Source organism: Syngnathus leptorhynchus, chromosome 3 (genome assembly GCF_054491065.1).
Source record: "Syngnathus leptorhynchus isolate UIUO chromosome 3, UIUO_Slep, whole genome shotgun sequence".
Classification (NCBI taxonomy): Eukaryota; Metazoa; Chordata; class Actinopteri; order Syngnathiformes; family Syngnathidae; genus Syngnathus; species Syngnathus leptorhynchus.
The window spans coordinates 9,298,267-9,414,010 of record NC_141197.1 but is presented as its reverse complement, the minus strand read 5'-3'; the positions used below and the strand labels follow the sequence as shown (position 1 = coordinate 9,414,010).

At 40.5% G+C, this 115,744-nt stretch overlaps 13 protein-coding genes and 1 long non-coding RNA gene across 22 annotated transcripts in view; 11 read left to right on the top strand and 3 right to left on the bottom strand.

Moving 5' to 3' along the window:
- Positions 1 to 13,128: 13,128 nt before the first annotated feature.
- On the top strand, positions 13,129 to 19,040 carry ace2 (angiotensin I converting enzyme 2). The gene is made up of 18 exons (XM_085906817.1): positions 13,129 to 13,366; positions 13,433 to 13,591; positions 13,688 to 13,781; positions 14,561 to 14,704; positions 14,825 to 14,940; positions 15,021 to 15,126; positions 15,228 to 15,319; positions 15,459 to 15,631; positions 16,127 to 16,353; positions 16,677 to 16,821; positions 16,923 to 17,021; positions 17,175 to 17,297; positions 17,382 to 17,560; positions 17,724 to 17,782; positions 17,860 to 17,957; positions 18,040 to 18,156; positions 18,406 to 18,603; positions 18,685 to 19,040. The coding sequence occupies exons 1-18, from the start codon at positions 13,178 to 13,180 to the stop codon at positions 18,785 to 18,787; spliced, it is 2,421 nt and encodes an 806-aa protein (XP_085762943.1). The 5' UTR covers positions 13,129 to 13,177; the 3' UTR covers positions 18,788 to 19,040.
- On the bottom strand, positions 18,957 to 25,449 carry il1fma (interleukin-1 family member A). 3 transcript variants are annotated; one of them, XM_085906821.1, is made up of 8 exons: positions 25,361 to 25,449; positions 22,531 to 22,684; positions 22,317 to 22,435; positions 22,099 to 22,195; positions 21,498 to 21,873; positions 20,591 to 20,716; positions 20,375 to 20,505; positions 18,959 to 19,569 (listed from the first exon to the last, which is right to left on the bottom strand). In XM_085906821.1, the coding sequence occupies exons 2-8, from the start codon at positions 22,540 to 22,542 to the stop codon at positions 19,342 to 19,344; spliced, it is 1,089 nt and encodes a 362-aa protein (XP_085762947.1). In that variant the 5' UTR covers positions 22,543 to 22,684; positions 25,361 to 25,449; the 3' UTR covers positions 18,959 to 19,341. The 3 variants fall into 3 exon arrangements, with proteins under 3 accessions (XP_085762946.1, XP_085762947.1, XP_085762948.1); XM_085906820.1 differs by lacking the exon at positions 22,531 to 22,684 and having other exon boundaries at positions 18,957 to 19,569; positions 22,317 to 22,492; positions 25,361 to 25,446; XM_085906822.1 differs by lacking the exon at positions 22,531 to 22,684 and having other exon boundaries at positions 19,420 to 19,569; positions 20,327 to 20,505; positions 22,317 to 22,492; positions 25,361 to 25,446.
- LOC147059145 (uncharacterized) lies at positions 24,389 to 28,829 on the top strand. The gene is made up of 10 exons (XM_085906818.1): positions 24,389 to 24,430; positions 24,894 to 25,104; positions 25,367 to 25,497; positions 25,565 to 25,780; positions 26,485 to 26,851; positions 27,046 to 27,173; positions 27,335 to 27,574; positions 27,947 to 28,108; positions 28,477 to 28,566; positions 28,643 to 28,829. Exons 2-10 carry the CDS (start codon positions 24,894 to 24,896, stop codon positions 28,805 to 28,807), a joined length of 1,710 nt encoding a protein of 569 aa, XP_085762944.1. The 5' UTR covers positions 24,389 to 24,430; the 3' UTR covers positions 28,808 to 28,829.
- A 30-nt stretch (positions 28,830 to 28,859) lies between these two features.
- pir (pirin) lies at positions 28,860 to 33,087 on the top strand. 2 transcript variants are annotated; one of them, XM_085906826.1, is made up of 10 exons: positions 28,860 to 29,182; positions 29,895 to 29,991; positions 30,074 to 30,166; positions 31,226 to 31,306; positions 31,657 to 31,791; positions 31,865 to 31,949; positions 32,115 to 32,159; positions 32,505 to 32,587; positions 32,649 to 32,715; positions 32,786 to 33,087. In XM_085906826.1, exons 2-10 carry the CDS (start codon positions 29,905 to 29,907, stop codon positions 32,902 to 32,904), a joined length of 795 nt encoding a protein of 264 aa, XP_085762952.1. In that variant the 5' UTR covers positions 28,860 to 29,182; positions 29,895 to 29,904; the 3' UTR covers positions 32,905 to 33,087. The 2 variants fall into 2 exon arrangements, with proteins under 2 accessions (XP_085762952.1, XP_085762951.1); XM_085906825.1 differs by having other exon boundaries at positions 31,585 to 31,791; positions 32,786 to 33,077.
- A 146-nt stretch (positions 33,088 to 33,233) lies between these two features.
- Positions 33,234 to 38,654, top strand: vegfd (vascular endothelial growth factor D). Its single transcript, XM_085906823.1, has 8 exons — positions 33,234 to 34,122; positions 35,991 to 36,192; positions 36,305 to 36,425; positions 36,489 to 36,558; positions 36,635 to 36,762; positions 36,840 to 36,955; positions 37,286 to 37,451; positions 37,540 to 38,654. The coding sequence occupies exons 1-8, from the start codon at positions 34,009 to 34,011 to the stop codon at positions 37,556 to 37,558; spliced, it is 936 nt and encodes a 311-aa protein (XP_085762949.1). The 5' UTR covers positions 33,234 to 34,008; the 3' UTR covers positions 37,559 to 38,654.
- Positions 38,655 to 38,954: 300 nt separating this feature from the next.
- gpa33a (glycoprotein A33 (transmembrane), paralog a) lies at positions 38,955 to 43,447 on the top strand. The gene is made up of 7 exons (XM_085906819.1): positions 38,955 to 39,135; positions 40,188 to 40,354; positions 40,639 to 40,855; positions 40,939 to 41,103; positions 41,186 to 41,302; positions 41,408 to 41,534; positions 42,042 to 43,447. Exons 1-7 carry the CDS (start codon positions 39,096 to 39,098, stop codon positions 42,535 to 42,537), a joined length of 1,329 nt encoding a protein of 442 aa, XP_085762945.1. The 5' UTR covers positions 38,955 to 39,095; the 3' UTR covers positions 42,538 to 43,447.
- A 1,111-nt stretch (positions 43,448 to 44,558) lies between these two features.
- LOC147059141 (uncharacterized) lies at positions 44,559 to 59,473 on the top strand. Of its 3 annotated transcripts, XM_085907880.1 has the most exons (10): positions 44,559 to 44,724; positions 48,257 to 48,628; positions 49,382 to 49,501; positions 52,077 to 52,133; positions 53,833 to 53,979; positions 54,079 to 54,240; positions 54,432 to 54,560; positions 54,901 to 55,321; positions 55,820 to 56,546; positions 57,456 to 59,473. In XM_085907880.1, the coding sequence occupies exons 1-10, from the start codon at positions 44,610 to 44,612 to the stop codon at positions 57,492 to 57,494; spliced, it is 2,289 nt and encodes a 762-aa protein (XP_085764006.1). In that variant the 5' UTR covers positions 44,559 to 44,609; the 3' UTR covers positions 57,495 to 59,473. The 3 variants fall into 3 exon arrangements, with proteins under 3 accessions (XP_085764006.1, XP_085764007.1, XP_085764008.1); XM_085907881.1 differs by lacking the exon at positions 52,077 to 52,133; XM_085907882.1 differs by lacking the exon at positions 54,432 to 54,560.
- A 1,712-nt stretch (positions 59,474 to 61,185) lies between these two features.
- ildr1a (immunoglobulin-like domain containing receptor 1a) lies at positions 61,186 to 66,711 on the top strand. The gene is made up of 9 exons (XM_085907883.1): positions 61,186 to 61,449; positions 62,865 to 63,035; positions 63,180 to 63,329; positions 63,460 to 63,579; positions 63,679 to 63,825; positions 64,154 to 64,279; positions 64,351 to 64,532; positions 64,802 to 65,407; positions 65,522 to 66,711. Exons 1-9 carry the CDS (start codon positions 61,404 to 61,406, stop codon positions 65,558 to 65,560), a joined length of 1,587 nt encoding a protein of 528 aa, XP_085764009.1. The 5' UTR covers positions 61,186 to 61,403; the 3' UTR covers positions 65,561 to 66,711.
- Positions 66,712 to 67,316: 605 nt separating this feature from the next.
- Positions 67,317 to 78,491, top strand: tmem39a (transmembrane protein 39A). 2 transcript variants are annotated; one of them, XM_085907572.1, is made up of 9 exons: positions 67,317 to 67,644; positions 70,279 to 70,470; positions 72,291 to 72,513; positions 72,722 to 72,805; positions 73,512 to 73,666; positions 74,148 to 74,505; positions 74,581 to 74,768; positions 74,844 to 74,964; positions 75,749 to 78,491. In XM_085907572.1, the coding sequence occupies exons 2-9, from the start codon at positions 70,358 to 70,360 to the stop codon at positions 75,983 to 75,985; spliced, it is 1,479 nt and encodes a 492-aa protein (XP_085763698.1). In that variant the 5' UTR covers positions 67,317 to 67,644; positions 70,279 to 70,357; the 3' UTR covers positions 75,986 to 78,491. The 2 variants fall into 2 exon arrangements, with proteins under 2 accessions (XP_085763698.1, XP_085763697.1); XM_085907571.1 differs by having other exon boundaries at positions 67,317 to 67,656.
- LOC147059138 (serine protease 23-like) lies at positions 77,979 to 82,656 on the bottom strand. Its single transcript, XM_085907573.1, has 2 exons — positions 82,421 to 82,656; positions 77,979 to 80,531 (listed from the first exon to the last, which is right to left on the bottom strand). The coding sequence occupies exons 1-2, from the start codon at positions 82,444 to 82,446 to the stop codon at positions 79,376 to 79,378; spliced, it is 1,182 nt and encodes a 393-aa protein (XP_085763699.1). The 5' UTR covers positions 82,447 to 82,656; the 3' UTR covers positions 77,979 to 79,375.
- A 1,121-nt stretch (positions 82,657 to 83,777) lies between these two features.
- On the top strand, positions 83,778 to 89,298 carry LOC147059137 (uncharacterized). The gene is made up of 4 exons (XR_015065634.1): positions 83,778 to 84,431; positions 85,951 to 86,018; positions 87,828 to 87,907; positions 89,075 to 89,298. It is a non-coding gene; the product is annotated as an uncharacterized LOC147059137 (long non-coding RNA).
- A 4,165-nt stretch (positions 89,299 to 93,463) lies between these two features.
- pcnp (PEST proteolytic signal containing nuclear protein) lies at positions 93,464 to 97,145 on the bottom strand. Its single transcript, XM_085908531.1, has 5 exons — positions 97,100 to 97,145; positions 96,430 to 96,656; positions 95,672 to 95,746; positions 95,120 to 95,175; positions 93,464 to 94,639 (listed from the first exon to the last, which is right to left on the bottom strand). Exons 1-5 carry the CDS (start codon positions 97,143 to 97,145, stop codon positions 94,531 to 94,533), a joined length of 513 nt encoding a protein of 170 aa, XP_085764657.1. The 3' UTR covers positions 93,464 to 94,530.
- A 317-nt stretch (positions 97,146 to 97,462) lies between these two features.
- stk16 (serine/threonine kinase 16) lies at positions 97,463 to 102,808 on the top strand. Its single transcript, XM_085907581.1, has 8 exons — positions 97,463 to 97,510; positions 98,394 to 98,513; positions 98,621 to 98,840; positions 98,924 to 99,057; positions 99,615 to 99,702; positions 100,287 to 100,415; positions 100,518 to 100,639; positions 101,205 to 102,808. The coding sequence occupies exons 2-8, from the start codon at positions 98,428 to 98,430 to the stop codon at positions 101,341 to 101,343; spliced, it is 918 nt and encodes a 305-aa protein (XP_085763707.1). The 5' UTR covers positions 97,463 to 97,510; positions 98,394 to 98,427; the 3' UTR covers positions 101,344 to 102,808.
- An 11,727-nt stretch (positions 102,809 to 114,535) lies between these two features.
- Positions 114,536 to 115,744, top strand: part of mnx2b (motor neuron and pancreas homeobox 2b) — a 5,766-nt gene continuing 4,557 nt past the window's right edge. For all 3 annotated transcript variants that reach the window (XM_085908558.1, XM_085908557.1, XM_085908556.1), the window contains exon 1: positions 114,536 to 115,268. In XM_085908558.1, the coding sequence (XP_085764684.1) occupies positions 114,827 to 115,268 (442 nt within the window). In that variant the 5' untranslated portion in view covers positions 114,536 to 114,826. The remainder of the gene's footprint in view (positions 115,269 to 115,744) is intronic.

Here is a 115,744-nt window from a genome sequence, read left to right as displayed (position 1 = left end):
AGCACACTTTGCATCTCATTTGGAGAACTGTGCAAGTGAGTGAGTCATTTTGTTTTTTTCTTTTTCTCAAAATGCTCTTTTCTTGACAGAGAGTCTTGAAATGTCTTCAAAGTGAGTGGGAATGGTCTGATTTTAATCTGTCACGCTGGTTGTGGAACGTATCCTCTTCCTTATGTCGCAGTTTGAAACACTTCCACACTGTTTAACTTCACACTACTTGTGCCGGCGTTGGAAAATACCAGCGCGAGGCTAAAATCGACAGCTGTTCAGCAAACAAAAGTGTAGGACAGAGAAAAGATGGCAATACGGCACTTTCTTCCCGATACTCTTTTTTTTTTTTCTTTTCCCTTCGCTGGAACAGCTGTGGTCGCCCGAAGCGTTTGGCTCGCACATCTCTGGCCTGTCATCCAGAGGTACTCATCATGCAGGACCATGCGTGCATATGTGCATGCAGTTAGCATGAAGTGGACCTCTACATACTTTTTTTTTTTTTACCATTTTCCCCTGTAAAGAGAATTTTCAGAGAACTGGATTGCTCAGGGGAGAACAAGCCTGTTTTGGGGGTTTTGGAAAGTGGTCAGCATTTGTAGCGTTTGACTGAATGGATAGTGACAGATATATGGCTTATAAGTCAAGTCTTTTCTGTCCTCACCGATGGACTATCCTCTTTCAAATTGGATTAATTTACCCTGCCTTAGTAAATCGCATGATCTGAAACCCACAGCAATAGCTTTTAATGGGATTTCGTAGCAGTTTCGGAATAAGCGTGCTTGTTTGTGTTCTATTCTGTGTTCCGAGGCGAGTGAAAAGTGATCAGGATGTTCTCTCTCTCACCCAAGCACAAACGCATGCAGCTGTAGTGTGTGACGCCCGTGTTTTGTTGTGCAAAATCCAACTCGCTCTTAGTCCAATTAGGACAGCTCCTCTTTGCAGCATGCTAAGGATCTTACAAAGCCAATCTGTTTGTGAGGAAGTCTTCTAGAGCAGCTCACCCGTTAAAACAAGAGCAGACAAAGATTTTCACCTTCCATCTGTTTCAATGCTATGCTGAAGTTTACAACGCCACCTTTAATTTCATGTGTAGGCTGTACAGTAACTTCAACGAACATCTAACTTCAAGGCAATTGAGCATTTCTATCAAGTTTAGGTCCACTCGTTGTCCTCACGAGTAATACAATTCAGTATTCTAGTAAAATGGCTATCGGGCGGCATCTTATTAGGACTGTAATATTTTTCCAACTGCTAGTACCACTTTAGGCCCAGTTTGATCGTGTACTACCAATCAAACCTTATTAGTGAACTATTAGGAGGTGGTCAAGTAAAAAGTATTGCTGGTAAGAAATAAGGGTCAGATCGACTAAAACATAGTATAAAAACACATTTTCTATTTTGTACTGGACAGAAACGGGGACATTCAGAGTTTTGCCTCTCTCTGTGGGATTACGTGGAAACTCATCTCTCCTAAATGGAGCTCCCTACGGAGACCTGCCAGGGACAAGTTATCATGGGAATAATGTTTTAGGGTTGAATAGGAATATGGTAAAATTCGACTTGAGTTTGTATTTGTTTGATTTTAGTTGAAGAGTCTTGAGGTAACCCATAGGTGTTTGGATTTGTAATCTTCCTTAAAAGGCATAAAGCTCCATAGATGGTGATGTAAAGACAAAACAGAGGAAGTAGAAGTCTGTGCTTTCCAAGGTCAGTTACTTGATACCATTTGCATCAGGGTGCACTCTGACATGTAGACGCTAGATTGGCCTGAAAAGGCCCAAGACACAATAGTTTCCTCAAAAATAATAATTGGTTACAGTTTACAGTCCATTTGTGGTAAATGTGCTTTTGTGTTCTTAAGCGAACCTTTGCATGTCAAAGTGGACACATTTTCAGGTGGTTGAATAATTTCCATATTGACCTTGTTACAGAGGGAACTAATTTGCTAAGGAACAATATTTGCTGCTAGTAAATGCCCAATTTACATTCTTGACAGAGTTAATAAGCTCCCAAGCATCGTACTCAAGCGCTGAGCACTAACACTTGTCAATAAAAGTCCACTGTTATGTAATATCAAGCTGGAGGAAATGTTACTCATGTATCCTCATGGAATCACGGTACGCTTACGCACCAGAGCCTCGGGATTTGAGAGATGTCCACTCGTGGCGAAGACACTCACAAACTACCACCCACCCACAGAGGTCACTGACTTCATCGTTTTGGTTTAAAGCCAGCATTTTGCGGAGTCCACAGACATGATTGAGTTTAACATGCCATTGGAGCATGACACAAATACACGCATATGAAAATGAATGGGGGCACATTGATATAGTCAGACAGTCAATCTTTGGTTATTGAAGGGGATTCCTTCCAAGCCCTCCAGTGATTGGTGGAATTCAGCCATATAGAGAGACCATATAAAAAAAACATTTTGGGATGTTAGTTTTACCCCTATAAAATGCTTTAAACACACGGAAACTCAGTAAAATGCATTAAAACGTGTGAAAAAGGATTGTACTTTCTCTTACACTATGATGTTTGCAAGATAATTATGAAGAAAGATGAATTAGATTCTCTCGCTAGCACAGTTCTCCAAAAAAAGCACACTGTGCTTGCTTCAACTCTTTGTCAGTCCCATTTTTTTCACTTTTTTTGTACAACTGATGCATAGTGAGAAGGGGGAATAGAAATGAGCACAGATACGAAAAAATGTCTTCAATTGCTGACCTCTGCTGATTAGATTCTGTACTTAACTACTAGACACAACCAATTAACAGACATCAACATTGAGATGATGTTTGTGTTGAGTGTTATGCCACATGAAAAGGGCCTTTAATCAACTAACAGGCGAGCAAAAAGGAAGCCATTGCAGCCATCCATCCGAACACATGCAGCAATATACAGACCAATAAGTCCCGCATGCATGTTTTATTGCAAGCTGCAACAGGGACACAGACAGGAGCACTTAAAGTAGCAGTTCCAATCATAACACCAAGGTCGAGGAGAAGGTCACAGAGTTCAGTGTGTTGACTGTGTTTGACTTTCAGCTTAATTCCATTTGATAAAACCCCCTTGCATTCTATTTGGTTATGTTTTGCTATGTTGCTGTATTTATATTTACAATGCTATTCTTTCCTTATTTAAAAAAAATAATAATAATAATTTGAGGCTGCAGATGTTTCATGCTTCCCGAAAAGATATTTTCAAATCTAAATTGAAAAAAAAAAAAAAGAAAATATTAAAATGGCGTTTTTAGTCTGAACTCAATTTCTTCCTCTTTGTTTTGCCCTCCAGGCTACAGACTGATGGAGAAAATGTCATTGTGGGTTTGCGCTTAAAATTTGCCCTTGCACATAAAACCGTCTATGTGCTATGTTAATGTAATGACACGATAAAAATGTGCGCATCCCCAACTATCTACTAACGGCCTATGCATTTCAATTAAAGCGACTCACCCTGTGCGCACACAGATTAGAGTCACATTGTGCCTTTGATTGGCTGAGTGCCCACACGAGTGAATAGTCTCTTTTAGCCCAATGGCTGGCTGTAAGAGAAGTGAATTTGTAACTCTTAAATCTCTCCATATCATTGATGCAAAGGTCTCTCGTGACCAAAATATTCATCATGATCACTCAGATCAGCAGATACCATCGCACAAACCATATTAGAGGGTGGTATGGTCCAGCTCTGTGAGCGTGGTTGTGACTAGGAGCCTCTGGCAGACTGTTGAAGTAGCTTGTCTGAGTGGAGTCATTTGAGTGTCAACAGAGTCAAGTAATGTTGTCAGACAGCATTTAAAAAAGATGGATGGGTGACTGGATGGGTGACTGGATGGATGGATGGATGGATGGATGGATGGATGGATGGATGGATGGATGGATGGATGGATGGATGGATGGATAACAGTTATTCAAAGATGAAAGCTGCTTTTCTTAATGAAATGCTTTTCTCATATTCCCCCTGTTCAGAGCACAAGCGCCACGTATTTCTCTTATGTGTCTCACTCACTCTTTCATACTGTTATCAAACTTTCTCCTCTCCTGCTTGTGTCTGGGTGGAAATCAAAGTGCATTAAACATTAAATATGCTGTCAAGAGGCACATGTCTCTCCATGCTGCTGCTGATGGGGAAAGTAGGGCAGTGAGGAATATGAGGTATAGATAGAGGAGGAGGAGAATGGACACATGTTAGCAATGCATGGAGGCCAACACATGGGGGTTGGCAAGAATGCATGATTTTCACATTTTCGTCAAACAAGCTACAGTGAGAAATTGGTTCGAGGATTCTGAAAACACTAAAAAAATTCTGTCCCGTTTTATTTTACTTTTTGAGCATTTGTGAACGATGACATGATGAAAAACAAGACGTACTGTAAATAGAGTGAGGTAACGTCAACCACAGGTAAGGTGTTGACTGACTTATTGGATGAGATCTTGGGGGCTCAGAAGGTGGAAATGTTTTAGGGAAGGGGACAGCAGTGAGTGGGAGTATTAACGACAATGATGTGCTTGAGGGGCTTTGCTGATACTGCGGCGGAATATCGACCCTCGGTTAGCAATCGCAGTTAAAAAGAAAGAAATGGACATCCTAGGACAAAGCAAGTGTGCATAGAAGCTGCCTTTTAATTGTGAATGGGCCAGAATAGCTGAGATAATTTAGAAATGCTGCACAATTAGCAATATTTCTGATTCAATATTTCTACTTTTACCAGTCTTTTTTTGTATAAGTTTCTGCCTTTATACTTGCCACTTCTTAGTTGTATCAGTTTTCTCCAAGTACTGCCACCAAGAAGAATTAATGACCAGAGCTCTGAGCTACGGCCATCCTAATAATGTAAATCTCTGAATTTTCAGCAAATTATTTCTTTCCCCTGCAAAGACTTCCTTTTTTTTTAAAAATATATATATTGTATGATTTCTGGGAGAACCTTTCCCTGCATGATCTTTCTAGCTGTGCAACAACAACATCAACAAGTTCAAATGCGGGCCCAGGGAGAGAGTGACAGAGTGATTGACTCAGCGGAAAGGTTAAAGCACACATCTCTCTCTCTTCTGTTACTATGCAGACTAGAGAGATGGAGCAGTCGCCTGCTGGCCATGCTGTCAAGTTTGCTTTTAGAGCAAAAGAGCAGAGTACAATCTAGCCGCCAGATCAATATCCCCAAATCTCTTCTGATGTTCAGTGCTCAGATATCTACTGGTAGGCTACCATTTCCTAGCCCCGTAGTTATAGAATATAAATATATAAATTGGATGAAAAGCACAGGGTATAGGTAAAGCCTATGTTGGAGTGAAGGAAGATGCTTCATTTAGTTCAGCCATGACATCATCGAATAGGAATAAAGCAATTGGCCACCATCGTGCAGCATCTATAGGCAATTACAAACATTCTGATAGGAACTTCAACTCTATTTGCTTGTCAAAAAAATAAATAAAAATACAACGATATAGGACACTTTCTCACTATGAATCTTTAACTACCGTAATTTCCGGACTATAAATCGCAGTTTTTTTTCCATTATTTGGCTGGGGGTGCGACTTATGTGTGAAATTATTAACACATAATTATATCATTTTATATGTTATTTTCACACTAAACCGCAAGAGGGCGCTCTAGGCCTGTGTTGATAATCGTGTTGATGAGTCTGATGTAAGCGACGTAGAAGAGGAAGCGCCACATTTTCTACTTCCGGCGTTAGCGGAGTTGTTTAAAAGTGACACAGAGAATGAAAATTTCATTGGATTTAGTGATTTGGAGTGACACGGATGGTTTGGTAAACTTGTTAGCATGTTATTTATGCTATAGTTATTTGAATAACTCTTAATGTTACGTCAGGCACATTCTCAGTTCCTTGTTTGTGTGTTTATGTAATGTTAGCATACCGTACCTTCAGCCTGTCTATTCTATTTTTATTTTAAATTGCCTTTCAAGATGACATGTCTGTTCTTGGGGTTGGATTTTAGCAAATAAATTTCCCCCCAAAATGTGACTTATACTCCAGTACCATTTATATATGTCTTTTCTTTCTTTATTATGCATTTTATGGCTGGTGCAACTTGTACTTCGGAGCGAGTTATAGTCTGGAAAATACGGTATATGCTGTAAAAGAAGAAATATGCTAAGCTACTACGTTTCCCATGTAGCATCCTGTTAGTGTGTGGACATTAAATGATAGATATGAGCTAAAAGGCGTTCAAAAGCAACACAAAACATGACAATCCTCTCAGGGTCCACAGTAGCTCTTGGGACATTGCGCATTTCTGTGAGTCATCATTAATCTGAAACGTGCCTGTTTGATGTGACATTTTTGCAACAACTCAGTATTTCCCCCAGGCTTTGGGAAAATGCAGCATCTTTATCTCCTGAAGGCTTCTGATTTATTTGATAGGACAATATCCTAAAAAGCAGGTGATGATTATGAGTGGAGGCTTAAACTTCTTTGAAGTCGTCTCCATGTGTCAGGTTTTAAAAATGAAATGTACAGAATGCCAAGGTTGTCCTACTCACTTTTTTTTTTTTTTATGTGAGCACAGTGGCTCCAAATCTGAAATTTTAGTGGCGCAGGTAGAACATTTAGGGGCCCACAGGACTCACAAATTGACATGTGAGGTGAATATTCACATACATTGAATATGAAATAGGTCAACAGTTTCACTGGATCGATGTTCACCTAAAAAATAAGTGCATAGTACTCTGTGGTAAAAATGCCGAAAGCAATACTCCAAAGTTTGACATTACCTTAGTGGAAAGTGAACCAAAGCGTTTTTCCTAAAGAAGTTCCATTAGGTTGACCGTGGCTGGACTTGTGTTATTAGTAACGTCTAATGGATTTTACTGACTGCTCATAACAAGAGATGAGTGGTGCACACGACACATTGTTTTTCCTGCAATATCAGCCATCTGCCCACCGCCAACTCCAGGATCAATCCCAGTTTGCACCATATTGACTATCTTCTGTGTTGAGTGGCTCAACAAAGAAGTGAGGAGACTATGTTGCAATGGGTACTGAATGTGTCTGTTTGCACAAAAATATCCATTTCCTCAGGGTGATTTCTGTCTTTTCATTATGACAGCAAAGATAATGACCCTTGTATAAAAAAAGAAAAAAATAGCAATTGTTTGATGAAATTCCAAGTATGAGAGTTGGCAAAGAAAACACAAACCGTTCATGCAGCCAATTTGAAGTCCCAGACATTCACTGAAGATTTTCCCACTTTGTGGACTTTTGTTTACTTTTTCTCAATTATTTGCTATCATGAAAAGAGATGTTGGTTTTAATGAGGGATGGGTGAGTACCGATCTGTATCGGGCCAATACTGGTCTTATTTCAAGGTATCGGGTGTTGGTGGAGCCTGCCGATATCAGATACTGAAGGCATTGTTTATGTCAGGAAAGTCCTCCTCACCAATAGTTGGCGCTGTACAACAGTGAGTGGTGTGACACACTGGCAAATCATCTTATGCGTCAGACAGAAATAAATTGTGTTAATTGAGATTTTATATAGTAAAGGTACTGGCTAATATTGATGCTCAATTTTGTGAGGACTTGAGTCGATAATATGTCCATCAGTCTGGGAAAAAAAAGTGATGTTGAACATTTATTATATATTCTTTAGGTTAAATTTAACTTTTCCTTAACTGCCCCATACAGCAGGATGATCATATTGAAAAATAGTGATTTCCAAGAATGTGTAAATAAATCCAAGTTATCAGCAAATTCATGCAGAATGGTGCACCTGTTGCTCTTTTTTAAATTCACGGGGGAATTTCAAAACAGTAAAACAGCAGAATAAGTCATACTTTACATAAACTGGACATGACTTTGTCTGAAGAAGAAAAATACACATTGACTTTCCCTTGAAACATTGATTAGGGATTCATCAACCATTTGTGAATATCAGACAGGCTATTAAGATATTGGATGTGGTAAACCAATATGTCCTCGAGTACAGCTCAAAATTCTCAACTGAAATTTTGATTACATTTTTGTGGTGTGTAAAAACTTGTTAAGTATTTTTCCATGTTAAAATGTGATGTTTGTACCTATACTTGGTATTTTAATGTTGGCTACCTTGCAGATTGTTTATTTTCCTTATTTTTAAAGATTGTTTATCTTTATTTTGTCTTTCAAAAGCCATTTGCACTAAGGTCAATCATACTATTGTAATCATAAGTAAATCAACTTTTTGGGTACATCCATCATTTTTTTGTAGTGCATGTCCTTTTGCAAGAGTGTAAGAAAACCCAGATGAAATGAACATTCTTAATTTTCTATAGCACACAAAAAAATTAACTGTGAGATCGTTTATATTGAATTTACTTCGTATGATCATATTTGTGCCGTTGTACTTTTTTGTTGTTTCGAGATTCCCCCATGACCCTTGGGGGCCATGTTATTCTGCAGGAGCAGTTCTCTGAATGGTTTGATTCTGTCTCTTTCCATTGCCCCATAGACACACATTCTTGGCATTACATCCATTTTTTTACCGATATAACACACTGGTAAATTAAAAATCCATTTTAGGAGTTAATAGAACCCGCAACAGGCTCGGTGCACGCAAACTTTGCAGTACAAAATGTTCCTTTCTGTGTATGATAAATCACTTTAAGAAAAGTCACGATTTTTCTTAAGCTTGAAGAATGACATATGGGGTATTTTTTATGGCTGACAAATGCTAAAAGTAGTCATTTTATCCACATCGTTTTAATTGTAATGGTTTAGGCAAGCAGAATAAAATGAGCAAGGCCTTGCATGCTGTAGCTGCTGCAGAGGACATAAATAATATGTAGCTGTTATTACACGAATGTAGTCTTTTGTTGGTGCCAGTCAAGCTTGCTTGTGCTGCCCGTATATATGAATTCGTGCACGGCCGCATCCCTCGCACACCCTTGTCACGACCATCGGCTCCTGTCTAGGGACACACTGCTGCAACATGGTCAACTGGACTCATTATTGATGCTGGGATGGTGCCGCTGCATGTGAAAAAGGGTGGGAATGGAGCGCGCGCGCGCGCACATATTTTAAAATTGTCGACTCTAAAGATAACGTGGCGTTCTTCATAGATAAACGCGACATGCATGCATATAGGGCGTGTGTGTGTGTGTGTGTCAGTGTGTGTGTGTCAGTGTGTGTGTGCGTTGGTGTGCGCAACCCGCAGTAACGGAACAGCGATGCGGGACCAATGCAGCGCCAACACACGCCCCTCACACACGCGCCCGCCAGGCTTCACGCACATGCATACACACGCGCGCGCAAATTTTCACGCTCTTTCAGTCTGGACGAAAGAGTCAACACGGGACTGACGTGAAAGCGCAAATGAGTCCAAATGCGCGTGTGACAACGTTTGTGCGTGTCTGAAATTACATATGGGTGGGCACCCTCCTTCGAAGCATGAACGCACACATATGTGCGTGATTAAATGAGTGTTTAAATAACACATGGCTCAAGTGGATTCATATTTTGGGAAGGGTGGGGGGGCGTCATCCGCTTCTACTTACGCACTGCCTCCTTTTTGGGGTCCAGGGCACTGGTATTCTGTTGGATCCGGCCTATTTTGTTCTGGAGCCCCCATACCCGCCGGTTGGTGCTGACGATGTCGTTCTCCAGCTCTTGGAACAAGGAGCAGGCGTGCCGGGCCAGGTCGGATAGCTGTCGCAAGGTCCGGGACAGGACCACGTTGGTGATGGCGCACAGGTCCTCAAAGATCAGACCTTCATCGTTTGGGATCTGGTGCCTGCAAAGAAGCGGCGGCTCCACAATCCTTTTGGCGAAAGGCATTTCGCACGCCCCAAATGAGACTTGGAAAGCAAACGTAAATTCCCAGCGTCTAGAAAAGGTGGAAAGAAGGACACCATCCAAACAAATATATCCAAAATGTGCAGCCTTGACGAGGTTCAGGTCGACCGCGCGTTATTCCCGAGCGGCAATCCAAAGTTCTCCTTGAGATCCTCCATGCTGCCGCCGCCGCCGCTGCTGCCGCTGCTGCTGCTGCTCCTTCTGCTGGCCTACTATGGGCATCACTCACACTCGCTCGCTCACACACGCACACGCACACACATGCACACTCACATGCAGTCAGGACACGGCTAAGCGCAGGGGCTCAGGTCAGTGGTGTGAGGAAGAGGAGGAAGATGCGTGTCGCCTCTGCGATCACGGACGGGCTCGCCTCCGCGCACCGTCAAGGTAGACAATCGAGCGTCAGTAACACTCGGCAATGATTTTCAAAATAAAAGATTGTCCGGAAATGCAAATAAATACTTCGTCGGGTGATGAATCCGTCCTGCTTGTAATATTTATGTTTCTTAACACACATCTCTCTTTCATTTTCAGGGCAAGCGGTCGTTTCCAGTGATATCTTCAGTGATTCTTCTCTCTGTACCTGTACCTGTGACTGAGCAGTATTAAGGGGATGACAAAAAGTGAGCAAGAGTCTTTGGAAGACATTCTTCAATTTGTATGTACAGTTTTCCCTCGCTCTATTGCCATCCACTTTTCGCGGCCATGCTGTTTCGCGATTTTGTATGTGCATTTGTGCGTGCGTGTCAGTGCTTGATTTTATTTATTTGTTTTACAGCTTTGGACTGGTAAATGGAAAAATAGCGTTCACTTGTATCGTGCTTTTATCTACACCAGGGGTCGGCAAAATTATTTGACACGTGGGCCACAATGGGTTCTAAAATGTCAATGTTCCTGAGCCAGGAACATTTGGATATAGTGTACTGAGCCAGATATACTGAAGTGTTGCATGTAGTCTTCAAACCTCATAGCACAGTAAGCACATGCAAATCAATGCAAATCAATGATCTAACTGAAGTGTGGACTGCACCTTTGAAATTTGCAAAATAGATTTCATCCAGGCAGTGCCAATGGATGTGCGAGATGCAGTCGTTGATCGTTGATGCATTGACTGCTCGCTAGCATAGTTTGCGTGCTTTGTGGCTGATGTTGTCAAACAGCCTAAACTCAACTTTGTGATGTAGATTTGTTGTATTAGTCACTAATAAAGTTGACATTTTGATATTTCTTATTTCTTAACATCATGCACTAATAATTAGTGCAAGATGTTAAGAAATATCAAAATGTCAACTTTTTTTTTTCTGTCACATTTTTTCTTGTTTTCACTGTGGCCCTGATTCTCCTTCATAATGTTTAATTAGGCGTTTTTAATGTGTAGCACAGGCCAATAATCAAGCTATTTGGATGGTCCTGGATTAAAGCACACATGTCGTGTAATGCAGTTTACTGTATTGAGTCACTTGCAGAGGGGCTTCCTGACAAACAATGTGCAGTGAGCACATTTTGCTGAATGTGTGGACCAGCCGCTAAGCCGGCCTGTTGTCTCCATCATTCACCATGATTCCCATATAGCCACCAGGCTCAGTCAGTATAGAGATGTCTGCTCTAAATCTGCTGTTGGGGCAAGTTTGAAGAATTGACACACAGCCGATCGACGGGAAACCCTTACAAGCCCCTCATTCACCAATGACAGCGCCCCACCACCTTATTCTAGACAGTGAGGCAGAGGTGGCAAAAAAAAAAATATATGTATACTCATAGTCTTAGCCTAATAGTGTAATTGCATACGATTGTTTTAGCATTTTCAGAAACCATAAAAATAAAAAATTCTGAAATAAATAAATTCATTAAAAAACAAATAAAGCAAAAGAGTCTGAAATGTACTTTGGTAGAAACCTAAAAATTAGTTTTTACTTTCAGATAATTACAATAAACAGTCAATAAATTGGCACTATAAAGGAAAAAAATGACTAATTTACCTTTTGATTAAATTGTGTCTGCTCATATTAAGAAAATATAAACTGTACGCACTATTAAAACAATATGCCCTCATAGCTTTCCTAGGATTGTGAACTAAATAACAGAAAAAAGGAAAATGCCTTACAGAAGAGATTTTTTTTAACGCGTGTGTGGTAACTTTTGAATGTAAAATAAATGTTTTGGCTCAATAAAGGCTGTTAACCCCTGTCCTAGTACGTTAAGATGAATATGTTTGTGTTTTATAGCGTTCACTTGCTTTAATTTTTACATTCATTTTGATTGTTGTCTAACTTCAGCAAAAGGAAACATTCAATTAAGATTGCAACACCAACCACAAGCAAGAGAGGTCACTGTTTCATTCTAATAATATTTCTATACACATCAGTACTGTGTGTGTTTTATGAAAACAAGTGCAGTTCTTTAAAAGTACCCCCAACATTAACTGAAGTCAATGTCACCCCAAAATATTAAGACAGAGAAAACACTGCTTCTCAACGCCAATGTTGTTTTGTTAAAATTTTAATGGTGGGGAACGAGTGTTAAGTAATCATTTTGTGCAGGTCATGAAAACTACAGTACAGCATAACCCTTTGCCGCTCTCTTATCGACATTTAAGACCTAATAGGGCACTTGCTGTTTATGACTTAGCAGATAAAAACGTGCACTGTTCTATTGTTTCCTGTTTCTTGGCATCATGGGGTCATGAAGATCAAATAAGACACTCAAGTAAAAGAAAGACAAACCTTGAAATTTAATAATAATTTAAAAAAAAGGCAAATTTCAATATGGTTGTCTTTCTGACTTAAGAAACATGACTGCTTTGGTTTGATTGACACACACCACTATGGATTAAAACATTGAAAAAAATATGGGGAATAAAAGAGTTTTATTTGAGCTTTCCCCATGGTCAGCAAAAAAGTTTGATTTGATAGCTTACTTCTTTTTTCTTCCTCTCAGTGGCTAAAAAAATGTTTGAGTAAAATGATTGCAACTATAGAATAGATTTTTACTATTATTTCAAATATATCTGTGATTGATTTATATGACACTTACAAGGAAGATACCAACAAAATCATACCAGTAATACTGATTGTCAAAATACAGTACTGTCTTAATCTTTAATTCAGTACAGTACATTTGTTAAGTGTAGTTAATTTTTCTACACGCTCATTCATAAACCAAACCAAAGTCATGTCACAACTTCCGAAGGATGTCTGTCGTTTTGTTTTCAAGCACTGTATTGCCACTGGAGCGAGGCACGCTATCTGTAAAGCAAAACTCAAGATACACCCTCCGTTATGACTCTGTCCAAAGGCCAAGGCAGTACAGAAGATTATGGAAAGTTTATAAGAGAGGAGAGTGTCCTTTCTAGTCAGAGTGTGATTGTGTGTGAGTGTGACTAGATTGCAGCATGTCAGGAAAAATTTTACTTTGTGTGCTGGCTTGCTGGTGTTCTCTCTCTACTTCGTCGCTTGTGGAGAACCAGGCAAGGGAGTTCCTGCGGAAATTTGATGAGGAGGCCAGTGAGCTTATGTACCAGTACTCACTGGCATCATGGGCCTACAACACCAACATCACAAAGGAGAACTCGGATAAACTGGTAAGAATTTGCTGTCACCAGATTGCGTTGATGACATACTTACTGTGGTTGTTTTTATGCGTCCAGTCAAAACAGGGTCAAATTTGGGGCAAGTTCTACACTGAAAGGTCAGAACAGGCTCAGGAATTCCCCATTAACGAAATCAAGGATCCTCAAATCAAAATACAGCTCATCACACTACAAGACAAAGGTGCCGGTGCTCTCTCTCCGGATGAAGCTTCACACGTAAGACTGTTGCTTCAGTTCCAAAGCTGCCCCCTGTGCGTGCTGCGCTTTTCAAGATCTCATCACGTTGCCATTTTGTTTCAAATCTGCCCGCAGCTGAGCAAGATCATGAGTGACATGAGTACAATCTACAGCACGGCAACTGTGTGCATGATGGACGACCCGCTAAATTGTCAGACTTTGGAGCCAGGTACACGCTGTTAATAAGCCACAAGTTCTTATGAAATGGGGTAGTTTATAATTAACACACACAAGGTGCACAGTTGCTGATTTTTTTCATTCATTCATTCATTTTCTGAACCGCTTTGTCCCCACGGGGATCGCGGGCGTGCTGGAGCCTATCCCAGCCGTCATCGGGCAGCAGGCGGGGGACACCCTGAATTGGTTGCCAGCCAATCGCAGGGCACATAGAGACCAACAACCATCCGCACTCGCACTCACACTTAGGGGCAATTTGGGGTGCTCAATCGGCCTACTAAGCATGTTTTTGGGATGTGGGAGGAAACCGGAGTGCCCGGAGAAAAAACCCACGCGGGCTCGGGGGAGAACATGCAAACTCCACAAAGGGAGGGTCGGAGGTCACGGACGTGCTACCCAGTGCTCCACCGAGCCGCCTCAGTTGCTGATTTTTTTTTTTTTTTTAAATGTACATTACTTTTTGAAAACATGCAAAAAGTATTTTTATTAATTGATACAGAAGCTTAATGCTCTATTGGCATGGCCAGACTTGCAGGCAGGCTTTTTTTTTCCAGTTGCCTCGTCAAGCCCATATAATGTATGGTGCCAATTCAAATCAGAAGTTATCAAAGTATAAGTACTTTACACCCTGAGCAGGTCAACACACCCACACTCCTCAAAAAACACACGAGCAAGCACTTGACAGCAGTGGCAAACAAAAATGAATGGGAGGGGTAATCGATACTTTCGGGCAATTAGGTTGGCTCACTGAGTTGCACTGCTTTTTGACAGGACTGGAACACGTGATGTCCACCAGCCACAACTACTCAGAGCTTCTGCACGTGTGGGAGGGATGGCGGAGAGAGGTGGGCAAGAGGATGAGGCCACTCTACGAGGACTATGTGCTTCTGAAGAACCAAGCTGCCAAACTAAATGGTGATCCCACTCATAGTCTTTCCCATTCTCTAAATCATTGACATAAAGGCTTGCAAAATTCCCTTCACTAAACTGGTGATACATATTTTTCATTTTCTCCTCTAACACATGCACCTGAAGGGTTTGAAGACTATGGCGCTTACTGGAGATATAACTATGAGACTATTGATGAGGAAAGTCCATACGATTATAGCAGGAATCAGCTAATGGAAGATGTACGCGCCATCTATAAACAGGTACGTCTGTAGTGTCATTCGTGGAATCTCCAATATGAAAGAGAGAGAGTATGTCCAAACATTAAGATGTCTTTCCACAGATCCTGCCCTTATATAAGGAGCTTCATGCCTATGTGAGGGCAAAGCTGATGAAAGTCCACACAGGCTACATTGATGAAACAGGACCTCTGCCAGCCCATCTCTTGGGTACCGTGTCATCAATTTGCACATTTTCATTCACATCAACTAATCGGAAACATTAAAGTTTCAAATTTTCTTGTTCCTGTTTTGCATCATGATTTTACTAGGTGACATGTGGGGAAGATTTTGGACCAACTTGTATCCTCTGTCAGTGCCTTACCAGGGTGAGATTGATGTCAGCAAAACAATGGTCGAAAAGGTGCAGTACAATTGTTTCTGTTTATAAAGTAATACCACAAAAGATAGCAACCAGCTTTGTTGTTGTGGTTTTTTTTTTACATCAGTCATTCTATTGGTCAATCTGTGTGTAGAGAATTGTGAATCATCTTGAATTTCAGGGCTGGACTGAGCGGCGACTATTCGAAGAGGCGGAGAAGTTCTTTATGTCGGTGGGCCTGTACAAAATGTTTGACAACTTTTGGACCAACTCCATGCTGGTGAAACCTGAGGATGGACGCAAGGTGGTTTGCCATCCCACAGCATGGGACATGGGGAACAGAGAAGACTTTAGGTAGCACAGTCACACACACACACACACACACACACACACACATGTCCACGCACATGTCCACGCACGTGCGCACACATTTATATCATAAACAAAGATGAACAAAATAGAAAGCAACAATTAAAAGAATGGCTAACAGGTTATAATAAATATAAGAAAGGTGATGACAAAAATGATGCTTTCACTTAATTGATTTCTACAATAATTAAGAGCGTTCAGTGGGCATTAAGGAAACTATTTTTATTGACCTTTTATGTTGCAAATAAGAATATTTTATCAAATCATTACGTAGTTTTTATTCACCTTTCCTACTTCAGTTTTAATGTGTTTGTTGGCAACTTCCAGCGTCATTTATTTCTTGTTAGTTCTATGACTATGACTCATCAGAAACATTGGTGCAATCTGTTTTATTGCTACTCTATATCAGATATGCTATCATAACACGTTTTCATTCCTCAATAAAACTGTTACCTTTGACACATCTCATGCCGCCCTTAGGATCAAAATGTGCACTCAAGTCAACATGGAGAATTTTCTGACCGTCCACCATGAGATGGGCCACAACCAGTACCAGATGGCGTACCGAAACCTGCCTTACCTCTTGAGAGACGGCGCCAACGAGGGTTTCCACGAGGCCGTCGGTGAAATCATGTCCCTGTCTGCCGCCACACCCAAGCACCTGCAGAGCCTTGGCCTCCTGCCTTCTAACTTCACCTATGATAACGGTAAAAGAAAATTCTACAAAAATATTGAATTAATTAGGTGTGACAGATTTATCCCTGTAATTCCTTCACTCCCGTGATTATTGTTTCTTATTCATATACCAATGTAACTCAGATACCAGGTTGATTCATTAATTGTCAATTCAATGCTTGTTTATTATTTATTATTGTTTATTTACAGCAATTTTTTATCAACTAACCCACATCATCTGTGTTATCTAGCAGGCCATCAACCTTGTTTATACTGCCATCAAGTGGCAAATTAATAGCACTACAGGTTATTTTAACGACGTCTATAAAATGTCATTCTTATTTTACGCCCACAGAGACAGAGATTAACTTCCTTCTAAAGCAAGCGCTCACTATTGTAGCCACTCTGCCTTTCACCTACATGCTGGAGGAGTGGAGGTGGCAGGTCTTTGCAGGAAACATCCCCGAGGAGAAATGGATGGAGCGCTGGTGGGAGATGAAGTAGGCAGACAGACAATTTGCATTCTTACAAGCAGAGCATCATTTTATTGGAAACAATAGAAATCCCCAGTGGTTGAATCTCCTCCAATCCGTGTTGTCAGGAGAGAGCTCGTCGGGGTGGTGGAGCCAGTGCCGAGAGATGAAACTTACTGTGACCCCGCTGCTCTGTTCCACGTTTCTGGAGACTATTCCTTCATCAGGTAACATTTGAACAGTCAGACATTTACATTCAATAGTTAAGAGAAGGTCAAATTAAATGTAGCTTTACAAATAGGTATTCTCTATTCAAAACATGACAAAATAAAGCTTGAACAACAATCATCATTGTGTTTTGTTGATGTCTTAACATCCAGGTACTTCACAAGAACCATCTACCAGTTCCAGTTTCAAAAAGCCCTTTGTGATGCTGCCGGTCACTCCGACGCCTTGTCTTCATGTGACATCACCGGTTCAACTGTCGCAGGCGCCAAACTCAGGTAACATTACTACTTCTCCCTTCAACAATTTAATCCACCTCTCCATCTCACAACAGCAGTCATCACCAATCATTGTTTTGCCAGGAACATGTTAGAGTTGGGTCGGTCCCAGTCGTGGACCCGAGCTTTACATACAATATCTGGAGATATCAAGATGGATGCTAAGCCACTGCTGGATTATTTCCAAAAACTTTACGTGTGGCTGAAGGAGGACAACATGAAACACAACCGCATTGTTGGCTGGGATGCAGCGGTAGATCCATGTAAGTCGTTGAACAACAACAACCAAAGCATATGTACCACGTTTTGGGGAAAATAACTTCCCTGAGCCTGTGTTTAGATCAAAATTAAAAGCATTAAAAGTCATTTTACAATGCTGTATTCCTTTGGCAAGTAACATGTTGTTTTCATTGACTCCGTTTGCAGATTCTGATTATGCCATTAAAGTGAGGCTCAGTTTAAAAATGGCCATGGGTGATGAAGCTGTAAGTATTAGGTGTTGCAAAATGGCCTGACGGAAATTACACGGGAAGTGTTAATCAATTAAAAATCGATGTTGTAGTATTCCTGGAACGCCAACGAGCAGTACCTGTTCAAGGCCAGCGTGGCCTACGCTCTGAGACAGTACTACAGCCAAAAGAACACCACGCTACTCTTCACGTCAGTATGCTTGGCTCTGTCTCGTCTTTTCAACTTCTTACTGCTGCCGTGTGACAGCGTTTCTCTCCTTTTGCATCTGCAGAGCGGAGAACGTTATAACTTACAGACAAACGCCTAGGATTTCCTTCTACATTGTGGTCACCGATCCAAAGAATCCGTCCGTATATGTGCCAAAGGAAGATTTGAAGGCAGCTATACGGTGAGGCACAACTTTTTTACATCTCAATCAATTTGACTGTCATAGAAAAGTTTGAGGACATTCAACCACCACATATTTATCTCGTGCTATCATTTGGCATGTTGGTGCCAAGGAATTACGTATTATATCATATTGAAATGAGTTGAGGAATTTCATTTCGAGAAGTGTCGTGCGTTGCTGTCATTGAAGTCATTTTTATCCAATATGAAAAGTCAGTTATTAAACTGATATGTCTTGCGTGAATGCCAGACTATCCCGAGGCCGACTCAACGATGCTTTCCAACTGGACGACCACACACTGGAGTTTGACGGTATCCCAGCAACCCTTTCACCTCCCGTGGAGCAACCGGTAGAGGTGTGGCTGGTGGTGTTTGGAGTGGTCATGGGAGTGGTGGTGCTCATGGGACTCTTTCTCATTATCTCTGGCATCAAAGATCGCAAAAAGAAGTAAGTAAACTGATGTTCTTTGACGTTCGACACCCGCCTCACTTTCAACCACATCACGTTATGTTCATGTTTCTCTTGCAGGAATCGGAAAAGCACGGGGGTGGAAAATCCCTACGAGGCTGAGGCCAACGGACAGACCAACAGAGCCTATGAGGACAGTAGTGATGAACAAACCGGTCTCTGAAGACTTTTTTCCATCTCGTGCCAGCGGACGAAATGAAAATTAATGCGAGCTCAGCACCAGGCCTCTTTGAAATATCATCATATTCCAGGTAGAAACTTATTTTTGGACCTAAAGTTATTTTATTATGGATAGTAAACTACTCTATAAGTTAGGAACATTCAGCTTTTGGGGAAGCTCAATTCCCCAAGTTTTTTACGAGTCGTATTTGTGAAACTAATAATGCAGGACACTGGATTGTGTTGTAAAATATGTACTTATAGAGCACTAAAACAAAGCCTCACATACATTTCAATATATTTTGTTTCTTTTGTGTACACAATAGCATTGCTAAGGTTTATTTATCAGTGTTAATAGGTGTATGATGTAAATAATAATATAATTGAATTGATTATATTGATCGTAATATCAATGTACGGTAAATGATACCATGCAATGTACAAATTGTAAAAATATATTTGTATAGAGGAAAAGAGCACTATTGTGTTTTCATGAAATGTCAACAAAATTAGGTTTTATAAGCACACATAGACAGACACAATAAAAAGAGAGATTTTCTATGTTTGAATGATGAAGAGGAATGACTGAGTTCCTTGGCGTCCATCTGACTTAGCCATTTGTACAGAGTCTGTTGAAGCTGAAGTGGTAATTTGGATGTACCATCCCTTGTAGAGTGCAGATTCAAACTTGCGCTGCTTTGTGCTGTCCGTCGTCATGTAGAAGACGAAACAAAGTTTGCTCTCATCATTCATTGAAATGCTTTTCAGCATCTTCTTATCCACTGCCTACAAAAAGAAACATGGTAAGAATTCGGCATTGAAAGAAAAAAAAGAAAAAACATTTACAGTGCTTGATTTTGTTTTAAGCGTATTGTGCCCATGATCTTTTTTGCTTTCTTTTCATTCTTGTTTTGAGTAGCTAACCCCCCCAAAACTTTATTATCAATTTATTCCTGATTTTGTTTGTTTTTCAGTCATTTTTGGAGTTGAAAAATTGCATTCATCTCTAATGGCCATCAAATATACACAGGCAGGTTTTTGAGACTGGGCTGGCCTTCTGTTTATGAAACACATTGTCTCCTTTACGATGAAGTAAAATTATTTTATAGATATTAAAACATAAACAAAGAAAATGTGAAAAAATGATTTTAGAGAGTGTAATTAAGCCAAAAGTCACAAAATCATTGTAGTGCCTTGTCAGTCAGTAAGCCATTCACCATGCATGAATTTTTATATACAGATCAGCTCCATGTTCCTTGCAGATGTTTTTATTTTGTATTTGTAGGTTTGATAATTTGCCCCATTTTATTAAGTGCATGTGTGTGCTACAGCAATTGCTATCACAGTACGTTAATAACACATTTTTAGAGGGGAACCTATTCTCGGGCTATATGTAGAACATAAAAATGCTGCTTTGGTAATATCTTGTGCCTAAGAAACTATGTTAAAATAAGGGGAGTAGTTTCAAAAAGCATTGGTCAAACAGAAAAGTGCTTTAGTGCTACCTAGTGGTATCTAAATGCAATTACACAGGTGAACTTACTCAATTACCGTGGAAATTTCCCAATTCCAAAAGAGATATTGTTAATACCTCCACTTGCAGGACCACCTGTTCTTCTTCCTTGAAGCACTTGAGAAAGCAGTCAGAGTCTGTGAAGTTCAAAACCACTGGGAAATTCGGGTCCAAACATGTTGACTTGTAGTGGTAGATGGTCATTTTGGCTAAACATAAAAACATGGAGAGAATTGTCCTTACAAAGAAAGCAACTGTGTAACTTCATCTCAGCTGTCGGACTGTATGAAAAACCTGGTTGAGGCGAAGCATATGGAGTCTTCTGTGAGCAGAGGCTTTTGAGATATTTGTGCGAGGCCACATGCTCCACTACAGTGTTCAATGCCTTCATTTGTTTGAAAGTGCCCCCTCCTCTTGAAACTGTCAAACAACAAAGCAAATTAAGTTTGGATTTGTTTTAAATTCATTGCTAAGATAAACATAATGAAGGTTGATCATGTTACGCACACACACACGGATATTTTTTGGGTACAGTTTTTTAACACAATTTTATTGCGCTTCAAGTTGATTTTGCATCAAATTCCAACACTGGCAACAACATGATTGTTTTCCACTGTAAATTTAGAAGACACTAGAAGTAGGCCTCAAAAAGAATTTGGTCAGAGAAGTATTGTCACTGTGCTCTGAGTTTCAACCATAAGTTGCAACAGATATAAGGAAAGAGTGGAGGAGTCACAAAAAGCCAGAGAAGTGGATGTCCTTGGAAATTTTTATGAATCATTCTGTGCATCTCTTGTGATTTTTTTTTAACTTCTTGCAAGTTGTGCTAGTAATGAAACATAGACCAACCAGTTCAAGGTTTAGAGACGGTGAAATTAAGGTCACTTATAAAGCTAGGTTCCTCCATGAAATTTCGCCTGTAAGAGGATGATTTTTATTTATTTAATATTTTTGGTGACTAGTGTGTAACTGCAATGTTCGTATTCTTTTTTTTGGAACACCTTTTGCAGTCAGTGAAGCTCATGGGCATCACCAATTGTGTGATACTTTGACCTGGTGTCACCTTCATTTGTTGCTTGTTTGTTGGTTATTTTGCCATCAATTTTGCCTTCAGTAAGGGAAAAGTGCCTGGACTTTATTATTTCTTGAGTATAATTCCGGAAGAGACGATATTATTTTGTTTCAAAACAAACAAACTCACCAAGCGTCACCTTGCCAGGCTTTGCCACTATGACAATGTCGTTGAAGGTACATCCTGTCCCATGACATCCAGGGCAGCTGCTCCCGGTATCGCAGCCTCTCCCTCTCAACACGGAAAAGCTCGTTTCAGTCATGGTTACGATAAGCAAATGGCTTTCCCGCTCGTTCTGCCCATCCTCAGCTGGGCAAAGTTGGTCCTCAGGTCCACCATTTTCTTCTTCATCACCCCTCAAGTCACTCTGCTGAAGGTCTTCCTCTCGCACCATTTCCTTGCTGAAGTCAAATATGGCGACCTCCTTGGACACGGGGTGGAGAGCATCTTCTGGTGAGCACACCTGCTCAATTTGCTCCTTCTTCCTGCCTGATTTGTGCACTGTCTGATGACAAAAACAAGAGCTCAGCGTTGTCAATAAGAGAGCGGGAAAATTCATTGTTAGTACTTTGCGGTGAGGCCCATTTAAAAATCGGATTGGTTGAACAAACGTAATATTTATTTTGTAAATGTGAGCCTGCATTTATGACAGTGCAGAAGGCTTTCCTGTTTTGCCAATGATAGTCGGACGGATGGACGGACAGAATGCTGATGAATAACGTCATCCCACCAACATTGGCTGACCCTCCGCTATGGCCTGAGCCAGCTGCTCAGGGGTTAAATCCTGCAGGTCATTGCCATTTATCTGCACCAGCTTGTCTCCTCTCCTAAAAAAAAAAAAAAAAAGGAATTTTCAGTGCCCTTGAATGGGTCAGATTATCTTTAATTAGTCATTAATATTCATACATTTTCATAATATTTATTTGTCTGACTTGATTTTCCAAATACCTTATGGTTAGTTTTCCTCCTCTTGGGTTTTGTTGCTTGACAACATTTTCCACTTCATACTGGTGCTTCCCATCACAGAGCTGGTGAACTATTAGCACACTTCCATTTACAAGCGAATCCTTCCATGTGGAAACAAAACAACCCATTTGAACCTGAATCTCTCCACATAAATTTGCCTTTGTGGAGAAAAAAGAAAGAAGCATCGGTCACCCACCGCCACATCCATGTCGCAGTTGCTCTTGAACGAGTAGCACAACTAAGAGTGAACTCCTGTATCCTGTTTTATATTTCTGCCCTGAACAGAAGAGGAAGTAACGAGCAGCGTCCAGAAAAATTGCGGAATTGATCTTGAATTGACGCTCAGCAAGCTGCAGATTGTGTAAGAAACAAGATCCTCAGTTTGGGACCCTTCACATCAATGCTACATATTGAAAATATGATTTTCTAGGCCCCCTTGTCAAACAGTGCCATCACTGTGGCAGCCTCAGATCATGACACCCACATCACCACACTTGACTTCATGCTTATTTTGCCATTCCTCACACAAGCTAAGTTTATCTTGGTCTCATCAGACCACAGATTGCGGCTCTGATGATCTTGGCCACGGGCTCAGTTTCAGGCCATGTTTTTGTAGCACAACTGTTATTTTTTCATATCGTTAGACATCTCTTTGCTGCGAGGTGTCACATTGAAATTCCAGGGACCAGTATGAAAGATTCAGAGAGCAATAGCAGCAGATTTATTTACTTCACCTGAGACGGTAAAACCAACTAGTCGCAGACAGCTACTGTATTTTCCGGACTATAAGGCGCACCTAAAAACCTCAAATTTTCTAAAAAGCCGACAGTACGCCTTATAGTCCAGTGTGCCATATATATAGACAAAGCTTTAAAATGGGCCATTTATTGAAGGTGCACCTTATAGTCAGGTGCGCCTTATAGTCCGGAAAATACGGTAATAGAAGCCATTTTCGTTCATTTTTGTTGCCAATGGCTATGTTGAGTAGTTATACCGTATAATGGAATCAGCAATAACGTGAGTTGTGTACTCATTTTGGTATATCAACCTAATGGAGTACACCCCAATGTGGTGTTCATTCACTTCCCTAATCAGTGCATGCATCTCTAGTTTATGAGCAAACACTAGCAGAAGAGGAAATGGAAGTCCTCGGTTGTACAGTATTTCACTGACATGGGAACTGAAAGGATACAACTTCCTCCGTGACTCTTCTAATCACGCTCGGTAATCCACTTGAATGAAACATGAACAATTAAACAGTCTTGATATTAACGGTCAGTTTCACAAGAAACGGAACAACTCAGACCACAGGGTCAGTATGTCACACTCACATTTATCAACACTGAAACTTCAACTGTTTACTCAACGCAACTGACAGAAATAATCTTTTATTTATTATTTTGATTACTTTGAAAAGGGATGATAATAGTTAATCATTTCTTTTGAATATATACAGTACAAATAGCCACTGTCGGGTCTCCTCCTTAGAGTTCCTCTTGTTAGTGCAATGAATGCATATTTAATTCATCACTCATCATGTCAAACTAGCGACATTAGATAGTATCAGAATTTTCATTTTGAATTTGGTCAGAAGATGTGATAGGGCCATATATGAATATAATTAGGCTAGCACTGTAAACTTCACACTACAAAAATGCTTCTGATACTTTTGATTTGAAAGGAAACGCTGCGTTTCATCCCACAACGGCGCAAACGCCCTCTTTTCGTTGTGCTGAACAAGCAAAATACCAAAAGAAAGAAAACTTATGATATCAATCATATAAGAAAAAATGCTCCAACACATTTCAATACAATGATACACGGTAACACCAAAGTTTGGTATTGGCATTCATGTATCCCAACAAAAAGCAAGAATGATTACTCGGTTAAAACGCAAATACACTCCCCGGCGTTTACTGTATATTTAGACACTGACGCTATTTCCAACCATCCTTGGATCAGACAGCTGAACATGTAGTTGGATTGAGTTACGTGAAAAGCACATGGCACTGCCGCAAAGTTTCATGTCCTCACAACAACTGAGACGGGAAAACATTTTTGCAAAGGACACAAGCGGACTGTTCAAGCGCTTCAAGGTGCAGTATGCCAATCAATTCTGGATGATACTTAGTTAAAGTGATTGGTTCTAGCTTTAATATTTTAGTTAGGGGTGGCATATACAGTACTGTGTGAAAGACTTGGATTTATTGTTTGCTGTGCTATGATTTTGCAATCATCTCTATTTTTAAATGCCATTCAAACATGCTGTAAAAATAAAAGTATAGTAATGCTCAAATTAAACACAAGTTAACTTATTTGTCAACAATTTGTTTGGCAATATTGTTGAAAGGTGTTTTTTTTAGGTGCCTGGGTATCTAACACGGTTGTGTCAAACCCAGCAAAAAAATATGATAAACATTAAAGCTAGACGAATACCATCATATGGTTGCTTATGACTTTTTTTCCTCTTGAAAAACATAACAAAGAATTGCCCCCAGAAAAAAAAAAAAAAAGGGTCATTCAAAAATGTTGCTGCCCCATGTGCATGAATGTCTTCAGATGGTGATGCTGGATGTGTTGATAATTGGGGGCGGGCCTCACGCCTTGACCCTGGCCAGCATGCTATCACCCTCGTACCTCAAACACAACTCCAATCCAGGACGAGAGTCACATCTGCCCCCATCCCACATTGAAACGCCAAGACTTGAGCTCAACCACAAAACCATTACCGGGCAAACCAATAACAACACAAAGAGGGAGGTAACAAATGGTACAGTATCTTCAGTAATATCTTTCTATCATAGATGATATATAGAACAATAAAAGGGTTATTATACTTATTATACTAAAAAAATGGGACTAAGAATCCCTGAACCCACAATGAAGGGGGATTTAGTGTCCAAAAACAAACAAACATTGAAGCTATCCTCTATGATTTGCTGAAAAGCCCAGCACTAAAGTTTTTGCTTTGCTTGTGGCATCTTTGTGACAGAATGATCTTGTTATTAACACGGATATTAACTCACGAGCAGAAGGCGTCATCAGTCTCCAAGTGGTTGACACCTATGGAGAGTGGACTTCTTTGTGGAAGAGTCAATTCACATCCCTAAACATCCCTCATCTGCGCTCGCACACACTCGTGCACACGGACCCTGTCGATAAGGTAGAAACACATGGCAACAATGATGTGATGTTATGTTCATGCGTATGTGTGTTTGTCTTTTTGTCAGAAAGCACTGCAGGACTTTGTGGTGAGGCACAATCGGTACACTGAGCTGCATAGTCTCCCCGACCGAGTGCGTATTCTGGATGATAACGCTTTCTTTAATGACACACGGCTTGGAAGCAAAGAGCGAAAACGTCTGAATGTCTCCTCCAACCTCAAGAAGAGTTTGTCCTTCAGTCTGCCAGGAACTCAACTGAGTGTGGATTTCTTTAAAGCTCAGGTTGGACTGTTTCTAATATGTCTGACTCTCCAGCATGACGTGTTGAATTAACATACGTATTCAACGAAACCTATTTCAATTTAACTTGACTTTTTTTTTTATTCATTTATGAATTTATGTTTGCATTTTAATGTCTACTGTTGTGCTTTTATTGACTAGTTTTTTTGCCATGCTTGATGTGTACATTTTTTTAAATGTAATTCCTACTTTAAAAAAACATGTCATTTCAAAGATGAACAAATTAATCAATGCTGTCATTGTTATTTGTTTCGTATGTCCAATCTAGTTTTACAATGCTGCCATATCACATTTATTTATGTATTTATTATTGCACTTTCCTAGACAAAAAATGCTAACGCACTCGCTGGGTAGCTCTTGACCTTGTGCAAATTTGGTCACCATTACCCAACATTGGGTTAATTATTTTAAACACACACAGTGAGTTGGACTTTGAATTTGGGTGGGTTCTTTTGGGACCTAGTGCTGGGTTAGCTATTTCACACAATTTGGGTTACTTTGGGTGCCTTTTTGGTGGCCTCCCGTGAGTTCGAATCTTAGCTCAAGTTTTAAGTTTGCATGTTTGCACCATGCTTGTGTTGCATTTTCTTTAAGTGCTCCAGCTTTGTCCACCATTCCAAAAACATGCATGCTAAATACTTGAAAGAGTCTAAACTGGATGGAAATGTTTGGATATGAATATACAGGTGGAGAAATACAACTTGGACAAGATGCTTGTGAAGGGAACTGTTACCCGCATCACCGCGGTGACTGAAGATGACCAAATGTGCCGAGAGGACGACACAATCAATGAAAATGCTTTAAGACAAGGAAGTGGGAAGAAGAAAAGAGTGCAACATTTCCAAGTCCATCTTGAAGATGGCGCCGTGCTCAAAGCTCAACAGTTGGTAATGGCAACAGGGCCCACCCGTGCCCACATGGCAAACATCCCGCAGTGGGTAACTCAGATCGAGGAGAGTTATCCGGACCAGCGCCTGCAACACACTGTGCACCTCATGCACTTGCTATCAAGGACCCAGCAAAACCTCAAAGACACTTATAATTTCACACAAGGTACGAGGATTAAGTTTGCATTCAAAGACGACATATCAAACCATGAATGAATCAAACCCATCAACAAATTCACCAATATTCCATGTGATAGTTTTATTACCAAAAAGGCAATTATCACCGTACTTGTTATTATTTGGTTGTTTCTATTTTTAGAGGTTTGATCCCCAACCTATGGCATCCCTATGTGTCTCTAGGCTCGGTATGTGAGGCAGGCCAGAGAGTAATGGTAGTTGGAGGAGGTCTGACCAGCGCTCACGTCGTCTCCATCGCACTACAGCAAGGAGCCAGTCATGTGACATGGGTCATGAGAAAGCACCTCCAGGTCCATCAACACTATACTACACCTTCTATGCAGAGGTGGCAAAAGTACTCACTAAAAGCGACACTAAAGTATTTTAACAAAGTATTTGGACTTCCACTGCATATATGACACTCCATAGAGAATAACTGACAGTTTTTTTTTTTTTAACATGTGTCTTACAGATAAAACAGTTTGATGTGGGCGATGTGGAAAGCCTGGTGGGTCGTTACTCCCATGTGGAGCATGGCATCAAGATGGATGGCCAAGCTTTCCTCAGACAGTTCTTTAATGAAAGGAGTCTTCACAAGCGACTGGCTATGATTCGTCAGGCAAGGAAAGGAGGTGCTGTCACCCCAGAGGCCTACATCCAATTGCAGCCATTTATTTTGAAAGGACAGGTGGCTGTGAAGACGTATTGTCAGGTAAATTGCATGGAAGTTATACTGACGTGAGATTGAACTGTGACTGATGGCAGAGAACAATGACGATGTGCAAAGGACCCAGACGGAAGATATAATGGAGCCATAAAATATGTGATCTTATCCACGATAAGGACAAAAGTATAGGGGAAATAAAAAGAAGGAACAAATGAATCAAATTTTAGATCTGTCCTTTGAAGGTTTAACAACTTCCACTCTTTAGGCAAGAAATTCTTCCAGAAGGTTTAAGGCATTCTATTGTTGAGAATGAAAATGGAGAAGGGAATTTCAAGAGGACAAAGCATGACGCCTGATGAATCACAAAGTTTTGCGTCACAATTCAATGCCCAGAAACCTGTGTGAATCTCTGGTCAGGTGAGTGAAGCCAGCTGGTGCTACAAGGGTCAAAGATGGAGGCTGTCCCTTAGCAATGGAGACCACTGGATTGGAGACATGATTTGGTTGGCCACTGGGTGTAAACTTGATGTCAAACAGGACCCTTTGCTCTCTGGCGTGATGAAGGAATTCCCGATACAGGTGAGGATAAGACCTTAGACATCTGGAAGTCAACTCATTGCATGTACCTATTTTTAGTTCACTATTTACAAATGTATTTGTTTTTTCTTTTGGTTTTTATTTAGCCTGCCTCAGGCTTTCGGGGAATCTTTGCAATTTTTTGTGACTTTTTCTAATCTGCCACTAGATGCCGCCAAAGTCCTGGCTAATGGAAATAAGGAAGTACTTGCACAATGTAGTGACGTGTGTCCTACTTGCAGATTAGAGGAGGGGAACAATTTGGCCTAGGTTGCTTAGCAGAAGTTATGGAGAGACATCTGTTTTAAATGTTATGTCCATTTTGAAACGCCAAACAATTTTGGCATCACTGTAAATGTGTTCCCATGAAGGTGCTGGATGGCTGGCCATGCATAACAGAGACTTTACAGTGGGCAGAGGGGTGCCCTCTTTATTTGATGGGACAGTACACCGCTCTTCAGGTCAAAAGAAAAATAAGAGTATCAAACAATAGACAGCAAATAATCCATGTGAGTTTTTATTCTTGCCCACCCACAGGTTGGACCTCATGCAGTAAACCTGGCAGGTGGACAGGCAGCCAGTATGAGAATTGCCAAACACATCCTGCGCCATCACAGCAATATGGAAGTGACTGAGTTGAGAGCAGGGAGATCTAAAATTGAAGAATATATTCAGCAAATGCAAGGACTTTTATGGCTCTAACTACAACATTATGCATGCAAACGTGAGCATGTTCATCAAGCGTACCGTCGGGTACATAGTTGAATTTTTATATGGCTAGATTTTTTTTTCTTTCTTAAATTCCCATTTTATTTTGACCTATGGTTAAGAATATTCTCAATAATCGTTGACATGCATGTTTCTGTGGGAATCTGCCAATATGTTAAAATGCATTTTATGATACATTTAATATACTGGATGAAATAGTTGTATTTGAATGTACATTCTGGTGACGGATTAAAATCTTTGGACAAGAAATCGCTGAGTCATAATCTGACTGCCGCGCCCACCGATGACTTCCGTGTTTTGGTGCTACAAATGGACAGAAAATAGTCATCTGGATTCACTACCTTGAGGGTGAGTGTGCACTATATCTGCACAATTAAATATAGTTTGCTTGCGTCTACAAATATATCAAATCTGCTTTGAACAGATTTTAATATGCGACATTTCTCGACATATTCAAACACCATCGTACAGAGGAAACACATGCAAACAAATGCATTTTAAGAATCTGTATACTGTTTTTGTCATTGCTCCAAGTCACATTCATTCACTAATTTGCGTGTTTATCATCCACAAAAAGAAAAGAGATGGATACAAATTCTTGCAGCATCGCGATGACGTCACTGAGTCGTGTTTTCCTGGATTAGCGACTGGTTGCGGCTAATCTGATTATATTTTCATTTTTTTTGTTTTAAACCTACTGCCACTTAATCTGCATCACTGTGAACTGTTTTAGTCTATAATGTGTTTTTTTTTCTACTAGTGAAGGTGACATCCAATAAATTTCTTGGGTTTTTTTTGCGCAAACCTTCACATATTGCATGTTGGGAAATGTAGTTTTTTTATTTAAAGGGGCGACAAATGTCAAAAAGATGCAGTACAGTGAGACGGATTTCAAACTCACACCGATAATTACAGAACCACAATTCTTTACATTTAAATAATGTGAAGGTAAATTCTAATAGCTGTTATGTCAAAATTTCAAAACAACGCACATTTTATATGAAATAGTCACACTACCCCCCCAAAAAAAACCAACAAAAAAATCCACAATGTTTTACAGCACAATAAACATGAGAAAAGTGGAGAAAATTTTACTGAGTGTGGAGCAGGGTGAGGGAGTTGGTGCCCGTGTTCGCAGAAGCATCGGTCGAAAAGAGGTACACTATGTTTTGAGTTATTTTCTGAACACATAGACTTCCATTGTATTTTCAATTCCTTGTTTCCAAATGTCACTCCCAGTTGCAGAACCTAGATCCTTTTCTGATGCTGGATGAGTTTTGTGTCAGCAAGCCTGCAGGTTTTCCAGACCACCCTCACAGAGGATTTGAAACGGTAGGTTTAAACCGTTAATAATAATTATTGATTTGATCCACATCCACTTGGTCCATGAACATATTTCAGTTTATGTATTACCGATGCCAACTTTCAATCCCAAAGTGATCCCCTAATTTTGGAAACAGCAGAGAATTGGCCTGATTCATTAGCATGGACGTGCCAAAGCATTTGCAACTTGTTCCAAGAAATGAGAAACGTAGTTTTGAGAAATTCTGTTCTGATCTGAGAAATTTACCAAAGCAACTGAGAAAATCTGTAATTATAAAGCTAATGGGGTGGGCATTAATCACTGTGGCAGGACTGAGTCACGATCCCCTGCCAATAGCAAGTATCCAAGGAGGCTCACTGTATCTATAAACACAAATTTAAAACAACTTTATTGCAAGCATTCCAGATTAATCTCCCAGTGTGGGCGTATAGGGCTGTACTCCCAGCATGCTTTTCTGCAGGTGTGTTTGCTCACACTCACATGACTTTGGAAAAGATACAGCTGTGCTGAAAGATCACAGGAGGCTCGCAGTAGGAAGCCCAACTTTCAGATGTTCCCCATTGAATTCCCGACCCCAAACTCAGCACTTCTTTTGACCAGTGAGGCAGCCAAAAGAACACGCACACACGGTACTGTCTGCATGAAGAGTACCACAAGGCCTGCAACATGAGACTTTAAAAAGATAAATAGTCAGATCAGGTCCTGCATTTTTTATAAAACTGGGCTACTGCACTTATCACATTTGTTCATTAGCGACAATGGACAATTCAAGTAATGCACCACCCAACGAGCAGATTAGCGGACCTACTTTTCCTATCTTTTGATCTGCCTCCGAATTTCACTCGGTCAACCTCACTATCGAAGCCAACTGTTGTGCTTTTATTTGGTGTTATGACATTTAGTTCCCTTGAAACTGTCCTCTGGATCCAGATGAAATGTCCTTTCATCTACCAGATGGTAGCCGTTGGTGGAAGTCTTATCCGTCCGTCCGTCCAAGTGAGCTGGTATTGACGGTGCTTGGAAAAGCATTGTTTCTTCAACATTTGCTGTGTTCTCTTCTACAACAGGTAACATACGTGTTGGAAGGGGTCATAGCACATGAAGATTTCTGTGGCCATTCGGGGCGACTGCAACCTGGAGATCTGCAAGTAATTATTTTTCAACAATATTGGACTCAATTTTAGAGGAGGAAATCTTTGCCAATCATATATGATAATGGAGTATAATCCTTCTTCTTATTTTTTTAAACATTAAAATCACTTTCTATAGGTTTTGAATTGTTGGGCTCAAATTAACACCAAATATAAATGATGTAGTTTGAAGGTAACAAAAGGGTAAATTGGGTTTATACTGTATTTGCTGAGCTTTTAAAAGGTAGTTAAGATTGAAGTGCAATATAAAAGTGAAACTGTGTGTGCATGCCTAGTGGATGACTGCAGGACGGGGTGTGGTTCATGCGGAAATGCCCGTGTCTGAGGAACCCTTGGTGGGTTTGCAGCTGTGGGTGAATCTATCCAGGCAAAATAAGATGGTGGAACCAGCCTATCAGGAGCTGCGGAGCTCTGAGATCCCCAAACCATCTCAGGGCGGAGTCACCGTGGCCGTGATATCTGGCGAAGCCCTCGGAGCAAAGGTGTCTATTTGTTTGTGCCCTATACAGTGCATTTACATTTCTTCTTTGCAAATAGATTTATGTTGTATTATAGTCCAAGGTCTACACCAGAACACCAACAATGTATTTGGATTTTTTGCTGAAGACTGGAGCCCAGCATATACAGCCAGTCCCCTCAGGTAAATAATAGTCATAGAGGAGATTTCCAGATGAAGCGTGGTTTGGTTATTTGAATCATCCCGTTATGTTCCATATAAATCAATTCATTCAGATGATAACCAGTTTATAAAGGGAATCTTTGTTAGGTATATCCAAGCCTTACTACTTTTTTTTTTTCCCCACAGGATGGACTGCCTTCATTTACACTCTATCAGGAACCATTCATGTTGGTGAGTCCTTGAATTTCAAATCCACTTCAACATAGTTCCTTGGCACCTGCAAAAGATTTTTAAAAAAAGTGAATTCACAAATATCATACTCCTGCTCTTTCCAGTGAGGCCTATTCTTCCCTAAATAAATATCATTTAGGTTTTATGAGTGACAAGCAAACCTTTGTCATATTGGGCAGGCAAATTTGCTCAAATTGTTTTGATGATACCAAAACAATGGACACTTGAGTTAGTGCCCAACAACACGTTTGCTGCCACAATAACAATGAGTCAAATACATGAGTCATTCTCAGTGATCGGTTGTATGACATTGAGATATTCGAATTGGACATTATCCTCTTTAAGGTCCTGATGAGGAGCAGCACAAGGTGGAGCCCCATCACACGGTGGTTCTTGGAGATGGGGACAGTGTTCGATTTGAAAACAAGGTAAGAGATACTCTAGATACTCTTTCTCTACTTCAGCCCATTCTATTTATATTCTCGACAGGGTTCCGACATTTCCCATTTTGTTCTGATCGCGGGAGAACCTCTCAATGAGCATGTGGTGAAGCACGGTAGGTTTGACTTTTCTAAAACATTCCGATGTGTGTACGAAAAGGAACAAACAATGTGTTTGCTCCTCAGGTCCATTTGTGATGAACACGCAGGAAGAGATCAAGCAGGCTATCAGCGATTACACAAATGGTCAAAATGGTTTCGAGCGGGCCTTAAATTGGCGATCGAAGATCCGAGATTCATTTTGACTGCTAGGATGCGCAAGTTATATGGTTTGCTGTTTCCAAATATTTCGATTTTTATTTGTATTTTATTCCACAAAAATTTACATTATATATTCCAGTCTATTCGATCAAAAACAGTCAAGTCAGAGGTTTTCAAACTTTTTCATGCCAAATGCCAACTGAAAATATATTTCCAAAATAAAATATTTTCACAATTAACTAGTACATTGAAATACAGTCACGTAGTTGGTCCAAATGTGCAACAAAAATATAGCAGAGGTTTTATTCCTGAATGTTAACACTGTAGTTAATTATAGGAGAAGTAAAAAGAAACGTTATTCATGATTAGATGAATTATTTGACATAAAACTATGCCATCTGCATTCATGGATCTCATTAGATTGCACAAAGGTGCATGATGAAGTCTCTCCCTCCTTAATGTTAATTTCTTCCGAGTAGGGAGGGGTGTCATCTGTAAGACATGATGGGGCGGTACTGCTCACATATAACAGTTGTCTGGATCACATTTAAAACACATGATGAAGACATTTAACAGCATTGGAAAGGAAAGGATGAGAGTAAGAAGCAAATCAGTTTCATATGGGGGAAATGCACTTTTGCCTTAAAGAGATAAGGCAGCCAATGACTAATTTCGATTGATAATCAGAGAGAGGACAGGTTGAAACTCTCAGGCGTTTTTTTTTTTTTTTTTTGCTAGCTCCATTTGGACAAAGAAGGAGGTGGGTGATAAGAAGCCTTCAAGGGGCTCTTTGAATTTTATGAGGTCATTTTCAGCTTCTAGCTCGTTGCCTACTTACTCAAGTGAACACCGCATCAAAGCTGCACAAATAAGACGTTCAAGTTTTAAAGCCCCTCCATTTGGCTGCCGGGTGTCTGGGGGCTGCTTTTGTGACAGGTTACGTCTGGCTCACACACACACACACACACACACACACACACACACACACACACACACACACACACACACACACACAGAGTGAGGTTGAGAGTTTATGCAGCACATACACGGAGGAGGTCAGTCAGTCTGGCAGTCAGAGAGGCAGACAGCTGTGAGAAGGAAGACGACGAGTTCACAGCGAGTGCTTCTCAGACGCCAGATCCGAGTGGATGCTGGTGAAGATGAAGTGCGCTCTTTATCGAGCCTCCTGCTTGGTGACTCTGCTGGTGGAGCTCAGCTGGATCAATGGGAGCCTTGGTTTACAGAGAGAAGCTGGAAGTAGGGTGAGTGGCATGGATTTTTTTTGGCTTTATGCGCAAAAGTCACGGAGCTTGTACTTTGGATGGATGGATGGATGGATGGATGGATGGATGGATGGATGGATGGATGGATGGATGGATGGATGGATGGATGGATGGATGGATGGATGGGTGGGTGGGTGGTTGGGTGGGTGGGTGGATGGATGGATGGACGGACGGATGGATAAGTGGGTGGATGCAAGTGCATCCCGGCAAAAGTAGTACTGCCACTCTGTACTTAAAAAAAATCCAGTTCAAGCAGAATACTGATTCAACTCCAGTATTTCAGTAAAAGTACAAAATACAGATGAGTGAAAAATCTACTTTAAGTACGGTAACAACGTAGTTGTAAACTTTCTGCCACTGACAATAACAAATCATCAAAACAAACTCAATAAAAATACATTGAAGACAGATAGAAGATGACTCATTGGTGGGTTTTCTGTGGTTGAGTAAATAAATATGTGAGGCCACTATATGATGCATTTGGAGATTTTCTCAAATAACTGAAAGCGGAATCTATGATCATTGAGTTTCCTCAACTTTTATTTGCTCTCCCTTGATCTCATTACTTTTCTGTCCCAGCCACATGCTGTTTCACTTCCCCCTTCAATATTGTCAACATCCTCTCACGAGCTGTTTCTCATTAGCAAACACGAATCTTCTGGACAAAATTTTGGATTTTTCCGATTTAAGTGGCAGAGTGAACACGCTCACGCTTCTGCAACATACATTGATGCTTGTCATTGCACCTCTGCTCTGTTTATGTACTTAAATGGACATTTTTCCACAAGTCACAAATTGTCCTTTTTTTTTTTTGGGCACTATTACAAATATTTTTTTCATAATTTTGCTGAAAAACTAAATTACAGATTGTCTATACTTTGCATGTTTATCACGCACATAAAAATCTCACATACAGCACTGAAACATACGCAACTGAAATGAGCAAACTGAGATATTTGCTGGCATCACCCCACAATTTTTCTTCTCGTGTTATGTAAGCGTGCACACACAGCGCTTGAGAATAAGAACAGAGTGAGCTGTAAAAGAAACGATACGCTGGAGAGACACTTGGTGGCATGATGCTCAAATTCTGAGTACATGAACCAAGCCCTCCAAGATAAATTGTTTCTACCTTGTGTAAGACAAGATGTGTGCACGAAAATGACAAACCCCAATTCCAGTGAAGTTGGAGTCAAATCATAAATTCAAATACAATGAATGCAAATCATTTTCAACCTATATTTATTTGGATCTAGACAAAATATTTCTTTTCAAACAGTGAACGTTATGTATATATTTAGTTGGTTTGTCAGCCTTTTATTGATTTTTATTTTTTTACAAATATTCACTCATTTGGATTTAATGCAACATGTTCCAAAAAGGCTTTTAGATGAGCATTTTTGCTGGTTTTTAAACTTTGTGCTTGCAATCCACATGGTCCTTTTTTTTTTCCCCAACTTGTGGACTCATCAAACCACAGCGCACTTTTCCACTTTGAATCATTTCAGCCATTGTTGATATATGGCTTTCGCTTTGGACGGTATAGTTTTAACTTCTCGTTCTTGCTTGTAAACAACTGAGCCTTTCCAGGGATGCTCCATTTATAGCCAATCCTAAAACTCATTTACTTCTTCTTAACTTGATCACATGTGGAATGTTTCAAAAAGATGTGTTCTGAGCATTCCGCAACTTTTGTAGCCTATGTCCTAGTTTTTCGAACGCGTTTGAACATCAAAGATCTTGATTTTATTCCGTATTCACTCAAATACAAGTTGAAAAAGATTTGCAAAAATGTTTCGCTTTTCTGTGGCCATAAATGAAAAGATGACAGTGAGTGTTCTGTGCAGGTCATGAAGCAGTGGGAGAGGAAGGTGCGTTCAGCCTCCAGCCTTGACGAGCTGCTCCGACTCGCAGACTTCCCCGACTGGAAGTTGTGGAAATGCCGCATGAGTCTGCAACAGTCGGACTCTCTTTTTTCGCCACCTTCGGCCGGCTCCCACCGCTCGACCCGTTATGCGGCCGAGTCTTACAGCCTGGAAATACTCAAAAGTAGGGCACTACAGAAATATTCAGAAACAGACTGAAACACTAATGAAACACACACACACAAACTCCATCCTTGATTGCCTCTTCTAGTATGTTGTGTCTCTTTTGCATGCAGCCATAGATGAGGAGTGGCAGCGGACACAATGCATGCCAAGAGAGACGTGCGTGGATGTCGCCAAGGAATTGGGAACTGACCCGTCCATGTTCTTCAAGCCACCTTGCGTGTCCGTCCATAGGTTTGTTTAACACAAACCCAGCTCCACGTCATTCATCATGGATTATTTTTTCCATCCTGACAGGTGTGGCGGCTGCTGCAACCAAGAAGGTGTCACGTGCAGAAACACAAGTACAGTGCTGGTCAATAAAACTGTAAGTGGGCCATTGGGCATGTTGGTCTTGAGTAGACTGTAATCTCTCACACACTTTTTATTTGCATGTGCGTCAGGTCCTGAGTGTGATTCCTTTCAAGTTTGTACCAGAGCCTGTGCTGATTAAAGTAGCCAATCATACAGAATGCAGATGCATGGAGCCAGCCATTATACGACGGAATGCTCAACCTCAGAGGAGCAGTGGGTGAGTCTGAAAACTTTCTCCAAAATATGTCAAATGTGGTTATTGCACTGTCTGATCTAATTTAGTTTTTTTTGCAGATGTTCTCTGATCGAACAACTTTCAGGGGCTGAGAATTCCAAGAGGCTTTGCGTTAGCGGTTGGATTTGGGATTGTGCAAGTGACAGATGCATACCATACCCATCTAGTAGACCAGGTGAGTGTTTCCTTTGTGTGGTCATATTGCATGAGGTGTGCAAGGGAACTTATTTTGGAATTTTACTAAATAAGTAAAAAACAAATACCGTCATATGCCGATACGGGCAGGGGCATCGCTATGCTGTACTTTATATCACCAATAAAAGCCAGAAGTAAAAGTATTTTATGTTTGTGTTAAGGAAATATTCACCAAACCTCAAAACATCCTCAACACATTATTAATCAAAATTGAATTACAAGTCACGTATGTGAGTTTTACAGTTATGCAAGAGCTTCTGGAAATTAATCTATTAGTAACTTTAATGGTCAGTAATTACTTCCTGTTCAGAGTTTCCAATGACTTCATGGATGCCTGACTGTGAGATCGATGTGGATCGTTGCGATTGCATTCCGCGAGCTGAGCCGACAAGTCAACTAAGAGCGGTCCAACGCTGTCATCTTAACAGCTCCATCTGTTCTCACAGACGTCAACATTTTGACGCCTCCTCTTGCAGGTATAGCACACTCAGGACAGGAGCTCGATATACAGGCTGGTTGTTTGAATGCATGCATGCATGTGTTCTTTGTCTCTCTGAATGGCAGATGCAAGTGGCCCAAGTAGAAGCAATAGCGGGGACAACCTGCAGACCATTCTTTTTGGAAGCAGAGGAATAGAGGCACATAATTTATTTACAACACTATTTATGCAACTCACATGAACTAATGGAAATGATTCTTAGTCACAAGACCATGTTAAATGATTCTTAACATGCCGATCTTATGTTGAATCAATGTATTTGTTATTTTTTTTGTGCACTGAATATATAGAACTTAAAAAGATTATTTTTATAATTTGAATCAATACATTGTGAATAATTGCTCGCATTTCATTTGTGATATATTACAACACGGGTCAACAAATTTTTACTTCTTTTTAATCAGAGATACAAGTAAACGTTTCGAGATGATTTTTGGCTAATTTGCAAATGCTTGTTTTTTCCCCTGGCACATCAGTTTGTAATAATGATAATGATGATAATAATAATAATAATAATGTAATATATTTTTTAATATTCATGAAATCAGGGTTAGGTTCTTTTTTCACCTGAAACGTCATAGTTATAAATTACAATCCACCTGTCACAATACAATTGATAGCTAAAACCCGCCTAAAAGTCATTTTAACCCCTCGACGACTCTCTTTTGACATTGGGACACTTTTAGTGATACCCATGGGTCACGTGGATGCACACATCAACACATTTACAAAAACAAACAAAAATTGCATCATTAAATTGAAAGAACAATAAAGTTATATGTAGAAGTACAAAAAAGGAAATTTGGTCAAAGGTCACATAGCAAACACCCTGACACATTTACACAAAATAGAGGTCATATGCATGTCATGTTTTGAACTCTGGGTTGACAACTATTAATACTCAAACTCACTTTAAATAATACAGTGTTTCTTTGGTTTGCAAACTTGTCTAAAATGGCATTGATGTAAGTGACAATATAAATTCCATTTTACTATATATATATATATATATATGAGACCTTTATACCTCGTTTCAGTCTACTTTGATGCAGATAAAAGGGGTTAAATCAGTATTTGAACTTGTATCATTTGTTTTTATACAAGCAGTTCTACTTAAATACAAGGTGTGATTACTTTTCCCACCTCTACCCATACAATACAGTCAAAGCAGAAGTTACATTCTCCTCCAACCTGTCAAACAGGTTCCAACACTGGTTTAAACTGTTTGAATGTCGCACCACCCACTTACCTGATTCAACATCGTCCACATTCTCCGCCTCGTGAGCGAACAACTGTAAATCTAGTCGTTAAATTTGGCGCTTTTTTTATTTCGACAGTTATAACTGAAACAAAAAAACAGATTGTGTTAAATTTGATGAGAGACTCTTGGTAGGAAGAGCACTGAAGAGCAGGCCGAGACATGTCTGGTGGGCGGGACAAGAATGCTACCTGTGCTGCGAGAGTGTCTGTGATTGGCTGAGGTGAGCTGTCAATCAATGGCCAATCCCTGACTGAAGCGCTTCACCTGGAGCGGCACATAGATCGACGAGGCCGGGTTTCGGTGCAGTACTCGCCTTACAATTCACAGTATACCAAAGGCCAAAATTTCGACGTTGTGGCCATGCGGACCAGGATTTCCATCATCACTCTCCTGTATCTGAGTGAGTCGGAATATTTTAAAAGGGCCACACCTGTTTCTGTTTGCGCTACTTCTGTAAAGCATTCCCCTTTTCAATGGTTATTTCTCTTCTGAAATGTTTGTGTACTTATTGAGGCAGTGCATATTGAATTATAGACCAAATTGTCTTTAAAATGTAGGGAAGGACACCACCTGTGTGTTTTTATGTCTCAACTTGATGTAAAATGGTACTATGGCAATGAAATAGGGAAACGCCCAACATGGCTGTTTTCCCCTTTTGCTCGATAAAATACCCAGGCCAAGCCGTGTTCAAAGTCTCGATATCCCGATATGGGAAACAATTTAGGGAGTCCACCTTTTTGTGAGCCTAAGTACCCCCATCTTGCTCACAATCTGTACTTAAGTGGGAGTGCAAGTACCAATAGTGTTAAGTTGCTGTTTCAATTTCGGTGCTTAGGTGACAGGAAAACAAACTTGCAGTGAAAATGAAAAAGTAAAAAGAAATTTTTTTTTACTTGTGTTTCGATCATTTGACACAACTGGGTAGGGGGGCACAAGATTATCTACCTTGTTAATTTACATTTGGACAGCTAAAATCTGAGGATGAAAAGAATGATCCTGTTCTGTGTCAGAAAAACAAGTTAACAGTATAGAAAATACTAAATTTGTAACTGGAAAATGTCTCTTTACTTTTTCAGATTGAACATAACATATTTGAAGAGTTGAGTTTTTATGCTGGCACAAGATGTCCCAATTCTTGCAGCCGATGAAAAGAATTAGGGCCAGTGATGAGTAATAGCTTGCATTTTCTTCTGCATCATATTAATGGATACTCCCTGGTTTGTTATTTTAGATCAGATTCAGTTAGAATGAAGTCAGAAGAATCTCAAGTGTGGCGCGGTTGACTTGAACTCTTTATTTACATCTATTGATGTGGAATTTGAAAAAAAGTAGCAATCCCGTTTTAACCAAGTAAAGCCTCAAAGTGTTTGTGTTTTGTTTTCAAATGCAAAGTGTAACATTGTAGCATTTATGTATCATTGTAAAAATGTTTGCTTTTTGACATCATTCCAGTGGCGGTGGGCATTGGCGCCTTGCAAGTCAGCATTGCGCAGGATGAGTACGAATATGCCAGAGGTGACAACGTAACGTTGCCATGCTCATTCCAATCCACATTCACCAAGCCACCACTGGTGGTCGTCACCTGGTCTGTGGAAGGATTAGAAGCTAATGCTGATGAGGTTAGTTCTCCTTTGTTTTTGGATTGTTATTAAATGGACCCAAATTGAGGTGGATTCAATCCAGCAAATAAACAATGAATTTAAAAATGTACTTTTCATGCATTTCAAATGGTTGACTTCGAGCCAAAATGTGAAATTTGATAGATTTGAATGGTTTTAATCATTGATGAAATTTGGAAATGGCTCAATTAGATATAAATCAAAACCCTTGTTCAAATAAAATGAAGCCTGGTGGACCTAAATGGCCAACAATGTGATCAACATTTTGATGTTTATTTGAACAGAAAATGGTCGCCACATATTACTCTGCTGGTGCGTTGACCGACATCAAAGAAGCCTACAAAAAGCGCGTTTCAATGGACGTAGACCTGGCTACGGGAAAGGCCGACCTGCGGATTTCCTCAATCACACTTGGGGAAAATAAAGAATTTGAATGCCGTGTCCAGATCCCGGGCGACACGGAGGGCACACTTTTTGACAGTACTCGCTTGGTGGTTCTAGGTAACATTTTTCATGACATGGAACATCGATGTCCAATGATTATTACGTATATCGTGACATTTCTGTATCTGCGTTGCTTCTAGTGGCTCCATCGAAGCCCATATGTCAGATCCAGGGGAACGCGCAATACGGCCAGAACATCAACCTGACCTGTCACTCAGAAGAGGGCTCACCCCCACCCACCTACGAGTGGAACAGTATTAATGCACGTAATGTTCCTCATATGAAAGACCCGAGGACTACCAGCAGTAAGTACACGACTTTTACCGTTATCTTAATATCACCTGTATCGCACAAATAATAATGCCAGGAAGTGCAACCTTGTGTCAGAGGGTGGCATCCTGTCTCTATTCAACATCACCAAAGAGACATCAGGATACTACACCTGCATCTCCAGCAACAAGATCCGCTCTGCCAGCTGCAACCTCACCCTCACAGTCATGCCACGTAGGAAACGCCTTTGAGCACCCTGCAGTTTTTATTTTTTTATTTTTGCAACACTGCATTTTCATATCCTTTCCTCTTGTTCATCTTCCCTCCATGTGCATGTAGCGTCCATGAACATCGGCTCCACAGCAGGAATAATCGCAGGAGTTGTCGCCGCGCTGATCATCCTGGTTGTCGTCATCTACTGTTGCTGCTGTCGTAAGAAGAAAGAGGAAGAGGATTATGAGATGGGGTAACGTTTGTTTTACTCACACACTTAACTAATTAGCAACTAGAGGTTAATCTCATACCATACCAACTTCATTCAAAGAGCCCTTGGAACTTTTAAGAGTGCACAGACTAAATTAAAATATAAGTGTATTGTTTTATTACATTAGATATGTGTGTGTGTGTTAGTGAAACTAATTGGATGGAACAAATTGGACTGTGAACGATCAATAAGAGGACAAAAGTATGCTGAATTATTCAACGATAAACTCACTAGGCCTTTGAGTTTGAATATGATTAAACTCCCTTTGCAAATAGTTGATGTTACATGGGCTGGCTCTAGTGATTCTGAAGGCCCAGACAGATTCTGTAGATTGATATTGCATGACAAAGAGGCTGAAATCTGGCAAAAAAAAAAAAAATCAATCAAACGCCACTAGAACTGTGAAGTAAAATGAAATGGTACAAAATGAAGAGAATAAGTCAAAGCAAACGATTTCAGTCACATGACATTGTCATGTTCACTTTTTAGAGTTCAAGAGGAAGCGCGTCCCGGTAAAGTGCCTGACAGGAACGGAGGTGAGAGGTCAGTCGATAGACACATCGATGACGAAGACGAGCCCAGCGTGAGGGCGCCTCTTCGGGAGGGGAACGAAGGACGACGCGAACGTGACCAAAGCCCACGCAGTGATCCCGACGATCGACGTAGCGACTACAACGATCGTCCCAGGGATTACGACGATCGCCGTAGCGAATACAGTGACCGTCGCAGTGAGTTTGATGACCGGCGCAGCGATTACACCGATCGGCGCAGCAATTACACCGACAAGTACGAGGAGCGCCGTGGGCGCTATGACGATGACGACCGCTATGCCGATCGTACAGATCCCCGCGATAAGTACGATGACCACCATGATCGCTACGACGATGAGAGAAACACAGATCGCCGCTACCGTGATGACGACCGCTACGATGAACCTTACGATGCTCGGGACAGTTCCGATAGACCGCGCAGGAGAGATGAATAAATCTGACAGGTTCATTGATAATCTTAATTGTAGGAACTGATTATGGATGAGCTCAAAAGGAAGGGGCACTGTAATTTAGATCGCCCACTTTCCTGGGCCACGTAAAATAACGACAACTAGAAATAATTCATGACATCCAACTTGTAACATTCATTCTTTGCAACCACTCAAGTTAGGGTGGCAAATTGTGCAGTTCTTGAAAATTTTAATGGGAATTTGAGATGGGATTTTGGAAATGAGCCCTGTTGAGAATCTGCAAATAATTGATGGTCAAAGCAATGTTTTTTGTATATATGTAACTCGACTCAACTCCAGTATATGTACGGTACTACTTTGTTGACACCAAGTTGCCACAAGGCGGAGGCAAATGACTCTCTTTGTTCAATACAAACATTTCAATTAACTGGTTTTGAGGGAATTACTGGTAATCTTGGTGTCAAGAAACTATGAAGAGTTCAGAATGCTTTGCGGCAGTCTTGCTTCATTTTAGTGTCAAGGAACTGCGCCTTTCCCCTTGCCCTTTAAGTGTAGCTCTGTGTGGTCTACCTCTACTTTTTGTAAATTGTCTTTCTCTTGCATTTCCATCCTTTTATAGAGTACTTTTCCTCATTAGGTTCACGGGTGCACTTAATATTGCATATGGAAGCTTCTGGGTAGTTAAATAGTCGCTGAACAACATTGAACAAAACGTTTTAAATATGTAACATACCTTAATAACCTCTCTGGGTTATTTTACTTAATTTAATTTTTATTCTACAATATTGTGATAATTGCTCCTTGCCAAACATTGTCTTTTATGAAAATAAACGTTTTATAGTTCAGCTTTGGTAAATGTATGTTTTCCATATGTCATATGAGTGTAATGTTTTGTAAAACTATGTAAATTCTATTCAATAAAGCTGCCAGACTTTTAAAATTGTTCACTGAATTTGAAACACTAGAGCACTAGGTATCAATTGAAATGGACAGTTGGGTGTGGAATCTTAACTAGGACCCGCATGCCAACTGACTCCGTTCGTTATTACATTCTCGTTTCTCTGAGGATTGCATCAACTCTAATCATGGCTCCAAAGGAAGCAAGTGGGAGCAGTAAAGACGCACAAAAACACAAAGACGCTCCTAAAGCAATGCGACAGTGAGCGCCCGGCCGGCGCGCTGCAGGCGGTTGCGCGATCAGACTAAATTAAGCTCCCTGCGCACTGAGGTCCATTTAAATTTTGGAAAGTCCATTCGGACTTTCAAAATATTTTCTAAATTTTAGCGACCGCTGTGTCACAACAATGCGACCAGCGCGGTGCAGTTGCGCGTTTGGTGGCGCGCTACGGTTGCGCGTTTGTCGGTGCGCTGCAGTTGCGCGATCGGACAAAATTAAACTTCCTGCGCACTGAGGTCCACTTAAATTTTTGAAAGTCCATTCGGACTTTCGAAATATTTTCAAAATTTTAGCGACCGCTGTGTCACAATATTGCGACCAGCGCGGTGCAGTTGCGCGTTTGGTGGCGCGCTACGGTTGCGCGTTTGTCGGGTGCGTTGCAGTTGCGCGATCGGACAAAATTAAACTTCCTGCGCACTGAGGTCCACTTAAATTTTGGAAAGTACATCAGGACTTTAAAAATAGTTTCTAAATTTCAGCAGCCGCTCTGTCACAATAATGCGACCAGCGCGGTGCAGTTGCGTGGTCAGCGACGCGCTACGGTAGCGCGTTTGGCGGTGCGCTGCAGTTGCGCGATCGGACAAAATGCGCAAATGAAAAAAATGATGTGTTTTTGGGGGGGTAAACATGATTTGCAATTCGAATGATTCACTTCTTGAACAGCCTTCTGGAACGTATTGTGTTCGAAAACCGAGGCTCCACTGTAATGCCCGCATGCCTTTTCGCAAGATGCTGCTGTACTAGTTCCTAGGATCTTTATTCTGAAAAGAAATCTGAAACAATAGTGCTCTTATTGTGAAAAGCTTTGCCGGAAAATGCGTTTTAATAGTTAGCTTGCTGCTTGGGGGTCCCGTTATTTGCCACTTTCTCGCTGCACCGACGTCTGAAGTTTGTGTGCGGGAAAGAAGTGGCGTCCAGGATGAAGCGAAAGAAAATAGAGCGCAATGTCCACTTGGATCAATTGCATTTCACTTATAGCGTCTGGAACAGGATTTTCATCCCCAAATGGTTCATCTTGATCACTCTTTTGGCAGGTAGGTGGAAAAAAACGAGCAGGTTCACATGCCGAGTTGTACGGTTGGTTCACTGCCAGATAGATTGATGCATGCAGTAATTCGTTTTGTAAAACAAAATTACTCGTTATTTTTGACTCCGATGGTCATATTTCAAGTTGTCGGTGCCACGATTGACGCCAACCCCTATCTTGCAGTGATTTGAAAGTCAAGTGGTGCACCTTGAAAGAAGTTTCCTTCATGACCCGCTACTTTTGCAGTTGATTTCAAATTAAATCATAAATGAATAATCCGAATTGGGAAGAGTGGATTAGAAGAGGTGACTACTGACAGGTTTATACAATAAATGTTCAATCAATCAATAGTTCTCTCATTTCGGTAACTTGAAGAGTTGCTGAGGGGATGTTAAGGAAGTTCTCTCTACTCTGAATGGTATGACAAAAGATACTTTTTGTCCAGAGAGACTCACTGAAAATAAAATTTCTCTTAACTTGGCACAATGTGGGGGAAAAAAAAACTTGCACACAAAATCTTACCTCTTTTATTAACATGCGATTAAGTGCACATTGTGAGAGAGAAAACCTAACAACACAACCAAAATGCTATATTAACAATAACATTTCAAAAAATGCACCTTATATGTACATGTGTTCTTTAAATTAGACACTTTCACCTCATTCTTAAGGCCAAATTGCCAATAAAAATCACACGATTCTTTTTTTTATTATTTTAAATGCCATAGATGGGGAATATCTTGCTTGCCCTTATTTTGAAGTGGTTGCTTAGCATCCTACCAGAAATTAGCCTATAAGCTTGTCCTGCTGTCCCTAACCCTAGACTGACCAGAAATTTCTTTTCAAATGGTCTGAAATGAAAATAAATAGGCATCAAGGAAAGAAAGTGGAAATACTTCATACATGTGATGTCATGTCTGTGTGCCACCATCAAGACAGAAACTTACAAGTATTTTGTCATTTGAGTCAAAATTGCAATGTTTATGCCACACCCTTGCAACATTCTTAACCCCTCTTCTAATATTGCAACAGGATACCCCCACCCTCTACCTTCTTCTTCTTCTGCTTATATGTTCTCTCCGGGAGGGATTTTGTTCTATAAAAGTAATAAAGGGCGCTTGATCCTGAAAGAATATGTCCTCTGTCTTTGTTGCTGTACTTCCAAGTGAAAACTCTTTCTTTAGGATCTCCATTTGAGTTTTGTTTGGTCTTAAAACATTTCTTTCATTCTAATATAAAGTTCCACTAAGGTAGTTTAAGAATTTGGGTGGGAGTAGGGTGAGATGGAGGTCACATCTGTTGTCAGGGATGTTGTATTCTCATTTTTCACAGTTCAACAAATTTAGCTAAGGAGTGAAGTTCTGTCACTGGGATGGTACACTTCAAGATACTTCTTTTTGTACACTTGACTTTTACAGTCTGGGATCCCGAGACAAGTACAAACTGTTGCCTAGGAGTTCTATACAGTGGAATGATTTCTCAGTAAGACTACCATCCATCTAGCTTGATTTGTTTGCTTTGGGAATGATTTCTCCCTTAGGGAATGGAAATAAAAACAGTCAACTGTCAGGACACATTTTTTACTGTAACTCATTTTTTTTATATAATTAAAGTAATGTTAAGATTCTTAAGAATGTAAAAAAAAGAGCTTTACTCTAAACCAAAAAAAAATCCAAAATATCCTTTTTCAATTCCAAAAGTGATCCAAAATACACAAAAGTGAAAATATTCTTTTGTACAGGAGCTACAAAGTTTGCGAAGTGGATTTTTAGATTTACCAGTGTGCGTAAAGGAAGCCTCTGTTATGGTGGGAGTTTTCAAACTGTTCATACCATGAATGTATTTTATGCATTTATTCTTTTAATAATGTTCCAGAGGTAGTTTGAAAAAGTCCCAAGAGCTGTCTGCAGCATGCACCTGCTAGTCACATGAGGGTATCAAACTAGTGACAGAGAAAAAAAAACCACAATGATCATACTGTACATACAAAATTGAAATTGGTACTTAAAAACACCACAAGTGCTATGGTGATGCAGAAGCAGGAATTAACTTAACACAATGTGAGTGCAAGCCAGTGGGAGACAGGAGACAGAGGGCTAATCGTGCTGAAGCAATTGCGTTCGCACCCTAAAACACCTGATCCTTGGACCTCGTGTTTTCACAGATGTTACTGGGTGTGGATCGGATGGGTTCTTTCACATTGTTCGTTTGGGGTGAATGTTACTACTGAACTGCTGGGTTCAAACTCCTGGTCATCATGTGACTCCAGCCCCCTGCAGCTTCAGGCTAGAAAACAACAACGGGGCTGAGCGAGTTGCACCTCAGCCTTGGTTTTTTTTTTTTATCACATCAAACTGCACGTTTGCCAGATGGGTTTTGTTTTGTATTCCTGCAGTTTTTAGACGCAACATCTCATTTTCTGTGATTGTCTGTGGAAAGCCAAAGGGCACGTTTATTCAAGAGTCTTTGTCATCAGTGAACAACTACATGGTACAGGTGAGGCAAAATAGCCACTGGTTGAAATGATTCTGGATAGAATTCAATTAGTTTACATCGTGCAACTCTGTGGTAGCATGAGTGGTGCACAGATATCAACAAGTGCACAGTTTTGACTCACTAGTAACATGCAGTTTTGCTACTAGTATCACAAAGTGATCCTACTAGTGTGCAGAAATGTCATACCTCATTTGAAAAATACTATGCAGTTATTTTACTCAGAGCTGTCACAAATGGCTTTATGGAAGCCTTTTATAACATTTTAGTATCAAGGATATTTAACTGAAAGTGCCATCGTCCATTCTTTGTCCTCACTAGTAGGACTACCTTGGTATACTAGTAGGACAACCACCAGTCACTGCTGACATGAGTTGAAAGTTGTATGCTACTAGTTAAGTTAAAATCGTATGAGTAGTTATTGGCTAGTAGTACGAGTACAAGCTGATCTTATACAGCTTTAGTAACTAGTAAGTTAGTAAGAATTAGTTGTCCTGCTAGTAGGCCGAAACCTTCCTGGAAATGTGCAGTGGAATTTTTATTTATTTATTTATTTTTTTAAATACTTTTTGTGCACTTGGCCTACTTGTAACCAATTAAACCTAACTATGGATGCATAAAGCTGTACTAGTAACGCCACTAAGCCCAACGACAGGCATATTTCACACACTAGTACTAGTACCAGCACCAAAATCCCCCTTTTATTAGTTTGTAACGCTTAGTTGTCCTACTAGAGCTTGCTGATCCTTTGAGTCAGGTGTGTTAGAGGAGGGAAACATCTAAAACAGGCATGTTGGGAGCCCTCATGGACTGGATTTGGACTCGTCTGCAGTTGCTGTAAAAATGTCACTAGTATGATACAATCACTCTACTAGTGGGCCCTAATCATTCTACTAGTGCACTGTCATACAAGTTAATAGAATGAGCATACCCGTACATGGATATTGAATTAATGCTTGAACGACTTCCACGTGACCCATCACTGTTATTTCTTGAGCATGTTCTGTGCAAAAAAAAAAGTCAACCTTGCCATTGTTCTCCCGCAGGTTTCTTCCCGCAGCAGTGCAGCGGAATCCACGTGTTAGTCAGAGATGAGAAGAGGTACGCCATGTTGTTCCAGTCGGTGGTCTTGCCGTGCCAGTTCAACAGCGTGTCCACCCAAACGCCCATAGTGCAGTGGGTCTACAAGTCATACTGCCGGGACCGTACGCGGGATTCCTTCAGAGTTTCCGAAAGCATGAACGGAGGGCTGGTCGGAGGCGGACTGATGAGAGGAGGAGGCCACGAAAACGGGAAGAAAGAAAGCTACCTGGACTGCTCGGACAGCGACCGGACAGTGCGAACCGTGGCCTCTGTGTCTGGTTCCTCCTTCACGCTGTCAGAATACTACAAGAACCGAGATGTTTCCATCATCAACAGTGAGGAGCGCGCACACACTTTCCCAAATCACACTCGTGCCGTAATGACTGCTTTTTGTTCTCTGGGCCACTCTAGCTTCCTGGATTTTGCTTGTAGCACAAAATTACTCACTAGTAGTTTTACTAGATTCTCTGGTAACAAAAACACAAAGACACAGTCGGTCTACTAGTCCATGGACTATCTTACTAGTGGGGACAAAGAGCGGACTGGTACTGGTACTTGCATTTTCTACTGTGAATAGTGTTTAAGGAAATACATGTCATCAATCCTTAGATTAGATATAGAAAGTGATACATGGAGGTCGCCCACCGTAAGCGGAGCATGTCAGGGGCCGCTCTGCCTGCTTCCTCGGCAAACAGGAAAAGGAAATCAAGAATATAGCCCGTTTCCTGGCTGTAGTTTTTGTGTCTGAGCTCCTTGCATTGTCCTGTGTGGATAGTTCTTCAGCCAAAATACACCAGCCATGAGGCAAACTCATGCAAAACCGCTTTGAAGATTGATTGGATATCTTTGATATGCATCTAGTACACGAGTAGAAAGTCTCATTTATAGCACTTTTTCTCCTGCTGTATGATTTTTTTTTTCACTAGTAGGACAACCTTCCACCTCAAATAGAGTAGTACATGAACTGGAAAGTGTAAACTGGATGAATAAATGTGCAAACTGTTTTCTCTATTTTCTTCACAGGCACCTTAAAAAATGATACCAAGTGAGTTTTTTTTTATTTATTTGTGTCTATTTGTGTCTTGCAGAGGCAGACCTGCGCATTGCAGAGGTCCAATGGGGTGACAGCGGCGTGTACACGTGCAAAGTGGTGATAGCTGATGATGTGGTGGGACAGAATGAAGCCTCTGTGGAGCTGCTGGTTCTGGGTAAGATGCTTTCGGAGAACCGCATTTAGTCCGTGAACCTCAGAATCCAGGTGTTGCCTCTTGTTGTACACCTGAATAAAACACATTACACACTAAGTCGCCAACTATTGATTGACAGGTCTTCTCCAGCCTGTGTAAGAAATAAATGCTGGAGCCCAAATTGACAGTGTTGCATAATGTGGTATTCATACGTGGTCCTATTCAACTCCAAGAGAACAATAGAACCTCATTAATAAGCCGCTTTAGAAACAAGCAGTGGTATTTCACGGAAATTCATGGTCGCTTGTCAAAACAACTCACTCACTTTTTTTTGTTGTTATATCAAACCTTGTGCCTTGTTTGTGTTTACATATCGGTCTGGTAAATAACAAGTCATTCAAAAGTTTTCATGGGATTCAATTGACCCAAAGTTGTCACGGACAAGTTGGAGTCAAAATGTACAGATTGAGTTAAACATTATAATATTAATATGCTAATAAGACAGAATAATTTTGAAATATTACCAAATATATTAGATATAAAAAGCTGAATCATATGTTTGAATTCCCTTAACAAGGTCTTTTAACATTTTGTACATATGTGTCGTGTTTGTGAGTCTGCAGCATCTGTGAGTACTGTAACTCTATTGTGTGTTGTTTGTTGCACTTACAGTGACAGTGTACTCAATTTATGTGCAATTGTAAGTGTTGCTATAGCAACCGTTGAGAGCCTTGGTCCTCATTCATTCTGAGGCTGATCCTTTTGTCTGTCTGGCACTTGAGGACTTATGTGTATGCACAAGAGCCCGCATCAGCACGTCGCTGCTATTTGAATAACGCCACATGACCAGTTTGGCCTTGCAGATCATAACTGGGTGGAATCCCAAGATTTTCCTTAGTAGGCCTTAAATATGGAAATCTGTGAGTTCAAATGTATCTTCTTGTCTCTGTGGCACGGGCAGGGCATGTGTGGCGCTTCTGTTACCATAACAACTGTTGAGGCCTCTGAGGATGGTTTAGAGGTTTCTTTGTTTTTTTTGAACAAATGGCCTCATTGGCAATAATATGGGGATTATTTCATGACAAAGAGGGGGTAGTGGTCAGAATTGTGTAATACAACAGATGGGGGGGATCATGTGACCCCGGCTAATGTTTAGTCTGTAGTTGTGGTAATCAAATGAGCCAAAATGTGTCAAAATGTAATGTAAATGTAGTTTGGAAATGTTTTGTGTACAGGTGAATACACCCATGAACACATACTTTATTGCCTAATTGGTTTTAAATTCATCCTCACAGGCTATAATAACTTCATTTGAACACATTAGAAGTTATTATCATGAATAATTATTAACATGAATCCAGCATAAATGCTCCTCTTCGGTCTGCACTGGCACATGTTAGCACACTGTAAGCAACATATTGCAACTGATGCAAAACTGAGTCATCAGAAATTACACAAGAGCAGATTGGTCCAGATACAGCAGATTTCTGCACCATGTTTTTATCAGATTGCCAACATTCTCAGTGTGTTTTTTTTTGTGCGTGTGTGTGTTTCCAAAGCCACTTTGGCATTCCTGAAGGATGCTGACTGAGGTATGGCCATGGTGGTCAGCTGGGACCAAGCTAGTGTTCATACTCCAACTTTGGAGCGTTGTCACTTTCCCCTCTGCTTCCGCATACACAGTATGTCAGATTTATACCTCAAAATAAAGAAATCCTTCATTGGTTTATGTATACACTACTTATTAAAAGTTTGAAGACAGTCAAATCAAGTCCAGCTTAGTGTCCTTCTGAAATTTCACGCATAAGGAAAATATCCCTTATTTTGTGCCAGTAGTGCATTTGAGGGAATTAGACTGATTTTGCACAGAATTCTTCAGAGACTCATCTTGAATTGATGACTGGAATGCTCCAACTAAGATTGCCAAATTCCCACCTGGCCTGTGTATATGCGGACAGCCACCATATTTGCAACTCTGCATGTAAAAATATTCACTGCAGACCGTCATCACTGAAGTTATTTTCGCAAATCAAACAATCAAACTGCTTTGTTATATTTTAAGTTTGGGCATCTTGAAATCTGAGTGGAATGGGTGCATGCTGAGCCTTTTTCACTACCTGTCTGATGAACTCACATTCTGTCGACACACTCCAGCCACATTATTTACACTCGTAAACTCTGATGTGATCCGATATGTATAGACTGCATTTACAAATATATTCATGGTCATTTTTATGAAAAGCAGCAGTACAATTTTAATCAAATATCTTCACATTTTACAAGTAATACAAGAAAAAACACAAAACAAATAATAAAAAAAAAAAGATATACATTTATAACTGAATAAAACAACAGTACCAAAAAGAAATCAAAACAATCTTTCCTAACTGTGGACAGCTTTTATATTGGATCGCAAGCGCGTGTTCGGGTGTACCTAATAAAGTGGCAGGTGATTGTGTTCAAGTTCTTCTATTTCTCATGGTCTCAATGCATGCTGCTGCTGCTGCACCAATAACTTTCTTTGAGGCAGAATTCTTGGTTACCTTCAGCTCATTCCCTTTCCTCTCCTCTTCACTTGTGCTCTGTCTCTCACCAGGTTTCTCAGGCGTGCCTGAAGATCTGCTTCCTGGCTTTGAGTTGAAGATTATGCCAGGTAGGGGCATAATGTACTCCGCCCCCATCCTCACCTGCTTCCTTTTCACTCTTACTAACACTAAGTGGACGTATGTCTGTGCTTACGTTTACTGGGCAAACAATTGTGTTTAGTGGACCTTTGTCAGGTCAATCTAGATCTGTTAATATTGATCATTTTTACAATCGATTATTCCAGCGATCAATTGAGTACCGTTATCGGATTACATTTTATTTTGCATTGAAGTATACTGTGGTACCAAACAGTTTTTCACTCATTAATCTTTATTAACCAATTATTGTTGTTTATTTGGAATTGTTTAATGATTTAGAATAAAAGAAAGCTAAGCATCAGTTTAGCAATATCACTCAAGAGGGGGGGGGATTAATTCAGTCAAATTTTTTTGTTGAATCATTGAAATCTATATTTTTTCATGTTTCTGTACTTAAGCATCGTATTATTGATCAGTCTGGGTGTAGCGATGCAGACTTATCAGTATAAGTAAAATTTTTGCGATTAACCGCTTGTTTTTTTCTGAACACTTAGTCCTACTCTACTATTTGAAAGTTAGTTATGATAGTGATACTTGGAGAGTATTTTTTTTCAGAAGGGTACTTGTCATAATGTTTGAGGAACACTTGTTAAAGCAATTGATGGATTTAGTAATAGTGGAGAACTTTTACAGAGCTGTTTAACGCACTCACTCAAATGCACTCAGCTTTTGTGAAACAGCGATTATGTCGATTCAAGGTTTATTTCCGTTTGTGGCTTGCATACTATCTTATTGTTTGAAACGCCCCAGTATAGGGAGGGACGTTTGTTTATGTGACATTAAGTATTTAATCATCACACAGCGTGCTGTTTGTGGGCCAGTTGTATACAGTAGATGACATGAAGTTACTGGGTCATGCAGAATGGTCCCTGGAAGCTTATCTTTTCAGTGGATGTGTGTGGTAATGCTTTTAATTGAGATCCCATCACAAGTGGATTTGTTGAAACAGCAGCGGGAACTGGTGCTTTCCTTCCTGTAGCTAAATCAGGTTTCCTCTCTGTGTATGTGTGTGTGTGTTTAAAGAGATATTGTTGTCCTTGAGTTCACAGAAAATGTTCTTATCAGCCTCCTCCTTCCTTTTCTGTCTACACTCCAGAGACACGGTGTCAACATGGAGATACACGTCTTAATTGTATTTTAGATGATTAAGTCATGGATGGCCGCACATTTCCAACAGCTCAACTGGAAGAAATCTGTTAAAGATTTGAATATTTTGAAATGTGAAAGAATGGGGTGGAAAATTCCCAGAAAGTTCAAATGGAATTATACTTGCAAATTAGAAACTTTCTATGAACCATCACCAAGGAAGCAGCTCAGGATATTGGTGCTCAATGACATCGCAGCCATGCGATGATGAGAGTGGCTGGTCTTGAACCAGAGTCCCCATAGTGCAAGGCAATGAATTCAACCACTTGCCCACCGCTGGAATTTTTTATTGCTGATACATTTCACTTTAGATTGGATTTTTTTTTTCCCCCCCTGCATTGATCCTTTTAGCATGCTCACAAGTATCCAGCTTTTCATTGTCAACCAAGTGGGTTCGATTGCAAAGTTTCTTTTGAGCAAAGCACTCATGTTCCATATTTAATCATTATAATAAAGAATTGAAAACACGATAAGAAGAGGTCTTGAAATAAAAATGTCTCTGTTGATTGTGTACTCTTCCAGAATGGGTGTTTGTGGCAGCCGTGGCCCTGGGCAGCGTGTTATTCCTTCTGTTGCTTGGCGTGTGCTGGTGTCAGTGTTGTCCTCACTCTTGCTGCTGCTACGTGAGCTGCTGCTGCTGCCCGGATACATGCTGCTGCCCCAAACATTGTACGTATCGTACAAACACAACAGAAAGAACCTTCAAATGGAGCTCTAAAGGTTTTTAGAGTGCAGCAATTCCAACGACTCGAGTCATTTGTTTTCTAGTGTACGAGGCCGGCAAGGGGATAAAGACCTCCACCCTGCAGTCACCTGCATATGCGCCGTGCTTTGTTTCCGGTGTTCCGGCAATGGTGCCCATCGCGCCGCCTTCGCTGGTGGAAAAGCTGTCATCTGTCCCTCCTTCAGATAGTAGTCTACTCACAGCAGGTAAATCATTCTCACTTCCAGACAACATTGCCATTTTTTCGGTTCAACTTGAAATTTGAACTCAAAGCCCAGTGTCCCAAACTATGATGTCATGCTAATTCCACCACATCAATCATCAGAGTCAAAACATACCGTGAGAGAAAAACAATGAAAATCTCCCAGTGCTGATAAGGTCCAGTGTTTATGTCCAGTTCCGATGCATGCTGTAGGATCCCCCTACCGCTTGCCCTCACCTCAGGACCAGGACTCTCTCAGGGTTCTACAGTATGTAGAGAAGCAACTGGCTCACTTCAACCCTGCCAGGTCTACCAGTCACCAGTGTAAGCTTCAGAAACCCGTTCTGTGGCTCTTACTGTCCATGTGAAATCAATAGCTTCTTCAGCTTCCTCACAAATTTGCATGCTATGTTGGAATACACATCTCATTTTTACTTGTTAGGGTTACTTATTAGGCTTGTGTTTGCATGTTTCAGGATTTGACAATTTTGACTTTTCCGCAAACTTGCATGTCTGCTTGGCTGGCAGAATGTTTTTAGCATCTCTCATCAAGCGCTTGAATTTCTCTCTCAGTTTTTTTCCATCCATTAAATCTAATATTAATTCTTAAATGTGCATTGACTGTCATGCTAATGCATCTTCCCATTCCTGTGTATCAATCCAGCTTGCGACATGTCTGAGCTGAGTTCCTTACATGAGGGAGAAACTGCTTTTCGCCAAACATTCCGGAATGTACAGAAGAAAGCTCTTCCCCCCATCCCGGATCATGATCCTCAACCTGAAGCCAGGCGATACCGGGACAATCGGAGCCCAGAACCACAGCGGTGCCGTGACATCCCCCCTTCTTCACCCCAGCGTTATCGTGAGGACTCAAACCGCAGCCCAGAGCCACAGCGGTTCCGTGACGACCCCCCTTTGTCACCCCAGCGTTATCGCGAGGAACCTGAATCCAAGCACCGTCAATGTGCAGAGGACTCAACCCTGCCACGCCGCTACAGCGACGACCCTCCTTCCGCTTCCCAGTCTCGCAGGCACATACGTGATGCTCGGCAACAGAACCACAGTGAAGAGATCCGTTACAACAGGTAAGGTCAACCAAACTTGCATCTTATATACTACTCAAAATAAATTAGGGATATTAGGCTGAGTAATTGATGACCATACAAAAAGGTTTGAAACTACTTATAGATGCCACAAGATGATAGCAAAGACTAAATGAAGCATGAGAAAACTAGAAGTCTTTATCTAATATTGTACTAAAAATAAAATAAAACTGTCGTGCTTCCTAGCTGAAACTCCTGCCCCCGCAACCCGACTCCGAATAAGCGGTGGAAAAACGACGGATGGATAAAAATGTAGTTATAACAATTAAATAGAATACAAAGAACTAAACCAGTTTTGTAACACTTTTTCTTTTAATTCAGTTGATGTTGCTAAAGCAATCGTTTTATATTCGACATGGCTTTAGCTAGTGCACAAAATCAGCAAACAAGTGATATATCAAGATATCTTCCCAAAGTAAATACCTGTAATGTCCTCACTTTCTTTTTCTGTCCTGCCTCGGCATGGTTTTGTATTTGCAGATGGAACCCTCGATCGGAGCATCTGGAAAGAAAGACCTACCAAACTGCGGGACGGACCGGTTCGCTGGATGAGCTGGAAGAGTTCGCTGCCACTTACAAGCAAAGAGGAAGCAGACAAGCAGAAAAAAGGGAGGACCAATGCGATGAGCCAGAGCATCGGGAATTCAGTCGATATCCTTCCTACCGGCACGGTCGACCGCAGCACAACTACGACAATCGCAATGAGATCGGAGACTGCGGTGACCACGAAGACCGACCTAGAGGAAAGAAGAAAAACGGACATGATATAAGTCCACTTCCATCCCCTAAAAAGAGGCGGGGCACCTGGGGCAATGAGCGTCCTGCCTCACCGCCTCCCCTTGCGAGTCCACCATCAACTTCTTCTCAAGAGAAAGACTATGACAGAGCTTTCCTGAATAGCCTGTTGGAGCGTAAAGCTAAGTTACGAGGAGTCAACCACGGGAAGAGCGGCTCCCGGGGAGAGGACGATTCAGACACACCCTCAAAAGGAAGCTCGAAAAAGAGCAGCGGGGAGTCCGGCCGGCACTGCAGCAGGTCACCTAGCAACAGGCCGCCTGAAGCTGATTCACTGGCGCCTTACTCGGATACAGAGCGAAACAGGAATGACAGACCCTCTCCGCGGCCACCATGCCCTCGCTCACCACAACCTCATGCTCCTTCCCCGCTCAGTCGGCGAGGGGAGACCAGAGACAAGGCTCGCAAAGTGGTGAGTTAGAGGATTTGGTTGTGATGGATGCTGACGCTGCAAAAAGGGCATAGCAGTAGAAAAGACACAAAAGTTCCATGTTCTAAACCCCCCCCACAATAGGTGACCCGACTTTGGGTTTTTCGGGGGAGAGGGAATAAATAAATAAAAAAGGGATTGTTTATGGCAAAACAATTTGTCCAATTTTTAACCCAAATTGGTTTGTTTTTTTAACCCAGCATTTTTAAGGTTGTATCCCATTTTAAAATAATTAGAAAGACTTACTGGAGATTAGTTGGTGACCTTCTCTGCTTCTTCTTCTTGCTCTTAATCACTTGCTGCATATCTTCCAGCAGACGTGGCACAGCATGGTATTAAACTGAAGGATACACTGCGAAATAGTTTGTATTTACTGCAAATAATGTGTCTTTGTTCATTTATCCTTGTCAATCACGAAGATATAGTGAGAGGAAGAGCAGTTAAATGCTCTTCCATTGCACTAGGTAGGTATATTCATTTCTGATTACCCTCTGTAACCACTTGTGACATTTTTCATATATGTCTCAAAAGAGTAAAGGTCAGGAAACACTGCTCTACATTAAACTTTTTACCTTTACAGGTCAGGTTTGCATGCGACTCGAATGAAGACTAGGTAGAATTTTCTGCTCTGCATTCAATTCCTCCATCCTCACTAACATCTCCCCCCCCCCCTCTTACAATATTGGACAAAACTCGCTTCAACATCAAAAGTTCTTCTCCAAATAGTATATTTACCAGAGATGGCAAAAGGTTTAGTAGCTGTGAATGGTAATGACAGAAGTTGAAGTGTAGTTTGTCCTTCGGTTCTGCTTTACCACGATAACCCTGTGTGGTCTAACCTAACATTCCGATATTTTCATGTAAACTCAATTATATTGTTTTCATCCTCAGCACGGGACTCTTCTCAGCCGGGATTCCCTCATTGTGTGATCGTCTGTAAGAGCCTCAGCGCTTGGAAGGGGCAGACTCTACAACCATGTGATTCAATGGGAGCTACAGAACGTACGTGTGAGCTGATAAAAGACTCACTGTAACTACTACATGAGAATGGAGACATAGATGACACGGATATAAGCTAAACTGCTGATGACATCAGTGCTTCATTTGTCACCAGTCACCAAGAATACGTCTCAGATGGATTCATGTGGGCTTGGTGTGTGTGACCTGGAAAGTCCCCTCTGGCAGGACCACCCCACAGACCTTCCTTTTTTTTAAAGGGGGATGGAGACCCGTGAAAGTAGCTTTATGCCTCCGGCACAATGAGCACATTCATTTTTGTTCGATGAGATAACTACCGTACAATATAAAGAGTGGGGATTATGTATGTGATGGCAAGATATGTTAACTACCAATAACAGACATTAAAAACATTTGTAGATAAAAAAAAACCCCAAAACAATTCCATTCAATATAGTAGTCTACACAATAGAACAAGAAATAATGTACAACGGATTAAACTCTGCAAAAAAAGTGGAAAACCTCAAGTAATCAACGACTATCCTAAAAGGTTTGTAATTTCCCATAGATGCCACAAGATGGCGGCAAAGCACTTAATTGTTTCCATTATGACTGTCCTGACTAAATGAAGCTCCTCTGTTCCCAACATAGTTCCTTAGCTTCAGTTATGTGGAACTATCTGTGCCATCTGTTTAAATTTGAATTTTTAATGATTTATTTTAAAATCAAACTGAAATTTTCAAACATTAAGAATCGGAAAAATGAAAAATCGGAACGTCTTAAATTAGACGTCTTAAATTCAAATTTATACCCAAAAAAGAACACTTAAATTCAACCTCTTGAATTCAAATTTATTCTCAGAGAAAAACATCACAGAACAAAACGTGTGCCCCTTGAATTGTAATTTTTTTTACAGAATTGTGTTGACTGTATAAAAATGTTCGATTCAACCCTAACATTCGATCTTGTGGTATTTATGTAGCATCTGTGTTAGAATTAGAATTTTACATTGGGGTTTTACACAGATTTTTAAAAATCTGTTCAAATTTGATGTGAAACTGTAAAAAAAAAATCTGTGTCAAACAATTGGACTAAAATACCGACGATTTAACATAATGGCAACCATCTATCCTTCCATCCATTTTCTGTAGCGCTTGTCCCTACGGGGGTCGCGGGCGTAATTCTGTAAATAATAATTAATGAAATTTTGTCAAACAGCATAGATATACTGTATAGGCGAGTTTTCAGCAAATAACAGGAGATAGATTCCACACAGAAAACAAATTCAGTGAATCCCAAATATATGGAGGAACATAGTATCACCAAATACAGAAATCTGGAGTCATTCAACATGGAAAATCAAAAACTATCTAAGTAATACCAATACTCGATAACGCTAAATTAACAATACCAAATAATGTGTGACGTTGACCTCGACCCGCCATTGGACTTCTTTGTTTTAAAGCTACCACACAATAGCTCAAACAACTAATTGACCAATCAGGTCAGTTTAGGAGTTTGTTCTCCATCCAAAGGCAACACAGAGAAACTCTGCACTGTCTGTTATGAGATTCACAAGCATTAACGGGAACTTCATAAGGGTTTGGACTAATAGTGCTGACTGCTTCCTGTCAAAGTCAAAAGTCAAAGTCAACAACAACATGACCTAAATTAAAAATTTCATGTACAGCATTAATTCATCAAGTCCCTATTAATGAATCAGTAACGTGTCGACTCTCTGTGTACGTAAGTGCAGCTTCATTCCTCATTAAAAGTTGTAAAAATCGGATTCTTGAGTTTATCCCTTTGTTGTGTCCTCTAACTGAGTGCAGCTAAAATTTTCATTTGAGGGCTAGTATTTTGATATGTGGTCACATGAATAAGAATTGTTTGTTTGACTAATTCAGAAAAACCTAATTTTGCCGACTGGGTAAATAAATATTATCTTGTTGAATATGGAAAACCGTTTAAGCATCTCTGTTATCCAGTTTGAGGCGAATTTATTCATGTTCACTTTGACCTCACTACTAAGACATAGCAGTGACTTAATATATAAGAATGTCTTAGATACTCGTGCACCCTAGTCATTTTACCATGGACCTTAAGATGGATATCAAGGAAATTCAATGGCATGCTATAGGTTAAAGGTCACCCCTTGCCACTTCTGCGTAAACGCCTACAACAGTAGCAGTCAAATGTCAGCTTTGATGGAACCTTGTACAATGGTGGAACATCATTAGGTGAATGGGGTGACTTTTTTTTTTAAGTTTTGCCTAAGGAAACTATGCCAAGTGTGACTCATTTCTTTGTCCATTGTTGCAGTGACAAGCTGCCATTCTTCAATACACAGCTGGAGAGTAAACTCACACAGTAGTTCTGCCTGCTCAGCTTTGGATTTTTTTTTGATAGCCGTTTGAGCATTTATTCAATGTCTTTCAGCCATGTACTACTGCATTGAATTTGAGATGAACTCATGGGTGTAAAATCAAAGAAAATGGTGAGACTCTTAAAATGGAAACTATTTATGGCATAAATATGTTTATTTTTCATAGGACAGTGTTTAAGAGGGTGCTTAAAACAATCCCAAGATCCGCCTTTCTATCCTGTGAGTTTGAACCCAACACATTTGCACAGGTTTTCACAGAAACTTGCAGCAGTTGATTTTTGAAGGGTGGATTAATCTCAAAAACAGTGAAAGAGTAAAACTACATAGGAATGATCATACGTACTGAGGATATGGACCAGATGTCATACAGAGACCAGTTCATAATATGATAAAAGTAGACATTCATTATGGGGTTATTCTTGACTGAACAATATAGAATATTGTGTGTTCATTGAACATAAAGGGGATGTAAAATGACATTTAAAAGAATCCCTTTTATGTTGTCTGTGTGTCAAATGGGAGGTAAAGCCAGTGACCACTCCATTCCTGCTTACAGATTTTGTCAGGAATGCAGTTGAGCAACTCCTTACACAAAGTCATCGTTCACCAAACACATGAATACATTTTTTTTTCTTTTTTTTTTTGTAGGAGAACAGGAATCTCATCAGTAAATACATACAATTTACCCAATTGAATATCTGAAACTGCATTGCCTGACACCTAGCAGATTGAATTTCCATCCTCTAGAAGGTAACCAACATATCGTATTGAAAACAAATCTTAGCTTGTGTTAAGAGTACAAAACAATCTGGACTGTATAGATTTGGAGACAAAATGCAACCTATACTAGAAATGGCAAAGCACTCGTTGTTCTTATTCTGGTTTACACTGACATCTAGTGGCTATGTTGAGTAAGGGGTGGGTGGCTCAGTAGTGGAAGAAATACTGTTGAAAAAAGACGCCGGTTAAAGGAGCTGGTCTAATGCTCTCCATAAGACTTGGGAGCGTGGGGAAGGGGCCTAACAAAAAAATAACTCAGAAGAACATAAGTAAAGGTAAATAGCTACTCAAACATATTGAATAATAAAAATGAAAATTGAATTGGGCCTGTTAATTCTATATAATGAGGGAAAAACACTTTTCTGTACACTGTTGAGAGATGTTAAATCAGAAGAGATTCTTTTGACATGAGTAAAATAATTTTTTAAAGACAACTTTATCCTCATAAAAATACGAAGTTTCTTTACGTAGTATTAGGTGACAATCCATGACGTCACACGGGAAGCGTTCACCTGTTTCGGGGCGTGGTCTGCTGTCTAAGATGTGTCTTCACTTCATTCCCTTACTCGGACTTACTAGAGGTTCCAGCCAGTAGTTGCTGCTAAATACGGTTTCTAAGGACCCTTGTTCGTATTTCTTTTTTCGCATTTTGTTCCTTTATTCTACTCTTTCTTTTTCTTTTTTTTCCTCTTTTTAAAGAGCGGCGTTTTTACATCATGCGGCGACTATTAGCCGCCGTCATCCTCTCGTCGCTACTGAAAGGTACAGAACACTTTCTGTTTTCGCTATGTTGAATTCATTTGTTTTATTTCAAATAAATACGGTCAAGGAGTGAAACATTTCCTTTCCCGGTTCAGGAAAAGTTCACAACTTTTTTTTTCTTCCCCTCTTATTGCACGTGATGTGATATTGTGTTTTATCCAATCATGTGGGTCCTTCTGTAAATTTCACGAAACTAATTTAGAACAAATGTAATTGTTGCATTTCTTAAGTGTGTTTGTGGTGATTATTATCTTTGAATAGAGGGCATCCCACGATAAATTTGAAATAACACATTTGGAGATTACTGGTTTCATCTCACCCACATTGATGTTTGTTGGCTGGTTTCACTTCCTGTGCCTTTGTGTCACCTGTTTTTCTGGTTGGCCCACTGTGAGGTGAGATGAGCTGTGGTAGCAAAACATTCATGGTTGAATTCTTCCCATACTCCTTTTATTTTGCTCTAAATATGGTTGCAAAAGGCCAGGGATTTTTTTAGGAAATTCTCCATCATTTAAAAAACCTAATGAAAATTACTTGGAGTAAACCAGGGGTGTTCCAAATTGATTGCTGTGCGAGATAATTATATTTTAGAATAATTGGGACAAAATTAACCAGATTTCATTGCAACTTTAATTTATAACCATGACAACGGGGCCAGTAAAAGACATACTATAATATCAAAGCTCTCATTCAGCTGCAGTGTTATTTAACTGTCTGTGGCATTTGTAAGGCAACATAATGTAGTTTGGTGAAATACACATTATGTGGTTCCCTTAGTTTTAAGTTTGGTTTTATAGTGAACTTCAAATGGGAGTGGCAATAAACAGCTTAAAGCAATCAGGCACACTTATATAGATTGTAACTAGGAATGGGCGAGTACTGTAGCCAGGTATCGGTATTGTTACAGATAGCTGCCTTATTTGAAGGTATCTGCACTTTTTGTGGCGGTTTTACATTCAGGAACTCCAACATTAGAAGAACAGAAAATTGACATCAATTCCATGCAAAATTGTGATCATGGATGATCTATAGGTCTTACTTTAAAATTAGCGATCATGAACTTTTAGGGAAAATTTCATGAATGTACTCGTGTTATTTCTACTGTTGACCACTCAAGCGTCTGAAAAAAAAAAAATGGTATCAAGTTCCTCGAGTCGTTACTCAAATTGTAGCTCACATCCGTGTGGGCTTTTGATGAAACACAATGTTATTTATTCTTTCCATTCAATTCCCAGTGAACCCCTGTGGAAGGTTTGCCAATCTGAAGTCAAAATTCCCCGTCTTAACCTCCTGTAGAGATTGACCTGAGATTTTCCAACGCTTTATCTGTGGCAGATAGATTAGCCGCACTTTCTATTCATCTGAAGCATTATGCATGGTGACCTACTGTATGTAATTATGTGTGTCTTCTGCAGTGTCACTGTGTATTCAGGTGATCGTCTCCGAGCAAGAGCGCAGCACTGCCCTTTTTGCCAATGTGATCCTGCGCTGTGACTTCTCTACATCTGCAAGCCTCCAGGATGTACTGGTCACCTGGAGGTTTAAGTCCTTCTGTAAGGACCCCGTACTGGAGTACTACTCCACATGTAAGAGATGCCTTTTTTTTTCAATGATTTTACCTGTCACTAGGAATTTTTTTGTGAGGGATATTTGACACTATGTTCCTTGTGTGTAAATTCAACATTGACAAGACTGTGTTTAATCATTGTCACGCATGAATCTCTCATTAGCCTACCAGTCGGCACTTCAGTTGGGCCAGGATCCCGCTAACGACTGTCCGGATCGTCAGCGCACAATTCGTACCGTGATCCAGAAGAGAGGAAACAATGAGCCCATACGCGGCGCAGAATATCGTGATCGCAAGATCTTAATCCAAGACAGTGAGTACTGAATAGCATAATTCTCAAGATTTTATACTGTACAGTAACTGGATCAATTTCTGGTATTTGAGTAATGCCAAAATATCCCACTCGATGCCTTTCAACTTGGAACGATGGTGTGTTTGTGCAGAGGCTGATCTGGTGATCAATGAGGTGATGTGGTGGGACAACGGTGTGTACTTTTGTTCGGTTGATGCCGCCGGAGACACCACCGGAGACTCTGACAAAGAAGTCAAACTTATTGTTTACCGTAAGAACACTTTGCGGCATGTTATGAGGTGTATTTTGGTCATAAGTACTTGTGTCGATTTGTGAGACGTGACTCTTCTTCCTCCTCCTCTTCCTTCAGATTGGTTAACTGTGCTCTTCATCGTCATCGGAGCCGTGCTGCTCATCATCCTACTGGGCGTGTGCTGCTGCCAGTGTTGTCCTCAGAGATGTTGTTGCTACGTGCGCTGTCCCTGCTGCCCGCAGCAGTGTTGCTGCCCGGAAAAAGGTAGTTTGGCTTGGAAACAGATTCGAATTGAAATTGGCTAGCAGGAAGCCATTTATTCACAAGCCCGATCTATGATTACCGATGAAGTGTAATTCTGCAGACCATGTAAAAAACTGATCATCGTTTTAGAAGCGCCGTCATGCTTCAAACACAATAAATCCCTGCCGGACTGATTTGTTGACCCATCATTAACATAATGTCAGTTGTTTTAAGGTAATCGTATTCTTTGACTAGATTATGTTTTACGTACATGCAAAAAAAAAAATCTCTTCAGAAGTCATTCCTGTGTTTGTAGATGTAAAAATCGATTGCTGTGTTTGTCTTCCAGCGGTAATGCAGCATCGTATGATGAAGGAGGCTCAGAGGGCCATGGCTCCGTGGGTGGGAGGACAGCCTGTATATGGACCAATGAGCCAGGTTTCCTCCTCTCAAATGAACCCACTGCTATATGCAGGTACAACAAGCACCTTAAGATATTTGAGATGTTGCAATTTGCTATATTGAGATGGGGATTTGTCCTAATAGGCTCCATGTCAGGGAAGAACGTGCCCTTAAATCCCATGCCACTGCCACCGCCCCAGTCGTTGGCTTACAGCATACCGGCCCCGAGTGGCCACGGCAGCCACACGCCTGCCAAAACCAATCCCATGCTTGACTACATGGAGAGTCAGGTGAGGGGGATGGACATGGCCAGTCCGCTGCTTCAGGTACGTACTGTTCTGTTAATCTTCTTATCGTCGCCACAAACGGGCACATTTGATAATCAATCAAAGCCTCACGTGAACCTAAATATTTCTTTGGCGATGAATTTATCCAACAACCCAGTACAACCCTTTTTCTGAGTTGTGTATTTTTATGATGTGGTAACTGGAAACTCATGACAGATATGAATGTACCTGTGTGTAGAATCTTCTCTTTGTTGATATTGACCTTCTTTCTTCCTTGTTTTTTTTTTAAATCGTCTTTCCATCATCAGGCTCAACCGCCTCCACCTCCCCACATGACACAGATCCCACCAGGCCACCAACACCAACACCAGCACATGCCTATCAGTGTCCCTTTTTCCGCCGGGCCTCCCAGCATGATATCTGGCCTCGGTGACGTGTCCTCAGAGCGCCGTGTCATCACCCTCCCGCCGATACGTGAGCCGGTGCGAGTGCCGCCTCCCGCGCCTAAGTCTCGCCCTCCGAGCTCCAGCGAGAGCAGCCACGGCGGTTTTGGATCCCGTGGGGACCACGGGACGCCGGGTCGACGCTATCCCTCACCTACCAGGTCCAGAGGCATCCCGAGGAGCTACAGCGAAGAGTCACTGGATGGGCGGCCGCGTGGTGGGGCACGAGGAGGCATGAACCGCCCTCGATCCCGTTCCAGGGACGATCTCTTTGACAGCAGGTCCAGAGGAAACTATGCCCCATCGGGAGCGGGTCGGGCAAGAGGTTCCTGGAGCTCTGATGAGGACAATTATCGGAGAGGAGGAGGAGGAGGAGGGAGGAGAGGCGGCGGAGGAGGCTGGGGTGAGAAACCTCCCGGCTACACTGAGTATGAGCCTGGAAACAAACCAGGACCAAGAAGGAACTACTCTGTAAGAAAAACATTGCTTTAATTTAGTCGCAATTAATTACAAAAAAAACAAAAACAGTCTCAATCAGACTTCTCACGCAAAGAGAAAAATGAATTTAAAATGTGTCTCTCTCAGGTTAAGAGCTCTCGCAGTGGCACCAGTGTCATCATCTGAACGGAGCTGTGAAACGCCCTTTGAACTCTGTTTCTGAGCGCACGCGCACCTCACTTGAACTGGGAGTTGTTAACAGCCTTGTTGTCAAACTCTTGGTCAATCTGAAAGACCTTACAGGCCGTCGGGATTCGAGAAATGTGTATTGCCCGATACGTGTTCAGAAAATATTTAAAAACTAAAGTCAAATATTTGACCTCATGTGAAAGCGTCACACCTGTTAGCATAGAAATAAGGGGCCTGCCAGGGAATGTAGAAATGCTTGAAAATTGATGTTAAATATATGAATGAATTTAATTATGAATGAATGAATGAAATTAGAATGTTGCTGAATGTTGATGTCCTGCTTCTATGGAAAGATGCTTGAGTAGTTAGTCAATAGCTTTGATATGCAGCTTAAGGTATGTTCTTTTTCCTCACTGTTTTGAAAATCTAGCCCACTAATGTGTCCTCCTCTTACTCATCATGTTTTTATCTCCCACTCCTAGTCTTATATTTTGCTCACTCGTACTCCTTTAGTAACAATGGGTGCATGGACTTTAAGCTGGATATCAATAATATTCTCTCGATCGGTATTCAAGTTAGTCTTTTTAGAACTTTTTCTTTCCAGGAAGCTACCGACTTTGGCTAAATTAATGCAAAAACAACAACATTGATCTCTTAATGGCCCAGTAGCACTGGTTTACTACCAAAATACTGAGACTGTTACATTATTGTGAAATTATTTAAAATGTGTTTTGGAATTATTATTTTTTTGCCTTAATTTTGTACAAAATTATCCTTGTGAAAAGTGTTGAAATATAATAAAGCTTTTTTGTATAATTGCATGTAAAATCCATTAGTGTGAGTCATTGGCTTAAAATGCTGTGACATCTTTCTGTGGGAAATCTTCCACCATTGGAGTAATCATCAGGATTTTAGTTGAAGCACGAATTTTCTTTTTTTGTTTGTACATTAACCTTGTATAAGACAAAAACAAATGTAATGAAAGTGATTCTTCAATATTTCTGTTTGAGTGCATAACTCATCAATCAAAATTCACAAATAAACTCAATTTATTTCTCAATTTGCATCAAATGGGAAAAGCTACATCCATGTGATTAACCCAAAAGTTTTTTTTTTCCTCCCCAAAAATAAATATGTATCCACCAAAACTTGGAGAGTGTCGTAAATCAATTGGCTGTTGTAGATTTTAATGCAGAGAAGATGGGATTTTTTTTTTTCTCGTAATGCCAAGTTCTCAAAATGGATGTTGTAAGCATTTATAACATCAGCAGTGAGGCAACTAATTTCAAAGTTCAGTTCACTATTGGAAATAAGACTTATGGAATATAGTGTCAGGCTAATATTTATCATAAGCTTTTTATTAATACATGCCTGTTTTGCCTTGTACTGTAAAACAGACACCCAACAGGTTTGTATCTATTATTATTCGTAAAACATTTATATTGTGAAAAATGAAGTTAGATTTTTAATACTTTTTTGGGGGATGAAGACGACTGTCGTATACAAAATGACTAATTTGTAGAAATGTCCTCATTCTTGCAATGATGAGTGATACCAAATGTTCGAGGCAGGAAACGATGCGATCATCGGAGTGATCCAAAAGTGTGCACCCTTCCAGAATTATTGGACAAGTGAAAATCATGCTCAGTGTTTTCGATGCCAATGATACTTAAAGAGCTATTTTCACAACCGAAGCGTGACCTCAGTAACTCTTTGCACGAGCATATTGTTAAAGTTAACCCAAACACTTTTATTTCGTGTTGTGTATGATTCATGTCGCGTACTGATGACGTCGTACAGAGGCGGTGCGGGCTTGCCACGTCGGTCTCTGTGAAATGCATTCACACAGTTGCTCCTCGGAGCATTTGGTTTAACTTTTGGACAAAGACGCATTTTTCTTTCCAACACAGAGTGACCGGGGACCGAACCAGCGTATTTCGAACCACCCTAGCTCATCTCCACGCTGCTGCGTTCGGTCTTATCGGAGTAAAAAGCAGGCGGAGGAATGCTCGGTTCGTCTGGACTCGTCCGGCTGGAAGCCACACAAGTGACTGATGCATCCTCGTTCACTTCACGCTCATGTATGTTGTCTTGTGAGTAAAATATGATTTTACACAACGCTTTCAAGACACCATGACACGCGTCCACATATTTCCCCCTGTTTTTGAAGCTGTTTGCTAAACTTCCTAACTCAACTGACGTCAAAAAAAAAAAAGAGCACGCTGCCTAGTGTCATGATTGAGGAACGCCAGGTTTAGTTACTGCGCGTCACAGAGCGGTGTTATCAACTTTAAAACTGGTCCATGTTTGCTTCTCCTTTTAGATGAATGCAATGGGTACAAGGTTAAAGTCTCAAGAAAGGCAAAAAAAAAAAAAAAATGCTCCCATGCAATACTAGTTCCCGTTTTTCTTCAGTGACTTTCAGTATTTCTCCTTTACGGTTTGTTTGTGTCTGTTTAGTTGAGTGATACTGAAATATTTCAAATCAGTGGTTCTCAAACTTTTTACACCAATGATGAATATATGTAGCTATCCAAGTGCTACTAGATTACTGCAATGTAGTTGACCAGGTTTTGACGAAAGATGAGCCAGAAGTTCTACTCTTAAGGAATACCCGGTTGCCACTGTAGTATTAGTCATATTTGAAAATTAACATGACTTAAATCTAGCGATGGGGACTTGAATTTAATGCACAAAAAAACGTCTTAAAGCTTCTCTTCTTGTATAAAAGTGTTCTTAACGAACGTGTTTTCTGTCAGCCGTTTTTCGCAATATTGTTCCTCATACTGCCAACCACTTTTAACACCTACAAAATATGGTGTTGATACCAACAAACCATGAAATAGATCAGCAGAGTCGCACTTGATTCTGATACGATCACACAGATTAGCTGCACGCTTTTCAATTTTAGAGTTGCTTATTAACAATTACTTTAAGAAGAGATTAATTTGTCAATTATTATGTCAGAATAATTGAGGAATCAGGCTTAAAAAAAAAACAAAAAACATATCCAGACTTCCGTCCTTTATTTTATTAATACAGGACATCATTTCAAAATGACAGTTCAGAAAAATCCACAAACATAGTTCAGTTACTGGTTTGGGGTGTAACACACAATTCTTAAAGAAAGGGGGAGGGGATGCCACACTGCACACAAGTTTGTTCTGAGTTGGCGACAGGCTGCAAAAGTATGTGCTGCGGGTAATCGTTTTTCGTCATTGGCAATTAAAGGCATTGATCGACATGTGCCTATCACATACCGTACACGGAAATCTTTCGATCACAATCAGTTGCTGATTGATCGGAGCACCCTGTCAAGCAGAACCGTGGCTTTGAGACTGTTATTTTTTTGCTATTGTGACATCTCATCTAAAACAAATAACTCAAAACTGAAAGTCTTTGATTGGAAAAAGAAACCGACATTTATTTACAGCTCTACCACTAAGAAACGCACTGCGAGTGATGTTGACTCACCCACCGCATGGCTCGAGTTGAACGTAGGTGTCCCAATTTTTTTCAGGCCATTCCACATTTGTACAATGAACTGCATCATCACATGCACCTTCTACCATGACACATACTCCCATGCACTACAAACTATGTTCAAGTGTCAGGTGCCTAGATTTGTCCAAGTTGTTTTATTCGCTCCATCATAAATGATGTGACAAGCCAAGATTCATCCCCAAATCTCTAGCCGCAACTAAAAAAAACAATCTAAAGAAACTGAAGTGACTGTTCACTAAATGAGTAAAATGCACCTTTAGTTGTTTGTTTTAAATTTTGCTGACAAAATGGGAACACTATGGGAGTGGCAGGAGTGAGAGTCATTTGCACGGCAGCGGGATAAAGATGTTTTTTTTCTTTTCTTTTTTATTTCTTTTAACTATGGTCTGGGATGGTAGTTTTGGGTTGGTTTTTTTCCTGTGGAAGTGGGACACTCCCATGTCACCCTCTAGTTACTAGTAGCTCGCGAGCTGAAAAAGTTTGGGCACCCCTGCTCTAGTATATGTCATCACAGCTATGCATACGCTCTAAGTCCACAGACGAGCTGGACGAGACCCTTTTTCATGAATGGACAAAATACACTTACAAGTTTGTCAAGATGGATTCTGTGGCGTGGTCGTTTTTTGTCATTTTTGGGAACAAAAATGGTAGTTTGAAGCACGACAAACTTCACAAGAAGCTGAAGATAAGGAACAACTCATCCAAAAAGAGGCCAATGGCTTACTTTCATCCATCCAGTGGAAGAACATTTGATGTTTCCGCCTGTCAATATACAGAAAACAAAATTGTTTTTGTGACAGGCCTAATCACAAGTCACAGACATGACATCAGCCTCTGCTAAAAATAAATAAATACTATTGTCGCTTATGGTGTTGAGGTGTACCTCTACACGCCAATCCGACCTCTGACAATTTGGACTTTTGATGAAAGAAAAAGGGGAAAAAAGTCATATTTGCTGATGTATTATTTGAGGGCAAAATGTCCACCATATGTTTGTTTCACAGCGTATAATACATTGTCAGCATTTGTGTTCTGGAGGCTTCAGGTCACATCACACTTGTCAATATTAGCTGAGGAATGTATCCAAACTACAAGGTGCTCATTATATTTGAACATGAAACGTCATCAACATTACAATTCCCATGTAAAGTGAAATGTAAACAACTTGGAGTTGATATTTCCTCTGATAAGACTTTTGCTCTCCTTCACAGTGGCCCCAGCATATATGGTCGCTCAGTAAGGAGCAAAGGGGAGTCCCAGCGTCCGGGGTTGCCACGGTAACCGGCGACCATGCCAGGAGGTCGCAGGGGTCCCAGCAGACAGCAGTTGAGCCGCTCTGCCCTGCCCTCCCTGCAAACTCTTGTTGGAGGCAACCTGGGCAATGGTACGGGCCTCAGAAACAGGTAGGCCTTGCGTCGCTACTGTCGGAACTTATCCTAACTGAAAAAAAGCCATTTGAGCGTTTATCAAAGACATTCAGGAGACTCAATTATTAGACAGAGGTTTGGGTAAAGCATCCTCACAAACATTCCTAGCGGAAAGTTAAACTTGCGTGTGAGCACACTTCCAAACGTGCATAAACACAAAATGAGGCTTCTTTAGATCGATCGAGCGATACCTGACCACAAATGTCTCCTTCGTCCACTCACGGAGGAGCGAGATGGACACACCTCTTTTTAGAGGTTGGCGAGCTATTGGTCATCTTATTTAATGTGGTTGGTTGCCCTGCAGGTCATTCAGGTTTGGTGAGGCTAAATATTTTCCACAGGCTGGGTAGTGTAGATTGGCACAGTGGCAACTACATTGAACCAGAGGTTATTGCGCAACCACAAGCCAGAATCGCTAATAGACGGAATATCAAAATAGGTTGACCCTTCTCGCATGCTTTAAACACTTGGACCTATTTAAACATACCTATTACTTAGCATAGTATTCCCAATCATTTAAATGGAAAAACTCACAGCATACTATCATACAAAAAAAAAAAGCCACAAAAGGTTCTGCTCTCAGAAATTGACAACGCGTGAAATCTCGACCCGTTGAGCCTAAAATTGTTAGTCAAGAGTGAGAATGACCCGGCTACAGGTAGGAGAGATGAACAGCAGTATGCGATGCAAAGATACTCATTGTACGTGTGGATATTGTCGTGGCTAGACGGGAAGGATTCTGTTTGGAGAGAGTCGGAGGAAACCAGATGTAGGGTCCAGGGAGGCAGGGAACAGGATCCAAAGCAAGAGTTCAAGAGATGAGCAGGAGCAGGAGGCAGGCTAGAGGGAGTCTGTGAATGGAGTTCAGAGCAGAGGAGGGTAAGTGTTGCAAAATATTAACCTGATATTCCTAGTTGTCTACAAACAACAAATTCAAAGAGTGTTGACTATTTGATGAAGTCCAAGCGTCAGCTTAGGTCAGGTACACACACACACAGGTAATTGGGTAGTTTTTGTCCAGAATTTTGCCCCTCTCCAACCAAGAACATCCACCAAACTCCTATCTGTCTTGTCCTAAATGATCATCCTGACATCTGAAGTGTTTAAAGTGGATCTGCCCTGATTGTAGGGTCCAAAACTGACTGTATCATATACAACCTTTTCGCATTTTTGTGTTCATAATTCCATGTGAATCTGATTTTGGTCCAGAGGTCTTGCAAGACCAGCAAAAAAAAAAAAAAAACCCCCTCAGCAAAAAATATTTTTAATTATTAATATATTTAGTTTTCTGGCTTTGCCATCAATGTACATTGAACAAAAAGTGTTAAAGTTTGTTCAATGAGAGTGAACTTGGTTGGCAACACAAAACGAGAGACGCCTGGTACCTCGCTCGCCAAATGTAATCCATTCCATGTGTCAATCTCTGGTAGCGTTAACTGAGCAACATACATATGTCATCTGCATGGCAGCTTGCTTTACTGATGAAAATGAACATCCTGCTCATTTATACTTTGCGCCTCTCAATTTTCCCATGTTTGTTTATGACAACTGTGTGCACAGAATTTACCTACACTGTTTACCTATGTTAATTAGGGACTAGGCACACACACACGAATCAAACTGGAGGATTTGATAATGTATTCACGTGTGAACTGTTGTGCTGATGTTTCCAAGAGTCTGTAAAAAAAAATATATATATAATACACAGTAATGACGACTATTTTTTTTGGATTGTGCACTCTTCATCTCAAGTACTGTGTCTGTGTGTGTGTTTGGGGTGGTCGGGGTTCTTTTAGGAACAGTAGCTCCTTGGGTCTGTCCGCGCCACCTATCTCGACCGTCATCACACCAGAGCCCGTCCGCCACTCAAAGATTCCACTGCTGCCATCGGACAGCAGCCTGTTATTTGAGTTCCTGCTCTTTCTCTATCTACTGGTGGCCTTGTTTGTCCAGTACGTCAACATCTACAGGACAGTTTGGTGGTACCCATACAGCCAGCCACCCACCTCTACCTCACTCGTAAGAACACGCAGTTTTGGAAGCAGCAATACCGTATTAGAGCGTTAAAAGTCAACTTTTCCGCCCGATGGGTTGTTACTTGTATAACCGAGCATTTTAAGTTTATCCTAAGACGTCACTTAGTCTGTGTTTGCTTAAGTCTAGTCTGACATTGTGTAATGAGAACTGTTTCTTGACTCTCTTTTGTCTGGGGCTTGTTCACCTGCAGAGCTTCCATCTAATGGACTACCACCTGGCTATCTTCATTACAGTCATGCTGGCCAGGAGGCTTGTTTGGACGATAGTTTCAGAGGTGAACTCATTCTTTTCCCTGCGAGCCTACTTCAACTACAGTGGTGCCTTGACTAACAAGTGTCATTTGTTCTGTAATCGTGCTCGGATCTTGAATCAACTACGCCCATTGAAATGAATGAAAAGACCATTCATCAATTTTAGTACCAACCTAATCGTCACTGTTTGGATTTTATTTTTTTGTGTCCCATTTCCTTCACAGTTCCGTCACTTTCGTCAGCTCCCCCATCTTTTCATGGAAAAAGTTTCATTGCTCAAAAATCATTTTAATAGCCTTGACCGGCGGCACCTTTATCGGTTCCTTTACTTCAGTATAGGACCTAACACAACTCAACGTTATTTATAAAGCACTTCAACAACAACCTTTGCTGTCCATAAGATTAGACAGGAAAACTACAATAAATGATTAAATAATTGTACAAGTTTAAAATATACATGACATGATTATACATTCTACTATACAGCATTTGGCACATGTAGATCGATCTACACTGCGTAATCGCGTGAATTGCTGATGGATTGAGTGTCTGAGGCTGACTCGTAAATTAAAGCTGCTTGCAACACTGGGGAAAAAAAACAAAAACAGGAAGTGGTAGGAAAAATTGCCGTTTAGGGCACTCGTAAGTCAAGGTACTGCTATAATCGGACACACGGAGCCACAGGATCTGTTTCATCTCACGATAAAATGTCTTTTGTGCTTCGTCCAGCTGTCTCAGAGCAGCAGGAGCTCGGTGGTCTGCTATTTGATTTTGATTGCAGCAAGACTTTTCCTGCTCACCATGTGTTGTTGGGTGCTCTGCTGGACGCTGGTCAACCTTTGCAAGAACCACTCTGTTCTCAACCTCCTCTTCTTGGGATACCCGTGAGTGTTTTGTATTCATGTACATCTTTTGATGATTACATTTGAACTGACAAGTCCATGAAATGCTCAAATGGCTTTCCAAAAAGCTGTTGGATTTCCCTGGTCCATGTACCTGGACGCTCAACTTTGGCACAGCAGTAGGACAGTAGTTCTACTAGTTGTACTAAGTTCATTCTGTTTCCTTTTTTCAATCACTTTTAGGTTCTTTTATCACAAACAGGGTGTTTTGGTTACATTACCTGACATGTTTCGGCATGAACTTCCGCCTTCATCACACTCTGATGAAGGCGGAAGTTCATGCCGAAACATGTCAGGTAATATAACCAAAACACCCTGTTTGTGATAAAAGAACCAAAAAGTGAGTAGTTCTACTAGTTAGCATCTACTGCTCCACCAGTCATAATAATAGTGCACAACAAAGGTCAACTGTTCCAAATTCAGAGGATAAACTCCAACTTTGTACCCCCTTTCCTGTTTTTAGGTTTGGCGTATATGTCCCACTCTGCTGTTTCCACCAGGAAGGACCGAAGAGCCAAACGTCAACAGCCGACTGCGACTACTCGGCCGACCACCAGCAAGCGGAGCTCACGGACGCTCCCTTCTTTCGACCCCGGGATTTCCTCTTGTTGTTACGAGAGAACCTCAGAGAACAGTTTTCGGCACCGCAGCACATGCCCACGCACACCTGCCCGCCGCACACGCACACTCACACGCCTGAGCTGATTCGATCAGAGGTGGAGGAGCTCAAGAGCGACTTTAATCGGCGGATTAAGGAAGTGCTGTTCAACTCGCTGTTCAGTGCTTATTACGTAGCCTTCTTGCCGCTATGTTTTGTGAGGGTAGGTTGGCTCGCCTGCTCTGCTTGAATTCACCCGGTATGAGTAACAAGAAGCAATTTGTTTTTTTTTCCCCAGAGCACCCAATACTATGACATGCGCTGGTCATGTGAGCATCTGATCATGGTGTGGATCAATGCCTTTGTGATGCTGATGAGCCAGCTGCTGCCCCCAAACTACTGCGACCTGCTCCATCGCTCTGCGGCCCACCTGGGCCGATGGCAGAAGCTGGAGCACGGATCATACAGCAACGCACCTCAGCATTTGTAAGTGATATGCTCTGCCCGGCAGTTTTTCAGTTTCACGCAAAAAAAAAAAAACATGTCTTGTGCCTCCAACAGATGGTCCGACCAGACAGTTTGGCCTCAGGGGGTGTTGGTACGACACAGCCGCTGTCTGTATAAAGCAATTGGACCGTATAATGTCGCCATGCCCTCTGATGTTTCACATGCCAGATTTTATGTGAGTATGTACACTCATAAATCATAGTAACCTGTGAATGATTCACCTGACCAATCAAGGGTTACACCAAAAGCAGTAGTGAAGCGCAAAGCTGATAACCGCTTTGCTGACAAACAAAAAGTTTTGAGCCAGTCGTTGGATGTCGCCTTTTGTAAACCCTACAAAAGCAACTTGTGTGTAAAACTCTGAAAATAAAGTTTGATTTCAGAAACAGACAAATGCCCTACGCATTGGACCATAGTAGCTAGCGTCATCACCATTGAAGCCGATTTTGAGCCTACGCGTTTAAATCAAGTACTTGTCACTTCCTGTTGCAAACATTGCCACCCATTTTATAGAAGTTAAGAACAACTACGGCGTTTTTGTTTGCTTAGCCTCCGTAAATATACGTGCTGTAAGTCTGATTTTTGATGCAGTTTTAAATGAGTTTGTCATACCGCCAAAAGCAAATAGCTCCAAGCTATGACATCCGCTGGCCAAAAGCCAAGCTGCACACACAGTATTTGTTTACCGACGAGCGAATGACCCGAGCACGAGTGATTAACATTTCCTGATGCACACCCAATGTATGTTGGATGTGGGAACTCAGTATTTTATATGAAAAAAAAAAAAAAATCTCAAACATCATTTTTTTCCACTTGCTTTTGAGTGTTTGGAATCCATCTTAATTTGCGTGAAGGATTAGTTTGAGAGAATTTGAATATCTGTTTGCATCTTTGGACACCTGAGGACCTTTCAGCCAGAGCCAATTTTCTGACCCGTGTCCTCTCTATTGGTCTTACAGTTCCTCTTCCACAAGCCATTGCGGATCCTAAACCTGCTGATCTGGATCGAGACCAGCGTGGTTCTGTATCAGTTATACTCGCTGTTCCTCTCCGAGCGCTGGAACCACACTCTCTCTCTGGGCCTTATTCTTTTCTGCAACTACTATGTCCTTTTCAAGCTGCTCAGAGACCGCATAGTGTTGGGCAAAGCCTACTCCTACCCTCTGTCCAGCAGTTTGGGTTTAAAGTCCCAGTAAAGACATCCTTCCACACCCTAGTGCGTGTGTGTGCTGGAGGTGTTGGCCGTGTTCAAATTGGGAAACCAGATGGGTGTTTGCCGCTCGCAACTGGAGTGTAAGGGACAGGAATACGAACTCATAACCGTGTTTTGATACGGTTCTATTTTTAATGCAATGTTTGTATAAACCTATTTAAAAGAATATTTTATTTTGTATACTATTTCGCGTTTCACCGGGCATTACCACGCTGACGACATTAGCATGCCGCGTTGTGTTGTTGATAAAAGATAAAAGTTTCACCAAAGATGTACCAACAAAACAAGAACACGTCAGTCTACAGTTATACATATTCTGTCCACGGTTGGCCTGAAATTCTACGCCTCAAACCACCAACTAAATTGGAAGACAAAAAGAAAAGTTTAAGATGTTGTTTTCGATGATTACGGCGAGCGAGTCCCCCCCCCCCCCCCCCCATAGGCAACGAGCACAGAGTTTGCAATAAGTGTTGAAAGACGGTGTCGGTGCCAACAAAAAGTTGAGCTTCCAGGTGAAAGTCGGATGAACCTAAAATGCGCTTTGAAGCTTGACTGGTGAACTTTGAACTGCTGTAAACTTTTGAATTGACAAAAAGCGCTTTCTGCACACCTTGCCGGCTTAAAACAAGAGCCGAGTGGCCAAATTAACAAGAGGTTTTCCAAGGATGTCTGTTTGCATCCCTTTCTGTGACTCCGCCAGTTGCTCTTTTGCTGCTTCTACCCGCTGAGTGATGAGCTAAGGTCAGTGGCCACTTCCCTTTGAGTGCTACTGTCATTACCGAAAGCTTTTCAGTATCCACGCACACTCCTTGTTTTTGCTCTTTGCGTTACTATGCACAGATGGGAATGTCCATTCAAAAGTTTACAGGTCAAATTAAGTTCACCTGTAAAAGTTAACGTGTATTTGAAGTCCATGCTGAACATTTTGGAAACAGTGTAGTATGCCAAGCTGATACATTACTCAATCATTTTAGGGTCCATCAAATCAGATGGGTGTGTGTTTGTAGAGCGAGATTTTTGGTGGCCAACAAAGATGAAACCTCATTTTACATGTTGAATGTCATTTTCAGTGGATGTTAAATGACATGGGTGCTTCATGCTGCATCGCGGTCGGTGTCGGGGAGTCATCCACACCCGTCTGTCTGTCTTATTACCAGTTCGTGTGTCCTTGGCAGTCCGCTTCTTACAGTTGCATCTTGCATGCTGCCTTTTTTTTCCCCCTCAAACTTCAGTTTTTCATGCACCCTACTTGCCTTAGTTTGTTTTGTGCCTCCTTTTCATGCACGTTTCTTTAGTGGTTCATTTAAATGTGATTGGCCAGAAGATAAATCGCATTCATTAAGAAATCTGATATAGTGGATTCAGTCGAGGTTCAGGATGAATGGGGCTCAGGAGGATGCGCCTCTTTGTGCCTTTGTCGTTTTGTGTTTGCTCCAAGTGCAGCTGGCAAGTCTCAACTTGAATGGAGTGACTGTGTCCAGAAGGTGGCACTGTTGTCTTGCATGAAATTCCTCAAGGACAACGCGTGCTCTTATTGAGTTAGACTTTTGATTTGTTCATCCCACACAAGTGCTTGCTCAAACATCACATTCTGCCTGTTTTTGTTGCTTTTGAGCTTCGGGGGGGGAAAAAAATCCAATCAGTTTACGTACTTTTCATTTCTACACGCTTGGGTCTTTAACTTACGAAACGGACAGGGTGAGAGTAGATGCCGGTGTCGATGAAACTTTTTTTTGTTTCATTCTGTGTTACATCCCAGCATGCAGATGTTGATTTTTTGTTTGTTTTTGTGGATCACGTCCCAGTTGCAGAGGTTGAAGGAGCTGGTCCTCATATTTCGGCTTTCTACAGTTTTCATTTCACCCTGACCATATTTTTGGGCATCTGAAATAAAACATGGAATTGAAACATTGTATTTTGAACATCGTATGTATTTTTATAAATGAACGAAACTTGTGCAGATGAAGTAAGGTCTCTGAAGCATTTATTTCATTTATTTGCCACTACTTACTAACAAATACTAGTAATGTGTTGCTACTCAACCAAAAGGGAGCAGAACAAAACATTGAACATGTAATTGTCCAACAAAAAGCATGGACAGTACTGTATTGTATTCCCAATACATCCCCCCCGAAAAGTTGAGATGATTTTGGGGGGTTAGCATGTCACAATTTTCACCTAAAGGTGAGCTTTGGAAAGACAATTCTGCACAATAGCAACCCAGAACTTTTGATTTAGAAGAAATAAAAGCGCATGCTTGTCAAGAATACAATTTGCTGATAAGACACAATGAAACATCACCTTTGGTCCCTCACTTATACATTCATCAAAAAATATAAGTAGTAAAATATAATCAGTAGGAAAAAGTTCAAACAGTGCAATCACACTTGGTGTTGTCCCAGTCGTGCTATTCACTTTGTATATTGTTGCAGTAAAAAAAAAAAACTTTATTTAAGAAAGGGGCGTCTTTCATGTTAACAGACACCGTTTTGTTAAAAGTAGTATATTGCTATGAAACAACAACATCCCAAATCATGTTCAAATAGTAATTGAACATAAAAAATCGAATGTGACGTTTTTTTTCCACAATATAGAACATAATATTGCAATATTTATGAATATAGGTGGGGGTTTTTTCCCCCTAAAGCATCTTGTACAACGCATGGTAAAAATCTGTATTGTGCAAGCTTGACAGTAAAAAAAACAAAAAAATAAAACCTGATGTGCTTGAATAAAGTAGACATTTCCAAAGTCAGCGTCAGAAATACATTTAAGACAACTCTATATTGATTGATTTTTTTTTCTTTCTGAATTTAACCATGTTTCTGCCCGACAGGTAGGATATCCATCCATCTGTTATCAATACTTAATTGTGATCAATGCTCCCGATCACAGATTACCTGACCATTCATTCCCCTGGAAGCAACTGCGAGTGTTTGGGTACTTGATTGAAGTGTAGTTCACACTTTTGCCACTTGGTGACAGTATAAGAATGCACTAGGCGGAGACTTTTTGACGTTACAGTTGAGTGTACAAGGTCGTATTGAGATATAATGGTACTATAGTTGAAGCCCCAAATATTTGCTGTTATTTTGAGGGAAGGTAACTTCTTGGTTATTCACTGAAAAACTCACCAGCTGGTGTGTTGAACTTTAGGAAAGTGTGTCATCCGGATTTAAAAAAAAACAAAAAACATTTTGTGGTATCTCTAGAAAAGTACACACATTTTGGATGGGCATCAATTATTCAAAAATGTTTGCTATTCACGGAGATCACAAATTATTTTTCATCTGTGTCTTTTGTTGCTGCAGTGATTTTGTATGCTCGCTTTTCTTCAGTGCTGTGAGTGGTGCTGTCACATCAATGTCCATATTCAGCCTTCTCGACAGTCCACAAAATTACCTTTTATCCAGTAACAGATTTGAGCATATTTGAGTGGTGTGATTCTCACGGCCACATTAAATTCCTGAGACGCCCCTTGACGCTCTACCCACTGGTGTCCCGAAAACACGCCTATCACCTTCCTCTCCCAGCGCCGACGCCGACCCTCCCACATCCGGGCGTAGACCCCCGACCCGCTGGCCCCGGGTTGGGCGTCGCAGTGCTGGTAGAGCAGGTCCGGCGTCTCCTCTCCTGCCTGACAAAAACGATACACCAACTGTCCCGGGCGGTCGTTGTCGAAACCTGAGAAGTGCACCCGTCGCCCAGGGAGCCTCTTAGAAGAAGGGCTCACGCCCAACTTCATATGACGCCGTTTGTGGGCTTTCTTGAGTTCTAAAAGCGCGTAGTCGTAGTCCATCCCGATGTCATTGGCATTGCCTTTGATCCATCCTTTGGGCACGTGTGTGCGCTTGGCTCTGATCCACTGGAACTTCATTTTCTCCGACACAATTAGGGCGCCGTTTGGATCCCTCTCAACATGGTTGCTCGAGTTGGAAATTGGAGACGCTAGGTCTCGTTGTCTGGGTTTTAGAAAGCCCACTCTGAGCCTCTGGGCACCCTTCACGTAATTTTTACCATCATGAACACAATGCGCAGCCGTAAGAACGTGGCGGTCTCCGACCAGGGTACCGGAACAGCCGGTGGACAGTTTGACAGCGGCTGAGAAAGGATATTTAAGCACAAAGTTCTGACCCGCAATGCTGTATCGCCCGTCATGACCAAAGATCTGACGCTTGCGTCTGGTATGTGACCGTTGGCCTTTCTCAGTGAGGCTTTTGTTGTCCCCGAGGTTAGAACCATAGATCCCGACGGAGGTCTCAGTGAGTTGACCGTCTGAGTGAAGCGTCTCGTAGGACAGAAATTGCTGCAAGTCCTGGTAGCTGGGTAGAGGTGCCCTTTTGTGGCATTCCGGGTCACACAGAGAGACGACATCAAGACGGGCTTGAGACAGGAAGCGTGGGGCTGGGCGACTCTCGCTTTGCTGTGGGAAGACCACTGGGACACGCTGAAGAATCCACTGAGGTCGTGAGAAGGAGAAATCCACAGGAAGGGTGACGAAGAAGAGAAGGATGTGGATGGAGGGGAACCTGTGGATGGAAATTGAATAGACTGTAAAAAAAAATGGAACACTGACATCACTTTTAGGAAATACCCAAAGTATTATATGCTGACTCTCTTGGACAGTTCTCCAAATAAGAGGTCAAGTGTGCTTGCTTCAAGCCAAATGTCAATGGCCTCTGAAGTGACAGCGGAGAATTAAAAAGCTTGTATTGCAAAACAAAAAAGTTCAGCTGAACCATTTAATTTAATCTAAAAGAATAAACCTTGTCGTAAACCCTCAAACATTTAAAGAAATGCCACTTGAAAATCAAGCACGATACAGCAAGTTTCAATGTAAATCCCAAATTGGCAATGTTCGAGGCCCTGCATGGAAAACATCAACGTTCCCAAAGCCGGCATCATGAATTTAAAATTAACCTCATGGGAGCTGAGGGAGAGCTTTTCATCTGCGTTGGAATTTAGCAGCTGCTGACATGCACTGTATTTAATCAGCAAATATGTCAGACGGGGCAAAGTTCAAGCCTTAAGAGGCTCGCATGGAAAATCCCCAAAGTGTCCTTCAGGGATTGGCCTTAAGTCTACAAAACTGCCTTCATAATATTTTAATGGATGATATTTAGGACGGATAGATCAAGCCATACTTGAATCACACATACTCAACACGAGGTCACTCCCCCTTCCCCTCCTTGCTTTCCACATTTTGGGACCAGTGTTGTCACATTGACTGAGCTTTAGAAAATGATTAAAACACTCTTTTTTTTTTCGCAGACCGCATTGTAGTCATAGCTTCTTTCGGAGGGCCATTATGACTGTCAACTCAAATAAATGTATGAGCACCTCATATTATATCCAGTAAAAGCTAGAAAACAAACTGACAAATAACTCGTTTTCAAATCAGACAAGTAAAAACTGGTAAAATATATTAAAAAAAGATATTAATAAAAGTGAAGACAATTTGCAATTCTAGTAATGACACGAATTTGATGCACAATTTGTCTTCGCGGACCACATAAAATGATGTGGTGGACCGTATCTGGCCCCTGGGCCTTGGGTTTGACACAGTACTATCATTGAATTGTCAATTCCTAATCAGTGATAGTGTCCATGTGGGTGTGTTTGGTTATTTGTATGCGACTGGCTGGCGACCAGTTCAGGGTGTAGTCTGCCTTTTGCCCGATGTTGGTCATGGATGCATGAATTTGAGTATTTTATTTTTTGGAGTAACTTTTAATCCCAACATTTGAAACAACATTTGATACTTTCTACTCCAGACTTGGTTAAAAAAATAAAAAAATGAACCGGGTGCATTAGGACCTAATGAATTTATTTTATTTTATTTATTTAAAGATATTCCCAATCTAGTAAAAATTTTGGGATGTTCTGTCGTCAGGAACACATTTTGATGGCATAAGACGTGCAAGCTATCTTCTGGTATTAAAAATGAATAAATAATTTACATGTAACCCCATTTTAACTAGTTTGACACGAAAGTTAAAAAAAGAGTATTTTGTGCATGTTGGTTTATTTAAAATGTTTACCTTTAAGTCAGTAATTTTATAAAATCTTACTCAAGTGCAGCAGTTGAATCAAACGAAGTTGTCTGTCTATCTATCTATCTATCTATCTATCTATCTATCTATCTATCTATCTATCTATCTATCTATCTATCTATCTATCTATCTATCTATCTATCTATCTATCTATCTATTTATCTATCTATCTATCTCCATCTAATATACTTCTACTTCAATACATCTGTAGTCCTGAGTCTTGTGACTTTTACTTCTAAATAACTTTTAATACTTTTTATTTTTTAACCATTGCATGTAAGTAAGTTCCTCTTGTGTTTTAATATTTTAAAACAGAGCAGACGCACGCACGCACGCACGCACGCACACGCACACGCAATAGTTACCGTGATGGTCCAGTTGTGGAGCACATCGTTGATGCAAGATAAACGCAGACAGTCCAAGATTAGGTTTTGCAGTTTATATCGTCAACTACTAACTAAATCACGGGAGTAGAACACGACGTGTCTACTAATCCCGAGCCGATGCATTGAAATGTCCCATAACAGCGCGCGGATGTCCTGTGGGCTGCAACCTTGCGTCGGAGCCTGCGGGAGGAGGAAGGAGAGGCGGACAGAAGTCTTGTTCCTGCACGCGTGTCTGTTGCCCGTCACTGTAACTGTGCAGGTCAGTCACGTGACACGAGTCACTGCCGCGCCCCGTAATATAAACGTGCTTTTGTTTTGATCCAATGCATTTTGTCGTTCCAAAATGTCCATGTACAAAACACATGACAAGCGCTTGTTGTGTCTTCATTATAATTTACAGATGAGATCAGTACAAATGTTTTCATCTACCCTTCAGACCTTTCTTTGTGTTATATACACTTTTAGAATTTTAGTTTATCTGGACTTATCAAATCTGAAGCTGTAAATTTGTCAAAAAATTCAAATGGCCTGTTTCGGCATACTTAAATCTTCCACTGTTTTGGTTCTTTTATCACAATTTATTTTAGGTTGCATGCACTTGTGATTAACAAGTGAAACAAAATGAACTTAGTACAACTCGTACTTTAATCTTGCGTAACTTAACGACCATGTCTCGGTAGGTCCCGAGTCTGAATAACAAAAAGTCAAGTTAAGTTGACTTGTAAATCAGATTTTTAGTTTGCTCTGGAATTTCACGTCGAATCCCAACTTTTTAGTTGCCAACTTATCAAAAGGCAGCCAACCAACCATTCACCTTCACACCTATGGACAATTTCCTTTTCAATTTACAGTACCTTACCTATTTGCATTTGGACTATAAGAGGAAAGTGGACTTGGAAACATGCAAATTTTGTCAGTGTCTGTGTGCTCGCGCCCCGCCCCCCCCCCTCCCTGTCTCTATTCCCAATCTGTGTGCTAATCACAGTCACCCACCTCTCGTTACCTGTCTTTTGTCTCACGTCTTTGTCGGTCAGTTCCGTTTCTGTGATCCAGTCTGTCGGTCAGTCCTATTGTTGGTTTTATTAGGAAGTTAGGTTAGTTTGCTGGTTTTGTTGGTTTGTCCCCTGATCCTCCCCTTTCCAACTAACTTTTCCTCAATAAACCCAGGTCCAAGCTTTCATTTAGTCGCCCTGCTCCATTCCGATCCGTGACATTCTTCATCTTATTTGTTTTTACCGCCTTGCTTGCCGAATTAAAATGCATGCTGAAGTGATTGTATCGTCTAATTGAGTCACTCGATTTGTTTTAAGGTAAAAATGTCAGTGATTACGTCTTCTTTCTAGGGTGGACCTGCTGGCGCAAACACTGTCCTCAATAAGCCCCAACCCCTCCCATCCTTACACACGCACACACTTCTGAAAGTGAATTTGAAGTTCTGCCAGTTCCTCATCAGCTCTTACCCCCAGACGTCATGTATGCAAGATATACGGTCAAGTACTTCCTCATATTTGAAGTGGAAGGGAAAAAGCTTTTCATAAACATCATGCATTGCTCACTGCTTGTGAGAAAGCCATTTGTGTTAGAGATGGTTATGAAAGAACCCGTGTGTTTGGCTGTGCCCACTGTTGTCACGGAGACCCGCATTCCCCGGACGACTGTCCATGTTAATTGTTAAATTCCACCCACTCATGCTTCTGGCTCCTGGACACAATCAAACAAGTATGGACACCCTCATGTGCTCTTGACTTCCTTCTCCTCTCCTTTTTTTTGTTTTCCCAATTTGTGCCTCTCATGTTCTCATTTCTTGTTTTCCCTTCCCTCAAGGACACAAAACAGCTGTTTGGCTCCAGCAGATCACCACAAAGGGCCTTTAGAAGTTCTTTGCTGTCAAATGTTTGGCAACTTGGGCCAAGTCTCATGGGCGAGTCCAAGAGGAACCTACAACACAAACTCCATTCCATATACAACTTTTAATTCCTCATGACCAAAGGTAAACGCTGTCAGCTGTATACTAAACACGACCTCGGCGTTGGGTACAGTGTTCTTGTTTCCTCGTATCTTCCTTGTCCACTGAAAAGCACGTATGTTGAAAAAACGAGGACAACCCCTCCATTTTTTGTCTTCATATGAGACATTGAAGAAATGAATGCTGCAAATGTGAAGTAGTCAGTGTACACTTTGTATAACAATTAAAATGCACTGTCAAATTGCAACACATAGCCATAAATTTGTCACCACAGGAAACAAAAATGGACACCATAAATGTAGTGTACATCTTTATAACAGTCTAAATTTTCTGGATCCTAAAAATAACTCAATACACTGCTAATAATGTCTAAACCAGTGGCAACAAAAGCGAGTACAGCACAAATGTACAAATGGGGCCCAATTGTTTTTTTTTCTTTTTTTTCCTGTGATGTCAATTTGGTGTATACTCACTCTTGTTGCAAAGGTTTGTTTGTTCACTGTTTTCCCATGAAAAGAAAATGCGAGATTTGTGTGTGTGTGTGTGTGTGTGTGTGTGTGTGTGTGTGTGTGTGTGTGTGTGTGTGTGTGTGTGTGTGTGTGTGTGTGAGGGAGTTTCATGTGAAAAAAAAAAACCACATCATTCCTTAGGAGATGGTTTTTTTCATTAACTAGTGATGACATCCACTGTTATTCATATTGACGTGTTATGAATGGTATTTGAAGAGCACCATTTGTGTTTGCTCAAACAGATCAGTTACAGAATTTTCTTGGGAGTCAAGGTTATGAACTTGTCATTCACTTTCAATTTGAATTTAAATTGAGTGTTACATGTTAAATATAAAATAAGAATAATCAGCAGGAGACTGTAAGGTCTCAATGTTTACTGACTGCAGGGTTGTTGTTTTTTTTCTGTGGCTCGAGTGATGTTTTTCATTTGGGTAAGGTACGTTGTCATTTTGGAACGTGTACCACATTTTGATCCTCACATTAGCAAGCGTTCTTAGGGTTTTCCCCATCATGATGCATTCATCTCATCCACATATGAATGATCACTTGTTAATTGAGTGATTTTAACCCTCCCCTGCAATATGGCCTTCTTTGGACTAGACGAATGAGTAAAAAGCTTGGCAGAGCTCAGCGTGAGACTTCCTCCCCCTTTGGAAAATGACTCACAACTGATGAAACAGTGTGTTTGAACATGAACATCACATTTGAAAATATTGTGTTTATTTCGTACGCTGACTATCTTGTATAAGCGACTATTGAGGAATACTCTCAGTTGTACTGTTATTGTTAGTGTGAAGCGCCTGGTCTATAATTTTAGTGGGAAAAAAAAATGAAAGCATGCTGTGTTGGTTAGTACTTGAAGTGGCTAAGTGCTTTTACAAATGTTTACACATTCTAAAATGACAGACAGGATTTATTCAAGAACATTATATTACAATGCACACATTTCTTAGTAGTGTGCAAATGTGTGCCAAGACATTTGTAAAATTTGTAAGTATTATTAATATGCATTCATTTTTTGGCCCCTTTTTTAGGTTTGCCAGAGGGAAGGGTTGGAAGCGAGACCTTAACCCTAACGCTGCCTGCATGGAAATCAGACGAGGTAACCACTCCGGCCGGCATCAGATACCTTCACCTCGTTCATTTCATTCCGACTTTTGAAAGTATTCCTTAGCTCCTGATTATCAGTAGTTCCCCAAATAAGAAGTGAAGCGTGCTTGTTTTAAGATCTTCATTTGTCACTTCTAAAAGATATTTACTGTAAATATGACACGTAAAACAAAAGCAAATAAACGCCAACATTTTCAACCAAGTCATTGATAATAAATCCAGTAGCCTGATGCTCATTTATAATATGAAAATACACATTAGAAAGGTTCATGGAAATGATCATAGAGTTATAATATATAATGTCATATATTTATTATAGAATATATATGATCATAAAGCTTCAAAACAACTGCTTCTGTCACTGTCACACTTACATCGAATGGCGACGCAGGATAACAATGCTTCGCAATTATTCAAGTTGACTGTCATTTGTATTCAGTTGTTTTAAAATCGTAAACGGATGTATGGCTTCATGTTTTTATTTTTTAGATTTTTTTTGTCTGGGTGATGTACTTGCGAATACTGCAGGGTGAGCTGGGCGAGACTCCAGTTGACTGGAGACTTTGTTTAGGTTCTGAGCCTGCCTTGGGTCATTATTGTGGGGAGCATGTTGTGTGGCAACATTTGATTGATTGCTGTGTGGTTATTTAAAATATGATGTGCTGCTTGTTGCACTTTAATTAACTTTAACTCCATCATAAATCCAAAAAGCACTTTCCTTCATGCTAGTTGGGTTTTATTTGACAAAAGGGAATTTCATGTCATTTTCTAACTCGATTCCAACTCGCGTGTAAGGCGGAATGGAACACTCTTATTTATGACCAGTTGGAGCTTGCTTAGGCCACAGTAGATAAATGATTTATTTCAACAGTCTACCCACTAATCCAAGTTGGAGCCTGAGTCAGTGACTGTGGTTGCTTCTGTCTCCTTCTCCAGCACTGAAGCTTTCAGCAATTCTTGAGGGAAAGCCTCTCCATGACTCAAGTGCAGTCTATCTGAGTAACAAAATTAAATAGCAGTAATTATGGGTGGATCAAGTCATGCAGTGGCTGTGTGGGGGGGGCAAACACCTGATTACAACAAAAACAAAAATGTCAACGATAACCTTCAGGCAAATTTGGGTTATATTTCCATGAGGAATTAAGACGGGAAATTCAGGAAATGTTCCTCATTGGAAACTTGCTGAGAATATTTGTGTCCAGATGAAGGTGAAGGGGGATGTCAGTACAAAGCTTAGAGTGGCGCTGTTTTTCCTATTAGTTGATTTAGATCAGGAAAAAAAAAAGAAAAGAGCATTCACAGGAGCGTCACCTGTGTTTCTTCCACAGTAGACACCATCTGAGTCAGACAAAGCAGAACAATGACTGATATTGGCTTGCACATTTCCTGTTATGGCGCTTATTGTTCCACTTGTGATTATTGCCCCTGTGTGTGCTGTTCAAAAGTTCCACTCTTCCATCCTGGTCAAGGTGATGGTGACATGTGTCACATGTTGAACATGAAGTGTCAGCACACTAGCGAGGAAAAAAAAAACATCATCAGCACTTTAGTTTTTACCAGTATCTCTACTTGTCTTGTGCAAATTTTTGCGGAAATGTGATTTTGGTACTTTCGAATTTGAGGTTAATCAGTTGCAAGTTCAGAATCCGATTAACTACTCACATTCAAACTCATGTTAAAAGGGAGTCAGTACCCAAACTGGAATGAACAAATTTTCTATTCAGTAAGAGTGATCAGTCCTTCCATGTTTTGACACTTATCTTCTAATGTATCTAAAAACAAATGACTGAATTCATTTTAGGCACAGCGTGTGAACACTTGCACCTCCGGAGAACATTGGACCTCAGAGTTTGGCTGTATCCCAAAGGCATCTGTTTCAAGGTAACAGATTCAATGCACAAACTAATTGAAGACTTCCTGCCGTAGTCTGTCTTTGTGTCTGCTATCATTCCACCTTTCTCACCCACACACCCTTTCTCACACATGAAATAACAGTTACCATAGTAACCCTCAGTCATAATTGCTAGCCAGCAGGAAGTGTGAAGCTTTTTTGGGTTAATTAGCACTTCCGTTTGGGAAATGGTGGACTTGGCTGTATTCTCAGTTAGGAGACCTGTGCGTCATGCTGAGAAAGGGGTTTTCCATGTTGTTATAACTGTGGTTATTGTTCTGATGGTTAACTCGGTATCACACCATCAGGGTATTTCATTATGAGGTCATTTTTCAGGTCAGGTTGACTTCTGGATGGAATTCCATCTCACATGCGAGTGCCATATGGTTATTCGATGTTTGCCCCATTTCTATTTTACAGATTTATAAAGCAATTGGATTATTTTTTTTTGTTTGCATGTGTTTTTATAGTATCCAGAATCATCATTCTTTTTCTTGCAGCATCTTGGAACGATGTTAAGACAAAATTAAGAAGCATTATAATGTGTGTGGCATCTTAAGGCAACATTTTTAAGGGGTTGTCATTTATTCATGGAACTTATTTAAGGAACTGTGAAATTGAGTCTTTGTTTCTTCGACGTGATGATATACAATAGTCTGCTGTTTCTTGAGCGTGAAAGACTAAGTAATACTTGAAAATGTTTTATAATTAGTCAAGGGTTTGTGTGTATGTGTGGGGGGTGGTTACACTTAAAAAATGGAAGAAGAAGAAAAAAAAAAAAACCAAGGATTCCCTGTATGTCAATAATTGAGGTTTAATGAACTGGCAAGTCAAAAAGATCGGATTTTTTCCATGACAGTGCTTAATGTTTGAGGGTGTGGTAATCATTTGGAATTTAGCATCCATTTGGTTTTTGGATTGCGCTGATTGTAGGTTTGTAGTCACTGTCATTTATCAAGCGACTCACACACACACACACACACACACACACACACACACACACACACACACACACACACACACAGGCCCTCACTCAATTAGTCTTGTAGGACATTGGTTTTACTCGAGCACTGATTTGTCTCTCGAAAAAATACTTTAATAGCTTTCCCATACATGTTGACACAACTGTAAGAGTTTTACCTTGGTCCCCCTTACAGCTGGATAGCATTGAAGCTCGACCATCCCCACCCACAGAAAGTGTGATCAAACCTCAGCTGGCAATAAAGCGTGCACATGCGAACAAGTGCACATGGAACGACGCTAATGAATCGCAGCCCATTGGAAACCGATGACGAAGATTCCTGAAATTGTGTGTGTGCCTGGCGAGCACGTGTGTCATGAGACTGAAAGTGAGCCTTGATACTTCATAAAGAGTTTTTGGCAAGTGGACATTTTTTGTTTTTTTTTTGCAGCACCATAAATTTTGTTTTAACCACATACGATCAGTGGTTTGTATCCATAACATGGTTTTAGTGTTCTGAAACCCACGGGAGCACTTTCTCTGTCTATAAACAGGCTCACACCTATTTATGATATTTGATATAATAATGTCAACCAATGTGTAATCATCTATCCTTCAACTCCAAAAAAATGGAACCATTTCTTAGCACCTGTTGTCACTCTTGTTGTCAAGAATTGTGAGCCTATCAATCATATAACATCACTTTTAGGAAACTAAAAGAAAATGAACAAGCAAATTGTGCTTAGTTCATTCGTGACTCTCAGTAAAAGTAACACATACACTGGTAGTCATTTAAACCTTGTCTATTCAAATGTTTAACTAAAACATATCATTTTATCGAACAAAAATCGACTTGCCTAATGTTCAAATAGGGCTGCAACTAACAATTATTTTAGTCATCAATTAATCTGTAAATTCAAACAATTTTCCGATTAATCGGAAGACACATTTTTATTTCCATCAGTTTCTTCACAAATAGGACATCATCTAAAATCGACAGTGCAGACAAACAAACTGACTGAGACTGCTGTGGACAAATATAAATAATGTCTCAAAATCATTGTAACTGGTTATTTTTTTTGATATGCTTATGTGTGTTGCATTAACAAAACAGAAAAAAATCAAAAAACAGACATTAGGAAGTAGTTTATGATCAGGAAGAGGAACAGGATAGGTGGAGGCATTAGTAGGAGATTATTTTATGTGTGTGTGACACATGGTGCTTTCTGGACGTGTGTGTGCTTGTGTACATGTGAGATAGAGAACGAGGCTGTGTGTGTGTGTGTGTGTGTGTGTGTGCACTAATGTTGAAATGTGTCAGACATGCTCTTATGGGCCTGAGCGAGCAGGCGTGGCTCTCTCCGGACCTTTTTGGCCTGATATTTGAGTCGTTTCATCACAGTGGGAAAAAGTCCCACTGAAAATGTTGACCATCACTGACAGGTCATTCTTGAGTTGATTTTAAAAAGAGCTTTGTTCGCAAACATTCCTCAAAATGTTTTTCCTAATTGGTTTATAATGATGGCTTCTTATGTTAATCCTAATTTCTAATCACATAGGGGCTATTTGGCCAAAAGCAGAGTTTACGTGCACTCACCAGCATACTTCCACAATGAATCAGTTCTGGCTTGGAGGAACAACTTTAATCATCCTTAAAGCATTTTAAAATTCATCATTTGTGTAATACTATTTGAATAGCCAACACATTGCCCAATGCCTTAAATAAAAAAGTTTCCACTTACGTCAACATTCCATCATTCTTACAGCCCAACTCTAGTCCCTGCCTAATTTTTGAAAACAAAATAATCTCAAATTATGTTACTCATAAAAAAGTTAGGGAATATGGGGCTTTTTGATGAAATATCAGGACGAACCTCAAATTCACTTTCACCTTTACAGGTGAACCTAATTCGATTTTAATGTACATAGTGTTACAAATAAATGAATGGCAAAATCAAATACAGATGTTTGATTCATGAAAAACTCCAAGGATTGGCCACTTCTACACCTTGCTGATGACACTGTGGAGCTATCGTTAGGTGTCGTTCCGGCTCTCACCATGCCAAACTAGAATTTATTGGTTCCTAACTGTTGTTTTGCACGTAACATAATTAAGATAATAATTTGGTGTTATTTTTGGGTTCATCTACATACCTTACATACATGCAGAATACAGTTGGAGTCGAGGCAAAGATCACATCTTCTCATATTGTTGTTAAACTGATGTCAGTTTGGCAAGGAAGACATGTTCCTATTCTCCATGAGACTATCACTTTTATAACAATAGATTTCCATCTTTCAAGTGGGAATTTGTGAGTGTGTGTGTGCGCGTAATGTGCGTCTGGGTGGGTCCTCTTTTGCACGACATTTCTCATTCCTAAAATATTTGTTTTAGATTTCAGTGCCATCAGATTGTTTCGAAAATGACCAAGGTCAGGCAAACGACACACATACACGGGTGCACACACAAACAAACACACACACACTAATTCCATACTTAAATACAAAAAAAAAAAGTGTGTGAGTCCAGATACCTGATAAATTTGCTTAAGTGCAGTGATTTTGTTACTACCAAGCCACCGGCAAGACTACAACACGCCATCATCTCTCTAGTCAACAAAAAAATACACAGCAAAAAATCCTCCCGCAAGAAAGTAGACTTCATTTCATTTTCAAAAGCCACGTATACTGACGTGAATTGAACTCGCAATGATTTGTGTTGTTTCGTTTTCCTGCCTCCATCCTTTCTGAGCTGCCGGGGGCCCCAATTGAGGCCCTCTTGTTTTACATCCTTGTTTTACATAATGCACTGGGGCACTATCATGGTGCGTTAGGGTCATCTATAGGACAGTGACCCCCCTCAGAGTCCAAGTGAAAGAAACCACAGTTTGACTTTCCCTCTGCAGCACTTAAGTGCATTCATGATAAGCAGAAGCTAAACATATCCTGTGTTTGCTTTTAAGATCTTAAATCTTACATGTAGCTTGTCTTAGGAAACACAGTGGCAAGCCAAAAACCTTTCATGGCACACACAATGAAAACACATAACAGCTTGAAAGTAAAACAACCAGAAAATATATATATGCCAATTAAAGTCTCTGACTCTTGATAAGATAACAATTGTAAAAATAACGGATGAAAAAGTGATGTAGACAAGGTTCTCATTCTTTATTTTACCGTTAACGTTTCTGTAATCCTCCATAAAAGCGAACATATTGCATGTTTGTCTAAAAAAAAAGATCTGTCACATGCATGATTGCAGATTTTTTTTTTGTTCAAAATGTTGGCAGTGTACAAATGAATTTGATATTTTCCTAGGAAACAAACATGCTGTGATCTCCTAACCAGGGGAAAATGAAATTATTTATGTGGATGTGGGTAAGCATCAGTCTTGTATTGATTCTTGAATTGTCATCTGCTTATCCTGTTCAGAGCCATCACACCAAAATGTACACTTTGAGCTTTCAATGCATCAACGCTGGCCATGTGAACCACTACATTATGACTTTTTTTTTTTCCCCCCCTCAAACTGCTTTTTCAGGCTCACCGGCTGTGATTAAATGTGAAGCTGTACTTTATTCAGTCGCCAGTTCCCTCTTTTGGATGAGTGGGAACATATTTGTGGAAAAGAATGACTCCTTCCCAGTCTTCTACAATTATACAAGGTAAACGACTGACATGCAAAATGAATGAACACATTTCTGATAATCTTATTCTTCCAATCTCATTTTACAGGGAAAATTTGACTGGAGGTGTCAAAAAAAACACTGTAAATTTAGTGTTCAAAGAAGTAACAAAGGAATGCAATCTTTTTCATTCTCACCATTACCTTGGCCAAAAAAGGTAAGACTGATTGATTGTTCTAAGTTAGAATTGCTTAACATGTAACGCCTCGATACGTAATTTATACAAAAGAACAAAAACAGTTGCAGCTGACTATGTATGCTGGAGTCTAATATAAACCATCGCATTGTATCGACAAAAATCCCGACCTTTGTTATGATTAGCAATAACAAGAAATGCTGAGGATCATTTCAAAAGTACTGCTGTCTTAAGTAATTTCATTCTTATTTTGATGACATATCCAATAACTTATAACAACTTAAAACTTATATCCAATAACTGAAAGCGTCACCGGCAAATTCTGGAGGTCACTGAAGAAGGCCTTACCCAAACACAGAGTAAGACATGTCACTAGAGTCATTTCCCATGACCCTTTTGGAAACAATCTTAGAAACCAGGACTTAAGAATAGAGATGCACTGATATCACTTTACATTTGAGTGCTCGTCAATACCAATCACTCATACATGACTTGAAAATATCATTGTGATGAAAATTTGGTTTATTTAAAATAAATCTTAAAACATCAACATTCAGCTTATGTTGTTTTTGACATGAATAAAATGTGTCCGAAAATGAAACCTTAATTAGAAATGTGAAATGCATGTCAAGTACAAGTAAGGAAGTATCGTATCAAGCAAGACGGAGATATTGTTAGATGGAGAAAAAATTGTTAAATGTTAAAATGAAACTGCAATGTCTTGTGTTGGTGCAAGTGTTTGCAAACACAAACGACTCATATATTTTGCAAAATGTTTATTGAACTGTTTGTTAAAACGCTATATCATGTGTAACTAGTTTAGGTAACCAATTGCAAATTCTAAATGTAAAAGTTGCAGGTAACAGAAAGCTAAAACCACATCGTGTCAGTGACTTATGTTATTCTTCATCAGGCTTTGTTTATTCACGGGTGCTCCTTGTCTATGATTAGGGCTTACCATTAGCAGGTTCTTTTTTTTCATGAGCGGTTACGTATTTGCATGATTTCACACTTAAGACACATGATTCCATTTTTTGGGGCTATTACTAATCAAACAACAAACATTGTTGTGGTGTGATTTAATAAAGTGATAAAACACCAAAATACAACAGAGGAGGAAGAGGGTGAGGGATAAGATGGCACGCGCAAAAAAAAAAAAAAAAAAACTAAAAAAAAATCTGTCAATCACTCAATCACAAGTATTAGGGTTGCAAAATTCTAGAACAGCTTCAAGTTGGCACCTTTCCACAGGAATTAAAGGGAACAAACCAGTTTATAAACATAAAAGTTGGCTCATAATAAGGAAGTTATACTTGGGCGAAATATATTTTTAGCAGTGTCCTGACTAAAACAACCAAGCACAGAGGCACCTTGCCTTAGGAGTGTCCGAACATACGAGTATTTGCAGTCAAGAGCCATTGCTTTATTAATAGCCATTATTTGGAATACTGTATTTCCAATGTCAAGTTCCTATGGAAAGTCACCACACCTCTTTGAAACCCTGCTACGAGATAAAACAAATGCCAAAACAAAACACAATCACACTTATATTTACATGTATATGCACAGCGGCTCAAAGGTGAAGAACAGCTGGCCAGTTATGGATGAAGTAGCAGGAAGGAAAGGGAGCCATGAGGCTTTCATATTAGCAATTCGATGTCATGCTCAGCACACACTGTTGTGTTTTTTCCATTGCTCGGCTGTAAGGTCATAAGGCGAGAATACTAAAAGACTTAAAAGCATGGTGGGGCATGGTCAAACCCGAGGCTGCAATCATTTAAGCCTTTGTCGAGATCTCGGGTGTGATTTTACTGCGACTTGAGTGCTTCATTATTTGTCTGTGTGCGCCTTCAGCTTCCTCTCCCAAAGTTTTTGATTATCAGAGAAGCCTTGCTTGCCCTTGTTGAAGGAGTTTGGTCCTGCTGATGTCGGAGTCTCCCTAAAAAGATTTCAGATAAATAACATGTTAAATGCTGACTGGACTTGGCATACAAATGAATGCACTGTAGTATGATCCTAATTTTAGTTACCTTTTATAATGGTTAATTATACATTTGTCAAACACTAAAGGGGAAATTAAAACTTCCCTTGAATTGCAAAAAACATAAGTAATGCACTGTTTTAATATTTAAAAAAAAAAATACAGCTCAACATTTAATTCATGTGACTTTCCCCTAACTACCACTAGAGGGAGCCCGTATACTACACTTTGTGAATTACTGACCGAGTATGACTAACAATGAGAATAGTGATTTGGACTGTAAATACAACACAATGATACCAAAGCCATGCAATATTTCAAACTCATCTTACTACACTCACAGACAAAGATGTCACAAAAAAGAAATCATGTCACCAAAGAAATATGTGGGGGTTTCAAAGTTGACTAGGCAGAAGTAAGACAAAGTTGTTAAGGTACCTCCCGATGTTCTTCATTCTCATTTTTGCCTCTGGGGGCATCTCCTCAGGCTCGCTCTGCAAGGTGAGAACATTTTATCAGCTCATTTACATTGGTGGTCTTTTAGCAAGTGATGGCCATGCTTTTTGCATGTGGTTTTTCTGAGAACATGTCTACAGGAATAGTCATGTGTCAATGTGGATTGTTGTAAAAATGTCATTGTCCATTAGAGACAAAGAAATGAAGACGTCTTCTCTCAGTACTAAAAGAAAAGCAAACATCTGCTCTACCACATCTTGCAGCTATATAGGCAAACTTCACAATACCTCGATTACATTTCGAAACTACATATCAAGCAAATAATTCATCAAGGACCTTGCGATCTTGACGTTTTACAGAGCAAAGGAGACAGGTTTAATGACTACACCCCTACCCAGAGATGGGAGAGGTAGCTCACCACATTTGAAGGCCAGATGCTTAGAAGGTTTCCCCATTCACAATTGTCTAGTTAGTATTTAAAAAAAAAAAAAAAAGTACAATTGTCTTTGGCAATTCTTCCATTCCAGTACTTACATCATCATCTTCATTGAAGACGGATGCCAAGCCAAGCTTTTTAGGAGGGGCTGTTGGTACAGGCTCTTTAGGTTTCTAAAGGCAAAATAGTGAGGAAAAGAGGGGGAATTACATTTCACAGCATAATCCATGATTACCTCAACATATTTCCTCAAGACAAACTCCGGACTGCTTGTCTTCATTCGGTTCTCGCTGAGTGAACTCTAGCCTAGCTGACAAACACTTTCTAGTTAGCTCTCAAAGACCCCCCAAAAATATATATATATATATATATATATATTTTTTTTTACATCTTGCTTTGCCTCAGGTACCTTGTTGGCTGGTCTTTATGTTTTGTCAGCGAGAGTGATCCCAAGCCAATATGCTGTGACTTGTGGCGCCTAAATTCACATGGACTTGCATTTAGAAAATGTGTTTATATCTGAAGAAAATATAACAGACAAGATGTGGCTGTGTTTCATTGTTTACTTCTCAGGCATGTGTGATTGTCTACTCAAGTAGCGCATTTGAGTACTTTTCTCATCTCTACGTATAGACAAACATTCCCAGTTCTATTCACACCTAAGGATAACTCTGTGTCTTCAACTGATTGCTTTTAGAATACAGGACAAAGCCAGAGGACCCAATGAAAATAATGCAAACTCCACACAGAAAAGCTCAAGTCTAGATTCCAACCACAAAACTCAGAAGGTCCCCAGAAGATGAAGCTGCAGCTAGCTCAATAAATAAAACAATCAAAGAAGCAAACCATTACTCACACTTGCTCCAAGCTTGATCGAGATAGGATTTGACTTTATCCCAGTGTTGCTGCTCGTGCCGGAACCTATTTTGGATGCTTTGCGAGGCGCTGGTGGATCTGACGGGGTTTCGTCCTCATCCTCAGAAGAAAGATGCTGGGATGTGCGTTTGAGTTTGCTCGCTCCTCCGCCCACCGTGCTACAAGAGACAGGCTTAGTTTTCACTCTGCCTCCCTCCTCCAGCGGCCCTGCTTGAGGCAAGACAACTCACCAAGGTGAACAACGGTTTTGTTACAGAGCTATAAAACATTACCTGCACTGCTATGTTTGTAGCCACCAAATGTGACATTAAAAAAAACGTCTAAATTTAAGTCATGCGTGCACTGCCCAGTATGAGATAGATTTGCAATTCATTCGAGTTTGAGCAAAGCTACCTATCTCAAATACATTTTTGACCACTTGTAACCTTAGCGCATAAGCACAGAATGCGATGATTGCATACTAATTTGGATGCAATTTCAACATACGATGGTATCTTTTCAAAACAACACATGACATGTTAGCATGTTAAATTTTAGGATGGACTTCCACAAGTGTCATATTTCTAACCGACTGGGGAATATGGGAAGCAATGCATACACAGACTTCATTAAAAAGCGTGTTAAAATGATTGAAATAGCACAGATATCACCTCCGTCGTCGCGGCGGTCTCTCCTGCTGCGTTCGAAGTTCGCCATTTTAACTTAAATGGGCTGCAATCCGCTTCTTCTTCGCTTTTGTTTCGATTCCGAGCGTCTTGGCGCCACCAACGGCGAAATGCCGCCCCTTGTCTTTTTCACCTTCATTCAGTTTGTTTGATTTTTGAACACCCTTTGACTCTTGAAAAATTAGAAATGGCATTAATTTTATTTGTCCTGGATATCAGATATCAATAAAACTGCTTTCCACAAACTGGTGCTTAAATGCAGTTACACGGTTTAGCCATCTACGGTGGTGTTGGCGCTCGTACATATGTTCACTCTTCTATTTATTACAGAAGAAGAATTTCAGTCCATGACGTCACAAACCGGAAACGAGAGAGCCCGGTGATGTACACCAACAGGTAAGCTTCTATGGCTCCATATTTGCGCATCGTTTTAGGCAGGTATTCTGTAAAAAAAAATGACCAACAACTTCTTACATTCATGATGTTGGCGTTTTGTGAAGGTTGCTCCATATTTACGTCAGATGAGTGTGTCGTGCAGAGAGAATTTAGTCCCCAGTCCTGTAACTCCAATTTTAGATCTGTAAACATACACCTAGTGAACCACCTAATCATTGTGTTTACATATTTAACTGCAATACACGGTCAAAAATTTACCCTATTTGTGTAATGCAGTGGAGATCCGACAGTTTTAGCCACATTATGTTACGTTTGGTAGACTCTGTCCTAAGGCAAGTTATGTAAATACGTATAGAAATACAAATATCTGTTTTAACTTAAGTTAGTAAACACCAGTGTTTAGACTGCACACAAAAAAAACGAATCTAATTTATCTTAAGCCTTCAGGATCATAAGTGTGAGTCGATGTAACTTAAATTATATTAGGACTGATTTGTGAAACAATCAGCTATCTGGCTCCACAATAAAAGCAGCATTTTCCTTTCTTTAATTGGTTTGTCAAAGCAAGTCAAGTTCGATTATCTGTAATCGTCTGCACACATATCTCTGTTGAGACCTAATGTATTTGATCACAAGATAATTATCATCTTATTAGATAAATATTGATGGTGAATTTCTGCTGATGATATACCTGATGGTTTTTTAATAATTCCGATGTAGTAGTGTGTGGCGGTATTAAGAGTTGGATAATTAAGTCTGTACTAGGTATCAAATTTCACTGCCGGCCACTGCAAAAACACAATTGTACCCCTTGTGCAAAATTTGGTTGAAGAAATTGTTTTCATTTCCATCCCTCTGAAAGGCTTTCTATTTATTTCCACAGGCTAGTTTTTGAATAAAATAATGTTCCAGTCAAGATGGGGCAGACAATGTGCATCTGCTCCCGTGGCTCCATCACCGTTGATAACAAAAAATACTACTTCTTGCAGAAACTTGACGAGGGGTAAGATAACACGTATGGTACATTAGCATCAGCAGTTTATCTATTTACTTTATAACAAAAGTTGCCTTTCAACAAAATGCTGAATTCTTCTTAATTCCTCTCTCCAGTGGTTTCAGTTATGTGGACCTTGTTGAGGGGGTAAAAGATGGTCGCTTCTATGCCCTGAAGAGGATTCTGTGTCATGATCGAGAAGGCCGCCTGGAGGCCCAGACAGAAGTGGAGATGCATCATTTGTTTAATCACTCCAATATACTGAGCCTTGTGGCGCACACCTTTGTTGAGCGCAATGGGAAAAGTGAAGCCTGGCTGCTTCTGCCTTATATAAGAGTAAGTTGCTTCTTCTTAGTCATCCATCAAACGCTCTGATGCTCATATTATCTGCCTGTGTGTGCAAAAAAAAAAAAATCCAGAAGGGAAGCCTGTGGTCAGTTCTGGAGAAGCTTCGAGACAATGGGAGCTACATGCCTGAGAAAAAGATTTTAAAAATCTTTCGTGGGATCTGTTCAGGACTCAAGGCAATCCATGACAAAGGTTATGCTCATCGGTAAGAACTCTGAACACCATTTTGATAGTATGTCAAGTAATTCACTTGTTTTATGAAGTGTAATTAAAGGTCACACACGCACATACATTGAAGTAGTACATTTGTGTCTTGATGTATACATTTAAGGGCTGTGGCAATGTCACTGGGGTTGGCCGTTTACCACATGGTCCATTTGGCATTCCAGGGACTCCGCAAATCCTTCAAAAGATTTCCATGAATATGAAATCAAGGGTTTAAATCGTCCTAAACCAACATTAAGAAGCATAAATAGGATTTTATTATTGTTAATAATAATAAAAAATACTGAATGCGGATCCAACAAAAAGTGCTTTTAGCCAGGACTAAACAGCATATGCATGTTATTTACTGTATGTTCTGTAGCAACTTGACACAACATGGGACATGGGTAATATTTCCGGCTTCAATTTTATAAATAAGTCTTGAATTGAACTTTTCTTGAGCTGTAGCCATCTCGGTCAAGGTATCACTGTAACTTTTTCTTTTAGTCTGAAAATAAATAAGAGATAGATACTGATGTCTTCAATGTGTTTGGTCAGAGATCTTAAACCTACAAACGTGCTTTTGAATGAGGATGACAGCCCTGTCTTGATGGATCTGGGTTCCATGAACACAGCCCGCATTGAGGTAAGAGTCTTCAAGCGTTTAGAATATTTATGAGTATCCCAAAGTACACTTAATTTACCTCGAGCGTGTATTTTAAGATACTGTCAGCTGCTTTGTGACTCATCTTGACAGACTGGTTGGATTGGGTAACTTGCTTAACAGTGTTGACTGAGAATATTGGGTTGTGTGTTTTTAAAAGTGACTGGAGTTTTTGGTTTTAAAGTTTCGGGAAGAATTCACATATGGTCTGATTTAATAAGAGCCTAAATGGTTGATTTATGTCATAGTTGATGACCTTCACATGCTGATTTGCAGCTGCCTTTCAGAGGTGGTGTTCCATCTCCTGTGCCAGTTTTTTCCGTTTTGAAACGACTATTTAGCCCATTTTCAAATGTAATTCCCCCGTAGGCTAGGTTTATAGATTAGCTTCCACATCAGTTTGTTTTGCACATAAGAGAATTAAAAAAAAAAAAATAATTCTCGTTTTTGCATGCGCAAGCTTTTCGTGAATCAAGCCCATAGATGGCTATGACTGTCTACACTCTTCAGGGGTGACTGTCCAATTCTGCAACTATTTAGTTCTCACATTTGGGACTCAATTCCAGGTCAAAGGATCCAGAGAAGCAATGACTTTACAGGACTGGGCTGCACAACGATGCACCATTTCCTACCGTGCACCTGAGCTCTTCAATGTGGAGAGCTACTGTGTTATTGACGAGCGCACAGATATTTGGGTAAAGCTGGATATTTTACTTTTTGTTAGTGAATCTCGTATACGCTGTGACATTGTCAACAACACTCTTTCCCTTATTTTGCTTTTGGCTGTACTCATCCAGTCACTGGGATGTGTGCTATACTGCATGATGGTGCTGGAGGGACCCTACGACATGGTGTTTCAGAGAGGCGACAGCGTTGCCTTGGCAGTCCAGAACCCTCTGCTCATCCCACAGCCCTGCAGGTCAGTTGTCAATCCTTTTAACACTGGGATCCTAATCAACACAATGATTCTATTCATATATCAAATAATTGTTGCCCATTTAAATCGTTGTGAATGCCAATAATAATCTTTTCCAGCTCTGCCCCCCCCATAAAAAAAAAGGGACAGGCGTTACAGTATAGTAGTTAAAGACAAATTTGAGTAAAATGCTGTACTTTTAGTCAAAGAATACACTTGAGTATTATTATGTGATCTGTTTGTGTTGCTCCACCATCTGTGTGCAAATGTCTGTTTGTTTCTACTGTCAATGCTAACAGCCAGCATGTAAATGGTGTTTTTCATGTATGTTAGCATTGAGCTAAACAAACTCTTGTGAGACATTTATTGTGAAGTAAGTTGAACTGGATTCACTGCCACCAATCAGCAGTCTTATCTCAAGTTTAAGGTCAAAACCAAAAAAGTCGGACGAATGATGTTTTGTACCCGGAGCAAGCGCTCACTCAAGGCACCAGTTGGAGTGCAATGTTTAACCTGTCAACATGTCACATCCCATGAATTTTTCCTGGTTTGTGTGTCTCTCCCCCAGTTACTCGGAGGGGCTGCAGTTGCTGCTGAGCTCCATAATGGTGTCAAACCCCCAAGAGAGACCTAACGTCAGCTGGGTACTTGAGCAGGTACAGGACCTACAGAGTTACAGTCCAAACACCCAAACCAATACCGTCTGAAAGGACTTTGCACACACGGACACACGTCTCACAAATGGAAATCCTTAAAAGGGTGAAAACACAGCAATATATTTAGTTTGGGAAATAAGGTGACATTTTGACTTTTGAAGGATTTGCTGCTTTACTTATTAGCTTAGAATTTTGTCAGATGACTCATAGTAAATGGAATCTCCATTCCCCACTTTTGCTTTCCATTATACTCTTTCATCTTCAAAATTGTTCTTTTGTGCCTTATGTGCTCAAATGAGGCAGTTACAAGTTAGAAACTCAACACAGAGTTAGACATTTTCCACAAATTGTCGGAATGTGCTTGCAGGCATCCTACCCTGTAGCTCAACATTAATCAATATTTGTCTTGTGCTTTGTTAAATACTGATTAAATCAGAAAGCTTGATAATAGGTGAGCAGATAAGCAAATTTCCCATCAGGTTTTTTTTTTTTTTTTTTAGCTGTTGGGTGGAAATTAATTTTTATGGCCTATAATGTTTGTCAAATGTTCATGTGAAGGAACACATTGAGATTGACATTCCGTGCCAAAAGAAAGAGGCTAGATTAGATGTCACATTTCTGATGATGTCGTTATTCCTTAGTAATATTTGAAACTTCCAGTTTTGGTATGTAATGTTTTTTTTTTTTTTTTGAAGTCACACACTTGCGCACACATGCACACAGTCATATGTGGGAATTGAAGTCATGGTGCCTGCACACAAGACAGGCGAGTGTACCACTACACCATCAGCCATTTGCACAAGTACTAACTGTATCAGTCACCTTCAACTGTAGCAGCGCCTTATTGCAATGCCGCTTGTGACCATACGGTGGCACTACATAATCACTGGCAATTTATTACTTTTTTCTTTTCCACATTCTTGGTCACAAAGTAAGCTTTTAATTATTCTCATAAGTACTTGAGATAATTTTAGTCAATTAACTGAAATCATACAGCAACATTTCCCCCTGTGTTAGTGTTAAATTTAGGCTTGTGTGACTTTTACACTTTTCAGGGCTTCCCCTCATCAGGTCTCCTATTTAATTCTCATGGTACTCTTTTTTTGTGTTTGGTTTTAAATTCCTGCTTACATCGTGTGTTGTATTTGCTGTGACAACCTGACCTTGTTTGTAAATTAAAACTCAGTTAATTATTTCAATAATAATTACTAACACTCTGGTTCACTCAATGTTTGAAAGTGAATGTTTACTATTATTGTCATGATAATGTCATGATGTTGTTGGTGAAAAGTTATAGCTTTTGTCATTTTTTTCAATTGTACAATTTCTTGAATATCGTAAAAAAAAGTAATGAAATAAGGAAAGCTTTGTTGTTTAGGCCAGTGCACAGAAAAATGTGACACACTTGAATGACATGAGTACACAGTCAGTCAAAACTGTTCGGACACTTGCATAAAAGAAAGAAATACTCACAAACTGACACAAGTTATTAGAAATAAACTTTTACTGAAAATGAGCTAATGAAGCATTGCTCTGTTTTTGTGGTCCAACTGCATTAAGAAAAAGGGGGGGAAAAAATAGCCAAATAGTTTTACTTCTTCTTTTCTGTTTGGCTTGTCCCCTTAATATGTTGCTGCGCGACCTTTTGAGGTGAATGAATGCTACAATCAAGCACAGGATTTCGATTCACCTACTGCCAAGTATTTTGGCCCACTCCACGTGAGCAAGTTTACAGTTTTGGGCTATTTTTAGCTGTGTTTTGTTTTAGCTGACCTTGGCGAGCACATTTCCCTCCAGAATGCCTGGATAATCTTCAGATTTCATTGTACCATGTACAAATTTGAGACAGCCAGTGCTGGATGTCGCAAAGGAATCCAGGGACAAAATTGAACCTCCTCCTCACAGTCGGTGCGGCATATGCTTCATGTTTGAACATTGAGTTGATGTGAATTGCCCAAAAACAAATTCCAGTCTTTTCAGCTTCAATTCTTTTCAATGACCTTTGTGAGTTTTATGGAGGAAAGCCAACAGTTTTGCCTGTGTATATAAATATATATTAGAAAATGTAACATTTGCAACAAATAGGCTATTGGAATTTTTGTTCAATTTATATATTTTGCATACGTTTGCAAATGTTACATTTTCTAATATATATTTATAAATGTCCAGTTAACATATGGTAAGATCAATTACGTTAAAAGTAAATGGGGGGAAAAAAAAAAAGAGATTTAGGCAACTTTGGAATTGGCAGTATATAGAATAAATCTTGCAGGATTTTTGTCATTTTGCTTCAGTCTTTAATGAATAGTGCCCATTTATTACTCACCTGGGTTATGTTTGTTTTGGTGTGCACATTCCCTGACAACAAAAATGAAACCGGTTGCCCTCGGTTGGATTTATGACCCTCACATCCACCCAGATCAGTCAGATGTCACACTTCCACCGCTGCCTCGATTACATTCCAAGGCACAAACACACAAATGACTAGCCATAAATGACCAGCCGTAAAAAAGGATGAAAAAAATGCTAACTTGCATTTACAGTACCTGTGCTTTTTTTTATTTACAAATCCTAGAATTCATTACACTTGAAATAATATCACAGATGATATCTTCCCCGAGTGCCCCCACAAAACGAATCTCACACTCCCGGGGGCGCCACATTTTTTTTCACTATCAACCGCTGGCAGAAATGATGTCATGCAATGCAAGCGCAAGGTCAGCCCTCATTTAAGTGCCAATTTCAATGAGACTTTTCACAGTGAATCTGAATTTGCCTTACATTTTTGCAACTGACTCCAACTCTCACACCGTAAACCATCCGCCGGGTTTATTGATTTGCCAATCAATTAGTGAGATATTCAATTAGCAAAGCATTATGGGTCAGTCCTGAACCGTTCCTACCCAGCCTCTTTAAATCAAGAATTTCCCCGCAACATTCAATCCACAAAGAAATGTCATGCGAGCCTCTTTAAAGTTTCTTCCAAATCAAAGATCCTATTTATTTAATGTTTTATTTGCAAGGACCCAGAACTTGCGCTGTCACTCATGTCTAAATTACCCTTGGCTGCGTCTGAAAGAGAGAAATATGGCCATTACGTCTACACCGCTGAGTGCTTGATTTACAATATGTTTTTTTTTACCTTCCCTCCCCTCCATGCAGACGCTTTTCCCTCTCGCTCATTAATTCATGAGTGTGTTTGGGTTAAAATGCATAATGAGTTCATTAAGGGGGATTGGCGTAATCAGGAAAGGTATTGCCTTAATTACTGGCTGAGGGCCAGAGCGATCCATTTTGCGCGAGATCGTCAAGCCACCCTGTCCACCGAGCTCACTAATTTAATTAAGTGTACAAAATGCTGCACCCTAACGTCACCCTTGGGGGCAATTATGGCACTGGAGATTGAAATATCTCCATCGGGGGTATTTTACTTACTGGCAGGAGATTGCCCGTGTCAGTTAGCTGATTGCATTGATTATATTGATTTGTAACAGCTTTTCGGGTAATTTCATCTGCAAAGGTGAGAGCAACACGTTGGCCCACAGACGCTTTTATTTATTTATTCTTCCTTTCTTTATTTAGACGCCAGACTCTTTTGCCAAGTGATTAGACGGAATGGACCTCAACAATAAGTCTTGAAGTAGTAGTTGGGGCGGACCGATCGATACTTTGTATTTGCCGGATAGGGTCAGAAGGGGTCGGATATTGCCAATTCTTTTCAAGGCACGACAATTCTTATACTTTGACTGTAATTATGTGTTTATGTGGAATCGTCATGAGCCTCACTTTTAGAATTCAAGCAATATTTCCTCCAAGTTCTTCTTGGCCACCTCGCTTGGGTAGGAAACTACAGGAAAGCCCTTTGACATGTTTATATGGATTCATTGCAATCCATTCCACATTGTTTGGGAACACAAACTAAGCAAGAAGTCAAAGGGATGTCAACTTCAGACAGAAGATTATATTTACTCTGATTTTCAGTCGGTCTACCTTGGACACCTTTGTCATTTAGTTGAAATCAAGGTCGTGAGGCAAAGGCTTCCCTTCTGCATCTGTGCTTCATAAACAACAATCCTAACTGTTGTCGCCAATTAAAAAGAGAAGCGTGACCCCAGCAGATTGTTTTTTAATGCAAGCCTTTAACCTTTTGCTAAGCGTGGCAAAGGCAAAAGCAAGCTAATAGTTTAATGAGCAGTTCATCAGCACTGATAAAGAGCATCAGATGACAAGCTAATCTTGTAGTGGCACCATCATTAATGGTGACCAAAGAAGGGTAAATTAGCTGATTAGACACGTCCCCGGCCGACAAGTGGCAAGCGAGCGCCGGAGGGTGGAGCTTCATGAGTGATGGATGAGGAGGCGTGTTTATGGAACTCACCAGTAGACTTGTCACTGAATGAGTGAAGTGTCTTCATCAATTTGGATCCATTACCATGTCAATAAGAGAGGATGGCGTTTGAGGGAGGGCAACACGATGGGGGGGGGAGAAGAGGAGAGGCCATCTGCATACGACAAGCGTTTTCATTCTCATGCACGCGTTTGGCAGCCCGGCCCCCCCCCCCCCCCCCCCCCAACCGGCGGGCCAGTTTACCGTAAGGCCGTTTAATTTTCCTGAAATAGGGCTGTGACAGCTGTGTCATGCTGATGACAAGAGTGGCGGGCCTGTCACATCTCATCTATCTGGGCTGGTATTCCGCCCAAGCTCCTCCCCCTGCCTTCACCTCCACGCGTCTTGAGGTGTCAAACATTTTCTTCAAATAAACAGCGTTCCGAGTCTGTTAAAATGATGGGCGAGTGCGAGGAGGGGGGTGTTTTGAGATTGACAGCGGAGAAGGACAAAAGTAATAAGTGGGAGCTGTTTTTTATTTCACCTGCATTGATTATTATGGGTCTCTCTATCATGTGACCCAGCTCAATTATGCCAATTGGATGCAGTGACACTGAGGTTGTGAGGGCCATAAAATGAAACACGCATAGGTTGAGTCCAGGCAACAAGGATTCTTTTGTTTGTTGAAGACATTTTAGCTTAAATTCAAAAGGCTTCCTCACTTCAAAATGTAGGGTGATGTGTTTGTGTGTGAATCTTCTTCTTTTCCTTTTCGGCTTTTCCCCTCAGGGAATCATCTGTACGTGCCTCAAGATTGGCTGGCGTACTGATATTGAGCTTGGTCTTGGTTGAAAATGTACAAAATGGTTTTTTTTTTTTAGGTATCTGTGCTGACATGCAAGGCGGTGTATGGAGCCATTCTTGCTTGACCTTTCATTAGTGACGCAATGGGCTTTGATGATGGCAGGCAGACAGATTGTCACACACTTAACCCTCTATTGAACCCGGAGTGGCACACAAAAAATCAACAACACGCCTTCACGCTACAGCAAACGTGTACTGTAAGCACATTAATGCCACTTAATTCACTTTGAGTCATTACTTCGCAGGTGAAGCAACGGCGCTTTTATTTTGAGTCAGCATTAAGGTCATCAAGTGCAAACAGGTTGGATTGTGACAGGTCAACAGCTCAAAGGTTCGCCTTGGAAAGATAAAAAATCATCATCGTGCTGTATGTTGTTTACTTAAACAGTCCTGGAAAAGCAAATACTTCAAGCACTCTTAACTCAAAGTAAAGCTAATCCAGGAAGGATATTACAAGATCAACATTACACTCCTGTTTGGAGATCTGGTATTTTATAGTGTTATTGTTAGAGTCAAAGTTCAAAAGAGGAATCTTGAAATAGGCTTGAACTATTTAGGTATGCCATTAACCGTGAGAACGTATGCTAATGCAAAGATTAGAGTTTTTCCTCAGTCACTTTGGTTCATTTCTAAGATCAGAATGGGAATTTGCTTTTCCAGTACGTGCATTTCTCAAAACATCATACAAAAAAGAAAAAGGGAAACGTGGTTCCCCTGCAAAAAAAAAACGTTTTGTGTCTGAAAATCCTTAGTACGGCTCTCCAAGTTAAATATTTGTGTCATTGTTCTTCCCAACCCCATCACAGCAACTTTGATTCTAATTTTGTTGATTTATATTTTTTGCCACTGCGACACCTCTAACTATAAAACAATGAAAAAGGTGATGAGGATGACAAAATTATTTATTTACAAATATAGATCTTCTTCATCTTTTTTTCATCATGGTGAACCACATTCATTTAAACCATGCCTACTCGAAATACTTTGAATGTGAGCTGCCCAATCGTGTTTGTTCCTCTCCTATCTTAATGAGTCGGCAATAATAACAATACAAAAATAAATGAGTTTAGTTGTTTTGATGGAAAGCGGCGCCCCACCTGCAACCCATCCATGTGGCAAAAGAACAAATGGGTTGCAAGGTCTGTGTTTCTCTGTTGCCTGAGGAATGGCCAGGCAAGGGTGGGTTGGTGGAGGGGGTGGATTTAATTAGAGCAAGTGCCTGCATCCCCCCCCCCCCCCCCCTCTCTGGTCACCTGCAGAGGATTACTACTTGCTGCCAGAGGTTAACTGGCCTGATAAACGGGATATGTGACACTTTTGCATACAAACACGTGCACACACACACACACATATGCTTGTGCGGTAGAGAGGAGGCAAGGACTGACATGGAAGTGATAATGAAAGAGCTTGTACAATGTTCAGATGAAGAAACTTACTGGTTTTATTGCAGGGACAAATTTCGTATGCGATTGAAAGGCTGTTTTTTTTAAAAATTTTTATACCTTTTGGTATACTGCACATATTGAGTTAATCAGATCACTAGTTAAAGCCTTCATAACTTTTGACCCGTCAATATATCTGAAAATACTCTTAACCCTTGTCCCTAGATAATCTATTGTAAACATGGGAACCTCTATTTGGTTTGACACTTCCTTTTGTTCGAATTGTTTTATGGTCATATTCTAAATCAGTAAAGCCTCCGAAATGTTTGTCACCTCGTGATCGTGATTGTTTTCATATCAAATAATCCAACAATAAAGCCTTGACTATCGCCGATCATTATTACTAGAGATTATTTGCACAAGTGTAAATTTGATCTTGTCTGTATTTAAAAAGAAAAATCAACACAGAATGAAAGCCACGGTATAGCGGCTGTTCACTTTATATCGTAACGCATCGTTCTCATCGAGCACGTCTGGGTGAGTTGATGTAAGCGCATTAAGAATATCCATTACGCAGCCAATTTGATCAAAATGCGTTAGTGTTTAGTGACATTCATAAGGTCGCCGCATGCAAGTTTATCTCAATAAAGAAAATGTGGCTGCGTATTTTTACATAAATCTTGCGACTTAATCAAAGCGAAGGCCATGTCCATTAATAACCCAGCGTTGTTGGCCTGATGACAAAACACACTGCATCTAATGGAACAATTTATTTCCATAATGCTACTTTGTCAGGCCTGTGACACAGGCACCAGCTCGGGGAGGAGGAAACACAAAGGGAGGACGCCAAAGGACATTAACCGTAGATTGAATGAGTTTGCCAATATTAGCATTATCAATTTAATTGTAGATGCAAACATATAAATGTACATATAGAATATGAAGTTCACTATAATTATCATTATCCCTTAAATCCAATCAGTAACAGGTTGATGCATACCACTGAGTAAACAAGCCAAGCAATAAATCCAGACGTATGAATATGAATGTGTTTTGAAAACAAAATAAAAATATCTTAAAAGCATTCCAAATTTCCCGTAGATATGAACGTGAGTATGAATGGTTCTTTGGCTTGATGTACCTTGCGATTGGCTGGCGACCAGTTCGGGATTCCCGACCCTTGTGCCGATAAACGGTACAAAAAATGACCAATGTTTTGATTGCCAGCACTTACTGGAATTAAGATTGTCCAGTGAGTTTTGGGCTCGTAGCTACTCGGCAGAGTTTACTAGTCTCGAGGTGAAGACCCAGCGGCCTCCTGAGTAGCGGATTCGCTTCACGGCAAACCCACAGAGGAGCGAGCAGAGTTAGTAGATTTATTGCTTTCACTAATCTGACCTAACATTTTAAATTGTCAATAATAGCTCGTTACGCATAACTTTTTATGCATGGGAGACAATTTCTTTATTTAGGAGTGTCTTTCCCGTTTTTAATCAAATGATACAAAAAGGACCCTTATACATCACAGGCTGACTAGTACTGAAGTGGTTGTTGCTTAACAGGAGGAGGAGCAGTTTCTTCCAACCAATTAGCACACTGACACATAGAGATGGCGTCTCTGACCTTGTTTACCCTTGTAGCCGTAAATAGAACAAATATAATAAACAGAGTGGGGAAAAAAACGTGAAGCGAAAAGCGAGAGATTTGAAACCACCACAGATATCACGGCCTCTTTTTATAAAATGTCAAAAGGCCACTTAAGTGTAAAGCTAAAATATTGTCAATATCAAAAACAATTTCCACTTAAAACGTGCATTAAAGCTATAAAGGCATCAATACTTTTCACAGATTTGTTTATACTGTCACAAAAATGTGTCTTTTGTCACTCTTGCGGTGTGATTTCAAGGACACCTGAGCCGTGTCGCAGAATGCTCATTGCACTTTGTCACACCCCTAGCGACATTTTGATCAATTGAGAAGCATTAAAATAAACCACGGGGCTGTGATTTACATCTGCCACGCTGTCCTAAATTTTCAAATCTAACCGGGCCTCCATCAATCTATTGACAATGTCAAGTGACAAATCCATTCCTACACAGTTTGGGAATATTGACTCGTTCCAAATAGAAATTACGAGATGGCAGGTGTCACTTGGCTGAACATAAAAACAGATTAATTTGCCTAAAAGATTTGCCTTTGACGTAATTGAATTTGTTTCCTCGTCTGTATGGCTCTTCACGCACTTGGCATCAACAATTCTCTCAAAGCATAACTCTTGATATTTGATGTTTTACAATTCCATGCCATACTTTTTTCTAATTCAAAGTTACACTCTTGAGAGTTTACATACTCTTTGGTCATAAATACCCTAATCGTGTCAAAATATTGTACAAAGTTGCTTTATGAACCACCACCACCACCATACATTTGAAAAGTAAAGAAGCGCAACTTTTTTTTTTTTTTCCGTGGCGGACATTTTCAAAGCGCTTGATGGTGCTGAATATTCTCGTAAGTGGCCAGATAATGCTCTGTAAAGACAATGGGACAGATAGCAGTGTGAAAGTAATGACGCTGGGCTGTAACCGATAAGCTATCGCCCACATCAATGCACAATGGGGCCCTTGTGAATGCCGTAGTAAAGCGGGGCAGTTAGATGGAAGGGCCCATTAAATTGTCATAAAACACACACTGTACTAGATTAGGTTGAAAGGAAGCTTTTGTTTTCAAGGTGGGAAAAAATAAACAGGTGAGCTGTGGTTTAAAAAGAACTCATATTGTTGGAATTCCCTACTTGAGATAAGCTCGAAACCAGCCGTAATGTATTTGTTCAGCCGTTTTTGTCGAATTTTGGGGGGGGAAACCACAAAATTAGGTGCACGGGCTAACACCCCCTCAAAACGAGCATTGTATACATTCCAGGAATCCCAACTGAGAGAAGTGAATTTCAATCTGTATATAACATGGTTCATAAATAATTGAAAAATCTACTGTGAAAAAAAAGGATTTAAGAGCCCTGACCTCAACCCCAAATGACATCTTTGGCGTGAACTCAAACTCAGCTCAATACACTTCAGCAAGTAGTTAACAATTCTTCAAAAAGAGGCTTTCAGGCTGCTTATTGCCACTTGGTGTATTTGAATCAACCAACATAGAGCATCCACTAGCTTTAATGCTAAATAGCGAAAATCTTGCAATGTAATAAGCCATCAAGCATCGAATTGAACACAAACATTACAGCAACACACAGGGAGAAAAAGCTTAACAACGCCCAGTCTTATTTTGTTCATCCTCTGCATTGATGTTAGTGTCATACTGATAAGATGTGAGGACTTGAGACTTTGCAATGAACAAGATATTCATCTATCTGACTTCTACTGTCCTCAGGTGGCCAAGGCTGGCACGCCAAAAAGAGCAGCACAATGGCCAATCAGAAGCAGTATAACAAAAGTTGTGTCACCCTTTTAATACTATTTAATGATAGTACAGTATGTCATTATTCTGTTGTTTTATAAAATACAATGACTGATATTTTTCTGATTAAAATACAAATGACAACAATTCCTGTGTTTTGATTTGATAGTGAAGCAGAATGCAATGTCATATGTCAACGCTCAATATTGGTTAATGGGGAAAAAGTGTATCACCTTTATCTCCTTAACGAGACAACATTAATTTTGAACTCAAGGTCTGGCAAAAAGCAAGCTGATTTATGGCCTGCCTTTAACTTCCCTGGAATTAGTCTAATTACCCAGAGGACGGCAAGCGGCTTGTCACTGCACAGGAAGCCCATTGTGCGCCGGCTTCATTCATCACACCCAGATGATTGGATGATGTGCTGCAGGCCTTCTGGGGGAAAGCTGCATAGCTGAATCCTTCAATGCTTTGTTGTTCTTACTGCAATACTAAACTAGCATTAGCATTGTAAACAAGCCGATGCACAGTGGTGGCACGTTTGTTATCGTTACTCACGAAACATTATTGGTACGATGTTGGACTTCAGAATGTACGATAATTTAAAAATCACAAAGGGGTGACAAACATACGCGTGGAGCTGGAATGTTGAAAATACCACTGCTAATCATTCAACAGATCATGTCACTTGTACTATTTTGAAATTATACTTACAGTTTTTTCATATATAGAAAAAATAAAATAATGGCACTTATCTTGCCCATGAAGAAGGAGGATATGTAAAGTTTTGTAACTTTTATAAAGGGGCGTCGTTTAGGTACATAATCTTAGTTCACTCTACTTTTCACTCGACTATTCGAGCCCTGTTGTGGTATTTGTCTTCCTATTAAAGACAGCCAACAAATAGATTAGAAACTGTGATCAATAATGTGCTGACAAGGCCTGCGACTGGAAGTCACACAGTTGGAGAGCAAAGACTCAGGGCAGGTCACATTATCTCTTTGTCGCGGTAATGATTGAAAAATCAGCCTGTAATTGCTGATAGGCTGTGTAATGTTTCAGTAAACTTCTGTTGGCGGCAATCTTTACTGACACGTAACTTTTGGATAAACCGTTGCTTTGTAGGGTCGGCGTGCGGCTTTGAACGAATGCTGTTCTCACGGTGTGAAGGGGTGTGCGCGAGTAGACGGAGTTGTGCACACAGTTCAAAAGGGCATGTGTGAAAGTGGAACAAAAGGATGTAATGAGGGATTTAGGCTGTCAAAATGAAGCTCCCGGTGAAAAGGTGCAAAGCCATGTTTGATGATGATGATGATGAATGTTTCTTAGTGCACCGTGGCTGACTGACCTCTGAGAGGGATCACGACTAAATCGCTTGACTATCATTTAGAACCAATTTTAGTTTCTTGACACTAGTTTCAAGCAGAGGTAGGAGACATACTCACAATCTCCTTAAATAGAAGTAGAGATACTTATGTAAAAGAAAAAGACCCTCAAAAAGTGCTTAAGACTCTCATAACCCTACTACGATCCGATATTTTAATGATGGTCATTTTGTAAAAGGCTTGAGAATTGCTAGTTTATGGCACCTGCAATCTTGATCAGCCATTGTTTGGAAATACAAGTGACGCTGAAGGCAAGACGTAGCTTCCTTCACAGCCTCCGATTCAATTTAATTTGGGGGGCTGCTGTCAACAAGCCCGGGTGAAGGATGTCACCCTGCTCTGGCCATTCAAATGACTTTGTAATGAAAAAAGCAAGCCAACGAGGCTTTGGGGAGGAAGACATTGCGAGGTGCACTAAATTCTTTGGAGCAAATTACCAGTGTTTGAGCAGCAGGGAGGTAATCTGCTGATAGGGGGCAGAGGGCGGGAGATGGGAGGCCTCAATGGAAAAAAAGGCGTGGAGGAGGAAGGGGGCGGACCTGCTCCAAGCTTCAATTTTCTGGAGGTCAACTCCACTCATGCTTTGTGACAGAAAGAAGAAACATAGAACCTCAGAACAATTGACTTCAATAGCGTTCATCTTCCACATTCATATTGTATATTAAGGGTCAATTTTTACCAGAGTCAAGAATATCCCCAGAAAATTTGTTAATATTAAATGAAGAAAAGCAGATCTTCTTTTTAAATTCCACTACTAGGCAGTTTGATGGTTACTTATACGTCTTGCACAGTGGACATGCATTGCGAGACAATATGTACATGCTCTCTTGTGATGTTGACAGAGGACATTTTGGAAATTCATAGTTTACTGCAAAATCAGACTATTTCCACTTTTTATTTGTACAATCCTCTTTCTTTTTCAGTCAAATGCCAAGCAGGAGATATAACGGTTTATAGCAAATAGTTCCCAAATTCATTTTTAACAGATGTTCCTCCTCCTTAATGTTTTTCTGTTGAAAATGACATTAGTTCACATTAAGTATGGGGCTAATTAACTTATAGCCTATTGCATCAAGTTATTATGCTTTTATATGGTTTGTGTGCAATTCAAGGTCATAAACTTTAATGGCATCTTTGATGGCCGTGAGAATGAAGCAAGCTGTTCATATATATGATTTAAATACTGCAGATGGTGTACTTTCTTTGCTGCATCCTCCAATCAGCATTATTTTGAGGTTAGAATAATTGCGTCACCATGAGTTCATTTGATAAGTACTGCCTGAGTTAATATTAAAAAAATCACTTTTTTTATTACATTTTGTTTCAATTGGTTAGGGGGGTAGGAAGATCGATGAATGACGGATGGCTGGATATTTATTTATTTATTTATTTATTTATTTATTTATTTATTTATTTATTTATGTATTTATTTATTATTCCTTCATTCATGTGACTTTAAAATACAAACTTCTGGCAAAAGCGCAACAAAAAATAATTCCTCACACGTCCTGAATTTGTCAAGTTTGAGATGGAGAACATGACACGAAAAGCACAGGGAATTATAATAAGTGTTTTTTATTTTATTGCAGAATAGTATAGCGTCCGTGTCGTTCAAAAGTAAGCGTTATTTTATTAAAAGGCCGTTATTACCTATAATAACTTTGCGGTCAGTTAGTGTGCAATCTAAGGGTGGAGATCCAGCGCAAATTATATACAGGGCGCAACAATCGACTAATCATCTAATGTAGCACTCCAAGCTTTCATGCACTTGAAGGTGTTTGCAGGCGGACATTACCTCACTTGCAAGGCTTTGCAGGGGGGGGGAGAAACGAGCGGGTAATTAGCTGATTAGAGGCCCGTCAGAGCCAATCCCGGCCGGCCTCCACCTTGGCCTGCAGGGGCGGGTGGACGGATTGACGGATGAATGGGGGGAGCAAGTGGGAGTGTGTGCACTGTGGAGTTTAGGTTGAAGACAGCCACAATCCCAGTCGGCACACCTAATCTGATCAATCTGCACGATCATAGAGGGCAAAGTCATCTTCAAACAGGAGTTAGGGCACCGTGACCTATGCGTGCGTCAAATTGCATTAAAAGTCCAGTGGGTGAGTACGCTGCTCAGGTGTGCACCCTCTAAATTTGTTGGCTTCTTTCCATTCCAACTCGTCATGGAAAAATCGAAAAACTTCCGCATCGACGCCCTCCTCGCGGACGAGCCTAACCGGGCCATCCGAGACGTGTCCCCGGGTTTGAGTTGCGATAGTCCGGCGGGCAGCCCCGTGTCCTGCCGCCGCGGGGACACGCCGTCTCCTCGGGCCGCCGCGCAGCTCCACACGTCAGGAATGATCTCCAAAGCGAGTGTTCTCAATCTCACGCACCCGGGATTGGCTTCTATGCCCCAGGCTGCAATCCCGGGCATGTACCCAGCACCCATGTACCCGTTGTCGGCGCTGGGGAGCCAGCATCCCGCCTTCGCCTACACCGGTTTTACGCAGCTGACTCACGCCTACCCGGAGCACCTGAAGGCAGCGGCGGCTATGGCGGGCTCGATGCCTCTGGAGCACTGGATCCGGGCAGGGATTATGATGCCAAGACTGCCAGATTACAGCGGTGAGTCGTTTTTCTGTTTTCCCTTTTTTTTCCAGTGCACTTTTTTAGGAGGAGGGGAGGAATTGCTTCAATATTCATCATCTGAGTGTTGAAAATGTCAAAAATTAATAGCATAACACTTAATGCACTGCTTCTCGGACCACTATGACCGAGATTAAAATGCATATTGGCAGAGAGTAGGCCAATATGTATCACTTCATAAAAAGGGGACATAAATGTTTATTTGATATTATTTATAGGCCACGGTATCGCATGCTACTATATAAGAAAAAAAAGATGTACTTAAATAATAAAGTAAAATGCATTTTACATAGAAATTCAGATATACTGCGTTAAAAATGGGACCAACCCAGGAAGTTGGGTCAGTTTGACCCAATTTTGGGTTTTGCAAAAAAAAACATCTCAATTGTTGGGTTGTTTTGTACAAAACAAAAATTGTTTCGAGCAAAACAATCCAGGATGGGTCAAAATATATA

Coding starts and splice junctions, on each gene's coding strand:
- pcnp (XM_085908531.1), bottom strand. CDS start 97,145: ATGGCGAACTTCGAACGCAGCAGGAGAGACCGCCGCGACGACGGAG. Junction 96,657..97,099: donor AGACCGCCGCGACGACGGAG/GTGATATCTGTG, acceptor TGCCTCAAGCAG/GGCCGCTGGAGGAGGGAGGC. Junction 95,747..96,429: donor CGATCAAGCTTGGAGCAAGT/GTGAGTAATGGT, acceptor TTTTGCCTTTAG/AAACCTAAAGAGCCTGTACC.
- il1fma (XM_085906820.1), bottom strand. CDS start 22,462: ATGGGTTGTTTTGTTTCCACATGGAAGGATTCGCTTGTAAATGGAAGT. Junction 21,874..22,098: donor CGGAGGGTCAGCCAATGTTG/GTGGGATGACGT, acceptor TTTTGTCATCAG/ACAGTGCACAAATCAGGCAG. Junction 20,717..21,497: donor GCCTGGCAAGGTGACGCTTG/GTGAGTTTGTTT, acceptor GTTGTTTGACAG/TTTCAAGAGGAGGGGGCACT.
- LOC147059141 (XM_085907880.1), top strand. CDS start 44,610: ATGAAGCGAAAGAAAATAGAGCGCAATGTCCACTTGGATCAATTGCAT. Junction 44,725..48,256: donor CTTGATCACTCTTTTGGCAG/GTAGGTGGAAAA, acceptor GTTCTCCCGCAG/GTTTCTTCCCGCAGCAGTGC. Junction 53,980..54,078: donor ATGCTGCTGCCCCAAACATT/GTACGTATCGTA, acceptor TTTGTTTTCTAG/TGTACGAGGCCGGCAAGGGG.
- LOC147059138 (XM_085907573.1), bottom strand. CDS start 82,446: ATGTGCTCCACAACTGGACCATCACG. Junction 80,532..82,420: donor TCCACAACTGGACCATCACG/GTAACTATTGCG, acceptor TTCCATCCACAG/GTTCCCCTCCATCCACATCC.
- vegfd (XM_085906823.1), top strand. CDS start 34,009: ATGCTGGTGAAGATGAAGTGCGCTCTTTATCGAGCCTCCTGCTTGGTG. Junction 34,123..35,990: donor AGAGAGAAGCTGGAAGTAGG/GTGAGTGGCATG, acceptor TGTTCTGTGCAG/GTCATGAAGCAGTGGGAGAG. Junction 36,956..37,285: donor ATACCCATCTAGTAGACCAG/GTGAGTGTTTCC, acceptor CTTCCTGTTCAG/AGTTTCCAATGACTTCATGG.
- LOC147059145 (XM_085906818.1), top strand. CDS start 24,894: ATGGTGATGCTGGATGTGTTGATAATTGGGGGCGGGCCTCACGCCTTG. Junction 25,498..25,564: donor ACACGGACCCTGTCGATAAG/GTAGAAACACAT, acceptor TCTTTTTGTCAG/AAAGCACTGCAGGACTTTGT. Junction 28,109..28,476: donor TGAAGGAATTCCCGATACAG/GTGAGGATAAGA, acceptor GTTCCCATGAAG/GTGCTGGATGGCTGGCCATG.
- ildr1a (XM_085907883.1), top strand. CDS start 61,404: ATGCGGCGACTATTAGCCGCCGTCATCCTCTCGTCGCTACTGAAAG. Junction 63,580..63,678: donor AGTCAAACTTATTGTTTACC/GTAAGAACACTT, acceptor CTCTTCCTTCAG/ATTGGTTAACTGTGCTCTTC. Junction 65,408..65,521: donor GACCAAGAAGGAACTACTCT/GTAAGAAAAACA, acceptor TGTCTCTCTCAG/GTTAAGAGCTCTCGCAGTGG.
- gpa33a (XM_085906819.1), top strand. CDS start 39,096: ATGCGGACCAGGATTTCCATCATCACTCTCCTGTATCTGA. Junction 40,355..40,638: donor TAGAAGCTAATGCTGATGAG/GTTAGTTCTCCT, acceptor TTATTTGAACAG/AAAATGGTCGCCACATATTA. Junction 41,535..42,041: donor GAAGAGGATTATGAGATGGG/GTAACGTTTGTT, acceptor TTCACTTTTTAG/AGTTCAAGAGGAAGCGCGTC.
- tmem39a (XM_085907572.1), top strand. CDS start 70,358: ATGCCAGGAGGTCGCAGGGGTCCCAGCAGACAGCAGTTGAGCCGCTCT. Junction 70,471..72,290: donor GGTACGGGCCTCAGAAACAG/GTAGGCCTTGCG, acceptor GGGTTCTTTTAG/GAACAGTAGCTCCTTGGGTC. Junction 74,965..75,748: donor TTTCACATGCCAGATTTTAT/GTGAGTATGTAC, acceptor TTGGTCTTACAG/TTCCTCTTCCACAAGCCATT.
- stk16 (XM_085907581.1), top strand. CDS start 98,428: ATGGGGCAGACAATGTGCATCTGCTCCCGTGGCTCCATCACCGTTGAT. Junction 99,058..99,614: donor GACAAAGGTTATGCTCATCG/GTAAGAACTCTG, acceptor GTGTTTGGTCAG/AGATCTTAAACCTACAAACG. Junction 99,703..100,286: donor TGAACACAGCCCGCATTGAG/GTAAGAGTCTTC, acceptor ACTCAATTCCAG/GTCAAAGGATCCAGAGAAGC.
- ace2 (XM_085906817.1), top strand. CDS start 13,178: ATGTCAGGAAAAATTTTACTTTGTGTGCTGGCTTGCTGGTGTTCTCTC. Junction 15,127..15,227: donor TCTGCCAGCCCATCTCTTGG/GTACCGTGTCAT, acceptor TGATTTTACTAG/GTGACATGTGGGGAAGATTT. Junction 18,157..18,405: donor GATTTGAAGGCAGCTATACG/GTGAGGCACAAC, acceptor CGTGAATGCCAG/ACTATCCCGAGGCCGACTCA.
- pir (XM_085906825.1), top strand. CDS start 29,905: ATGAGAAAAGTGGAGAAAATTTTACTGAGTGTGGAGCAGGGTGAGGGA. Junction 32,160..32,504: donor ATCAGGAACCATTCATGTTG/GTGAGTCCTTGA, acceptor ATCCTCTTTAAG/GTCCTGATGAGGAGCAGCAC. Junction 32,716..32,785: donor TGAGCATGTGGTGAAGCACG/GTAGGTTTGACT, acceptor TTTGCTCCTCAG/GTCCATTTGTGATGAACACG.